At 36.8% G+C, this 108,783-nt stretch overlaps 9 protein-coding genes across 10 annotated transcripts; 6 read left to right on the forward strand and 3 right to left on the reverse strand.

Moving 5' to 3' along the window:
• Window positions 1–1,757: 1,757 nt before the first annotated feature.
• On the forward strand, window positions 1,758–19,380 carry LOC121653029 (fibronectin-like). The gene is made up of 29 exons (XM_042006211.1): window positions 1,758–1,965; window positions 3,772–4,035; window positions 4,217–4,477; window positions 4,668–4,931; window positions 5,210–5,470; window positions 6,020–6,280; window positions 6,522–6,782; window positions 7,068–7,328; window positions 7,420–7,680; window positions 8,503–8,760; window positions 8,841–9,101; window positions 9,326–9,375; window positions 9,523–9,733; window positions 9,820–10,080; window positions 10,568–10,828; window positions 10,956–11,216; window positions 11,870–12,130; window positions 12,403–12,663; window positions 12,793–13,050; window positions 14,152–14,415; window positions 14,542–14,799; window positions 15,309–15,569; window positions 15,724–15,984; window positions 16,095–16,352; window positions 16,659–16,919; window positions 17,377–17,664; window positions 17,972–18,208; window positions 18,738–18,803; window positions 18,894–19,380. Exons 1-29 carry the CDS (start codon window positions 1,758–1,760, stop codon window positions 19,187–19,189), a joined length of 7,095 nt encoding a protein of 2,364 aa, XP_041862145.1. The 3' UTR covers window positions 19,190–19,380.
• An 857-nt stretch (window positions 19,381–20,237) lies between these two features.
• On the forward strand, window positions 20,238–34,086 carry henmt1 (HEN methyltransferase 1). The gene is made up of 10 exons (XM_042005221.1): window positions 20,238–20,547; window positions 20,837–20,949; window positions 25,053–25,187; window positions 25,326–25,508; window positions 26,605–26,791; window positions 28,259–28,382; window positions 28,525–28,651; window positions 29,195–29,352; window positions 30,223–30,352; window positions 34,008–34,086. Exons 1-9 carry the CDS (start codon window positions 20,464–20,466, stop codon window positions 30,327–30,329), a joined length of 1,218 nt encoding a protein of 405 aa, XP_041861155.1. The 5' UTR covers window positions 20,238–20,463; the 3' UTR covers window positions 30,330–30,352; window positions 34,008–34,086.
• On the reverse strand, window positions 30,601–49,306 carry fam102bb (family with sequence similarity 102 member Bb). Its single transcript, XM_042005224.1, has 11 exons — window positions 49,039–49,306; window positions 45,298–45,418; window positions 44,964–44,993; window positions 44,220–44,336; window positions 42,792–42,838; window positions 41,902–41,996; window positions 39,966–40,064; window positions 38,598–38,826; window positions 36,664–36,800; window positions 35,004–35,073; window positions 30,601–33,619 (listed from the first exon to the last, which is right to left on the reverse strand). Exons 1-11 carry the CDS (start codon window positions 49,182–49,184, stop codon window positions 33,577–33,579), a joined length of 1,134 nt encoding a protein of 377 aa, XP_041861158.1. The 5' UTR covers window positions 49,185–49,306; the 3' UTR covers window positions 30,601–33,576.
• A 2,257-nt stretch (window positions 49,307–51,563) lies between these two features.
• On the forward strand, window positions 51,564–62,514 carry LOC121652468 (calcium-binding mitochondrial carrier protein SCaMC-1-like). The gene is made up of 10 exons (XM_042005220.1): window positions 51,564–52,107; window positions 53,623–53,749; window positions 53,860–53,947; window positions 55,390–55,501; window positions 57,590–57,748; window positions 58,174–58,326; window positions 58,451–58,558; window positions 59,703–59,870; window positions 60,048–60,198; window positions 61,477–62,514. The coding sequence occupies exons 1-10, from the start codon at window positions 51,928–51,930 to the stop codon at window positions 61,656–61,658; spliced, it is 1,428 nt and encodes a 475-aa protein (XP_041861154.1). The 5' UTR covers window positions 51,564–51,927; the 3' UTR covers window positions 61,659–62,514.
• Window positions 62,515–62,528: 14 nt separating this feature from the next.
• Window positions 62,529–65,375, reverse strand: LOC121652474 (transmembrane protein 69-like). Of its 2 annotated transcripts, none has more exons than XM_042005226.1 (3): window positions 64,306–65,375; window positions 63,789–63,833; window positions 62,529–63,665 (listed from the first exon to the last, which is right to left on the reverse strand). In XM_042005226.1, exons 1-3 carry the CDS (start codon window positions 64,306–64,308, stop codon window positions 62,883–62,885), a joined length of 831 nt encoding a protein of 276 aa, XP_041861160.1. In that variant the 5' UTR covers window positions 64,309–65,375; the 3' UTR covers window positions 62,529–62,882. The 2 variants fall into 2 exon arrangements, with proteins under 2 accessions (XP_041861160.1, XP_041861162.1); XM_042005228.1 differs by having other exon boundaries at window positions 64,337–65,373.
• Window positions 65,376–65,833: 458 nt separating this feature from the next.
• On the reverse strand, window positions 65,834–70,931 carry tm4sf4 (transmembrane 4 L six family member 4). Its single transcript, XM_042005232.1, has 5 exons — window positions 70,441–70,931; window positions 69,595–69,684; window positions 67,636–67,775; window positions 67,024–67,207; window positions 65,834–66,806 (listed from the first exon to the last, which is right to left on the reverse strand). The coding sequence occupies exons 1-5, from the start codon at window positions 70,609–70,611 to the stop codon at window positions 66,789–66,791; spliced, it is 603 nt and encodes a 200-aa protein (XP_041861166.1). The 5' UTR covers window positions 70,612–70,931; the 3' UTR covers window positions 65,834–66,788.
• Window positions 70,932–72,227: 1,296 nt separating this feature from the next.
• LOC121652464 (glutathione hydrolase-like YwrD proenzyme) lies at window positions 72,228–85,395 on the forward strand. Its single transcript, XM_042005213.1, has 12 exons — window positions 72,228–72,400; window positions 72,793–72,946; window positions 73,048–73,201; window positions 75,661–75,867; window positions 79,750–79,902; window positions 79,977–80,067; window positions 80,645–80,816; window positions 81,645–81,801; window positions 82,748–82,930; window positions 83,196–83,280; window positions 83,504–83,599; window positions 84,372–85,395. The coding sequence occupies exons 1-12, from the start codon at window positions 72,301–72,303 to the stop codon at window positions 84,515–84,517; spliced, it is 1,698 nt and encodes a 565-aa protein (XP_041861147.1). The 5' UTR covers window positions 72,228–72,300; the 3' UTR covers window positions 84,518–85,395.
• Window positions 85,396–87,360: 1,965 nt separating this feature from the next.
• Window positions 87,361–93,858, forward strand: tm4sf18 (transmembrane 4 L six family member 18). The gene is made up of 4 exons (XM_042005233.1): window positions 87,361–87,956; window positions 91,037–91,105; window positions 91,859–92,001; window positions 93,179–93,858. The coding sequence occupies exons 1-4, from the start codon at window positions 87,777–87,779 to the stop codon at window positions 93,375–93,377; spliced, it is 591 nt and encodes a 196-aa protein (XP_041861167.1). The 5' UTR covers window positions 87,361–87,776; the 3' UTR covers window positions 93,378–93,858.
• A 2,410-nt stretch (window positions 93,859–96,268) lies between these two features.
• Window positions 96,269–108,354, forward strand: LOC121652457 (ceruloplasmin). Its single transcript, XM_042005204.1, has 24 exons — window positions 96,269–96,603; window positions 97,543–97,787; window positions 97,870–98,082; window positions 98,984–99,157; window positions 99,241–99,332; window positions 99,729–99,891; window positions 100,020–100,158; window positions 100,243–100,382; window positions 101,222–101,362; window positions 101,465–101,509; window positions 101,613–101,827; window positions 102,242–102,392; window positions 103,227–103,439; window positions 103,834–104,041; window positions 104,461–104,600; window positions 105,416–105,544; window positions 105,775–105,881; window positions 105,958–106,013; window positions 106,101–106,172; window positions 106,509–106,600; window positions 107,241–107,380; window positions 107,476–107,532; window positions 107,865–107,970; window positions 108,077–108,354. The coding sequence occupies exons 1-24, from the start codon at window positions 96,443–96,445 to the stop codon at window positions 108,094–108,096; spliced, it is 3,219 nt and encodes a 1,072-aa protein (XP_041861138.1). The 5' UTR covers window positions 96,269–96,442; the 3' UTR covers window positions 108,097–108,354.
• Window positions 108,355–108,783: the final 429 nt, after the last annotated feature.

Raw genomic sequence — 108,783 nt, forward strand, 5'->3', positions numbered from 1 at the left:
GTGTTTTGGCTGGGGCCCTCCTCTGCCACTCTCTGGGCAGATGCAGTGTTGAATCTGTGGCGGGCTGGTTGGGATTTGTGCTCTGGGATAGCGGCTTGGTCTCCCGGGTCCTGGAGGTTTCCCCCTAGTCTGCCTCTGATCTTTGCAGTAGCCTTGTTGCATTTGCATGATAACTGATCAATGCCCCCACATTTATTAGCCTGCATGCTGATACGGTCACTGTTTTTAATCACCAACAACTACAGTTATGTTGTTGTTGTTGTTTTTCTGATCTTTTTGTTGTTGTGATTCACAATATTTTTTTTCAGCTTGTTTGTCTGTTGAGTAGGTGCTCCCAGTGATTATCAGCTTTGTTTTCATGCAGATGTTGCAGGTGGTTTTCTGATTCTTTACAGGTGTAGCAGCTGGTTGTCTGATTTTTCCCATTTAGATTGAATGTTATGAACTGTTATGGTCTATCTGGTGTATCCTTTTTTCTTTTTTTTCCACTCTTTTTTTCTTTTTACTCTCCCCTTTCTTTTCCGTATCAGTTCAGTATCTTCCTCCTTTAACCATGAAGTGACAGGATGCCTTTTCCAACCGCTCATTTTCCTCTACCTTTCTAGCTCCATGTGTGCCAGAGAACATACAGAACCACCTTGACTGTCTGTCTGGTGTCCTCAACATTACCTGGCAGTCAACAGGTCACTACTTACAGTTCCGCACCTCTGTGGTGAGCAGCAAAGGTCATGTCAGCATCTGCATGTCAGATAAGCATTACTGTGCAGTCCATAATATGCAGTGTGAGTTGACCTATAATGTGACAGTGATGGCCCAGGATGAGTCTTGCAACAGCTCCCTCAGCCCTGTAAAGCAACTTATTACAGGTAGATTTTTTAACTTGTGTAAATAATTTTCCTGATTTGTTTTCTACAAACTGTTACATCTTATTATATTTAAAACAGACCTTTCTCTAATATTTACTCTTTAATCATCTTTTATGTTTTCTGTCTTTTCTCAGCTCCCTGTCCACTTGCGTCCTTCCGTCCTGTTGTAAACTGCAGCACTGGAGTTGTATCTGTCACCTGGGACAACAGCGTACCAGGGGTTGTTTACATGGTCTCTGCAGTTGATCATGCTGGTCATAGACATAACTGCAGCAGCAGAAACAGTGGCTGTAATCTTAGCACACTGGAGTGTGGCACAGAGTACAATGTCACCATCACACCCTCTAGGAATGGATGTGTCGGTAGAGACAGCCCTACAAAAATGATCACCACAGGTAAGGAGAGTATTTTATATAAAAAGAGACAAATTAATTAAGCATATTCAGAACTTACTGGCTCTTTATAAACATTCATTATGAATCACTAACAGTGTATAGATAAACATTATTTGTTCAATTCTGATATGTTTATGAACTACAGTATGAGTTTAAAATTAAGTGCTAGTTACATTTTTTGTCGATGTAGTGGGTTATGCTGATGTCTTTTAAATGAAACAGCACTGAGTATGTTTTATTTTTTTTCTCAAACTCCCAGTCTACTTATTTACCCATACAAGTCAAATTCAATTATCTCTGCACTATAATTTGATATTTTTATAGCTTTAAAAGTGTCAGAAAGAGAGGAAACTGAAATTCTCTGCATTTAAATCTGCAAATATGAGAATTATGTCCAACTAATATTCTGACCTGTCTCTTGTTGTTACCTTCAGTTCCTTGTGTACCTCACCTGTCGGCTGTAGAGATTGACTGCCTAATAAACGCAGCATGGGTGATGTTTGATGATTCTGCTGGAGCTGAAAACTACATGGTTGTGGCAACAAGCAGTAATGGTAATGTCCAGACATTCGAGTGTAACTCCACATCAGATGGTACATGTACCTTGCCACCGCTGATGTGCAGCCAGAATCTCACCTTTACCCTGAAAGCCCAGGACCAGCAGTGCACCAGTGCACCTAGTAATGCTGTGACCACTGAAACAGGTAAATGAAAAATACAAACAAACTTTATATGTAAATGAAAATATTCTACTTTAAAACACACTTAAAAACCATTACGGTGCACAAATTAGTTGCCCTCTAACTATAAACAGAGGTCAGTCTAATACTTTTGGGTGACATGTACACTTGTGTATGCAGCTGATTTATTCTACAGTCATTTAGCAGACGCTTTTATTCAAAGCGACATTTGATTTATAAAGTATTTTCATCTGAAACACTTTAAGTTTACCTTCATTATAACATTCCATGTATGTATTCACACATCCAGCTACATCTTTGGCTGGCCTGAGAGCACTTCAGTGGTCTATATGTAAGCCATATCGGCTCTTAACCCTTTAAAGCCTGGACTCAAGAAATAATGGGCAGAAAATTGAAATGTTTGTCATCTGAAGTCTTTATTTGGCCATTTAACAAAAGATAACATAAAAACAAACAGTAACAATTTGCATATATGTACAGCTGATTACAGTGTGATTTGTCCAAATTACTGTAGTGCGAAAGGCATCCACCAGGGGGCAGAAGACAATTATTAGATTGGACAAAAGTTTTGTGGGTTTCGCTTCTGCCATTTTTGCGGTGGCAACCTTGTAACTGTTGCTGCTTGCTGACAGCAGTATGGATATCTAGACTGACATGTTAAGCAGTGGCCCACAGTTACTAATGAAGATATCTGTCAGTCTTAAAGTTATTTTGTTTTTTGTGTTAGTTAGGCATTGGTTACTACAATTACCAGAATAAAGAAAGGAGAAACACTGGGGCGAAAAAAAGTCCACTCCACATTCCTCCCCATCTCATTTTAAGTAGCCTACTGTAATACTGCTGAATAGCTACTAGATTACTAAGTTGTAGACCAATGATCCTAATAAATTAAAATGTATTAGATTTTTTCATAGGTATTCAAGATTATTTTATCAATCACCTACCTTGTCATGAGCAACAAAAGAGGGACAGTTATGAGCGACTCAGAACGTAACCTGTCTGCAAGCAGTGAAGCATCTTGTCCCTGTTGCTCTTGATTACCAGTGGTGGCAATTTTATAGCGACCTTCTGAAAGCTAGAATAAAATTATTTATATGAACCACGGTGAGAATAAAATAACCAATGTGTCAACATTATATGTCAGCATTATCAACACATCATCCAAAGTGTAACAAAGTGTCTCACACACATAAAGTACAACTTAATCAGGTTTTGTAAAATTACTCATTTTTTTAATCTGGTGTATGCGGAGTTTCCTCATTCAAAGACAAAAACACAAGAACATTTCTAAAAATAAAATATATATCACTCAAATTTCATGCTTTCATGACCATCTGTGACGTTAAATAGGCACACAAGTGCCACCGCAAAAATGGCGGATGGTCTACTTCCAGATATTGCCCAGATTAGTCTATAAAACAGGGGTTTGAGCAAAGTTTTTACCATAAAATGATGCAATAAGCCTCAGAAACTCTGTATAACAAATATGATACGCACTTCATTAATAGGTTAAAGTGCAGTGAAGGTACTGACTGTAATTTTCTTTTAAGAAAGTGAGTGAATAATATGTCATGTAAACCCTTCAGAAGACTTTCTAATTGAAATATGATCCTTTTGTATTCCTGATTAATACTTTTTAGAACAACAAGCCGATTATTGTCTCCATTTTTGTGGACTTTGAGCCTCTCTCATATTCATGTATTTGCAGAGCTATTTTGTTTTGCAGTTAAAATCAACAGGTTCATTGCTTTTGCAGAGTGATCATGATCATCAAAATCCTGGTTTTAAACTGTACATTTCTCTTCACAGCTCCATGTCCTCCTGAGAATGTCAGAGAGTCCATAAACTGTGAGAATGGAACCATCTCAATCACCTGGTCAGCTGTTCCCGGGGCAGTATTGTACACGGCTACTCTGGAAGAGTTCAGCAAAGGTACATCCAGCTGCTGTACCACATCTGGAACTGGCTGTAGCATCCCTAATCTGCCGTGTGGAGAAATGCACATCCTGCACGTCACAGCTGAAGGACGAACCTGCAACAGCTCAGAAAGTGAAGGGCGCATCACCAGGACAGGTATGGTATATTCAGAACATAATACATATTCACACATATATCTGTTTTTAAAACAATAAAAAGAATAAAAAAAATATGGAAAGAAAATTGATACAAGGAGTTACAAGGTTTAGACTTTCAGCAATATATATACTGCTAAATTTAAGAAAAGAAAAGCTCAGATAAGTTGTCTTCCTTTCAGTGGCATGTGTTCCTGAGAACCTCAAAGCCAATCTAAGTTGCAGCAACAATGTGGCCTCTATGTCCTGGGACTACAGCAAGGGAGGACAACTGTACAGCGTGAGAGCAGTGGGAAATGATGGACATGTAGATGAGTGCATGTCACCTGACAACCAGTGTGATCTCACGAGTCTTCACTGTGGACAACACTATACAGCCACTGTGACTGCAGAGGATATGCAGTGCAAGAGCACAACAAGTGATAGTGTTACGATCAAGACAGGTATATTTTTAAATTCAAAATTATATCAATAAATCAAACAGTTTTAACAAAGAATTTCTGTAAGCTGCAGCAGCCTTCACCAAACTGATTCTCACATTTCTATATAAAGAATTGAAAACTAAATCAATAATAAATAAAATAAATCAAAATCTAACAAGAAAGTTACTTTTTAACTCTGCCTTTTCAACAGTACCGTGCACTCCTGAAAACATCACCTCTGTGTTTGACTGTGTGGCCAGTTCTTTAAATGTTTCTTGGTCTGAGAGTGATGGAGCTGATTCCTACATCGCCACATTGCAGGACAGCAACCATCAGAGCACCACCTGTCAGGGCACAGTGGAGGGCTTCTGCAGTGTGACCGGACTTGGCTGCAGTCAGCTCTACCATGTCTCTGTGGTGTCCTCTGATGGATACTGCAACAGCCCACCCACTCCTGTAACTGTCACACCCTCAGGTAGGAGAGAGACTGTCTGCAGGTTAGACACAGAAATGTAGATGAAATAGATACACTAACTGAGAGAAACTAAACAGGAATTAGTTTTAATATCCATCTCAAAGTCTCTGGACTGAGGACATGATTTATGAAACCTTTCCAAAAATCTCATAAGGTTATGTAAGAATGTATTTTCTTTTTTGTATGTTTTACTGAACACCTAATTTTCCACTGTTGTAGATATTGTAGTTATTTCATTTTAAATGAAGTTTATCTATTTTCCTCTATCTTTCTCTCAGTACCCTGTAAACCCAGAAATATCAAGGCAGTTATGGACTGCTACACTGGCACAGCCCAAGTGTCGTGGTATCCCAGTGATGGAGCTGTTAAATATGAGGTCATTGCCACGACAACATCAGGCCACAAGGCCAGGAATGAGACCACAGTGACCACCTGTGAGCTGGAAGGACTGGTCTGTGGTCAGAGCTACTCTGTGTCTGTCAGATCTGTAGGAGAGACCTGCAGCAGCATTGCTGACATGAAAGAACGGTTGGTCACAGGTGGGCAAGACAAAACTTAAAATATTACCAAGTAAATCCAAAAATTCTTACTATTCAAACACAAATACAATCTGTTAATGTAGTACTGTTTTTTTCAACTATGTAAAGTTCTGCAGTAGAATTAAGAAAAAACATTTAAACTGATTACTTAAATAAAATAAAGATTACCTTCTACATAGTTACACTGTAGAGTACTTGCTAATATTCCACTGTCATAGAATGTATAAGGAAAGTAAGAATGTTTTCATAAATGTTTTTCATAAATCAGTATATAAAGGGAATAAAAGTCATAAATAGTCATTAATAACTGATAATTTACATTAATTTGTCTTGCTTTCAACACTTACGGACAGAATGTCCCCTCCTTCCAGTCAGCAAGATACTAAATCCTTGTTTTCTCCCTGAAGCACATCAGTATTTAAAAGATTGTTGTTGTCTTTACAAGGAAATTGCAATATTTAATGCTAGAAATAATTATGTTGTATTTGCTTTTAAACTGCAGCTTATCAAACACGTCTCAGTTACACTTTCCTCCATCCTTTCTTTCAGAGCCGTGCATCCCTGATCACATCACCTCTCAGTACAGCGTGACAATTGGCCAGACTCAGTGGGACACAGCTGATGGTGCTGATTACTACACAGTCAGGGGGGAAACAGACCAGGGTCTCATAGTCTCCTGTACGACCAACGACTCCTACTGTGCATTATATAACATGGACTGTGGACAGATGTATAACATCACAGTTACAGCACACAACCAGGTGTGCAAAGATGTGTCCACCTCTACTGAAGCAGTTTCAGTTATTACAGGTAAGGAAACTTGTGACAACATTTTATTCCTTTTCTATGTTTGTAATTGCTTTGTTTGTGAAGGTGAGGGAGTTTCAGCAGTGATAATGTGAGGATATTAAGCATCAGCAGAGCAAGATGTTTTTTTAAAAAAAATGTTTGCTCTGTTTTCCCTAGCTACACAGCAGTATGCAGTGTAGGCCTGAAGTGCCACTTTTGGGGTGTTTTTAGGGTGCTTTGAGTCCATTTGTCTGTGTTTCAGAGCCTTGTCCGCCTAACAACGTGCAGGCGAATGTGATCTGCCAGACAGACCAGGGAACTGTGTCGTGGGAGGCCAGTTGGGGTGCTGTGGGCTACAAGGCTTTCCTCGCAGGGCGTAATGGCCACTTGTTGACCTGCTACACTAACAACACTTTCTGTAAGGTAAAAGGCCTGCAGTGTGGGGTCATCTATCACACCACCGTCATTGCCATCGGGGAGACACTTAACAGCAGCAAGTCCATCACTGTCTTGCTGGTTTCAGGTATTGTGAACTCACACTGGCAGAATTTTACTGAAATCCTAAATTAAACTCTCTTTCCCACACTTTGTATCTTCAGTTTTCAAGTCAGTTGAGTGGTTTTAAGTGATTTAATTTTCTGAGACAGGTTCAAAGTTTTTTATTTAAAGAAATTAAACTGTATTGATTACTGTATGGAAAATTTCTATGTCCTGAAGCCAAAACCTGAATAGAAACTGTAATTTTAAGCAACCTACTGTATGTATAAATATTTGTAAATCTCTGCTCTGCCTTCTATTGTGTCTTTAGCTCCCTGTGTAGCTGGAAACGTGGCAGCTAACTTAGACTGCTACAACAACACAGCTAAAGTCTCCTGGAGCTCTGCCAGTGGAGCCAGCTCCTACATGTTGACTGCAGTAGCAACAGATGGTTACCGGGCTTCCTGTGAGACTGACGAGCTCCACTGTAACCTGACAGAGCTTCAGTGTGGTCAGATGTACAGTGTCGCACTCACGACCATCAGTGAGCACTGCCAGACCGAGACACGCACTAATGTTACATTCAGCACGCGTGAGTCAAGCAACATTCTTATTAGGACTTTTCTCATAATTATAATTCTTACATATTATTTTTGTATTAATGAATTTAACTCGTTGTCCAGGCCCCTGTAAACCGTTGCGTGTTGGAGTGGATCTGCAGTGTGGGACCAGAACAGCCAACATGTTTTGGGAGGAAAGGGAGGATGTGAAGCTCTATGTGGCCACTGCAACCAGCAGCATGGGAAGCACTCTGCACTGCAACTCCACCAACTCCACCTGCCAGTTCCCTGATTTGAAATGTGGAAAAACGTACACATTCTCCGTGACTGCGTACAGTAACACGTGCTACAGTCAAATCAGCAGCACTGTGGAGATTCAGACAGGTGATGGGCATTGTCATATTATCTGGTTGAATTATTTATTTATTGAGTGATTTTTGTTTTAGTTAATTATCTGCATTAGTTAAACTCCTTTACCATTTTCCTTAACCTTTATTTAGTTCATCATTAAAGTACCCTGTACATAAATATATAATTGGATTTATCCTTATGATTGTCCATCTTTGAAAGATTTTTGTCATATTGACAATCAATTTATTGTCTGTCTCCTACTCCTTGTGAGTATTTTAAGGACTACAAGTTATTAGTGAATTATATAATTGTTTAAGCAACAAATTAAATTTACAACTATTGAAAACATATGTATACTTTAAATATATTAACAGAAATGTGTTTTTAAAATTTTTTTTTTTTTTTTTTGTTTTCAGTCTGGATTTTAGATTGTTGGATATTTTGTCTGGACTCTGAAACTTATAGAACACATAAATGACCAAAAACATTATTGAATATTTGCAAGTTATTATTTTGATGGATCAATAATTCTTTCTTTAAACTGCCATAATTTGTAACTGTTATTTGACCAACAGGAAAAGCCCAAATATATTAAGAGAAAAGAAGCAAAGTCACTGTGTAAAAAGCTAATAAATGTTTATTTTTATTTTTTTTCTTGTCAATTGAAAAGTGGCTAAGTTTGTTAGTGAAAAGGTTTCTGGCCATCAGCAAATAAATTGTTTATTTATTGTCTCAGTTCCTCCAATTATCAAATGTTGTTTTGCCTCATAAACAAAGTTGATCAACAACAAAAATCACCTTTGAATTAAGACAAGATTTCCAAGTAATGATATTAATAGAAACATATTTTTCCAGAACCCTGCCAGCCAACTGGTCTAGCAGCCACTGGATCGTGCAACAATGAGACAGTTGTGCTGAACTGGTCTGAGGCTAGAGGGGCATTAGTCTATGTGGTGACAGCCTCTGGAGACCTGGGGTATGTCACATCTTTCCAAACCAATGGCACGACCATAGAGGCTGATCTTCCCTGTGGACAGCTGTTCACCTTCACTGTAGTAGCTCAAGATGATCGATGTGAAAGTGCAGTGAGTCTGCCTAAACAATACAAGACAGGTTGGATTCTTATCGATATCCTTGTTTCATACCATATTATATGTAATAAGTGCTGATTCAACAGTTCACGTTCTCCTCAGGTCCCTGTATCCCTGACCATGTGCAGAGCTTCACACACTGTGAGGACAGTCTGGGTTCAGTCAGCTGGAGTATGAGTGCCAGAGCAGAGTCATACTTGGCTATTGCCACAGGAAAGGATGGTCATACCCATGAGTGCGCCACAAACACTACCACCTGCAGCTGGAATACTCTGCACTGTGGTGAAAACTACATCGTTAATGTGATTGCACTTGACTACTTGTGCACCAGCATGCCAAGCGAGAACATCACAATTCGGATGGGTAATCAAATTTAGTTACATTTATTTGGACATTTATTAGGTTGCATTTTGAATGAAATTAATTCACTGCTATTTTTGTACAATCAAAGAAAACTTTAATTAAACAACTTTCTATCATCTTCAGATAATTTAATATTATTCAGAAGTTTTTTTTCTTTTTAAATATTTTTATTATTAATCATAGATTAAATATTGTAACAATAAATTTTTGTCCTCTTTCTTTAGCACCATGCATTCCCACAAACTTGAAATCATCTCTAAACTGCTCTTTAAAGGTGACTTTTAATACTTGTCAAAAAGTTTTAATAAATAATGAATAATTTAGTAAATTTGACAGGGTCTTAACAAATTTAATGGCTAAACTATATTTATGTATGTGTGTGTATATATACAATTTTATTTATTTTTTCCTCTTTTCCAAGGTGGGATCGCTGACTTGGAATGCAAGTAAAACTGCTGAGTACTACATTGTGACAGCACAGACCAACTTTGGACACAAAGTTCAACTCAGCACCAACGAAACTTGGACTTTCATTTCTGAGTTCCTCTGTGGTCAGGAGTACTTCCTGTCTGTTCAGGCAGCAGACTCAGTGTGTACAAGCCGTCCTAGTCAGCCTTCAAAACTTATATCAGGTAGATTAATGAATATCTTGAAACACTTGTTTCTGTGCAACGTGTGTGATGTCTTCTTTATATTCACTTTTCCTTACTTCCCTCAGAGCCTTGTTCACCCACTGCTGTCTCCAGCCTGATGAACTGTATCGCCAACATTGCCTTGGTGTCATGGACTGGCTCGGCTGGTGCAGAGTACTACACAGCCACAGTTACAGCAGAAGACGGCCAGTCAAAGAGCTGCTGGTCTGACAGCGAGCAGTGTGGCATGCCAAATGTCCCCTGTGGACAGAACTACACAGTGACAGTCGTTGCCTCACACCAAATGTGTAATTCTGACCCCAGTGAGGCTGATATACTGCAGTCAGGTGTGTTCTTTTGTTTTTTTTTTTTTCTTATTTATCTTATTTACTCTATAACCAGAACATGGGTAAATAAGCAAGCACTGTTTCCTCTTTCCTTAACCCATATTCCATGTTCCATTTTATTTCTATGCTACCTTTTTCCTCTTTTTTAACTTGTGCAGAAACTTAGTGTAAAACCATTTTATTTTCACAATCTCATTTAGCTTTGATTGTGTTTATAGAAATTTATAATAATAATGATTAGTGATGGAAATTCAAAATTGCCTATCCATTAAAAAAATATACAGTGAGCAAAAAATTTGTCTAGAAACTGTCCTTCTGTTACCGTTTCAGTGATTATTAGATGAATAAACTTAGCATATCTGAAATGAAATTATTGCTATTGTTAAAGTTGTATTACAGCTTTAAGCTTTTTTTTATTGTTAAGGTGTTGACCCTTCACACTTGGTTAATTAATATGTTTCTGATTCCCCACATTTTTGTTATTCAGTTCCATGTGTCCCTACTGATGTGGAAGCGAACATTAACTGTTCCAAAAATGAGGCTGTTGTGTCCTGGAGTGTGAGCAGTGGGGCTCTGTCTTACAAAGTGACAGCTACGAGCACACAGGGAGCTGTTGCCTCCTGTGAGACCACAGGGCTGATGTGTACTTTGACCAACCTCACCTGCGGATGCCAGTACTCTGTCCAGGTTGTGGCTGAGGACGGTATCTGTTCAAGTCTACCCAGCCCAGCTATAGAGTTCCAGTCAGGTAACAGCACTGGGCTTAGAGGAATCACCTTTGGATGTTATGTTGAAATCTGAATGTGTCACTGTTAGCTTGCCCTTAATGTATTAAAATTTTAGTCCAACCTGTGTTGCTTTAATCTGTCTTTCAGTTCCCTGCACACCAAACATGGGCTCAGTGATTTTGGACTGCTACACCAACTCAGCCATCTTGGACTGGATGTATGCAGAGGGTGCTTTGGATTACACCGCAACAGCCCGGTCCCCTAGCGCCCATGTTTCCACCTGTACCTCCAACTTCACCAACTGTGAGCTGAAGAAACTTCAGTGCGGCCAGATCTATACTGTTTTCACTGTTGCTTCAAATGGACAGTGCAACAGCCCACCCAGCGGCACACTGCAGGTGGAATCAGGTACGGACTTAAAATTGAATGATTAGCTTTGCAGCACCAGTTTTTGTCAGTTTGAAAAGAAAGTTAATCCCAGCTGAAAATATTTTTTCAACCTTAAGCTGTAATGGTAAAATTATTTGTAAATGTATTTACAATATGTATTTGTAAATGTGAATCTAATACCCTAACATCACTGTTAAGAGACCCAAATTCTTTGTTTTAATTGCTCATCGGACACCTCTTCTCCACATTCTTTCCTTTGTCAGATATTTTTGTGTGTGTAGACATTTATACATAGTTTGACCAACTCTATAACCTTGCTGTAAAAACGATGGAGCATTTATATTTGCAACACAAATTGCAGCTGTGAGCCAAGGCCTCGGGGACTTGATCGGTTTAGATGGGTTTTTTGTTGTTGCTGTTTAAAGCTCTTGTCTAAAGCACATTGTATTGCAATGCTATTGAAAAGTGCTTTATTAATAAAATTTAAATTGATTGATTGATTTTAATTTGGTGTCATTATAAATAACATTTACAGGCTTTAAAAGGACCTTTTTTAAAAGCTGCTGTTCGTTTTAAAGCCAGTGCTTGTTACACCTGGCTTATATAGATAGCTAAATGTGCTAGTCAGAAACCTCTTCAGTGATCCTCTTTCATATTTTCTCTTTCTGCAGTGCCTTGTCCTCCTATGGGTGTTGTTCCTGTACTGGACTGCTCAAATAACTCTGCACAGGTGAAGTGGAAGGCCAGTCTGGGAGCGCAGTCATACATTGTCCAAGCCTTCGGTGTGGAACAACATGAAACTGGCTGTGAGACAGATTCACAGGCTTGTGTCCTCTCAGATCTTAAATGCGGTTTCACCTACAACATCAGTGTGATCGCTGTCAACAGTGTGTGTAATGTATCGACGAGTGATGTGAAGCAGCTGCAAGCAGGTAAGAAATGGGTACATGTTAAGGCTTGGTAGCATGACAGTTGTGTCAGAGATTAAACGTGCTTCCACAGAGACACTTTTTTGGAGGATAAGGGGAAAATGTGTACTGTAGGTGCATACATCTGAAAGTACAACTATTTTTAATAAGTCTTACACTTTTTCAAGTTATCCATGGTGGTGCTACTCCTTCTGCTTTTTTTTCTGCTTTCATGGATGACTGCTGGATGTGAAGCTTTACTCAGGGCTTAAATTTCTTCTGCTGTGTTCTTATAGTACCCTGTGTACCTGAACTGGTGGAGACCCGGGTGGTTTGCGAGACTGGTGCAGTGATTGTCACTTGGGAACCAAGTAAAGGCGCGTTATCCTACACCACAATTGCCCAGGGCAGGGGTGGCTACGCTTCAACATGCAACAGCAATGAGACAACCTGCCTGTTAAATAACTTGCTGTGTGGCCACAACTATTCAGTCACTGTTAGTGCTTCAGATGACAAGTGTAAGAGTGCTGGAAGTGCTGTTGTGGCGCTCAACACAGGTACATCACGGACTGAATTTCTTTAAATCAACACTGGACTTTTAATAGCCATTTCTTGTACAAGTTTGTATTTTATTCCCTATTTCAGAACTCTTGTAACATCTTTTATTCACGCCTGTCTGTTTGTAGCTCCATGTGTGCCACAGAGAGTAACCGCAGACATGGTGTGCAGCAATGACACAGGTGTGGTGTCATGGGAAGAAGGGGATGGTGTTTCCTCCTACAGGGTGCGAGCTTTTGGACCTGATGGGCACAAAACTGAGTGTAACAGCACTAAAACAGGCTGCAAGCTGCCCAGCATGCATTGCGGCCAGGTGTACAACCTGACCGTTACAGCTAAAGATGGACGCTGTGATAACAGTCATGCATATCTCAATCTCAAGTCAGGTACATATTCGTGAAACGTTCTGGGTTTTTTTTTTTGTTTTGTTTAAAATTATTTTATAAATATTAATCCATTCATTAGGATAATGTCCTCTATGCCATGATGTTATCTGCTGTCAGGGGAGAATAATGATGGTGATCTAGCAGTTTTTGTTTGTGCTTTTAAAGTCCCTATCTATGACTTGAAGAACATCTGTAGAGCAGATGTATATGTTTTTATTTGGAGGAATACAAGGAAGTATAAAATGTAAAAATATGACTAGAAGAGTAAAAATTATTCAAAGTAAATACAAGCAGATGCAGCAATTAAAGGCTGCATCCAGATCCAGATTTGGGTCATTATCTACATAATTAGCACCAGAAGTGAATCATTCCTAAATTGAGCCACGTCATGACTCTGGAAATATTTTCATGCAAGTCCATCCATAATTTTTTGAGTAATCAATGTAACTAATCTAATAAACGCATGATCTCCTCGAAGGAGGAAGAGAAAATGAGACAAGAATTGATCATGCAGTGAACTGCTAGCTTAAATTGCAGCGACAAAGTTGTTAAAAATGGTATTGAGTTAATCCACAGATCAGGTGTTGGTGAAATATGTAATTTACCTTCATTTTATTCTTATTTACAGCTCAACAATATTAAAAATGAACTGCCATTGTGTTGTATTCTCATTGGATATGATAACATTTTGTTGAAGCTCTAGTTACATTCATTCTATTTATTAATTTCAAAGCAATTATTATTTATATAAGTTTTTTTTGCACAGATTTGGACAATTTTGAACAAATTCAAGAACTAATTTGATAAAGTACTTGAATGTTTTTCATTCAAGTATTGTCTAAGGGTTCCTTCTAATTCAAAGAAACCATGATAATCAGGGATTATAAATGAATGTAAAAAAAAAAAAAAAATTTGGGGAAGTTTTTTTCTGATTAGCTGCACTAATCATTAGGATTGATTAGCTGCTCAGGTGACTGCCGTAACAGTCAAACATGTATTTAGAGAATTATATGTTATTGATATATGGGTTGCCATAGTTCTTGCCATAGCACTTTGAAGCAACAATCCTTAAAAAAATATCCTGCCTCTTCTCTGTCCCAGTTCCTTGTAGGCCAACCAGTGTCAAAGCTTCTCTAAACTGCCACTTGAACTCTGCCTCAGTTACATGGGAGCAAGCAAGCGGCGCGCTCTCATATGTTGCAGTGGGTGTAACAGCAGACAGAAATTACCGGGCCGAGTGCAATAACACTTTGACCTACTGTGATCTAAGCAACCTGCAGTGTGGTCAAACCTACAATGTGAAAGTATTCAGCCAGGATGAGTCCTGCTCCAGTGTGGAGAGCGAAAAGGCTCCTGTGCGGACAGGTATTGTAAATGTGTCAGGATCAAAATATGAACAGTATTCCTTAATGTGTGTTATTTTAGTGTTGTGGGTAGTTTACTGATTCTAAATTAACTTTTCTCTGGTATTCCCTCTCCTTTGTCCCTCAGCTCCCTGTCCTCCCCAGAATGTGTCTATTGATGTGAAATGTGATAAAACCATGGTTGTTTCCTGGTCCCCCAACCCTGATGCTCAGTACTTTCATGTAGTAGCAGTAAGCAACACTGGAGCAAGACTCTACTGTAACTCCACTGACACCAACTGCACTATCAGCAATCTGCCTTGTGGACAGCGCTACAATGTCTCTGTGCTCTCTGTAAGAGATGCTTGTGAGAGCAAACCAAGTGTTGTGGTGGAGACCTGTTCAGGTAAAGTTAAGCAACCAACTGTTAAAATAAAATGAAAACATATATATGAGCTAGAGACAAAATACATTTTATACATGTGTTAAATGAAATTTAATGGAGCCTAAACTTACAGGATTACTGTTCATCTATTTTTAAAAATATGCTTTCATTTCAATATGTACTATACATTCTGTTAAAAACAGCTAAGGTAAAGTTTGACCTTCAGGAGGCTTTAGATTCTCAGCAGGATGTTAGCAAACTGCCTGCAGTACATAAAACAAAAAGTAAAACAACTTCCAAATACAGACATCATGTGTCAAAACCTAGACATTTAATAGTAGTAACTGCAATAGATGACAACTCATGTTTCTTTTATAGCTGCCATCAATATGTGCATTCCTCAGAAGTGTTACACTATAAGTGGTTTCTTAGAGTTTTAAATCCCATGATCCTCACTGATTTATTAATGACCAAAATATAGGTATCCTCTCAAGCTGCATGTTCATCCACCTGTCTGTCACCCTGAACAGCTCCATGTGTGCCCATGAAACCTAGTGGCCATCTGGACTGCATATCAAATTCTGCTTGGGTGTCTTGGGACATCTCAGCAGGGGCAACCTCATACTTTGTTCTGGCTCAAGCAGTTGGTGGTCACAACTCCAACTGCACTTCCTTCACCTCGCCCTGTAAAGTCCCAGATCTGAAATGTGGGAAGATTTACACCTTCCATGTCACTGCTATCAACAAGCTCTGCAGTAGCAATCACAGCACCACCTTTGAGCTTGAAACAGGTACTCAATGATGATATAAAGATGTCAAAAGGGTCAACTTGTTAAAAGACTAGGTTGCAGGGTGGAGTGCATAATTTTTTGATGCTAGCTGCTTTTTCAAAGAAATTTGTAGATCACCTACTGTTTTTTGACTTTTTTTGTACGTGTTGTTTAGGTCCTTGTGCTCTACAGGCAATCAATGCAACAACAGAATGCCACAGTGACACTATACTGGTTGAATGGGAGTCAACAGTGGACACACCCCTGTACCTGGTTACAGCAGAGGCTGAGGACCAAACCTTGATTTCCTGTAACAGCTCATCCTATTCATGCATACTCCAAGATGTTCGCTGTGGCATGCATTATAGCATCATAGTATCAGCTTCCTCTAATAAATGCAGCAGCCTTAGAAGTCCTCCAAAAAAGATTAAAACAGGTATTTATTTAGTCCAGCAACATAAAGTCTAATTCATTTACTGGGCAAATCAATGGCAATTGGAGTGTTTTAATGTATAAACTATAAACATCTTATTTCGCTTTCTTTAGCACCATGTGTCCCAAGCAATGTGACAGTGGTGCCACTATGTAAAGTGAATGGGGCTTCAGTGATGTGGGCAAACTCCTCTATGGCCACATTCTATCAAGTGACAGCCACAGGACAGGATGGAGACTTTGCAACCTGCAACTCCTCAGTGAGCAACTGCTCCCTGACTGGCCTTCACTGTGGCCAGACCTACGACTTAAGCATCACTGCCAGCGAAGACAAATGCACCAGCTATCCCAGCACATCATCCTTCCAAACATGTATGGATGATGATCATCATTTGATGCTCTTAGATTTTTCATTTTCAGTGGACACAGTACATTGTAAATTATAATGGCTAAAGACATTACTGTTGCTAAAATTAGATAATTGAAAATTTAAAGAATGGAAAATTAAATAGCAACTGTTTGGAGCAGCCTCTCATCGAGAAAACAAACAAACAAAAAAAAAAAAAACATTTGGAGAAGATGTAATAGTAGAAGGAAAACTTCTAATTCAACTTTAACTGATTTAAGAACTGGCTTTAGACCTGATTCTCTTAATGGTTTCTGTATTTCTTTCCCCAGTACCCTGTGCACCTTCCAATGTCGCAGTGGATATGGACTGTCACAGCAACTCTGCCGTCTTGTCTTGGAATACCACTGTGGGTGCTGTGAAGTATTTTGGTCAATCACAGTCTATGAATGGGGACACCATGTACTGTGACAGCAGTAATTCTTCTTGCACATTCAAAAACCTGAAGTGTGGAGACATTTTCAATTTCACCATTAAAGCCTCTAACAACATCTGTAACAGCTCAACAAGTGCCCCTCTGCAGGCAGGAGCAGGTGATTATAATTTCAAAAGCTAAAACAGTAGTATAGAATTATAGAATAGCAAAATGTGCTTTAGTTGCCTGAGTGTAAATACTTTGATCCAGTATTGTAAAACAAATTTATGAGCCACCACTTGACAAAAGACAGCCAAATTCCAAAGAAGAGCTTTATAATGTCCTTTGAAAAGATTCGAGACCTACAGTATACCTGAAAACAACTTAAAGAAATTTGAAAAAATAGTTGGTCAAACAAAGCTGGTCAAACCCCAAATATTGACTTTAAAGCTTTTTTCATTTATGCTTTCACATATTTCATTGCACCTATTTCTAGTTTTTTAGCAGTATTTGACAGAAATAAGGAGATGCTCAGGAATTGCACAATGTTAGTGTTATTTACAGTCTACTGCAACTTTATTTATGTTCAGTTTTTCAACATCAGTGCTTTATAAAATATTCTCTTTCCTCTTCAGCTCCCTGCCCACCAACTTTTCTAACAGTCCGCATGCAGAGGATTAAGCAAATGCACTGGGCCATGATATCATGGGACACGGTTAACTGTTCAGATGTCGACTACATGGCAGAAATAAAGGGTAGAATTGATAACAACCCACAAACTCTGATGACAGTGTCATCCTACTGGCTAAGAAGGCCTTACTTTGAGTTTCCAATGCCTTGTAGCACGGCATACAATGTGACTGTACGCTCCAGAAACTCAGGTGGAGTCAGCAAGCCATCCAGTGTCTTCAGTGGGGTCACAGGTAGCAATATATTCTTACTTCTATCATTGCATAGAAAGGGTTTAGTAACATTTGCATATTTCTATTTAAATACTTTTTCTCTCTGTCTCTTTTGGTGTTACTTTTTTAGCACTAACAAGTAGTATATAAACACTTTATTAGTAGTTTATAACCTATTGGTATGTGTTTTTCTTTGTATCAGTTGAACACTAAACATATATATGTAACCTAAATTTTAGCTGATCACTTGTTTACTCACAATACATGTTATGAATATTAAAAATCTCTTGTTCTTTTGTTAACAGCATTGCCATTGTTTCTCTTGCAGTCCCTTGTACTCCACAGAATGTCAAATACTCTGGTAACAGGCAGTCCGGTGTGCTGTCTTGGAATGCCTCAGTGTTTGCCACAAGATATATGGTCTACAACACATCCGGAGGAAGCCGTGTGAAGCTCTGCAACACTACCGGGCTCTCCTGCCAGTTGACTGATTTCAATCCTGGTGCCACTGAAGTGACAGCTACCAATGCAGTGGGAGAAAGCAACCCAAGCCCAAGTATTACAGGTCAGATACAGCACAATAATCTCCAGCCTACAGAGGAAACAAGAGGATACTTTATCAATACATTCAGTTTCACCTTGGAATTTGAGCACATGGCATTCTCATGACAAATCAGTTGTTTCTACTTCTTTTTCTGTCAACAGATTTACATTTTGACCATATACATGATTTACCTACAAAATTACCTGTAACATTTTGCTTAAAAACTTTGTTTTAAAAACACCCTGTCCAAACACTGCCCTGGTGAGTCAGAACTTTAAGAAATAATCACTTAAAGTGACATTTTTTCATTGCTTTGATCTAGATGTACAGAGCTAAAGATGTGAACAAAGTTTTGTAGCTGATCAGGACCAGAAACCCTTCAGTTGTAGCCAAAATATCTGTAAAGTTATGGTTCAGCGTTCATTGCACAAAAGTATCCAGTACACAGTATTGCTCCTTCTGAGAAACTAAGAAATAAATACATACAAATACAGGATTAAAATATATAGCATAAACTAAACACCTAATCACAAGTCTTCATCTTCCTCAGGTACGTTTGGAGCACGCAGACGAAGAGATCTACGGGCTACTCCAGTCTATGCCTATTTAGAAGAGGGTAAGTGTGCAAGAGGGGCAATTAACAGTGGATTACATAACTTAGGCTAAACAAACTGTTTCCTCACTTGTTTCTGGTTGTCTTTGTCAGATCTTGAAACTCCAGATGTGCTGAATGTAACGGTAAGCAGTGGTTCCTTGTATGTGAAATGGAGGACAGTGAAAGAAGCGACTGAGTATATACTCATCATTGATGTGGAGCAGAGAGAGGAGCAGGCGAACCAGCCACCGAGAGTTAGAAGTGTGGAAGGCGACTTTCACATAGAGACTGACCTCAAACCCTGGACCACCTACTGCGTCAAGGTGGCAGCCAAGAACGCCATCAACCAAAGCAACTTCACCTGGCCAAAGTGCAAAAACACTGGTGCCTCTCAATTTACGAATTAGTGCAGTAGACACTGAAATAAAGTGAAGTATCGTTGTTTGGGTTAGAGGTTTGTTTTCACTCCGTAGTGTCAATTACAGAATTTTTACTGGTTCAAACTCAAAAAAACTTTAGAAATTTAACTGTAAAAAGGATGTAATCACAACTAAAATTCTGTAAAAAAAAAAAAAAAAAAAAAAAAATCTGTTTGGGGTATATTTTACATGTGACAAAGAAATTATGATCAAACCTGTCAAGAACCTTTAGATCTGAATGCCTAAGAATTATAGCTTATCATGGAATTATAGCTAACAAAGTATTGCTGAAATTATATTTATCTAAATTTGTTTTATTTTTAAAAAAGGCCATTAGATTTCTTGGATGATTTGTCAAACCATGAAATGTAGTGTAAAAAAATAAACAGATAATTTATCAAGCAATATTTTTAAAACCATGCAGTATATTTTCTTTGTGATGTTTGTGATGTCTTTCCATTTTGTGAATTACAGATTTTAAACTGTTTCATAAACAAATAAATTTTAAAAATCTGTGTAACAATTAAACACAACTCTGTGGTATAATTACTTTTTGAGAAAGTGATTGTATGTGCTATACATGGAGTTCCTGGATCTCATCCCTGTAGGCAGACTCATACCCTCCTGAAATGAGGGTCTGACGGCAAATGGGCCACTTGAATTTTTTTTTATTTCCTTATGAAAAATCTTTGTTTACAAGGACAAAAATAGAACATATAGAACAAAACACAGAGAACATTAACAAGGAGAATGCCAGGGGGTGGCACATATATTACCAATGACAAAAAATACATTACCATAAATTAAAAACATTCAAGGACAGACAACTTTCATATGTATTTATAGCTTTTTTGTTTAAGCTTTTAGATATAGTGCATAAATAAAGTTCAATTTCTTTAATTAATACATGGAAAAAAGGTAGGGATGTTGAAAATTTGGATTTATGGGCCGCTTGAATTCAGTTAAATATTCAGCGTAAACTGACGTGTGAACTTCAGATCTCCAAGTGCATTTAAATGCCATACCCAACGTTCTCTCCAGAGCAACACCGTATACAAGTGCCGTTTTATGACTACCAAGAACATCATATTTTTCGGTGTTGAGCGATGCTTTAAAAAAACGGCGTATTTTACGTCGTTTTAGCCACATAAAACGGCGCTTTTATTGCCGTTTTTTTACATCACAAAACGTTTTATTACAAACGCGCCAATAGAGTGGCGAATTATGGCACCTTTGGCTTGCCATACCAACATTAGCTGAAGATGGATCCCATTTTCAGACCACCACTTCACAGGCAAAGACATCAATTTGTCATCGATTTTGTAATGAGGAACAAACCTAAAAAGGTATTTAATGTTTTAATGAATTAGCAACAGATTAACTTAAATAACTTTAAGCATTGCTTTAACTATCGTCGGTTAATTCGACATTTGTTTGCCGTAGTTCACAAGCTAAAGAACTTTAGCCAGTTTTCGTAATTACGTAATTGAGCCAGTTAAGAGTATTTAACCGTTTAAGAGTTTTTCTAACTTTTCTGTTTGAACTCAAATTCATGGTGGTTTAGTTTTATTCGCTTGCAATTTTGCTTTAGCGTGTATTGATCCACAAGTTTAAAAGTCTCGTCATGTCCTCCAGGTGATCGATTTGGGCTGCGGGGAGTGCAGTCTCCTCAAAAAGCTCAGATTCCATCGTGAAATTGAACTTCTGGTTGGAGTGGACATCAACGGCGCCAAAATTAAGAAAAAGATGTATGTAAAAAGTGCAAATTAACATATTTTCACGGAGGTAAAAATTGTTTATCTTTTTAGGTTCTAATTAAGATGCATCATTATCCTCTCTTAAAAAAATGATATGGGGGAAAAACTCTACGGTTATTAAACAATCTGAAATGATCAAGGTGGCTTTTTGCAGCGTAATGATATTTTCATCTCTGGGCCCATTACCACCATGAATCCTGGCGTTGGCTGTCAAATGTTGATTGCTAACTTGAAGCATGCTGTACTGACCTACCCATGTGATTGACTGTTTGCATCCACTACACATTGTTCTGATGTACCCTCCTCTTGTCGTGCCACTCTTGGTACTTTTCAGTTGAAAATGTTTTATTCATTAGATAGTTGAATGTGTTGAGACAAAACAAGAATGATCAATGGAATTCCAAAGCATTAACTCATGTAGGTCTGGAATCAGAATTATAATAAAAATAAAGTGGAAAGATCAGATCACAGGCTGACCCAGCTTCTGTGGAAATTCCTCACAACAATTCAAAAATTAGGTTCAGTAGTGTGTGTGGCCTCCACATGTCTGTATACACTCCTTACAACTTCTGGGCATGCTTCTGATGAGATGACAGATGTTCTCCAGAGGGTTCACCTACCAGACCCGGATCAGGGCATCAGTCAACTCCTTGACACTGTGGTGCGACGTGGGTGGAACGGGACATTATGTCCCAAAGGTGCTGAATTGGATGTGGGTTTGGTGAATGGGTAGGGCAGTCCATAGCATCAATGCCTACGTCATGAAGGAACTGCTAACACATTCCTTCTGATGCCTTGTCATGCATTAGAAAGAACCCAGGTCCCACTGCAGAAGCATATGGTCTTACAATGGGTCTGAGGATCTTGTCACGGTACCTAATGGCAGCCAGGGTACCTCTGGGTAGCACATGGAGGCCCTCCAAGAATATGCCTCCCCAGACCATCATTGACCCCCTGCAAACTGGAGGATGTTGCAAACAGCAGAACATTCTGTCTCCAAACTCCCTTATGTCTGTCACATGTGCTCAATGTGAACCTGCTCTTATCCCTGAAGAGCACAGGGCATTAATGGCAAATCTGTCAATGCTTGTGTCTCTGGCGAAGGCCAATCAGGCAATGAGCACAGGACCCACTTGTGGATATGGAGCCCTCATTCCACCCCATGGAGTCTGTTTCTGACAGTTTGAGTAGAAACATGCACATCAGTGGCCTGCTGGAGGTCATTTTGTATGGCTCTGGCAGTGCTCCTCCTGTTCCTCCTTGCATAAAGAAGCAGATAGCGGTCCTGCTCCTGGGTTGTTGTCCTCCTACAGCTCCCTCCAGGTCACTTGGTATACTGGCTTGTCTCTTGGTATGTCCTCCATTCTCTCGATACTGCTGGAAGACAGCAAACCTTCTTGTCAGCGTGCATTGATGTGCCATCCTGGATGAGCTACACTACCTGTAGGTTGCAGACACCGCTTCACCTTACCTCAAGTGGTGAGAGCACTACCAAAATGCAAACGTGACCAAAAATCAGCCAGAAAGGATAAAGACAAGGAAATGGTCTGTGGCTTCCACCTGCAGGACCATTCCTTTAGAGGGCTTGTTCTACTAATTTCCACCTGTTGTGTGGTCCATTTGTATAACCACAGGGGAAATTGATTCACAATCTGTGTTACTTCCTGACTGAACAGATTGATATCCCAGAAGTGTGAATGACTGTGTGTGTAAATGAATGAATTTGATTGTGTTCGTGTTATTTATTGAGTTTGTTGTAATTTCTGCTAGATTGACCTCAACACATCCTGCTAAACAACATGGTTCATGTCCAAAAACGGGCACATGTTAACTGTGCAGCGTTAACATGCTGCTGCCTGTGTGTGTGCTTGCCTGGGCACGTTGCCATAGAGATTGATTTCCATGACGTAGCTGATTGTGCGCCAATCAAGGAAAGAGAAAAATGCAACTGGAGACGGAGACAGGGGCTTTTGGTTAGTGTGGTGATATTTGCATTATTTTCAGTTCAGTCCAGTTTCAGTCCAAACTTGTGGTGAAAGATCCTGCTCTTCGGTCAGTGGAAGGAGTCATTCAGCAGCCGACCCGCCTAAACAAGCTAAGCTTTTTTCAAAATTTCCTGGAGCGCAGCAGCCGGTAAGACAGAAACTAACAAGCTAGTTGCAGGGTTCATTTGTAGGAGACATGCTCCACCTGTCGCCTATTGAATCGCCCAGGTTTAGAAAAATACCAGATAAAATGATTATGAGACAAGTGTGCCCATTTCTTCTCATAGACAGGGACGTTGTTCTTGTAGTTTTAAAGCAATTTTGTTTACAATATACAATAAACACTATGCAGACAGGCAGTGGTGATTCAGCTTTGAAGATTGTCCATGTCTACATGGTGAATTAAGAAATGGTAAAATAAAGTAATAAGTAGGGATGTTACTTTTCAAATGTAGTAACTAGTAATATAATATTACAATTTACAGAAGTAATGATTAACTTGTAACTAATTCCTTTTTTAGAATAACTACCCCAACACTGCTTTTTATGGATATGAGAATGGACAAGATAAATTACAGTATTTAATATTTAGCAATAGTTATTTTAAAGTTCAATCTCACGCAGTTTTAGGGAAGTCATTGGACGCAAATAAGTCGATGCTACAATATGTGTTTAAATGAAATTACAACCTCATCTGTAAATGATTAACATACAAAACGGTATTACCATTTTTAAGTGCATTTCCCCTCAAGCTTTAGTCATACAAAAGATGCACATGAGCAATGTGCAATTAATATGTAATAAAATACACAAAACTAACTGCTTGCGACTTCACAGTCGACTGTATGCCGACCCAATTTCTGAGTAGTCAGTGGTGCTGAATTGATGGGTCATTTGCAGTTTTCTGTGCTATGCATTAACCAAGGGTATGCCATTCTGACAATGTATGCCAAACCAACACCTATTATTCCTCCGAACTTTTGCTAAGACATTTTTCTTTTAGATTCCATGGAAAAATATGAGCATAATATGAAAAATTTGTGTTGGATTTATTTAGGGTTTGACATAAATAAAAGATATTGGGGATAAGTTTGTTTGGTTATTTGAATTAATGGAAACAGAATAGATTTTAAAGTATGAAGGAGCGATGGAGTGAGAACAAAACCCTAAAGGGGGTAAGATAGATGTATTGAAATTAATCTAATCAATAATCTAATCAAAGCACCCTGAATCGTAATTGAACCGTGAGGTCCCTAAGATGACACATCCCTACTGGGTGATCCTGAATTCAACTAAGCGGTGTAGAAAATGAGTGACGGATTTTATACCCTCCAAAAATCTGGATTTCCAGTTTCTCTCTCAAACATGGCAGCGATTCATTTCAAATTTTTGTTTTTAACTTGTAGAGCTTTACATAGTCAAGCATCAACTTATATCAGAGAACTTTTGCAGCCATGTGTCCCCAGCAGGTTCCTGAGGTCATGTGATCAGGGTCTGCTGGTTGTGCAGCAGGCAACGGTCAGAAACTAAAGGTGACAGAGCCTTTGCAACAGTTGCTCCTACTCTCTAAAACTTCTTTCCCCTGAGCCTGAGATCCATGGACTTGGTGATTTGTTTTAAAAAGCAGCTAAAAACCATGTTTCTAAACTTGCTTTTGCTTAGCTTTTGTTGTGTTTTATATTTTCATGTTTATTGTATTTCTTTGTGAAGCACTTTGTGATTTTTATCTTTATATGTGCTATATAATTAAAAATTTCCTTTATTTTACAATTTGTATTGCAGAGAAAAACACTTCAGTGTAATAAAATAGAAACTTTTGTGTTCCTTAACTATGTAACAACCATGATAAAAAATATTTACACTCATGAACTTTAGAAGGAATGACTCTTTACACACACACACACACACACACACACACACACACACACACACACACACACACACACACACACACATATATATATATATATATATATATATATATATATATATATATAATATATATATATATATATATATATATATATATATATATATTGTTTTATAAAAATTGTTATGTAAAGAAAAAAGAAATAAATAGTATGCTGTTCTGGTACATTCATTTTTCAGGCATGTATTAGCTCCTATATCCACAGACTATCTTCAGCCTAGTAATCGTCAGCTGCGCATAGAGATGTACCAAGGGTCGGTCACACAAAGAGATGCTCGCCTCAGAGGATTTGATCTGGTTACGGGTATAGAACTGTAAGTGGCTGTTTGACCTTTTTATTCTTTGTCACATATTAGTGTTAATATAAATTGTTTTTATGTTTTCTCTCTGTTCAAACCTCTTACTCTGCACCATTACTGTTTACAATGTGTTTCCTCCCTGACTGTGTACAGCATAGAACACCTCACCCTTGCTGATGTGGAGCTCTTCTCTGCAGTGGTTTTTGGTTACATGGCCCCAGCCACTGTTATTGTCAGCACCCCAAACTCTGAGTTCAACCCCCTTCTACCTGGACTGTCAGGTTTCAGGCACAATGACCATAAGTTTGAGTGGAGCAGAGCAGAGTTCAGAGCCTGGTACAGTACAATGTTTGAACAATTCTCAAAACCACAGTAAAACAACACTATGAATGATTGTTTTATTTAACATATAGGATTTGAACTTAGTTTTGCAGTAGTGCTTAGAGTAAAAGGAGGTAATGGCATTCATGGTTTAGTCCCATATGTTGATCCTAGTGGTATGCTGCTGCTCCTGGATGGTATGCTGCCTGTGTTTCACCAATCCAAATAACTTTCCTCCGGCAGGTGATGCTTGATAATTGCTGGCATCTTTCATCACTGTGCTAATTTTAACAAAAACTGCATGAATTACAGGAAAACACCGCATAAGATTTATATTTATACATATATCATAGTTTCCCGCTAATGCATTCGGTGGATCATTCTGTTAAAGATTAGGCCAAATTTTTACTGTGTTTGAGCTAACCTGAGCTAAAGGGGCTCTAAATATGGTAATGTATAAATTCTCTTGGCTTTAAATGCCACAAACAATCATTTTTAGCAACAGGAACCGCTTCATCTACTTTGGGGTAATTAGATCAACACAGTATAATTTTTAATATAAAAATGTCTGTAAAATTCAGACTGTTTCATTAGATTGCTAAAGCTCTTGGCCAGTGATTAAACAGGCATGGCAAGTACACTACCGGTCATAAGTTTGGGAACACTTTCCATTAAATCAAAGGGAAATTTTCCCAGAACTTAGTAGTGTACATGTGGCAATACTGTCAAATCTGACCTTTCTGATCATGTTACCTGGCAACAGAAAGTATAGTGTCTTATTAATGTAATTTAAGTTTGTGCATTAATAAAAATTAACGCAACTCTGGGTGTAAATAAACTTGTAATAAGTTGATTTAAACAATGGCACAGCATTGCTTTTTGTAATCAAAGTTAAAGGTGATCCAATAAATAAGAGTGGATAACCAATCAAATCACTCCTGCTACTGAAAATGTTTTCCATGAAATTTAAATGGCATACCATCTGAAGGCGGTGACTGCCTGCTGCTTATCATCTGAGAGCAGGGGAGGCACTGTAAAATCAGCATGACACCACAATAGGACTAATGTACTACTTGCCACTTTTGGACCTCTGTGTGTTTCATCTCATCAGGGCTATGAAGGTGTGTTTGGAACATGGTTATGAGGTGGAGTTTACTGGTGTTGGACAAGCACCACAGAGTCAGCAGGACAGTGTTGGTTTCTGTTCCCAGATTGGTGTGTTTCACCATCTTGGGGGCAGAGAACACTGCAACATGCTATGTGGCAGTGATACAGATGATGTGTCTTCATACACACTGGTGAGTATATTACTTCACGTAACCTCCCACGTGGTTTGAGCATGCACAGAGAAAACATACACCACAAAATGATTGGAATGAGTGTATACATGATTATTTTTTCCTGCTGATCCAGTCGTGAAAAGGTTTAAAACAGCCCACTCTGGATGAAATTCTTTTCGATCGAGGCCGATTAGATCAGCTGGCATGTTTACATGACGCATTTCGATTCTGTTTGGACGTTTGATCGGATTAAAAGTGCTCAATGTAAACGTAGCTACTGTGTAAACACAGGCAAGGTTACTGGTAGAGCTTCATGAAAATGAGAAACACCTCAGAGCATTTTTATTACCTCCACCAAGGTGGAGATCATGTATTTGGCAGCATTGATTTGTCTGTCAGTCTGTTTGTTAGCAACATAACTCAAAAAGTTATGAATGGATTTTGATTAAATTTTAAAGAAGTCTTAGAATTTAGGAACATGTGGTTAGATTTTGGGGGTGATCTGGATCACTGCCTGGATCCAGGAATTTTTTTTTAAAGGATTCTTTAATATAGGGATAATTTTGCCATTCAAACTCAAAAATAATGCCCACATTGACTGACAAAAGAAAATACAATGGCTTGGCGGAGGTCTGCGCTCTCTGGGTGCTTCTAGTTTTACTTCTATTTTTAAGAATGAAAATAAATATCAGATCTTTGGTGGGCTTTTGTCATTTTTTAATCTATGTTTTCCCACATGTATGGTATTTTAATTATGTAACATTATTAGGACCAAATTAAATAAAAAAATTATTTCATCATTAATTTAACTTTATTTTAAACAAACAAAACATTAATTTATTTTTTCCCTTTTGAGACACTTTTAGCTCATTATGATGCAAAGCATAGGTACATATTACAATTTCCCTCTGGGATAAGTACATTTTATTTTATTTCAAAAATACAAAAAGAAGGGAAAAGACTGAGCAGAGTTCATATTTCTGAGCCTCTAAATCAGCATTTTTTTATTTACCTGGGAAGTTTCATCAAAGTAAAAAATATAAAAAGTGTAATAAAATATTTCAAAATTCTAAGCATCAAGTAATAATTAAGTTTTAATTTCCTCTGGTGATGACTCCTCCAGACTGAACACAGAGGTAGTTCTTAAACTGTATAATGGTGTCTCCAGCAAACTATTCTTATTATTAATGCAAAATCAGAGTTAGATTTTATATAATAGGGATGATCTAATTATTAATAAATGATAGGTAATGATAAAACAAGTATGATAACATTAGAAGTTTCCATATGTGATTAACTTCCTGTTATTGATTATAAACCTCAAAGGTGCAGTACCAATCCTAAGTTTTGAAGCACCGAACATGGCACGTCTGTGGTCACTAAATGCTGTGAGCGTTCAAAAACCATTCTTGGCAATTGTTTGTCTGGCAACCCATGTTTGTAAGTCTTAGCTTTGTTATCTTGATTTGTGTGGTTCTCTTTCAGCTATTCTGTATTACCTATCCAAGCCTGCAGGACAACACCACCTTGCAGAGAGTACTGGTTAATGAAGTGCTGTACTCGTCAGAACAGTTAAAGAATAAATGGATGGAGAAGACTAGCCAGAGAAGTGAGCCTTTCTCATTCTGTCACACTTAAAGAGGAGTGGAGGAATTACACATGGAGCAGAAACAGATGGGTGGATAAATGAAATAAAAATGTTGACTTGTTTTATCTCTTGTTAAGTTAATAAAACTTTATACTCTCAAAAGGTGCAGAAGATGTGACTAGTCCAGTGGAGCAGTGTTTGGGAGTTGTGTCTGATAGCGCGGTACAGGAGTGTTATGAAGTGTTTTGGATGAGCGGGCAAAAACAAAAGGAGCCTTGTGCATTAAACAGGTGTGTTTCCTCAGGATGACGAGGACGATGCATCATGTCAGAAAGATGCTTGTAGAGACTTCCTTGTCACTCAGTATTACAGTAAAGTGGAATGTTTTAAAAGCTGACCTAAGCATTTATTTTTTAACTGTCCTAGTCGTTTTTAAATTTGTTTTTAATTATTTTAATAGACTTATTGTAAAGCTTTATTTTTATAACTTTACTATTATGCATTTTATATATATATATATATATATATATTTTTTTTTTTTAAACAATGTGTTTATTAAATTTTTACATCTTATAATAAACAGTCTACAGGTGATCAGTATTCTATTAATATGACATTATTTTATATTATTTTAAATGTTTTTTTTTATTTGTAAAGCACTTTGGGCAGAATGACATGTTGGAAATGTGCTATATAGATAAACATAACCTGACTTAAAGTTAAAATCTTACCACATTAATTTAACAAAATATTCTTAAATGACACTGACCTGCCTTTCAGTTATTTATTTTCCTGTTTTACTGGATTTAATGACATTTTGTCTGCACTGCTAGATTTGTCTGTGTGCCCTTGGCTGTGCTGTGGTCCTGCTGTCCCAAAATCAGAGATCTGAGTGGAAGTGTTGGTCATCTGAGACATTTGCTGATGGACGAGCCTAAAGTCAAACTGAGTCAGGATTGCTCTGCTGTACTTGTAAAATATCAGGAACAAGGTACTCTATAATCACTTTTATCTCTTATTATGTTAAGTGTAATGAGAACTACAGGATGGAATATCATCTGTAAAAGTTAATATAAAGAGAAATGCATATTGTGATGGATAAAATGTAATAGGAATGCACTTTTCACTAGTGGTGCTGTGCCTGGAAAATATTTTTGGACAGCACTATAAAAATTCAAATGATAACAGATTGGTGCCGTTAATTCTCATATGAAGTCTGTGCAAGTGAAATATCAAAGGTTGCCCAGCATGTCACCATTTTAACTATTTTTGCTGCAACAAAGGCCTATTTGTTGCCCAAAGCAAAACATCCTGCTCATGCACTTCAATTTGTGACTTTGTCTGCTTTGCACTTTTTGCAAATTCCATTTAATTTTGCTGAATTGTTGACATCTGAATATCTAAAGTGTACTGACTTCTCCTACATAAGTGTATAAGCAGGCAGACCTTCCTTGGACATTGCGTGATAAAAAGCAAAACTAGCACTGATGACAGCAAAGTTCAGATCTCAAGGAATAAATCCAAGTGTAACATAACTGGGTACAGATTATTAAATATTAAAGGTGTATCCCTGATAATGATTATGTACATGTTATCTTACCAGTGCAAAAATATTGGAAACCATAAATCTTTAGTTCATCACAAATAATATCTGAGACTTTTATTTTATTGACGCACTTTAAACTTTCATGCCACAGAATGTTGTCATTTTGACCACAGTGCTTCTGTCTGTCGTTCTTTGCTGTTCTCCACAATTCACATCATTACTGCTTTGTCAGCTAACTTTGAAACTTACATTTCCCCCTTTTAAGAACCATTTTGTTATGTGTTTGTGGCATTTTTCCTACATTTGTATTTTCAGATCAGGAAGATGAAGTTAACAGTGATTTGGAGGACAGTTGCTATCCAGAGGATAGCCAGTGCTCCCACAGTGCTGAGCAGGAGGAAGACTGGGAAACAGATGTTTGATCTGGAGGATGCAGCTTTGTTGGGTAGACAATTAGCTGACTTGCTTGAATCTAGCAAAAGGAATACATAAACGAAGACATTTTTTTGCCTTTGCTGATGCAGAACAGTTTGATTAAAATCCTTTGCTACATGTGAACTTTAATTTTGGAATTTGATAGTTTGTTTTGGACACTGTGAAAGTTCTGTAAATGTAAATGGTCTAAAATATAGATTGGAGAGAAAAAAAATGGACAGGTTTGGCTGAAAGGGAATCAGGGAGTCTAGATGTACATTACATTTAAACTGTTTTATTTAACAGTGCCAGGTAAACATTTTTGTTTTCCAATACATTTGTTAGGGAAGCAAAAGAACACTTGACAGTTTCAGAATGACAAAAACATCACTTTACAGAGTATACAGTTTACAATTTTATATAGACAACAGCTTCACAGAAGAGAAAAAGCAACCCATGTTTGTAACAACATGTTAGGTACCATGATGAACATACCTGTATCACACAGGTAAAAACAAGTAACTTTTATTCTCTAAGACAAGTAAAGTAACAACAAAAAAAAGTTATATAAAAAATATCTCACTAGACAAGTCATACACTACATACACAAACACAAAAAAACACTTTTGTCAAGCAATAACATTTATCAAAAATATGTCACATCAGCAATGAAAGATTAAACCAAGAAAATGAAATTCTAGGAATCTGATTTTAATGCAAGACCCAAAATTAACCCCTTCCAGCTGTGTGAAAATTTACCTAAAACACATATACATGGGATACCTGAAGTAAACTGAGAGCTGCTCTAAAACCACGTGGAGTACATGTCTGCTTTTTGTAAATTAAAAACAAACAAACAAAGGCAACACTGGTTTGTTTTTGTTTTTTTTTTCCCCCTAATTAAGTTAAACACTGTTACTGGAACACAGTTGGAGATATTTTAATGACACTACTAAAATTTATTTTTAAGATTGCTTAAATTATGACCTGTTAGTGAGAAACTCAATGACAGCACATTCTGTCTTAGTTCAAACGTAAATAGAACAGCAAAAATTGTGTTGGATTGTTTTTCTTTTTTACTTTTTTCTATTAAAGCCTGTGGAGAAGACGAGGGAGCTCACACAGGTGCAAATGAGATGTTAATCAATAGCTAAAGACTGTGGAACTGAAATTAGTTTGGAGAAAGTTTGCCAGTTGACCAGATTTATAAGAGAGAATACGTTAAAGATGAAGCTTAACTGCTAGCTGAATGATAATGCAAACATCAATTTGTGGGAAAATATTAATGGATTACCAGAATCTGAGATTTTAGGTAATTTGCCTCCATTTTATGATTTCTTATATCACTGTACCCACTGTGGTCACTATTGTTAAATGCTTTACTGCAAGAATCTCAGTTTTCTAATGGTATGTCACGTGCTTTCGCTTCTAAAATTGTTTATGAAGCAAATTTTAGTAGAAAACAGCTGCTGACCCGCCAGCAGGCCCTCAGTCTTTTATACGAGGTTCATAAAACAAAAAACAACAACACTGATTTGCAGTTACTTCACACATCAACACTTGTGCAGATATCTGCTTTACAAAAAGAATTCACAAACTTAATAGGCAAGCAAATTGTTCCTTCTATGTGGAAATAGATGACACAATATCAACTAGGAAAAACCATTAAGATGTGACCAACTAAAGATGGGAAAGTTTGCTAAAGCAATTCTCTTCAGATAGACACCACAATCATGCAGAAGATACAAAAATAAAATGGAGAACGCTAACTAATGATGTAAGATGTTTATGGTTTTTATAGATACTATGACAACAGGAGACAGATGATAAAACATGTTATGTGGTTTGTTTTCACTAGTTATGTGTCTAGAATTCTCTTTAAGCATAGTCCTGTCAGGCTTCTTAGTAATAGCTCTGTTGTGTACTTTGGCTAATTTGTTCTAATAGACTGTCCAACTAAGGCTAAAAATGCAAATGGTCTACACACAGAACACTGTGAGGATTTCAAAACTCACCAGATTTATTCTTTAAAATTGATTTTCTCTGTAGCACTAATAATGTATTAGTAACTCTGTGAATGAAAGGCAGTCATCGGTTCTAGCCTTTGATGCAAAGCTAGGCAATGTATAAATAACTAAGGTAATACCTTGGACCTTTAAAAATACAGTTTCAGCTGAATAAAGCCTTGGCAGTGGATCACTTAATGAGTCCTTTGCTGTCTAATGTGAATGTAAAATATTGATTATGCATCAGATGCACAAGTCAAACAGTTGATGTGTCAACAGATTTCTTATTTGTTCACTAATTTGAGCTTGTTTGGTCAACTCAGTGTTGCAGCACAGTTGGAAAAGCATGGGTACTCTGTGGTTAAAAACAGAACAGAAATTTTAATTTTCTTCAGTTATACTTTTGTTCATAAGGTGATGTAAATGCACTAAGATTTTCTTTAAAAAGAAATCTGAAGTGTGCCAAACAAATAACATGGTCCAATATTAGCACTTATAATGAAGTTGTTCTTCCCTTTTTCTCTTTGCCACTACGAGCATAGCCTTATTTACAAGACATCATATCTCATATCCCTTTGTTCATCCAATGGTTGGAGTTACTATAAATAAAAGTGGCCTTATCGCATGGCAAATTCACAAGTGCATACACTCAGCATTGACAATCACAGATCAAATAGCTTACATCTGATGCTTTTGTAGTAAAATAGTCTTGCTTTTTAAAAACAATAAGGTCTGTCAGACTTCTAACTACAGCTTTGTAGCAGCTTACAGGTTAATTTTAAACCTATTTTTAAAGGGAAATTGAAACAGGAATGTATTAAAACACTGTTTTCAGTTAATATCAGGTCATTTAAGATGATGCACATGAAGCTCATCCTGTTGTCAACGATCAAAGGTAAATAATAATCATAACTTCTGTTAAACCGTTGAGACGATGCAATGCACACAAAGTTTCCTACACCCAAACAAAACAGAATTTCAGCTCAGAAAGCCAAGATTAATTCGTGTTCAGTGTTGTTAAATAATTTGATCAATGTCTTCCTCCTGATCTGCAGCTGTATGCGCTTACACCAAGACGATCTGTCCAGTTCTCACTCCTAAAAATACCTGAGCAGCCACAGTGTCATGTATACGATATGAACACAGGGGGGCACTGTTTAATGTTGATGTTTCAGAGTGTTTAGGTTTAGTACTGTGTATGCTGTAGAATAAAGACAAAACAGACATATCACCACGAGAGGCTCCGGGTCTAACGCTTGATCACCACCTGCTCGTACGCTCCAGCACCAACCCTGAAAGGACATTAAAGGATTAAATGAATCATATGGAAAGTCATATGATCATAGGTTATAACCTGGACATTTTAATATTTTCCTCTTGGATTCCACTATGAGAAACTCCATAGAGGATTTGATGATTCTACATATTTTTGACATTAACAAACTGATCCACCTAACAAGCCCTGTCAGCCTAATAAAGCTTATTATTGCAACCAGATTAAGAATATTTATTATAATCTAATCAAAGTAATCTATTCCTCTTCAAGAACAATTTGCTCAAAGTGCCTATAGATTGGCATATCAGGTAAATTCAGGGGTTTTCTAGAAGTACATGGATTAAATGCTTGATTTTTTATCTCTCTTATATAAATGTAACATCCCTTCTTTCTTTTTTCCATAGACACAAGAAGTTCCTGGGACTGAGTTTAAGATTGTTGCCTGGTCAGCGTTGATTTAGGTCAGCTAAAAGAAAAGTTGTTCAAAATGGTATATTGATACCAAATAGAAGATATGCATATAAGAAGGAAAACATAGATCCATGTACTGAACTTGTCTGGACCTCTACTCAGACTTCTGAACCTTGCAAACAACAGATATGGACACACTTTGTGTGACTTTAAACGGTTTTGCATGCAGTGGCTATGTGTGTAGGATCTACTCATTAACAAACTGGTTCTATAAAATTGGTAGACAAGACATGAGAGCTCACAGGATTATGTGAGGTGTCATTAAGCTAACAATGCTAGCTTTACTTTGAAGTCATTGTGTATCAAATGTTTCCAAGCAAGCTGGAAACACGAGAGAGATTATGTGAAAGATGAGACACAGCTGCTGGCTACATGAGCGAACCCTGAGAATATGTCAAAGAAACTTTTGTTTTGGTCTCTACAAGTTCTTCTAAACTGGATGGTCTGAACCCTTGTCAATAGTTTTTTTTTTTTTTTTTAGAGAAAATGCCAGTCTGGATTCTCAGATTTATTTTGTGACTTGTCCATTATATGATTTCTGTTTTATGTGCAGACTATATCAGTGTAAATAATGATGTAAACTAACAAATGTATTTTTTGTCTGCTGTGCAGTAACAAAGATATGTATAAACAGCGTGTTGAAAAGTATGTTATTTACAATAGCAGGGCGATCTGTTAAATTTTCCAAACCCAGAAGCGAAGATCACTTAGCTTTTTAGTTCATTAAGATGAACACACGAAATTGGTTTTGAAGTTTTTTTTTTTTTTTTTTTTTACTTTATAGTTTATTTTATTAAAGAAATAAACAAAAATGTATTTAAAAACTCTCCAGTTATTTGGGTTTGAATAAAAATAGCTACTGAGGTTTGATTTACTCATAAATGTGTCTGTGTGTGAGTTGTCAATAGCAGTGAAAGATTGATGTTCACCTGGTGGGAAGGTGGTGGCTACCAAGAGCTGTACTTCCTCCAGGCCCAACAAATAGACGCAGACCTTCCTCTGAAACAAAGTTGTGGGAACATTTAGTCAGAACATAAAGCACCCACAGCGCCCTGTATAATTCTTGTCATGAGGAGCAGCCAGTTGCTAGGCAATCTAAAAATAATGATGTATTGACAGCAGCTCTCTTTTCTTAGCTTTGAGCTGGATGAGACCTTGAAAAGAAACACAATGCCCTCAAAATACACCAAATGACTCACAGGGTAACAATAGTATAAACGTAAGTAGTACTTTGTCCGAACTGGCTGTTCACTTTGCGTAGGCTGTAGTATTACAGAGGAGTGCGTGCACTTTTTTAAAACTAGACCAGGCATAATTAATGCTACTCATTTATGTCTTAATCTTGGGTATCTTTAGATTAGTTGTGTGCTTGTCCTGAAAACAAGCAGATTTGTAAGGGTGCTCTCATTGGTCAAATTCCTAGAAGCTTGCCAAAATGATGAGCTATGCCCAAATCTGGAAATGTAAGAAATAGTTATGACAAATACACAGAGTATTAAATTATCAGAATATGAAAATGAACAGCATGATGAACCACTACAACAAGATTACTGAAAGTATTAGCTTAGGTAACAATGTGTAAGCATCATTCCTCTTTTAGATATTTGTAGTCTGATATGTTCTACCTCATTTGTCAAAACATATCAGACTACAAATATCTAAAAGAGGAATGATGCTTACACATTGTTACCTAAGCTAATACTGTCAGTTGCTCAATGAGCAAATCTATCAACACAAAGTATTAGCTCAATTAGCTGCTTCTGATGACTCAAATCACAGCTCAACATGAAGTAAGAGGCTAGTACTGGATGAGGCTGGCAGCTGCTCCTGTGGCTTATTATGTGGGGGGTGACGTTCATGTTTGCAACCACTGGCTTGCTTGGCCCATACAGGTGAATAGCTGGTAATGGCTAGTGACATTATTGTTGTTGCACAGAATGTTATGAGATTTGTTCAGAATTCCCTCCCCCATAGTGCAATAAGTTAATCATTAAATAAATATACATCTAAAAAGATACTACAACAATCTCATTCATCATTCACGTATTGCACTTATTGTTTATTTATTGTTGAAGTCCCTTTTTGTTTAAAAAGTGCTTCTGAGTCTGTTTGTACAATGCCTTAGAACCATGTACCTTCTGCTAGAGGGCAGCAGGTTAAGGGGGCTATGACTGGGGTGTGATGGATCCTGGAGGATCTGCTTTGCCCTGTGTAGCCCCTAAGTGTCATCAATGTCTTCCACGAAGGGCAAGCGGCTGCAAATGATTTTCTGTGCTGCTGTTATGAGCGCCTGGAGAGCTTTCCTGTTCTTTCCAGTGCAGCCAGCATACCACACTGTAATGCAGTAGGTTAGCACACTCTCCATTGCGGAACCGAAAGTTCTCACCTGCTTAACTAGGTAAGGGTCTACTGTGTGGGTGAGCGGCTAATAGTAGCCAATAACTGGCCTGAATACCACTGGCTGACTTTACCTGCATGCTTGCTAAGTCCTACCCAGGTGGACAGCTTACAAATGTAACCACTATGCTTAAGGATACAGATGTTTTTGCATCTGTACCCTATTCCAATCATGCAAAGTATGTTTCTTACCTTCAGCACTGGAGTCCAGTAGGCTGGGCGTAAAATCTTGACTCTGTAGAATCTTTTCCACAACATCGTCAGCGTCCACCCTCGTGTCATCCATTCTCTTTAGCTGAGACTCTATGGAGTCCTGTTTCACAGGATGTCTGTGGAGAAGAAACTGATGAGTCACTTTTTTCTGTGATTTAAACTGAAAATACAGCTTGATTCTTGCACATTTTTTTTGCCAGGAGGGATCTGATCAGCTATTGAATCCAAGGCTTACATTAAGGCAATTGAAAATAATTCATTGACAAAGTTATTGTTAAAAACATGCTTTTAGTATTATCTGCACAGTTGTTGTTTACTGCTGGCTTCTTGGAGGAAACGTAACATTTGCATTACATGTGATTTGCTGAACTGCTGTGTCTTATTTCGTTCACAGAAAAACTACCTGCACATTTTCTTTAAAGCAAAGCATGCCTCTTTCAGATGATCTGTCTTATAAACCGGAACAAATGCACTCATGTTTCAATCAGTCCTGCTTTCTATACTACTGTTGTTACAACGTATTCCACTTACACTATGGACCAGTAAATGAAAATCAGGCCTTATTTTGATGCTTAAAATAGCTCATCTTTTTTTTTAAACAAATCTACATCAATGTGAGCACTTGTCAAAGAGCTGCACAGATGGGGGAGAATTAAAACTGTCCTACTTTGCTGTTGCAGTGGCTTTTTTCACACTGGAGGTTAGTGGAACGTTAACTTCACCAAGCGTCAAAGAGCTAAAATTAGATTTTGTGACAAAGTCAATTTAAAGCTAACTTTTTATTTGTTTTATATAAACAATGCATCAGGCTTCATTGTATTAATTGGCTTGGAGTTAATAAGCAAAGGTGTGTATATCATTTTTCAGGTAGCAGTGTAAGTTGTCACCAGCTGGAAAAACAACAGGAAATAAACTTGTCATTAGCATTGGTTTTAAGGAATTCTCATCTACTGGGTATGTTATGCTGTTCTTTAATGTCCTGAATGGTGGCCATGTTTGTTCTGCACCACAAAACAGCCAATCATTCATGAGTTTCATGTTGAGTACTTTGAATCAACTGCATATTTATATTTTGTGTCAGCTTTTTTGACGAATGCCCTGTTTTACAAAAATGTGGAAGTCTTTGGATGTTACAGTTTCCATGAACTTTTTCTAAAACTCCCACTTCTTAAAAAGTTTGTGGTTTATTAGTGTACATTAATGTTTCTTGATACATGCTTCCCCAGATTATTTTTTTCATCACTACATATTCTAAATGAAAGCTGGCAAAGCACTGCAGTATATAACCCTTTCTACAATAGTCAGAAGCTAAAGATGTGTTAAGCTTAGCACAGCATGCAAACGGGGGGAGAAAACTGTTCTACCAATGCAGGGGAAAAATCCACCTATTAGCACCCACAAAGATCACCAATTAACATAGAAAACTACATATTTAAAAGCCTTGCAAAAATCAACAATAAAAATGACATACTGCACATTTATAAGGGGATATAAGCTTGACTGCATGGTGGCTAGCCTAGTAGTTACTATGAGGTTAAAGTAACATAAAAGCTGTATGATAAAAATGTTTCACACAAGGCCTACAGTCTAAGCCAGCGGCCAAATTTAAAGTGCACCTTAACCCATAATAGTACTTAAAACAAATACCATTCAAACCGTTCTGTTTCACTCACAGTTGAATGTTATTATAGCTGTCAAAACAATTAAAGTTATTTTTGAATAAAACACTCAAAGAGGCCCCAGTGACTCTTCATAGTGAAACCAAAAACATACTTCTGCAGATCTGCCCCAAAGCCTTTCAGCTGCTTCCTCAAATGTGACACTAGTCTCAAAAATTTGCCATGCAAATTTAAAAAACACTGCAAATTTGAGATTTTGTTTGGGCCAATTTTCTAGACCACTCAAAGACTTACCTGTTCAGTCGTTCACAGGATGAAGCACTCTGCACTGGTGTGCCTGGTGGGTTGCTAGCGGTGGCTGTGGAGACTGGGTGTTCAGGCAAGGCTGGACATGGTCTGGACTCTCGGTCCTCGCTGGGCTCCGGGATGCTTCCGATGCCCGTTGACGCGCTGCCCACTGAGTGATTTCTCCGGTGGCTGAACTCTGACATGCTGGATGAGCGGGAGTGACCTGTGCTGTAGCCTGACAGAAATAGCCAGTGTTATGGTACTGATACAGCAGAAGAGTTTAATTTTTAAATATTTTATCTTAGGCATGTTTTGACATTTTTAAGTTAAATGTACCATACTTTTCCTCTCTAAAAATTTTACTTGAACCAGCAGCTCATTATGTTTAGACATTTAGCTGTTGCTGCAGATTTGGTAATGTTTCCTGTTAATGTTTCCTGTTTACCTTGAAAAATACTGCATCATTTTTTACATCAATCAAGCAGTTGTAAGAAACTGGAACTGAGATGGATAAAAACGTTAGACAATGTTTTTAAAAAATCAGTCCTTTATAACAAATACATATAATACAAATTTAGCATGTTTGTGAATTAAACTGCTATGTTATGAAGTTTTGTTTCTGCTAAAACATATGCAATCTCCAATCCTGCAGATTTGCAGCTTGTTACGTGAGAAATGATTTAGCAGCTCCACAGAAAACCACAAACTTGTGCACCATTCACATCTGCAGGAAGCCTGTTAAAGCAGAAGAGATCTCAGGGCATCAGTTCAGCGCTGTCATGGAGGAACAAACTTCCCACAAACTAATGTGAGGTTTGAATAAATCTTATAAAGAGTTGCACGTGGCAGGAAATACATGCTTAAATTCTGCATGAGAGGGCCATTAGAGATGATCTCAGTGCATCTCTCCACTTCCTCTAATCTTTTATTACAGTCATCCGATCTGCCTGTGATGGAAACTTGAGCCCCCGGTTAAACTGCACTGGTGGAGTGTCATTGGAAAATAATTATCACTCCCTCCTCCTCAGTCAATATTGTTTCCCCTATGTATTTAGTTTAGGAGGGCAAAACATAAGTTTCATAGAGCTGAAAGTGAACATGATTTGGTTTATAGTTGTAAGAATTCTTTTTGATCAGACAGGGTTTTTAAGGAGCTGTAATTTTACCTTTTTTGCATGTTTCAACTAAAACGTTTTTCTTCAGAAAACGTCATCCAACGTGTGTCGTGACGTGTTTTTATCAGCTGATGGTATGATTTGGTTAAACTGTTTAATTCTTTAATTTAATACCAATTTGGCCATTTACTTGCTTACATATTGACAGTCTAGATCACTGGAGAACATCTGAAATCTTTAAAATGTAAGGTGTCTCTACCTGAAAGTTTGGACTGTTGGCTGGCATAGCTGGACGTTCGAGAGTGGCCGCAGCCTCCGAGCTCATCCGACGCAACGGGACACTTCCCTTCTCGACTTTCTATTGGATTAGAAAAGAAAAGACAGAGATGGGATTTGAAGTTTAAAAGCTTAAGAAATATTCTTAAGTGATAAAACCTGCCAATATCTGATAAAAAAAAGCCTTATGCAACTTTATTAAACATCCAAAGAAGAAACAGTTGACAGTGTTGCAGGAAAAGACCTGTCGTTAATTAAAGAACAATTACACTGCAAGCACATTTTCCTCCGCACAGGCTTCTGTTACTAAACTATTAATAAAGGTGAAAACACTGTTGTGTTTAGGAGATTCCCAGCACGTATAAAACTTGCAGTAAGAGTACTTTGTGAAGGGAGGTCTATAACAAGCACAAATCCAGTTTATGTTTAATGTGATAAACTAAAAATGTACTTAACTGTACATGTATTTACATGAACATTGGGGTATATTTCATCCAACCTGGGTTACTAGGTGCCCTGCTGACTTGTAAATTATTCCGATAAACTGACTACGGCTTCTGGAAATAGCTCCTCGGGTTACCTCACACACAGTCGCCCTTAATTCAGCATCTGTAAGTGCAGATGACTGCAGTTGGCAAATAAGACAGTGTCAAGTCTGCTGAAGCAAAAATAAAACACACTAATGAGAACAGCTGAGAATCACTGGGGAACTCTTGATACGATTCTATCACAAAGACAATATCAGATTAGAGGAAACAGCTTATGGAATATTCCTTCAAATTTCAGCCTTTTTAATTAAAAAAGCAAAACCTTAAAGGACTATGACTTCAGTGGGAAAAGATCCAGCTATGCAAATATTTAGCAAAATGTATTAACAAAATCATACACAAGTGGAGAAAATATTAATGAACATCAGATTTGTAATATTAGGTGAATAAATGATATATTTTTCCTGTGTTCAACTTTCACAGCCAAGTAAACTGTAAATTGTAAAAGTGTAAATTTTTACTATTTCTCTCTGTCATAAGTTTAAATGGACAAATCAGGATTAAAACGGCTGTTGTGTGGTAGTCAAGAGATAACACTCTCAACAGATCAAACATATTTAGATGGAAGAAATAAACTAAATCCACCCCAAAAAATACGGCAATTGCTTATAAAAGACCACACATTTAATGTGAATTGGGGTATTACATAAAATAAAAAAAATCATCATACTAACACATTTTAAACACATGCCAACACACAACCCCCCCAGACAGACTTGCACACAGTCCTATTTTTAACCACATGAGAGCCCACAGGTCAGAACAGCTTGTAGTTGATCTAAATGAGAGCTGGTTTAAATAATGCATGAAAAGCTTTTCTACTCTCCAACGGTTCCAAAAAGTGATTTAAATGGCAGTGAGAGGGATAAGAAACCGCCACTTAAAGTATGAGTGCAGCAAATGAATACTCAAAGTGATATTGATTGAATGAACTAATATATTTCAATCTTTCTAAGTGGAACGTGCCCCAGATTAACCTGACTTGTCAGATGGCTTATTAGACGGATCTCCACCACTGTCATAAAACAATTTAACCCTGAAATTGATAATAAGAAAATCCATGGGTTATATGAATTACATGCTTGTTAAAGAACATGATTTTGTAGATTCCTTTTGAAAGCTCATTATGTGCCAAATTAAGACCCGTCTATGTTAAGTAGCTTGTAACTGCATGACTAAGTGCAATCATTTTCATAGACTGAGTATTTTACTACTGCAAAAGACTTGGGAGTGCAGCAAAAATCTAAAACCAGAGGTAGTTCTGTCCACTGTAGAACAACTGAAGCATGATGTGTCAGATGCCTACAGATGTTTGAGAAAGGTACACGATGAGGCAAAGCTGCGAGTTGGATGTGATGTGATAGGTCTCACCAGAACAGCCTTTCTGTGAGTCCCCTCCCCTTCTCTCCTCCAGCAGGCTGTCTCCGTCACCCTGGATCCCAATCACTGTGGCTGTGGACGGAGGCCTGATGACAGAGGATGTAGATGTGGCTTTATTTTCTTTTATATTTCAGTTTGTTGATCATTTCAATGGTTTTGAAGGGAGAAAAAAAAAAGAAAATGCTAATGAGAGATCTGATAATATATTCAGATCAATGGAAAGACCAGTCAGGTCATAAACCGTGAAAAATTAAAACAACACTTAGCTTTCCCACATACTAATATATGAAGAGAAGCAGCTTTTGGGACACACATAGTCTACTGAGTATTTTTTAGGCCAAATTATACCCTTAGGTAAAGAAGCATTTCTCTGTCTTTACACACACTCTTACTGACAGCCGTGTTTCTACAAGATGAGTCAATCAGTCATAAGTCTATCGCCTGAAAGATGACAGTAATCACTGCTTTTTGGAGTGAAAATCTGATCAGCTAACAGTAACCTGACCTTCCAAAGTCTGACAAAACACAATGGTGACATCTTGTAGAAACACATGAAGCTGTAGAAGCTCAGCAACAGTTTAAAATTTAATACATAATACTGATTTATGAAGGAAGTTGAAATACTTGTTAGTACACGTAAGTACAACCAACAAATCAACACACTGGTGTTTCTAATACAGCTTCTCTGGGAGAACGATGTGCTATCTTTTTAATTAATTTATTTATGTTTGTATTTATATGTAACTCAGTGGACTTTTCTAGTAAAACCTCCAGCACTTGAATAATTTCAATGAAATCAAAAACACATTTATTTTCAATCCTGACTGATCAAGCAGACTTATCATTAAAGACAAGTGGAAAAAAAAGTTCCTTAAACTTACGTTTTAAAACAGGGATCCCCTGACATGAGCTGTGTACTTATGATAACCTGTTAAAAAAAACACAAAATGCATTAGTATGATGGTTTTGTTTTCATCCAGCTTTTCCATTGTTTTGTATTTGTTATTTAGGAAATGGAAATTTTAAGATTAGCCAGGTTTCCATTCACTAACTAAGCCTCAGCGTCACCATGGGATTGCAATGTTGCTACTTTTTCATGGAAATGGTTGTAGAAGAAGTTGTCTGACCACAGATACAATCAAGAGATCAATCGCTGACTTACTAAATACATACATAAAGTAAGTGATGGACATCCACATAAGGGAAAATGGAAATAGCTCCTATTTAGTTTGGAATTGTGTTATATCTGGGATCTTATGTCTGGGAAGACTCCGGTCAGTCCTGGGTTTACTGTTTGCCACCTCACACTGGAAACAGCTGGTGAACCATGACATCTTATTCGGTGCCAATTTAGGCACAGTTCTCATAGCTGAGAGTCAGCAGCCAACAATGTGTTTGATATTGGTGCAACTTCATTTAACAGGAGGAGATTTGATCAATGTACTGAAAGAGTATTTTTTAAAGTAGGTCGTATTCTGTCAGATTTTATCTTGGCTGTTCAAACAGGCCAAGGAATAAACAAGTGTGATTCAAACCAGCCAGTTAGCATCTTGTAAATGTTTATTTTGTTTATATCCAGGCTGTACAATGCTAATAACTGTAGTTGTCTAGTAGTTTTGTTTATTTCCTAAAACACTTTATAAGATACATTAAGGTAGTAACATGAAGGATTAAACATTATTTGATACAGTTTTTTAAGTCTGATGTTCTGCACACTTGTTATGTTTTAGAAAAAGGCAAAGAAATCTGCTACATTTCAGTAATGATTTTGATATATGAAAGTAATTAAATAAGGTCCAAATATTTCAAATCAGCGCTAATAAACTCTATAGTAATAAGTCTCTATTTTAGCATTATTTTTATATTGGTAGATCTTTTATAAAGATTCTTCCTAGTCAAATGTTGTAGTTGGTTTTCAAAGCCAGTTGGAGCTGAAAAGATCTCTCTTACTCTCCACTCACTGATGTCTTTTTATACCGTCTATCTTTCGTTTTCAAAGAGAATTGATTTGCCAGGAAGAGTTAACATTATGTATTTTGATCTTATATGGAAACCCAACCTGCTCTGGAGCCGGAAAACCCTGTTCAATTCAGATCTGCTTTAGAGCGGGTCATGGCTCATCTGTTATAATTTTACATTGTATAGACGCCTGGACACACAGCTGTTGTTGATGGTGGTTTTACTACATGTTTAAACAAAAACTAATAAGTGTAGCTTCCTTGCTGAGGAAAAATACTAAGCTTATATTCATAATATAAAGTATGTTCTCAGTGAAGTCAGACAGGTGGCTGTGAGTGCTCTGATGTTACCTTGAGAATAGAGTTATCCTGCCGAGTATTTTTGGTATCATAGCCTTCCAGCAGACATCTGCGGGTTGTATTCCCTGAGCCGGCAAACTCTGCTAAATTCAGATCTGCAAAACCAAGCTGAAGGACAGAGAATGACACAGCATGAAGCTTTTTTTTCTCTCAAGAGCCTGATCTTTGTCAGCATTGTGATGACATCTGGATGCAAAATGACAGCAAGCAGGGACATGAGGGGAATTCTAGACAGTCCAATAAATAATATGAAGAAAACATTTAGCTAGTTTTTCTTCTGACAAGTTGGTAAACCTAAAGAAAGATAGAAATGTAAAATAGTATAAAATGCATACAAGCAGTGTTACGGAAGCCGGGAGCAGCCATGCTCGACTAGTATCCTCAATTGTTATATTGAGATTACGAGACAACACAGACCGTTTCCTCGTGAAAACTGCATAATTTATCTTATCTTGAGAAAACAAAGTTGTTTTCTTGAGACGAATTATCCCGTAATCATGTGAAAACGGTGTAAAAAAAAAACATATAGTGTACTTGGTGTTAAAAAAAATATCTTTTAATCAGTGTAGGCACAAATGGATGACATAATGACAACCTACAGGCATTAAGAGCCATCTGTTAGCTGCAGGCTCACAAAGTTGATGCCATCAAGATGGCTGATTACTGTAAAACAAGGGAATTTCCAGGTTGTTTTGGGGTATCTGGGTGAGAGAACGTAAGCATGTGTAGAATTACCTTTGCATATGCCTTTCCACCCTTAAGCTCCTAAAGAAAAGAAGTAAACATTCAATTATAGTGTTCAAAATGTTATAAAACACAAAGTTATCTAAGCCAAAGTTAAAGATCATGTTAGAACTAGGCTTCAAAAAGTAAGGATAAACTAAATAGATCTAATAAAAAGAACTTTTTTATAAAAATGTTGCATCAAATAATTAAATGACACATTTTATGACCAAAACTGAGGCACTTCTCTTTGATCCATTTATTTTTTCTAAACACTTAAGACTACCACCTGATATTTTAGTGCAGAAAACAATCATGATGGATTTTCTGTAGCAACATACTGTACCTTTCTAACGGACACACGACACACACAGGGGTCCAGCACGCCCGTTCCTGCATTTGCACTCATCTTGCAGGGGAAAGAAAATTGCTTCTTCCATCGCACACAGTTGGCCTGCACTGACTCCCTGTGAGAGGAAATGACCAAGAATCAGACCACCTTTAAGCACCATGTAAGGTCAGATAGCATTTGTCTTTGTCCACAGGCTTCATGCTGGAGTCTTAAAGGCCAAATCACAAGTGAACACTAACAGAACTTCAGACAACACTGTAAGAAATTGGGGCACTAACTCCACTAACAATGCTAGCCTCATGATAAACCGTTTGGTGTTAATGTGATACCAAGAGAAAAGTAATGTTTATTACAAAACTGACACACAAAAAAGGCTGTAGCAGTGTTCATTATCAGATTGTTTAAAGGATTTGAAATCATGTTAATATTATTAAAAGCAAGTTATCAATTTTTCATACAATAGTTTTGTATTTCTTACCTAAACAAACCATAATGGCTGTAGCATCATGACATTTTAATCAGTTAAAAATCAAATTCATTCAACTACATAAACCGTCAAGAAAAGATCCGTTTGTATTTGTTTGATTTTTTTCAAGAAAAATGATTGATTTCCCATCATAACCTGTTTTTTCAGCCCTGAATTGATTTACTGTTGGGAGAATTTCATTGATGCATTTCACTGTGACTATTATATAACAAATAAGCCACTTAGCTGCATGACAATAAAATCAACATTTTCAACACCTCTTCCCTGCTTAAAGGCACCGATTCCAGCTGCCAATACAAGCTTATGTGATTATCCTCAGATTTGTCTAGTTGCTTTATAAACTATTAATTAATTACTGTTCTGTTTTCTCTTATTGATTGTTCCGGCTGATGAATTCATAGGTGACAATGCCAGGTGTGCTATGTATTGGTGTGAGGGCACAAGAAAAAAAAAAAAAAAAAGAGAGAAAAAAAACCACATCCTTCTCCATCTTGAGGTTTGACTGAAAGTGAGTTGTAGTTGGTTTTCGGTAAAAGGATGAGGAAGAAGTGAAAGAGAAAGACTGTGTGCGTGGGCAGAATTACGATACCACAGATGGCCCCTCTTTTACTGGCGTCCTCTCCTCTCCCACTCACCTAACCATCTCCCATCTGTTTATACAGCCTGCACGCCATACAATTTGTGCCACTTTGCAGGATTTAAAGACAAATAGAGCTGAGGGTGTTCGGTTCAAATGAGATATAAAAAATGAAAATGATGCAACAAGTAAAGAAGGATGTAAGACATAAATGATTTACAGGTTGTCAAAAGCTTTAAGACTGACTAAAAATACAGGCTTGTGAACAGCATCTCTGCCTTACAAAGCAGCAGATGCGTGACTAATGTTTTACAAGGGCTCCCAGAGTCAGGGAGGGAACTCCCAGCCAGCTGGACACTGTGTGCTTCGGGAATTCTGGCTTGAATTCATACGCTGTGGCTCACGGCACTTATCAGTGCTGCAAAATAATATTAACCAGTATGAGTAAGTCTGGTTTTAAGCACAAGCAGAGGCAATCTTACTCATCTCTCTCCATGGTTCAGATATCTAGTTAAACTATGGCTGCTCTCCATTTAAAAGCAGCCACAAGCAAACTTAAATATGTTCACTAAAAAACACTGCAATAAATAAATAAAACTAAATAAATAAACTCTTTTTTTTTACTATGGATTTGAGGTGGAGCCACACTACAGACCTGGATATAAAAAGTCTCAATAAGCTTAACAACATAAATAAAAAAAAAAAAATTAATATAAAAGACAAACCTTGCTTAAGTCAGAAACTGGTACAGAACTGTTGACAAACTACAAGACAGGAAAAGACACGCTCACTCACTTAGCAATGACGCTTAACTTCCTTTACACTAAAGATAAGATTAAAAGTAAACACAAGAAGTGATGAAAAAAGAAACAGCCGAGATGTAAAACCCTTCCAGGCCTAAGTTTGCTGAATTTAGTTAGAGCCTTAATTTTATAATCTAGATTACGGGAGTTAAAAACCTTTTACCATCATTATTTATTTTAGCTGAAGTGGCTGTTGAGATGAAATAAAAACCAATGCAGCTACAATAAAATAATCACGTTGCAGCAACTTCAGAAACATCTGTGTTCAAACTGTCCAGCGCAGTCTTTCTGATTTAGTCATTTATACCTTTACAGGAACCACTTTCTGTGGAGCAGATCTAATCAGGATGAATCCATCTACAGCCTCACTCCAAACGATGCTCTCCTTTTGTGTTGTGTTACAAACCGGTCTAATTGACAAGTAACAGCTAAAAGTGGCAATAGAGGAGGAGACTTTGTTTGTGTCAACTCATCATAAATAACAACAAACATGAATCATACTGCAGGGTCACACTGAATAATGGGTATAGGTCATTTCCTCTCATCACCAACAACTGGAATTTCATCTTTCAGCTACTTATAACAACCACTTTTGCATAATGTTGACATGGACAATATTTTGCCACTGAATTTGAGCTTGAGTTTCCCTCATGCAGAGCTTTGAAACCTGTTTAGTGTCTTTAGTGTGCTATGGCCTTATTAAGTGTGTTTATTTGAATCTGTATCTGTGCATACATATACATTTTTTTTTATTCTCCCACTGATGCGAAATAAAAGCATGACATAACTCATGTGCAGTCACTGCTGGAATTTGACATGTATCACAAATATGTAATATGTGGTTAACAACCCGGGTATACGGTAACTATGATGGCCATTTCTCTTTGTTTCTATGCTTTCTTAACCAATTTGTGACTCTATTCCTCATGAAAATAAAATAATAAAAATCTTTGAGGAATATTTACAGAGCTCAGCCTTTACAACTATTTCTCTGTAGCCCTTAATATTATGAGGATACTATATGGTCATAGAGACCATTTTAACAATTTACTTTGAGTAAAATCAAATGTCACACTGGGTGGAAATAAATATTGTGACAGTGCAGAAGTTTATCAAAACAATGCCAACTGGTTTGGCGAGGTAGTGTATTATGGTGCTGTTTGGTGAACAAATGATGAGCTCATAAAATCATGAAGCAGGTGAGTATTATGGTATTATAGGTATAAATATGTGGATTTAATACACATCACGGATAAAATATTTTTATATAATAATTTTAATATCAAGTGAATTAGTGGAAGAGGGTCCTAATGGGGTTGCAGTACTTGGTTTCAAGTAATGCTCAGAGATGTATCTGAAATTTAGACTTCAGCTACTGTAAAAGAAATGGGGTTTACATTGTGCACTGTTCTTTAATGCAAGTCAATGACAACACCTCCAAACTACTTAGGTTATAGCTATGACCAAACAGGGCTCATAAACAATCCTGTTACTAACAAAGCATCCCAAAGCGAAAGGAGTCATTTCGCTTTGTGGCTGTTAAGAAGCAAAAAGCTAGTTTCAAAAGACACAATGCCTTCAGTGCAAATCCCAACTAATTAATGTAACTAGATTTAGTTTACCTCAGTAATTAAACAAAGAACGACAGATCTGAAATGAGAACCTACTTGCCTGGTGAAAACAAAGGTTAGCATAACACTAATATTACAATTGACAAATTTAGCTTGTTTTTAACGTCTGTCGTATCGCTTTCCCGCTACTCAGGAATTCACATTTTTAAACAAGTGAAAACTACAAAGGTAGTTAAACTTGCGGACTGAAGACCACAGGTCGCGTCTTCTTGCAGCACTGAAGCTAAACATCCTTACCGAGAGGACTCCTCGGAGAACCCGCCGTCCAGCAGCCTGATTTTACAAAAGAGGACACCGTTGACGAAGGGGACCGACGACAATTCGTCCAGCTCAAAATCAACCCTGAATTTGAATTTCTTCTTTTTCATCATCATAAGATCCATACACAGTCTCAGTGCTCTTCAGAAGATGCTCTGATCTCCGGCGCAGTTGACATTACAGCCCCATTGTGTTATGCTTCAGATTCAGTGTAGAGCTGTGGGAGGATGGCGAAGCTCCGGATGACAACAGACCGTCTTGAACAAAACTAACCGAAATACAAAACACAACTACTTCCTGTCCGTGCTGCCAAAATAAAAGCACATGTTGACATGTACGTGTTTCTGAATGTAAAGATTTGCGCTGCAACAGATTAAATGATAACTGTAACTCTGCATTAAAGCAATACTCATATGCTCATACATTCACTTCACAATTGCTTACATTAATCTCGCATTCTCATAAGTATAGACGACCAAATTCTAACAAAGATGGAGCGTAAACTAACCCTTAACCTAGATAAATTTCAGATGCCCGAGTACCAGTGAATGCAGCATGTAAGGTATTTTTGTATTTTTCTACATTAACATTACCATAATGCAGCAACCATTCAACACAATCTTTTCAGCTGCTTACTTAGTAATTATATTTGTCGGTCCAAACTATTTACTTGACATCACAAAATCAACTGTCCAATAATGCTGAAGACGCAAAGCACGTTTTCTCGTCAAAGAAATATGTCTGTGCAGTAGTGATTAAAGGCAAACATGCATCACCTGTTTATTTGTAATAATTCGTTATTCAGTTATTTTCTAAAACCTAGATTTTTTTTCTTTAAGTTGCCATTTATATGTGCCATTCTTTTTCTAGTCAGTGCCCTTGCCTGGCTCCATAAAAATGTTCTAGACTTGCATCTCATTGAAGATAACAGAATTTTACCTCCTTGATTCAGTGGATTTTTAATAATAAATATACGAGGCTTGATTAAAACAAATAAGACCCATGTAATTGTCCTTATCACTCAATGCTAATCTGAAGAAATCTGGAGAGAAAACAGGTTTTATCTAAATACATGTCAGGAAAACGGATGTAACAGTAAAATCTATTCTAACCAACCAATCAATTTTCAGCAGAGGAAGTTTGACCACCTTTGACAAGATGTTGTTTTTGTTTTATTTATTAAAGAAAATAAGATTATAGATTATTATAGATCAATTTAGACACGTTTAAACATTTATATGAACTGTTCTTTTTATCAATATATAAGTTTTCAGATTGACAAAAAAATATTACAAAGGCATAATTAACTATTTAGTAACACCATTTTATGTTATATTGCTTATATTGCTTATATTGCCGTTTAAGTACTGTCAGGGATTTCTTCTTTACGTTTTCAGGCAAAGAGTGTCATGTCAGTCATTTTTAGAATTCGTTTAAAATATTTATTGTTAGGCATTTCCGCTTTAATGGTGAAGTAATTGCTGCTCAAAAAGTCCCGCAGTGATCGCAACTCGAAAGTAGGATGAGCTTTAAAAGCCCGCCTTCTCTCTAGATCGCCCCCTGGCGGTCTGTTAGGAAACAGTACCACCATCAGACCACCGATATGTGCTGCTAAATGTCTCCACCTTGTGGTTTAATTTAGCTACTGCATTATAATATTGTTTTACTGTGAAATCTGTCTGAAACTTTTTTTTATCCCAAATCTGCAATAATTTACTGGGAAAAAAGCTCTGATTATCCGAATAATATTCCCCAAGCTAAATGTCTCCACCTTGTGGTTTAATTTAGCTACTGCCTTATAATATTGTTTTACTATGCTATCTGTCTGAAACTTTTTTAGCCCAAATCTACAATAATTTACTGGGGAAAAAAAGCTCTGATTATCCGAATAATATTCCCCAAGCGAAAAACTTCTCTGTTTTTATGAGAAATATAAGATCTTCGAAAGATAATTTGAATATTGAGATTATTATTATTATCATTATTATTATTATTAAGTTTCTTGATCATTTGGTACACGAAAGGCTTTTTAACGTTTGATTTGTAATACACAACCTACTTTTTTTAATCATGGGATGTTCTCAAGGTTTTTTTATTTTTTTGTTTATTCGTTTATTTATTTATTTACAGTTTATGCAGTTATTTAGACACATTTATCTCTACACGGTTGCAGTTCTGGGGATAAATTTCGATGGAGGCGGATCGGATTCCTTTGAATATGACTCACTGATCTAAAAACAGATTACTCATATTTACTTCCTACTATGGGGCAGAATGCACATATATTATGCACAAAGACCAATTAAACAGGTATGTGTGTTCATGTGGTGGTGTTCCACCATCTAAACCACAACGATCCATGGAGTTTCAACAAGCACGAACACTTAATTAGGCTAAGCAGGACAAAGGGGGTTACTTGTGGTAAGGGGGTAAAATGGCTATTTTCCGCACCGCCAGGAAATACTGGCCATGATGCACAGCGGTGTGTGTTGTAGTGGAAGGGTGTGTCGCTGTGTGTATGCCAGCAGTAAAAGAAGGAGGTCTTCTCAGGCGGACTGAGCAGTTTCTCCACCCTTTTGCATGAGGCTGCCAGCCTACCTCAAGCAAGCACGGTTTTTGTAACTTCTTTGGCTTTCTGTAAATCTGTATACCGTCTGGATTTTACCCTCCACCAACTCATGAAGATTTTCTGGGAATCTCGCTGCAATTACACGGAACTCTCGAACTAAAAATCAAGAATCCTCCCCCAAAATAAAACAGAAGCGCCAACCTCTGGAGTCGGTTTGTTTCCACAGCTCTGTAATTGCCCAATTTGTGTATCTGTGTGGAGCTCTGCAGGCCTCCTCCGTTTCTGTTTTTACTTTAATAATGTATCCAGCCATGAGGAAGCTGTTTTTTACGGACTGTCACTGCGCAGAAGATGTGTCGAAAACGTACGAGGAGCTGTTCGTCAAGCTGGACACCAACAAAGATGGAAAAGTGGATGTTTCCGAGCTGAAGGCAGGCCTGGCTGCTATGGGTATCAAAACCGAGAAAGAGGCAGCTCAGGTAAAGCAACATATACTACAAACAGAACACAAATGGCTTTTATAACAAACCCCAAAAGTAAAAAGACTCTTAGTATCTCTTGAGCGATGAAAAGGCAGCAGTTCCACAGCACAAACCCTCAAATAGTGTTTAATTATAGACCCCTGAGATGAGATCAAGTCTTTTAATAGTGTGGCTAAGCCAAGACAGATGTTGGTGATAGCACTAACTTCAATATTCAGGAAGATTATTCTTAACTTTGGTTAGAATATGAAATGCGGAGATTCTCAGGTATCTGGAAACTCTAAAATATTTGGTTTGAGCTCTCTCCAGTGTCATAAAACCCTGTTTACATCTTTATTTTTGCATCATTTCTAATAGCTTCAGTTATAGTTTTTGATATGTTTTTATTTTGCAAGCATACAAGTACATTATAAGATGCAACAAGAAAACATTTGAAATAAAACTAATAGAAACAATAAATATGGAAAACTGACAATTATAAAAGCAAGTTGCAAATACAATAGGCAGTAATAAAAGCAAGAAGACAGGCATCTGCTCTAGTTCCCATGTTGATAAACGACGAGCTACAAGTCAGAACTGGGGTGGCTGATGAAATTGGTCATGACCCTGGGCCCCACCAGCCCCTGTACTCTCAAACACTGAGGACACCATAGTGACCATAGATCACCATCTTGTGATGTAACATCTTCTGAAAGGGTTGAGATTAGTCATATTTAGTCTAAAACTTCTCCCCTCAGTGTGCAGTTAGAAGCAGCTTCATGTCTTCCAGACTGCCCTTAAGCTGTAACTACAACGTGTTTAGGCTGGTCAAGGTGTGGAGGGGAAATAAAAAGGTATTCAAAAGTTTCTGAAACAGTCTCAAAGTCAAAGCTGCTGGAGAGCTTTATTGTGGGCTCTGACTCACAGTGGAAGAGTTCACCTTTGCTGATCAAATAAGGTCGGTTCCTCATGCTCATTAGTGAGGCTGGTGGCTTTAATGGTCGCAGTCAGGAGATAAAGTGGGACGTTGCTGATCTGCGTGACCAAGTGCTGTAAAACAAGAATGATATAACATCTAATAAATGTGCTCAGTTGCTGCTTTTGAGTCTCAGAATGCAACTCTTTAGACTCTAATTAATCTATATTAATTGAGCCTTGCAGTTTAATTGAATTTCTGAAATTGGTTTCAGACAGTTCCTCCACAAATGAATCATCTATAATCATGTGACTCTTCACAAAAGAATAAAAAGTAGAAAAAAAGGGCTTAAAATCAAAGGAAAGTTAATAAAGTCTGCATGGAAATGACAGTATAATTAGGTCAAATGTAAGGATGTGCACAGAAATGAGTTCAGATACATGTAATAAGCATGACTTCATTATCCTGCCACCAACTGGTGCAGTGAAGACACTGCTGCTTGAGGTGAGGACATGGCGGAGCTTAAACCTCTCCCATCACAGTGAGGATGCAGCAAACACATTAGACCATGCAGCATAAAAAAAAACTGGATTAATATTCTGTTGTTGTTTTTAAAGAAAATTGTTTCCTCTGGGGACGACGACCACGATGATGGACTGGACTTCAGTGAGTTCTCTAATTACTTGAAGGAACACGAGAAGAAGTTGCTGCTAACCTTCAAGAGCTTGGACAAAAACAATGATGGTACAGAGCAGCATAGTGATTTCACATTTACTCAAGAAATGCATGGAAATTGTATTATCTATTTTATTATAAGTATTCAAGTGATGAGCCTTTTGTTTTTGTTTTAACAGGTCAAATCGACATCATGGAGATAAAGCAGTCATTTTCTGATCTGGGACTGAACATCAGCAAAGAGGATGCAGAGAAAATCCTTCAAAGGTATTTCAGTCATGTACTGCAGCCACAGCGTTAAAAATATCTTCATTCAGTTGCACTACTCATCAGGGTGCAGCCAGTAGCTGCTTGTGACCCTTGTACAGCCAGCAGAGTTCATAAACCAGTCAAACGGCACATCCGCCAGTACAGACCCAGTGGCACGTGCTCCATACATACCCACCTTGATGACTGCTGTTTTTTCTTATTCATTTATTTTTCTAATTTGTTTTTGCATGTGACATATCTTGTCAATCATTAATGACAAAATAGATCTTCTGACAGGTTATGGTTGGATTAAAGTGATACCTCCTCCCACCTGCAAACACTGTTCTGTTTAAATAAAACTCCTCCCTTGTTTATGTGTCAGCCTTCGAAAAATTACCGGACCCAGTTTTTTTCTTTTGTTACAAAATGAACAAGAACTTGAACCAAAAGTAAAAGTAAGCAGTTCTATGTACCACAAGTTCTAGGTGGAGACCAGTGTGCGTAAGTGATAACTGGCGGAAGGAGGGGCGGGATGTGATAAAAAGCTGAGGTCTCTGGGACAGCAGACACACATGAACGTGCAGGATTCATTTTGGTTGGGGATTTTTTTCATAGGTTGGATTATATCGTGGTAATCTCACAATGTTAATGATGTGTTTACCACTACATTCATGCCATTTTGATAACCACACACTAACTTGCTTTTTATTCATGTTTATTTTGGTATTATTTATCTTTATTTATTAATTGTTATTTAATTATTTAATTTTATTTTATTCTATTCTTTTTCTTGTTACTTTCCCCCACCATTTTTATAATTATAAATAAATTCAGATGTTAACGGTTCAAGAATAAAAAGTTTTCAATGCTGTTTGTAAATAAAAAAAAAAAATTAACTAGAACTGTATCAGTGATTAAAAACATAGAATTCTGCTTGATTTAGTATACATTTAAAAGGATATACAGAAGTTTTATGGTAAACAAGCTCATTTTTGACTGTGGGCATTGTAGAATAATCCAAACAACTACTTCTGCTTCCTGCTTCTGTCTTTCCACATGAAAAAAGACATAAAGATATCCACTTTAAAGGCTCAGGATAATATCATCGGCTCTTTTTGGAATCTAAAGCGTCTTGCTGTCAGAGAGACACACAGAAAACAAGCTGACCGCTCCAAACATGTACAGATCAATAAAACCTTTTTGATCTGATTATTGGTATTTAATAATGAAATGTTCCCATTACAAGAATCATTATTCTTCACATAATAATAGAAAGTCACAAAAAGGTGAAATGGACAAAATATTTAGAAGGAATTGCATACTTTGAAAATTACTTTAAATATTTAAAGAGAATATTGTGTGCATGCATAAAGAAAGGAACTAAGGACGAACTAATTAATCTTTCAGGATACTTCAATAGAAATTCATGATTGAACTAAAAATGTCTTTTTTTGCTACAGTATCGACGTGGATGGCACCATGTCTTTGGACTGGAATGAATGGAGGGAACATTTCTTGTTTAACCCAGCCACCAACCTGCAGGAGATTATCCGCTACTGGAAGCACAGCACGGTAAGACGAGGACACGCGCTCATGTCTATGTGTGTGTGTCTAAACTCTGAGACTTTTGTGATAGATTACTTTAAAATCGTGTCTTCTACCAATATTCAGCCAAAATAACTTGACTCTGAATATTTAAGATCATTCTAGCTACAAACAAAGCTGCAGAGATGCACAGAAAAGTAAATGCATTGAGGATGCTTAGACACATAAACATAAATGACCACCTAAAAGCTTAGTTTTAGTAACAATGAAAGGGATTTGAAGGTAAAGGAGTTCAAGGTCCATCCTGTCTCGTCATTGCAAGGAGAAACTCATGAATGACGGCTGTCAGCTGATGCTGGATTTGGTTGAGAGCTTTGGCAGCGGATCAGCTACTTTACATCAACAGATTAGATTCATTCATTTCCTGAAGAGACGAGAGAAAGAGAAGAATAAAAGGTGGGAGAGAGGAGGAGACTGAGGTGTTTTTCATTACTGAATCGGTTCAACTCTTCTGTTAAAGGAGGAACAAAAGGGTTGACGTTGCAAAAAAAAGTGACTTTTTCACCGTGCTTCAGCAAATATCACAACAGAATGTAATTTATTGCATCCAGATGTAGAAATTTGAGAATTTGTATATTCCTCTGGCTTTATATCTCAAGTCCCTCTTCTTTGTTATATAGCTGTATATTTGCATTCTTGAAAAGGAAAAAAAAAAGCCTCTTGTAATGAATAGCTAATCTCTGACATGCGTTGTCTCTGTTCTCAGACTCAGCCTCAGGAGATAAATTAACTCCTGGTTCCTAAACTCAGCTTAGATGAGCTAATTTCAGCCTGACCTGCGTGCAGATTAGCTCATCAATGGGATTTGGATGGGATGAGGTGAAAGGAAGTGAGTCTTGACCAGTTCAGGGAAAGAACGGGGAGCTGAGATGAGTCATCAGTGAGGTTGAAGCAGTTGTTGGTACTTTCTATGGCAGCTTCCCATTTCTGCCAGTATACAAGCTGTGGGTTGTTGGCTACGTTAGATAAAGCGTTTAGTTTTGAAGACCAACGGTGTCTCTTTATTAGAATCGTGTGAAGGATCCTGGTCTGAAGTGGAGTTTAGGATTGCAGCCGGCGGGGACTGTATTGCGCGGTAGTTTGATTCAAGGCGTGCGATGGCCATGGCTCTGCTGCAGCCTCAGCAGCAGCAGCAACCGGTGAACTGGTTTTTCATCGATTTTGAAGATGATGGGGGAATCTATGAGGTGGAGGTGGATATGGTAGGTTCTTATACAAGAACTGATGAATAGATTGGCAAACAAAATAAAATGATATAGTTAGCCTCATACCACAATGATTTAAGTAATATTTTAAGGTTTTAAAGGCAATGATACACGTGAATCAGCAATGTTAGGAGAGTAGAGTTCTGCAGATAGTACAGTTTGGCTAAAATCATTCTTTAAGGCTAACGATAAATGTTACATCTGAGAGGATGCCATCAGTTAGCATATATCATGCTAAATATTATTAATATGTTATTAAGCATGGATCATTATTTAAAAAGAGGATTTGAATACATGTATGATCTGTGTATGATCTGTAGACTAAACAGTTTAAATCAAATTGTGTCACGAATTGTGACATTTATAAGGAAAAAGGCATCATTTGGGATTTTAAAACTACATCAGTGGTTCCGTGCAGTGATGTAATTGATCTTACGGTGTGTAGCTGTAGTTATGTAAGGTTTTGGATAAGAAGATGCTGTGTGTCCTGTCCTGCTCAGCATTAAGTTCAAAGTGAAGCTGTGTTTCTGATTTAAGCTGTTTAATAAAGTCAATTAAAGTCTTTACCAGTTATACGTGATGGAAGAAAAAGGGGAAATAAAAGAGCTTAATATAATTTAAAGATTTGTTAGGTGGCATTTGTAGAGCAACCCCTTCATATCTGGCTTAGTGTATTAGTCATTGGATTAGTATATATCAGCTTATAAAGGTTGCATTTTATTCTAATTATTGATTTGAAGAATGTGTTTGGTTTTAGGTACTCTTCTGATATTTAAAAACTCAATATTCACACAGTTTATATTTAATAAATGTCTTTCACTGTGCCCCAATTGCACCGTATTGCTTCTAGGTTCTGGATATTGGTGACAGCCTCACCATTCCCGATGAGTTCACTGAGGAGGAGAAGACAACTGGTGTGTGGTGGAAGCAGCTGACCGCAGGCGCCATGGCGGGCGCCGTGTCTCGCACAGGAACTGCCCCACTGGACCGGATGAAGGTCTTCATGCAGGTGGGTCAACATTTATTTTTCTGTTTATCTTCACTTTTAGATGTCTGTTATAATGCTTCTGCTTGTTTTTCTTGAATGAGAACTGTAATCATGTGTTAACTGGTTCTAGGATTAATATGAGAGTGATGGTGTTTGTGTTGTCATATTCTTTTAAATGAGTTTTGGATTCAGTGTACTGTATTTACCTGCCACCTCAATGTGGCATATTCCTTTATGTCACATAATCATATATTGATATACATATGATCCAAGACTAAATACTGAAGTGGCACAAGTGGGAAAACTGGAATTAATGATTGGATTTCTGTGTCCACATGGTCTTGAAAAACTTAGATTTGTCACATCATTTCAGCCTGATAATGTTTCCAAGTAACTTAAATTCCTTGGAAGAGCTTTACTGAACACTGGAACTCTTTTTTTTCCAGGTGCACGCTTCTAAGAGCAACAAAATCAGCCTAGTAGGTGGTTTTAAGCAAATGTTAAAAGAGGGAGGAGTGACATCTCTGTGGAGAGGAAATGGTATTAACGTCCTGAAGATTGCCCCTGAAACAGCCATTAAATTCATGGCTTATGAACAGGTAAATACTTTTTATTCTTGTGAATAGATTCCACTTTACAGCTCAGGTTCTGTCTTTTTTGTCACTGTTTTGTGATTCTAAATGCTTACCAAGCTGTCGTATACTTGTGTCTCTGTGTTATCAGTATAAGAAGCTGCTGTCCAGTGAACCAGGTAAGGTCCAGACCCACGAGAGGTTCATGGCTGGATCACTGGCTGGAGCCACAGCACAAACTGCCATCTACCCCATGGAGGTAAGTGGGCATGCTGCCTTAATAGTGTAGAGACATGAAGGTGTCTGCAGATGGAAGTAATACTCAGAAACATCATATTGTATATTAGTAATCTATGTATTAAGAATCCATCCAATACAATTCCTGCTGGTAATTTGGCCTGTGTTGTAAAGATGTCTGAGCAGGAATGCTCAGACCTCTCTTCTGTACTTTCTACAACAGTGCCATCCCATCCTGGCTGGGAGACTTATTCTTTCTAGCATGGTGTGGGTGTGTTGTGAGTTCTCTCAGATATATTCCAAAAATACCTCACCTGCAAAGCATCATGAAGGCATTCAAGACAGATACCTGAATGGCCTTCATTGACTCCTTCTGATGCATAGTAGCTGCAGTACTGCTCTAAGCTGAATGACATGCAGTAGTTCCTCATCCTGTTCTGAAGGTGAGCAGCAGCAGCAGCCTTCAAAAAAGGATCATTTCCACTGCTCACATCCTTCATCTTATTCTTTCAGTCACCATCTACAGCTAAAGATCAGAGATAGGAAAGTTGATTAACCCGATTGATTTCAGTGGTGTGCACATAAGTTTATAAAGCATTAAAAGCTTATATGGTTGGTTTTTGTGGCACCTCTTCAAGTTTACTGTTGGTAAAATCATCAAGATGAATTATAAAGAAGACAAAAACCCCTGTGGAAATTGCATAAAGGGCTGCAGGAACTACAAACTGCAACAGGACAGTTTGGATTTATACAAGTAATTATTTAAACATCAAAGAAATGTTTATATTAAGTTTGTAGTGAGGTTTATGTTTAAAGAAAAGTCAAAAGTCACTGAAATGCCTGTGTTAAAGACCTAAATGTCAAATGTGTTTTTATTAGTAAAATGTATCTTAATTTCTCTCAGTGCAGAGCAATTACAGGAGTTTATTCAGAACAAAGCACATATATTATGTGCTGCTTAGGGAGGCTGTAAATCTTTATTCAAATCTAAAAAGATCATTTGCCTCATTTAATGGAGAGACAAAGTAAAAAATTAGATTTGTTTTTGATGAACTGAGTGAAACTGGTACCTCTTTTTGTTAAGCCTTGACTGCTGGCTAACACGTAGTGTTAGACGAAGTGCTAGCTGGTGTAGAAAGTTTTTCTCATCATTTTTGTCTCTGCAGGTGATGAAAACACGACTAACTCTGAGAAAAACTGGACAGTACTCAGGAATGTTTGACTGTGCCAAGAAAATCCTGAAGAAAGAGGGAGTAAAAGCATTTTACAAGGGCTACATTCCCAATATTCTGGGCATTATCCCGTATGCTGGGATTGATCTGGCAGTGTATGAGGTATGTGGTGATGAATCATGCTCATTTGGACTCATCTAAATAGTTTGACAGACAGTTGACTTTTATGTTTAACACCATTTTCCTCTTTAAATATTACAAGCACATTGATTTTCTTTCTTTTTTTGTCAAATATGATGCTACTACAGTAACACAATTCCTGTACACTTGTCTAATCAGAGTTTGAAGAACTTCTGGTTGTCCAAATATGCCAAAGATACAGCAAACCCTGGTGTTCTAGTGCTACTGGGCTGCGGTACCATCTCCAGCACCTGTGGCCAGCTGGCCAGTTACCCCCTGGCTCTGATCCGCACCCGAATGCAGGCACAAGGTAACAGGAACAAAACCCCTTTACTCACAATGCATTTAAATGCAAATCCCAGCATTTTTGGGGTTACTCATATGAAAATATTAACTTCATTAGGTAATAAAAGTTAACCAAACATGCATAAATTTATGCATTTCAAAAATGCTAAACAGTCATCTGAGATGTGGTTATGGGTCAAGATATACAATAAAATCAGACAAAAATGTGTATATATTTAATTTGAAAAATTTAGCTGGCATTGTAGTAGACACACAAATACACAAGATGTAACAAAACAACAGCTGAGACTCACTGTGTAAATGAAACATGCACATTGATAATATAAGCCTTCCACTTGACTGTTAGCACACACAGCTAATTATGTGCTTGTAAAAGCTCATGGGATTAATTTCTTTGTTTTTGTATATTTAAATTAAATTGACCATTAGCATACACGTAGAGACTGTTTTTGGTGTACTTGAGTTCCAAAGTGGAAAGCTTTTGCATTCACTGCTTGTTCCACTTGATGGATCTTTTAGCATGAAGACAACCATATGAAAATGTCTTTTTATAACACAAGTCCTTCTTATGTAGACATATTCTTTATGGGGATATTTTTGCTTATCCATTGATGTTTTGCAAGTATTGTAAGTTGAGTTAATGCAAGTTTTAGTAACTTTTTGTGCATTTTATTAACTTATTATACTGTATGTTTCTCACACTATCTGAAGGGTAATCACCTTAAAGTAATGAGATTAAAATGTACATCTGTGTCTGTTATACAGTGTAGTATGAAGGAAAATAAAGAGAGATGTACTATAAACTAAAGCAAAGATTAAGTTAACATTTGCTGAAATCAAAGACACAAATAATTATTACCTCTGTTTGTTTCTCCTGTTTACTGGCTGGAAAACTTAACTGATTCCTTAAGGTTCTTTTGTTCCTTGGCTTTTTTTTCTCTAAGACAAAATCAAACATTTTTATTGACATAAAAGTAAATTTAAAATTTTTCTAGTATAGTCCATCAGTGACACATTAGCTGCCTCTGAACTGGAGCCTGCAGATTTTGAATAAAATCTAAGTTTGTGCAGAGTCTTTAAAGTTGTTGAATGGAAAGCTGTGTGATATGCAGCCTTTTAGGGGGGCACTGTATCTCTCAAGTCAGACCTGAGGAGCATACCTGGATTTCTTTCTACTGAAGTTACTGATAATAGTAAAAATGGACAGTAAATATTATGTCCTAACCCATAAATGCATAAGCTTTATTTGAATAACACTGACATCTAATCTCTTTCTTCTCAGCTTCTGTTGAGGGCTCTGAGCAGCAGCCAATGAATCACATGGTGAAGAAGATTCTGGAAAAGGAGGGCTTCTTTGGACTTTACCGTGGCATCCTGCCCAATTTCATGAAGGTCATACCGGCGGTCAGCATCAGCTACGTGGTGTATGAGTACATGCGGTCCGGCCTGGGTATCCAGAAGTAGGCAACAGAGTCATCTCCATGAAGATGTGGTTTTAAATCAAATACACTTCCCTTCTTTCACTGAGCATTTTAGAAAGTTGTTTACCTGAAGGTCATCAAGTCTGGAGTCCCATAGCTGCAGTCGCTGTACAGGTTTTAAAGTGACAGCAGGATCTGACTAAACAACTAAATCTTAATTTAAAAAAAAGTGTTTAGAAAATCCTCGAGCACCATCACAGGGTTGCCAGAAACAATCTCTATGGGGTTTCAAGATGCATGATTTCATCCAGGCTGTGCTTACAAGTTAAAGTGCACACTTTGGGTCGACTAACTTTAAATTCCTAAGACACTTAAAGGACCGTTTTTATTTTGTGTATTGGTTGTTAGTCACAATACCATTGTATCAATCATTTAAGAGAACTGTGTCATATGTTCCAGATATTGGTCCAAAAAGCACCTTATTGCACAAATTTTGATCCTAATAGAAAGTCCAAGTCATCAGCTTCTGTTTTTCTTAAAAAACATAATAATCAGACCAAAAATATCGAAGTCATAGTTTTACAGCTTTATGCAAACATTCTGAAAATTATGCAAGTCGTCACCTAAGAGCAGGGAAATGTCCCACAGAAATCTGAGGAAACTTAAAAGTGCAATATGGTATTTACGCGTTAGTTGAAACAGATTGTGTTGGTATTAGATTTCACTCGGGTGTTTCATAAAGGTTGTTTTTGTGGGACTTTAATGTGACAGTTAAAAGAAGAATGTGCCTTATGTGTTTTCTCAGCTATCTGGACATCTGCACCGTCCCTTTGCTCTTGCCTTCCTTTTCAATAATTGGTTGATAGATTGATGTTTACAGTAATAAAACACATTTGAAAGCATAATATGTCAATTGATTTTATTTTCCATGTCGATTTTTAACTAATTTATTTGATGTTTCTTTTAAATGACACGCAAATACTAATGTTCAGTCTACAACAATATATTCTAAACTGAGTCTACTCTATGACCCCTTATGCCAGATGATAGTTTGCATTTGACCCCTGAGGCTCTAAGAACAGATTACTCCAGTTTAGATGTTGTGTAATAACCTTTTTCCCCAGTGAGATCATTCTCAACTTTAGCTGTCTGATTCCAATCATGTAAGAAGACACTATAATAGTGGAACAGCTAATTGGTACAGCAAAGACAAATCACTGCATTACAGTTCAGCACATATTTAGTAATTTACAGGTGGAAACTATAGTCAATCTCCGAAAATGTACTTCTCTGGATATAAACTGCTTATTATAAGAGTACCAAACAGAGAAAAAAATGCCACAATGGTCAGGACAGCACGCAGGGCTTTGAACCAGTTTGGGTAAGTTGGAAGCAGAGACAAATCATAATGCAATGAGATTCCAAGTCCCACTATGACCATGGTAGCTGCGGCAACAATACTGTCGCTCATCAGCATGCTCGCCCATGCTATCAGGGATGGAACAATGCTGTTGGCCAGGTTTATCCAGTCTGGTTTGGCTGGGCTGCTTTCAGGAAGTGCAAATCCCCACCGAGCCCCACCCAGAAAAGAAATAATGGAGGCGCCGTAGGCTAACTGTGCATAAGCCAGCTGTGGATAGTAAGTCTCTGTCACAGCCATGAACAGAGTGGGGGAGACAAAGGGGATTAGCCCTGCGAACCCCAAGTAAAGGGCTGGTTTGGGACTCTTCCACAAGTGCTTCATATCATAGCGCAGCAAGTCTAGTTCTCTGGGAGGTGGTTTAGGTTGTGCTCGCTTTTTCAGCCTCACAGCAGAAGAGTGGAAATATTGGTTCCTCGCCACAAAGATGGCATGAGGAGTTTGGGTCCTTTGGAAAAGTTCAGTCTTTCTGCAACCAGAGACTGCAGGAGGCTGGGCTTGTTCAGTGTATCTTTCTGTGAATTGCAGCCAGGCTGAAGTGGTGCAGCTGGTAGAAACTGATCCACCCACAGAAGCCCTGGTCAGGGCTGATGTCCAGCATCTTTGTAGAGAACCTGCCCAATGCAACGCCTAAAAAAATGACAATAAAAAATGTAGTCAAATTTCAAATTCTACATTAAAATATTGTTATTTGTTATTAATATTTCTACAATATGAGCAAATTCAGAAGCTGTAAAATTACAGGCACATTACCGTCTTGGTTGCAAAGGTGCTTTTGCCTAGTACAAAAGAGAGCATCTGAGAAAAGAAGAAAAAAAATGGAGCAAGTAAACCAGAGCAAAGACACAGAAAACCACGATGATAGATAGATAGATAGATAGATAGATAGATAGATAGATAGATAGATAGATAGATAGATAGATAGACTAAAATTCAAAAAGAGCTGCAACAAATGATCATTTCAGTTTTTTTCAAAGCTCTTTCAAAAATGATTATCTTTTTAATCAATGTTTGACATCGGCAATTAAAACAGAAAACAACCACAACACATTACAAGATAAATAAACCGACAATATAAATGAATGCATAAAAGAAAACAAACAAAAAAAAAACATACGCATAAAAGTACACTAGGCCTAAACGATATTGAACATATGGAGAAGTATCAATTAATTTTGAATGGCTGAAAACAAACTGTAGACACACGATCATTGTATCTAAACAGATTCACCATAAACAACTAATGTTAGGCTGCTAGAGCTCGACTTACCATGTTTCTGAGATTCTAACAACATAATTACCTTTGCTTTAGCTCCAAAACGTCATACTTTACTCATCTCCAGGGTCATTCTGTTGCCATTAACCTACTGTGCAGCGGTATCACAATGTTGGTACGCGGTTTATTTCTTCCGTGTTTCTTGGCCGTGACAATTACTTCCGCAACCAAAATTATCCAGTTTATGAAAAACTAAACATGACATAAACGTAGAAATGGTACTTAACTTGTGAATGTGCCTCAGTTCTGTCTTTTTCTGAGCCTAAAGAAGCCAAAGAAGAGCTTAGAAGAACCCATGCAGTATTTCGTAACTTCCGTGAAACTATATGCACTGATTTTAGACATATTCAAACAGCAAATTGACGATGGGCTAACATCGTCTTGGTTCGGAGCCAGAAGTTATCACATTTGAACAAGAAGAAACTAAAGAGTGATAAGCATGGTTGTCGGCTCAACTGACCAGCCACTCATCAGGAGTGATACCTTAATGACATGAGTGCAACGCTTTTTCAATGAGAGTTTATAGTCGGAGCTTTTTGGAGCCAGTACATCACGTCCGTCATTGGTATTGTACTTTAAACTATCTCTACACCAGTTTTCTGGGATCAGATCAAATACAATGTTAAAATAAACAAACGCCATTTTCTTTTGAATGGCTTAACCGGAAGTTTTGCCTATTTGAAATGACTTTAACTTTACACCTTGTTTATTGCAGTTACACTCTTCGACCACTAGATGGCAATAAGAGACACCTTGCTGTCGAAATTGACACGACTACTATAAAACATATCCAGAGCATGTTTTGTATCATCTCAAACATCCAAAACTAAAACAAGCAAAAATACAGGGATATTACACAGGTATTTCACATCAAACAACTATACATTTTTATACCAAAGACGGATGTAAAAGTTTGAATTTATAGGTCAATGTGCAGCTGTGACTTAGCTTAAAACTCAGGTCTTGTGTCAAGAACAAGCTTTGGCTCAAATATAATCCTCAGTTTGCATTCTCCCAATAGCATGACTGCGCGTATAATATTGTAAATAAAGGAAGACAATATATATATATATGTATATATATATATATATATATGTATATATATATATATATATATATATATATATATATATATATATATATATATATATACACAAATAGATTACAATACCCACTGCTATACCAAACTGACTGTACCGTCTCTGCTGCCTTTCATGTTCATATTAGTAATGTTAAAAGGATATACTTTGACACAGTTTAGCTGCTTTTGCTTGAAAAAGATTTATCTGCCAGGACAAAAAAAGGTTACTTTTAAAATAATGTTCTTTGTGATATTTTGTTTAATTTAATTAACTCAAACCTGTTAATTTAAATAATCGAATCAATTAATTTAAACCTCTTTCTTAGCTTTTGTATTGACAACACAGTGATGGTAAATGCTCTTCCTTTGAGTGAAGCTTCATGTTCTCCACGTGGTTTTACTCCAGCATCCTAACACAATCCAAAAACCTGCACTTATTGCTGTTTTTTATGTGTTGACCCTGAGACGCACTGGCAACCAATGCAAGGTGTCCACTGCCTCTGCTTGGCTTCAGCTGGAATTGGAACTGTACCTGGATAAAGTGGGTGTGAAAAACAAATGATTGCATATTTTTGAGAATTATATAGTTTAATGAAAATATCTCATGCCATCTATTTATTTGGTATAGTTTAAATTGCAAATGTTTTAACAGCCCTTTTGTGACCAGTTTCCACTTTCACAGTGCCAATTGCCGTTAAAAATAATGCCACCATGCAACAGGCAATGTTTGCAGATAAAACATTTACACATTTTAATCACCACAATATTTTCTTTGTGATTGTGTTTTTCCATGGTAAATGCATGCAAGAGAACACAGGACACGGGAAAAAAATAAATTAGCAAACAAATAACGAGTGAACTGTATTTTTGTAACACGTTGATTTAAAAAAAAAAAACACCTGTCTTTCACTGACACCACAAAATTAGAAAATGAAGTATGATTGGTGGTGTGCACACACATGAGTCTATCTTACATTAGGTTCACACTTACAGCTCAGCAGGAGGCTGGACTAAACAAAAATCTATCATCAATAGTTCTATTCAAATAAAGAAAAGCAAATACACCAACAAAACAAAAACAAAAAACAAGCAGCAGAACTATATAAATACATATAGATGTGTAAAATTAATAATCACAGTGGTTAGTATTGAAGATTTGTTGTAAATTTGCATTAAAATTTAATTATAAGAAAACAAAGACGTTCATCAGTGTTTGCTGGAAAGTTGATTGGGAAAAGCTCTGTCATTTCTTCAGTGTTTTCAGATAATTCATACACTGTAATCAATGAGCTAATTTCCAGAAATACATTAATGCAACAGAAAGATCAATGTATGAAGTTCATCCTTTAGAAACAAAATAAATACAGGAGACAGCTGCTTTCATCCCAGGAGGTGCTCACACAGCTCCATCACCCTGAAAGACAAACATTATTAACATTTGAGTTTCATTCTCAAAGTTAAAGGCATTCTGTCTACTAACATCCTGCAGGTAACATCAGGCTACAGGCAATGGGTTAATATCATGTTAGAAATGGAAGTTGACTTCAGGTCTTTCGCCACATTATACCCAATTTATAGCTTAAATTAACACATTAGAAGTGAAAAGAGCTCTTATCAGACTGGATACTGACCCCACAGCAGCCACAGCAGTCTCCACAAAGAGCTCCCAACAGACCATTCACCACCTGCACAGCACACAGCGCAATCTGGATTAAACCCATCACCAGCAGCACACAGAACAGAGACAGATGCCAGGATACCACATTTACTGGTTCTTTGCACATAGTCCTGAGGGACTGGTTAGACAGGTAGTCTCTGGTGGGAGAAGAAAAAGACAGATTTTTTGTTTTTAAATGTAAATGCATAGTAACTCAATCAAAAACTAGTCTGTCATTACATGCTACAGCGTCATTTAATTTAGATTTTAAAAGAGAAAAACAGCTAAAGCAGCATTAACATTAGTTCCTTATTTGTTTAAATAGTTAAAAGACTGGTTGAGAAAATTTGCATTCATCTTCATTGTTTAGGTGGCGTTTGAACATATTGTTAAAAAATTTTTGAAAAGCCTGTCTGAGAGGAGAGATTAAGTAAACTATAAACCACAATTTACTGAGCCTCTTTAGCTGAAATAAACTACAGTTCCATATTAGTGTCCAGTCTCTCTCTCTCTCTTTCTCTCTTTCTCTCACATACACACACAAACATTTCTGGGTTTTAATACTTCAGAATTTTGTGCATCTCACCCATTTGAGAAAGGATACCCCCATGTTTGGTTTTCTCCAAACATGCACAGCGGCCCTTGGTTGATGGACACAGAAGAAACTATAACTGAGTAACCGGCGCCCAAAACACCAACGGCTGCAAACAGAATAGAGCTCAGCATCTATGGTGAGACAGTGGAAAAGGAGACAGTCAGTCATATATGGGAATCAATGCATTCAGCAATATCACTTTAAAGTTCCTTAAACAAGGGCAACAGTGAAACTACTTTCTACAGACTTAACCCGACCAACCCAGCAAATGTAAATGTGTGTGTTATCTAAAAGAACTGTGTTTGCTAATTCTCCCCTAAACCTACGCATTCCTGATCGATCAGAAACAGCGTATCTCTTACAGCTCAACACCACACAATACCACCTCTGTGTTAGAAAGTCATGAGAAACCCCCACCAGTGTAACAGTGATCAAACACTCATTTATATGTTCGTGTGTGATCACATTTATGGGAGTGTAAATCATGTGTGTACACAGTGCCATTGTGTTTGTTTTCCATTACATCGTCAGGGTGATTTGGCTGTCCAGTCAACAGGTGACATGCAGTAAAACATCAGCTGAGGTGGTCTGAACAGAGAGGCTGCAGGTTTTAATGCTGGAGTTTCACACTTTTACTTATTGAAATATTTTCCATTTGATCAAAATGACTTATCATTTTGGAGTTTTAAACTTTTTGCATATCAGTACAGTGGTGTGGTGTACTACAAACAAGTTACTGATTCTGGAAAAAAAATTAACTAAAACAGGAAAAAGCTGTGCTGCAAATAATAGTTTTCAATATAATTTGAAACTCAGATTAAAAAAATTGGAATATTCACATTTTGTACTTGAGTTCCACACCAGTTAATTGAAATGACTTGAAAAAATTATTTATTAACGTTTAAAATATATTGTAAATCCATTACCAATGAGAAAGTCCACTGATGGGTAAATGGTTTGGTTTCTGGTTTCTACACACACACACACACCCTTTCATTGTATCCTTCAGCAAGAAACAAAACGACTAGAACTTGAGCTGGAAGATGTTTGCTGCCATGATTTGATTTCTAGAATCCAGTTAAAAAGGGCACCGGTTGTCATACGACAACATAAAGGTGTGTATCATCAGCATAGCTAATAAAGTTCAAGCTGTGTCTCCTGATGTCATCACTCAGAAGTAATGTTAAAAAGCACAGGGCCCACAATTGAGCCCTGTGGGACACCTAGTTCAGTTTTCTAGCTTTGAGAGGAACAGTCATCCTCTCATATATATATATATATATATATATATATATATATATATATATATATAGCTTTTCTTCAGAAGGGGCCTAATTGCAGCTCTCTTGAGAGCTGCTGGAAAGACTCACGTATGAAGAGAGCAATTTATGATGTGCAGAAGTTCCTCAATAAAGGAACCACTGACTGATTTAAAAAGGGAAGTGGGGGATATGATCTAAAATGCATGTATTTAGTTTTAAAATGGTTTTATTTACCATCTCAGCACCAAACAGGACAAAGTTTCCTCTGTTAAAAGTATACATTGTGGAGGGGGAAAATGTGAGTTTTGATAAGAGACAAGGTTTGATCTAATGTTGTCAATATTACCTTTGAAGTGGGCAGAAAAGTTCTCACAGATCTTCAATGGAGCTAGTGGACTTAATGGGGGTGGGGTTTTATTAGCTGGTCAACAGTTAAAAAGAAGAACCTTGCATTATTGCAGTTGTTGGAGATAAATCTTGAAAAATAAGTCTTTCTTGCTTCGTGTACTGCTTTATTGTAGTTGGAGAGGTGATCTTTGTATATTTGGTGGTGACTATGAGTTTCTAATTTCAAACATGTTTATGTTGTGTCTTTTTTTCCTCTATTAGAAAAAATTCAACCACAAAAAGCCACTACTATAAATAATTATTTTATTATAGTGAAAAAAGAAAAAATAAAACATCTCACCGCAAATCTCTGCCCACAACTTTCATTGCCACAGCATCCACAGCAGTCATTGTTCTTCAGACCCATGAAGACCAGAATTGGGAAGATCATCTGCCACAAAAACCACCCCATGTTCACACATGCACAAACACACAGACAAAAAATGGATTATATATTATTGGCTCCTTTACTGGGTGAAAGAGGAAACTGAACTGTCTGATGTCCCACCATGCAACTAAAACATACAACAGATTTTACTTGAATTGTCTACTTTTTCAGTTAATACACTTTCATGATTACTTAAAAAAAAAAAAAAAAAAAAAAACTGCAGAAACATAAAAAAGCTGGACTTTGGCTTAGACCAGGTTCAAATATACTTGAAGGACATTACTTTTGTCATCCTGAACAAGCTTTAAAGATAAATTAATAACATTTTCATCCATCTTTTACAGTTTTTTCATAAATAAACCAATGCTGTTCTCAAGCAATCAGTTTCAAAATGCCAAACCTCTCAAATTACAACCTCTCAATATATAAAATATTTTATATAAGATATAAGACACGTTATTATGTTACAACTAAATGGAAAGTGCATATATTTAGACTTTAGATATTTTTAACGATACACGAAACTGACAGATCACCCTTATTTTGACCTCTCACAAGTTTTTCACTTTTTACAGAACAATCGATTAATGCAAAGAATAATAAATAAATAAATAAATAAAAAAATAAATACTGATCAGAAAGAAATTTTAAGATGACTTAAAATAAATTTTAGCTACAGTAACAACAACAACAACAATAATAATAATAATAATAATAAAAAGATCCTTTTTGTTACAATAGAACATTACAGTAACTCACCAGCGCTCCTGATCCCAGAATACCTCCAAAGTACCACACCTGCTTTGAGATGTGATCGTTTTCAACAGCCTTTCCACCCGGGAAAAATAGCAGGATGTTGCAAAGCACGCAGACAATCGTCAGGGGGATCAGGGTGATGCCCAGACATTTGGCAAAGCTGCCAGAACACATTCTGACACTGATACCTTACTGAGGCCTCTGGCAGCAACAGACGTATCTAGTGAACTTCAAAATGGTCCACCAAAACAAATGAATTATCTAAGTATTACTGTAAAGATAAGACTTAAATTGAGTCCAGTTTTTGTCCTTCTCAAAAAGAAAAAATGTAAAATGTGGAGGATCACCTGTTAAAACTATGTTAACCTTAAACCTCCGCTTTATCTCTAATTGTAGATCTGCAACAATTCGACTGTTTCTTTGTAGACTTTAAGCTTTGCGATTACTTCACAAATCTCTTAATTTAATGAATTATACCGTCTGCTTTCTCCGTCCTGTATCTGAGGGTGGATGATGCTATATAATGGCTTTATATATCCCCCATCCCTTCCTCCTCACTGTGTGATCTCGTTGCTTCAGTTTTACATCAACCAGGTGTAATGTGGGTGTGCCTCTCTCACACACGTACACACTCAGTGCAAACACATGCACATGCTTGAAGCTGCATGCAAAACACACATAGCCATTAATGTAAGAATACATACCTGTGTGTGCACTCAGACACACCAGAGAAGACACAGTGATCACAGTGGTTAATGTTCTACTATATGTGTATATAGAGACAGAAGAGGAAGTGACAGACAATTGATCGATACAGAAGAGCCTTCATGACTGATCTGCACACACAAAAAGTTTAGTGTATCTCAATAAAAACTCTTTATTAGTCAAGAATTTAAAATGTAAATGCTGACACATATGATTTTTGATCATATTGAAAGATTAAAAAGATTGGACCACAATCCTGCCAGGAAACCAATTTACAATGGATGTAACTAGTAGGTTTGTCAAGCTGCAATAAAATCAGCACATTTCCACAACTCGATTATAATAATGATTTAGATTAGATCTAAGTCTCTGTTTTTTCTAATATATATATATATATATATATATATATATATATATATATATATTAAATGGAGTCTCACAAATAAAAGTTAAATTCCTTTAAGAGACAATGTATTTAGTTATTACTAATTAAGAAACATAGTTATGGACAAATTCTAATAAAAAAAAAGGCTCCAGTTTTGCAATAAAACCTTTTTTTACTTTTAATGCTTGCAGACTGTTTAACATAATTTCATGATATGGTAAGAAATATGCATTGTGTTATTAGGCCCAACAGAGTTGCCTTGCAAGCTGTTAGGCTGTTGAAATTGTAAAGCTGCATTTAAACATTGAATATACATTTTTGTTTGCATTGCTTTACTGATACTTTTGATTGTTGAAATGACCAATAATGTTACCACAAATTAAACGTGAATGTTAGTTGTGCAACTAATGTTAATTTAATTTAATTTAATTTTAATCATCAAAATGTAACGGAGCATTAAGGTATTTTCTAATATATCATGGCTAAAACTTACTGTCATGGTTTAAAAAAAACTCGATTAAAAATGTAATCATAATTGCTTTAACTGAGGCAACACTAGAAAAACAATTAAAGCCGTATGTGTTTATTTCTCTCATAAACTTTGCTTTCACCGCTTCTAACTGTATGAGCCCATCGATGTAATCAGTTATCTCTCTGTTTCCTTTCAGTCAAACACAATCAATAGCCGAGTAATAGATCGTTTGAAGTTAAATAAAATTTTATCTAATCAGTTTGCCCCATTCTTCCCCGTCGCTGCTGGAAGTTACAGCGGAATGGGCACCGAATTCACTTTCTCCTCTCGTCGCTCGCCTGTGGTGTGTTTGCACGGCTGTGTGGCGTCCAGTCAACCGCTTGCTTCTACTGTGGGACTGGGTGAGTGTTAACTCTGTCAGAGCTGCCATGAACATCACAGCCACTCCACATTTATGCATCTGTAGACTAAAATGGATTAAACTAAACTCCTGCACACGAATGCATTCTCTACCAAGGTCAGTCCAGAAATAAACATTATCTGCATCTCTTTTTCACGTGTGTGTGTCTGTGTGTGTGTGTGTGTGTGTATACAGATTTTTAATTTATCTTTATTGAGAATTGAGAATTTCTGTCCAACTCTCCCTTAAGAGACAGAAACAAACAACTGAATGCATTTAAACAGAAAAGCTCTGTTGAAGAAATTGTGTATAGAAGTGTACAGTAACACAAAATGTAAGGGGTCGAATGTGATTTAAAAATTGATGCTTATGGTCATGGATGTTTATGTCCAGATGTTCTAAAGCGTGGTGGCAATGCTGCAGATGCTGCAGTTGCCATAGCAGCAGCTCTGGCTGTAACTGAGCCATGTAGCACCGGAATTGGTGGTGATGCCTTCTGCCTGTTCTACAATGGAAACACTGGAGAGATCAGAGGGATTAATGGCAGGTGGGGACTCTTTTCCACTTTTATTCTTTCTCCTTGATACATTACCAAGTTATTATTTGAACCCCTTTTTTTCTTCTCCTTCCTCTTCTTTTTTCATTTAGTGGTCGTTCACCTCAAGCTCAGACCCTGGACTTTCTGGAAAGACGGGGTTACACTGCAGAAGCTCCTCCTTCGGCTTTTGATGCTTTGAATATCACAGTACCAGGGGCCCCGGCATGCTGGTGTGACACTGTTGAGCTGTTTGGAAGCCAGAAGGTTTGTCTCTTTTTTTTGTTGTGTCGTTAGAGATTGTACTGCTCTGATTTATGAGATAAAGTTTTTATCTCATCACATTAATGTGATTTAAATGATAAAGTCTCTATGATACAGTGTAATAAGATTGCATTAGATGAAGTAACTACAGCACTTTTTGCTGAATATTTTTTTGAGCAACAGGAGTTTGAATACAGCAGACACATCGCAGCCTTGTGTAAGTGTGGTCAGATTGTTGTTGCAGAACAGCTGTGTTTTTCTTAGACATATCAACTCAATTTTATTTACATAGCACCTTTCAAACACAACAGTATCAAAAAGTGCTTTTCAAAACGCAAGAAAGATCAACAGATGCTTTTATAAGTAATTTAAAAATAGAAAGTAATACACAGCAATCAAAGCAGAGATGAGTAATAATAATAATAATAATAATAATAATAATAAATGCATTATCTGCATCCTGGCCTAGACCTCAACATCCTTCGAACCACTAGTAGGCCAGCACTTTGGGAGCAAAGTGCTCTTTTGGACAAGACAAGACCATTATCAGAGGTCCTAAGGCGGTCTTTTGTTACTTTGACTAATGTAGTTTAAGTGCTGTAGTTTAATCTGAATCCAGAGTTAGATAATTTGGAAGGTTGGATGCAGGTCTGTAATTGTCTAGAACATTTTGATCAAGAGTGGACTTTTTGAGCAATGGTTTAGTGACAGCAAATTTTAAACCTTTGGTGCTTGTTGATAAAGACCGATCGATCTGGTTGAGTACAGAGGTGTTGATAGGAGGTTGAATATCTTTAAACACGGTTGTTGGGATGGCTTCTAGGCAAGTTGATGATTTGGAGGCACTGACTCAGCAATTGTTTGGATTTTAGCTCTGACTGACAAGATTTTGTAAACAAAAAAAATCATTTAAATCATTACAACTAGGCAGTGAGTGAATACTGTGTTTAAGACTGCAATGATATTTAGTCACCCTGGACACAGAGGACTTAATAGAAACTTAGTTTATATGAGTTTCTCTCATCATCTTGCCTTAACCTCATGTTTTCTAAAAGGTTAAAGGAACAGTGTTTAGGAAGACTGTTGAAGGTAAAGATTTGCATTATTTGACCCTGCTTTTCCTCTTTTTAAACTGAAATATTTTCTCCAAGCTTGCACTTTCTATGTTATAAATTAAAAAAAAAGTTTGCCACTAAAACTGTCTCCAGCAGTTTATAAATCTATTGTTGAACTACAATCAAAATCATAAGATGTAATTAAATAAAGATAACAATGCTACGGCTAAAGCTGAGGTTTTACTTTAGAATTTAATTTTATTTATCTTTTAAGGCAAAAAAGCAGCTAGTTGCTGCAGCTTTCTTGTCTGTGCTGGATTATGGAGATTTGCTGTATATGAACGCATCTGTTCAAAGTCCTTGAATGGTTGACACCGTTTATCATGCCTATCTGAGATTTATTACAAATTTAATATGTCGACACACCACTGTGATTTCTACTCTCGAGCTGGATGGCCTGCTCTGGCCATCTGAAGCATCTGTCACTGGTACACCTTCATTTATAATTCTCTGCTTGGTTTACTGCCTAGAGAAGTGGTGGCTCTTATTCTATTAAATTACATTGGGCGTTTTAGGAGGAAGAGCAGTCGCCTTCCAACCAGAAGGTCGGTGGACTGATTCCAGGTTTTCCCTGACTACATGTTGAAGTAACCCCACTTTACCTCTCGATGTGCTTATCGGAATATTGGGTGTGTGTGTGAATGGGTGAATTTGATATGTATTTTAAAGCGCTTTGAGTGGTCAAGCTGACTGGAAAAGTGCTATATAAGTACAAGTCTATTTACCATTTACATGATCACATATGCTCAGTTGTTGCTTTCTGTTTCTGAATTAGGTAAAAAGTCTTTTTTGTTCATTCTGCACCTTCTGCTTGGAACACATTGCAGAAAGACTGGAAACTGAGTTAGTTGCATGAAGCGCTTTTAAATCCAAACTGAGATTTCTTGAGACTGACTCCACAGCATGCACTTGTTTTTTGTAATTTGCTTGTAAAAGTAATTTTCTTTTTTTTATTGTCTTTTGTGTGTTTTAACTGAGTACCTTAACTGTGTTTTTGTATTTGCTGCTGCCTATCTTGAGCCAGGACTCCCTTGTAAAAGGTTTTTAATCTCAATGGGATTTTTTTTCTGGTTAAATAATGGTTAAAAAAAGTAGGTTATACATATTGATTGAAACTAGGCAAAGATAAAAAGTTGATGAGACTTCGGTTAATTCTTTGTGTCCCACACTCGCAGATTGCAAACGAATAAACAAACTGATTTATTGGGGAGGAAACTCTTCAAACAAAATTGCAAATTAGTTTTAGTCTCATGCGTTTCTTATTGACACAGTGACTCACCCTCCTGCTGAAACTACTTAATGGTGTTTCCTGTTACAGATATCTGTTTCCTCTGACTGCTTCCCTAGTTGACCTTGCAAGATGTCTTGAATGGGGCGGTGGAGCTGGCAGAGGTGGGGTTTCCTGTGGCCGAGGTAACAGCTCATCACTGGGCAAACTGGGTGGCTGCTCTGCAGGATTCTGGGAAGGATCTAGGTGAAGACTTGCTGATTGGTGGCCATGCACCCAAGTGTGGACAAGTATTCAAAAACACTGCACTGGCTCAAACACTGAAGGTAAATCATTAAACCAAGTGATTTTTCTTTTTCTGACAGAAACATGGTTAACAGAAGACACAAGTGCTACAGTTTTTAATGAAACAGCACCCCCTCATTTTAGTTTTATGAATAAATGTCGAAACGGGAGGAAAGGGGGAGGAGAAGCTGCCTTATTTAAAGATTCATTCCAGTGTAAAGAGATTTCATTTGCTGATTTTACTTCTTTTGAGTATCTTAGTTTTATTTTAAAAGGCCTTCCTAAAATCCTATTTCTAATCATCTACAGACGTCCAGGACACTGTGTAAATTTTATTGATGAATTTTCTGAATTATTGTCGGTTATCTCTACTGATTTTAACCATTTCATCTTAACTGGGGATTTTAACATTCACATAGGTAACATGACGGATGGTAATGTCAAGGAATTTTCTTCCATATTGGACATGTTTGGTTTGTGGCAGCATGTAAAAGAACCGACCCACATTCGAGGTCACATTCTGGACCTGGTTATTTCAAAGGGTGTTGATATTTCTTCTGTTGTGGTCACTGACTTGGCCTTGTCTGACCATTTTTGTATTTTGTTTGATTTACTGATCACTCAGAATGTCCAAACAACCTGCTCCTCGGTTAGGAAGGGGTACATTAATGAAAGAACAAGTGCTAAGTTTGTGGAGGCCAAAGCTATGTTACCAACAACCAGTGCAGAGTCAGTTGATGGACTCCTGGATCATTTTAATCTGAAAGTCTTGAATGTAATGGATGCTGTTGCACCGATAAGAATCAAGAGCAACTTTGATCAAACAGAAAACACCATGGAGAAACACCACTGTGGTTACCAGCCTAAAAAGAGAATGCAGAAAAACTGAGCAAAAATGGCGGAAAAATAAACTTCAAATTCACTATGAGCTGTACAAACAAAGCCTGCGTAACTATAACAATGAGCTGTGCAAGGCCAGAGAGCTGCATTTATCTGAAATGATTAGCAGGAATGTCAACAATTCTCGCACTTTGTTTGCTATGATTGAAAGACTTACAAATCCTCCTAAACAGATAAGCCCAGAGCTCCTTTCCACTGAGAAATGCAACCAATTTGCAAACTTTTTTAGCCAAAAAATTAAAACAATTAGGCAAAATATTAATTCCACACAGTCACACAAGAAAAGTAGTTTGTGTCTAAAACCCGGAAATAATTCTGATGTTATGTCGCAATTTAAAACGGTTGATTTAAAAATCCTACAAGAAACAGTTTGGCATTTGAAATCAACAACATGCACTCTGGACATGATACCATCCGACTTTTTAAAAACAGTTTTTACCTCAGTAGAAAGTGATCTCCTACTGATAGTTAACAGCTCACTGGCATCCGGCATTTTTCCCAAGTCACTAAAGATAGCTGCTATTAAGCCACTCCTAAAGAAAAGGACTCTAGATGCCTCTATAATGAACAACTATAGACCTGTCTCTAACCTCTCTTTTATTTCCAAGATTATTGAGAAAGTTGCATTTCACCAGCTTAATGACTTTTTAAATGAAAGTGGAAATCCTGATAAATTTTAGTCCGACTTTCGACCTCATCACAGCACTGAAACAGCTCTGGTCAAAGTGTTAAATGACATTAGGTTGAATACTGATTCTGGTCAAGTATCAGTCCTGGTTCTGTTGGATCTCAGTGCTGCGTTTGACACTGTAGATCACAGAATCCTGTTGCATAGGCTGGAAAACTGGGTTGGACTTTCTGGAGCTGTTCTCAACTGGTTCAGGTCCTATTTAGAAGGCCGGAGTTATTTTGTTACGATCGGCAGCTATGAATCTGAGCGAGTGGCCATGACTTGTGGAGTCCCCCAGGGGTCAGTCCTTGGACCTCTCCTGTTCAACTTGTATATGCTCCCTTTGGGTCAAATATTACAGAACTATAGCATTAATTATCAAAGTTATGCAGATGATACCCAACTTTATGTGTCTCTGTCACCAGATGACTGCAGTCCAGTAGACTTATTGTGTCAGTGTCTGGAGCAAATAAACACCTGGATGAAGGAGAATTTTCTAAAATTAAATGAAGACAAAACTGAGATTATTCTGTTTGGTAGCAAAGAGAAGAGGGTCAGCGTTGGTAAACACCTGGAGACTCGGGCTCTTAAAATCACTGACCAAGTTCGTAACCTTGGAGTGTTGATAGACTCAGACCTGACTTTCAGCAGCCACATCAAAGCTGTCACTAGGACAGCTTTTTACCAGCTCAGAATCATCAACAGAATTAAAAGTTTAGTCTCCCAGAAAGACCAAGAGAAACTCATCCATGCATTCATCTCCAGTAGGCGGGATTACTGTAATGGTCTTTTAACAGGACTTCCTAAAAAGAGCATTAAACATCTGCAGCTCATCCAAAATGCTGCTGCTAGAGTTTTAACCAGGACTAAGAGATCTGAACACATCACACCAGTTTTGAAATCTTTACACTGGTTTCCAGTCAGTCACAGAATAGATTTTAAAACCCTTCTGCTTGTTTACAAATCCCAGAATGGTTTAGGCCCAGAATACATCTGTGATATGTTCAGAGAATATAAACCTAGCAGAGCTCTTAGATCCAAAGACTCTGGTCAACTAGTCCAGACCAGAGTCCAGACTAAACATGGAGAAGCAGCATTTAGCTGTTATGCTGCAAACAAGTGGAACAAACTGCCAGTGGAGATTAAACTTTCACCAAATGTAGACATTTTTAAATCCAGGTTAAAAACATTTCTTTTCTCATGCGCCTATGCATGAAATCTGCACGGAAACTTTTTAACTTATCTTGCTTTTAATCATTTTAATGTAATTTATTATTTTATTGTCTTTCCCCTCACTGAAATTTTATTTCTTGCATTTTATCTGTTTTAATGTTTTATGTAAAGCACTTTGAATGGTCTTGTACATGAAATGTGCTATACAAATAAATTTGCCTTGCCTTGCCTTGCCTAAAGAGCCAAACAAAAAAACAAAAAAACAAAACAAAACCACACAAATGCTTATGCAAGGAGTGTATTCCAGTCATTCAGACCTACGTAGAAAACACTGCTTTCCATGTGGCACCTTTATGTTTTACATTTAATCTGATATAATTAAATCCTGTTACAGGTCATTTATACAGGTCAGGTCATTTTTTTATTTAAAGTATTTAAATGAATACATCCCAAATCAGAATTTTACAGAGCTATAAAAAATAATTATTATACCATTTTATGTTTATATTTAAATAGTTTACAAAAACGAATTAGAACTTAAGACAATTATTTAAAATACAGTTTTGTTGTTAATACTGAATTACTTTAAATCTAATTCTCTAAATACTCATATTTCTTTTACCTTGTATGAACCTTTAACCATGATTGTGTGCATCAGTGTGAGTAAGGTGATATTTATAAAACTAACCTCATAACCTTCCTGTGAGTGAGATTTCACTGAAACTATGGCTGAGGTCACTGGGAGTGTGTTGGCTTGTCTGATTATGTATGAGAATTAAAGCATGCACAGATCAATACTTTATTGTATTAAATATATCAAACCCTCAGTCATTTCTAATATACTAATTCAGGAAAATTGTCAGTAGATCCAGGACAGCTCTTTATACACACTTTCACATACACACAGACACACACACACACACACACACATACACACACACATGTTCCCGAGGCAGTAGAAAAAATAGTAATGACCTCAGCCTAAGTGATAGGTGGTCATTCCTCTATGATGATGGTGTGTGACTCCCTAATCATACATTCACACATACTGAACATACAAACGCTTGACTTGTAGCAATAGCAATCTTACTAATCACAATATTTTAAAAGTTTCTTGAGCTTTCTTTATTTATTGATTGAAACACTACCTAAACTGAAACATAAATGGATGTATCAACAGGATATTGGAGAAAATGGCAAACCAGCTTTCTATCAGGGCAGAGTGGCCCAAGCCATCGTTGATGTCATCAACCAAAATGGAGGGGTTATGACTTTAGATGACCTCATCAGCCACAACAGTGAGGTCATCACCCCTATAAGCACAGAGTACAAGGTCAGCAAGCAGAGACGCTTATCATGTCTGTGTTTTAATAAGATGGTCAGCAAAATGAATGACTGTGTGTTCAGGGTGTGCGTCTGTGGGAACTTCCTCCAAACAGTCAGGGACTGGCTGCGTTGCTCCTGCTCAACATCCTGGAAAATTTTCCTCAACTCAAAGGTAATGACAGAGACACTGCAAGAATGCCACAGAGGTAAAATACACAGCTTCTCAAATGTTCTGCAGAAGTGTGTTCGCAGAAGGGAATGCACCAAATTTCACAGAAAATTTCCACAAAACCTATGTAGAGTAAAACAAGCCCAATGTCGCCTACAGAGGAAAATTGGCTTCTGTTAATAGTGCGTTCAGAATGATCAGAGAATATATTGCTCCTGGAGGCTGGTCCCAGGGCTAAAAGCAGCTCAGGAACAGTTTTAGGACCACAGCATGAAGCCCAAATTATTGAAGCTCCACAAACTCCCCAGATCCCAGTCTTTATGAGAATCTACAGAGGTTCCACCCTGCAACTCACAGGACCCAAAGGATTCTCCGATAATACAACATGATGATGGGCACTACAGAACTCCAGGAGGAAGAGGAATTACGTGATATTGCCAAACATGATTTAAATGATGCAAGTGATCCATACACATTCTTTTCTTTGGGAAAAAAGACATTTAATTAATAAGATGTGAAAAGCTTAAGAAAGAATTATGGAATTTAATGTGCACTAATAGAATTGCCTTTGTGTGTGTAGCTGTAGGCCATAACAGCTCTGACTACATCCATGTATTGGTGGAGGCAGTGCGGTTGGCACTAACAGATACTTTACGTTACCTGGGCGACCCAGACCATGTGAACATCCCTCTGGAAACCTTACTGGACAAGAGCTATAGCCACCAGCGAGCGCAAGACATCAGCATGAACAGGTGTGTGTTTCTGTTTGTGTGCACGTACCAGCATGTGCCAGCCGTTCTGTGTTGACTTTAGATATGACTGTCGACTTTTACTTCCCCTGACCTTAACACTCATCCCTTTATGTCTCATCGCTCACAAAAACACGGTGTGGGGCTGTATATTTAGGCAGCAGTGTGTATTTAATGTTCAGTACTGTGGACTTTGAGCTGTAAGTATCTGTTTTAGAACAAATAGACAGACAATAAATGTATAAAACAACATAATAATTAGCTAACATGCATTCATGACTACGCAGACATATACATGGACAAACATATTTTGTTGCGTTAATTCCTTATGACATTTAAATTCTTTTAAGTTCTAAAAAAATGACTTTTTATCACTGCGCTGGACTGTATGTAACTGTGACGTTTAACACAGAGGCATACATTAATTCCAGCTCTTTTATTGCTTTCTCAACATCACACTTAACTCAGTCCTACTACCAGCTGTTTTCCCAGCTTTCTCATGGTTTCTGTGTTTACATGCTCATAACAAATAAGGCAAGTGAAAGAAATGAAGTAAAAACAGGAAATTAGAGATCAGATTTACTGCACTGCAATAATGTACTTATTACAAGTTCAATGAAAAGCCGCCTGTAAGTGTTTGAATACAGGAAAGCCCCATTTTCCTTTAATGTTTTAGGCAACAGCTGCTGCACAATACATGTGATTTTTATATTTGTTTTGTTTTCTTTTGACATAGTAATTCTACCTCTCACTTAAACTGCACATTCATTATAAACCCATGATATAAATTTATTTAATTGTTAATTAATATCTTTCTTTTTGAATCTGTAGGGCTATGGAGCATGTGGAGCCTGGTCCAGTCACAGGAAGTGACACAGTCTATTTCTGTGTGATTGACAGTCAGGGAAACGCATGTTCATTTGTCAACAGCACCTACATGGGCTTCGGGACTGGGCTTGTCCCAAAAGGCTGTGGATTCTCCCTACAGGTTTTAAAGCTCAAAGATTATGTATTTATGTACATGTGATTAGGATTTTACACCTTCTCCTCTGAACGTCCAGGTGTATAAAATGTTAATGATTTACAGCTGCAGAAATATCTTTCATATTGAATTTATTATAATTATAGACATAAATGACCACTACCAGCTGAGTTTCTCTCCTTGTATCTCCATGATGTTCAGCTTTATTAAATGATCTGTATTCATACAGCGCTTTTCTGTACCTGGAATGATGCCCAAATTACTGTAAATTATACTTCACATTCACCCATGCGCACACGCATTCACACACTAAACAGTCTACTGTCAGTAAGGATGAGAAAGTAAAAGATTAATAGATTTATTTTTTTATTAAATTAGCAAATTAAGTTAGTAGTTTTTTACTAGAACTCTCAGCTCATGTATGCACAGATCATTAGCTGCTCTCCACAACCGATTTAAAATCTGATTGTTACTTTCAAGCTGTAGCACCCCAGCTATGTAAAACCAATCCCTTGTTCTTTGTTATACTGATTATTTCAATTTATTTAAGAAACAACAGAAAACATTTTTATGGGGACAAGCTTTTAGTTAGGAAGGTTTTTTTATGTCATTTACTGCCTTTTATTGTTCTTATTGTTTATTATACTTACTTACATGCTAGTCTTATTATGAATGAAAAGTTGCATGTTTTGCATATTATCCTGTTTTGCATGATTCACCACTTTACAGGAGCACGAAATAATGGCTTGCTTGGTTTGTGTGTATATTTTTGTAGTGATGAGTCTACACAGACACATTTCCGTAATTCACTAATAGTATGTAAAGAACATTAGTTTCATATAACAACTTTTTCCAGACTGTGTTCAGAGATATTAAAACAGAAAAGAATAGGGAAAGAGTTTCTTCTGTGCTCCATCAGAAGGTGATGATGAAGGCTTTTTCCCTCTCATAGAATCGTGGTGCCAGCTTCTCTCTGTGTCGTGACCATGTTAACTGCATTGCTGGGGGGAAGCGGCCATATCACACCATAATACCTGCACTCCTCACTGACTCTGAAACCAGCTTGAAGAATCCGCAACTCCTCGCCGTGCTCGGGGTGATGGGGGCTTTTATGCAACCACAGGGCCACATTCAGGTCTGCAGTGACCAACACTTACAGACAGAAGTAGAGCATTACATGCAGGAAATTTTCTTAGAAATTTATGACACACTTATTTCTGACTTTTCTTCCACTTTAATGTTTAAACTATATTTTATGGTCTGTCAAGATTTTTACTTTGACCGACATGGTTTTTACTGAAAAGTACCCAAATTAACTTAAACATACCTTTTGTGTATCTAGCTTAGCCTTATGTTTGTACTGTTTTTTTAACAATGAGTGATTTTGATCTTGTTTTTAGGTGTTGTTGAACATGATGGAGTTTGGGATGAATCCCCAGCAGGCTCTGGATGCACCAAGAGTCTTTGTGCAGTATGACCACAAGGGTATGCTTGATTTCATTCACACATCTGCAAATACACAATTCAACACATCAAAAGGCCTGTTTTTATTAACAATGAAAACTGCATCTGTGGACTTTATTACATGTTAATTCTGTGTTGTAACATAATGTGCCTCATTATCTGATCTGAGGCCAGAGTATTGTGAGAAAAACATTGATTTGAAAGATCTAAAAATGTTATTCTATGTGATAATGTGTCGTTTTAGCTGATCAGTGGTTGATTAATTTGGAGGAGGGGATCAACCAGGAGGTAGCTGAGGAGCTGAGAAGAAGAGGCCACAAAGTCAACTGGCCAGTCACAGGTACATAGATTATACGTGCAATTACTTGTTTTCAATTCCTCCTTAGTCATTTTTAGTTTTTTTGTTTCTTTAAAAGAACATAACCCAACAAAAACATATTAAAACACTTTTTTTAGCTACAGTTGTTGCTTTCATGCTTTTGAATCTTGACAAATTTCTCAATATATAACTCACTCAAATGAAAATGTCATAACTGTTTTATTGATGTATTAAATCACATCACTAAAACAACTTGTTGCCACACATGAGTGGCATTATACCGCAGTTTATAAAACATGTAGCGTTCTGTTGCAAACAGGATGTTTGTTTTTGTTCTACTTCTCTTTCCAGAGTAGAAATACAGAAGCTGGACTGTTTTAATAATAATGTTATGTGTTTAACAAGCATTAAAGGTTCAATATCTCTACAATCTGCTGTGACATACCTACTTTTATTAATCGATGAGGACCAGCACACCACTGTCATTCATTCATGGAGGGATTTCCTATTCTTTACTGCATGCAACATCGATGCTTCAATCATGTGCATATTTAGAATGAACGGTAGCACCTGATGCTAAGTGTGTCTATCTTCCTTGGTGCCAACCTCCTGTCTTCATATCTTCTGTGTGTTACATCTGTTTTAAGGCTGTAACTAGTAAAACTATCACACACTTATCTCACAATGTCAACATGTTAATGAGATAGGATATTTTTGTTAGACTTCATAAAACTATGTAGATAAAAGAGGGAAAATATCCTTTTTTTTAGTATACTTTTCTATTCACGCACAGGCCACCAGAGGTCTCAGTTTGGGAGGGGACAGATCATCACAGTGGGCGACTGGTGGAATCCATCTGTCACTCAAGCTGATTGTCCATCCAGGGTGCTTTGGGCAGGATCAGACCCCAGAGCAGATGGATGTGCTCAAGGATACTAGTAACATAATAAATGATACTTTAGATAGCTATTTGAAGACAAATGTCTCCTCAATCCACTTGTTTTGCTGTAAAATCCTTGATTCTTTTCTTTTGATTTTGTAATTCATCAAAGTGATTTTAATGTTGGTTGATATCTAGCAAATAGTCAGACTTATCAACGTTTTAATAGCAACTTGTACCGATATGAAGTGCCTTATTTCATCACTTCATTAGTTGTTCTTGTTTTATGTTTACAGTTCACACACTTTTTCTAGATGTAATCTGTTATACACATCAGAAACAGAACAAGACATCAGCTTATTATTATTACTGTATGAACAAAATAGTTTCTGGATTATTGTTTTTGATTGACTAGCTGCTACTACAGATTATTAAAAGCTAATGCTCTGTCAGCTTTTAAATTTGGAGCAACAAATTGGATAAATACTTCCAGTATTTTCATGCAATTATATAGTTTGCCAGAAATGGATTTATATATGATTTTTGTTTTTTATAGAATGACTGACTTAAATTTTTACTCTTCAGAACATTAGGATAAATGATTTACATTTAGATACGTTAGTAATAATAATAGGAAGCAAAGACAAAGCTTTATTTAAATAAATTTAGCAAAAGTTATAAACACTTTTAAATTTGGAGAAATATTTGAAATCTGTATTACAGATGATTGGCAATAGAAATATACTTAATTTCTTCACAATGACTTTACATAAATGCCAAATAAATTTCTCAAATATTTGCTTTGTTTGTTTAAGTTGTTTGAATACCCTGTTCCTAAATAATTATTCGATTTATGCAGCTTTAACTCTTTTATATAAATAATAATGCAAAAATTTCTTTTACAAATTCAGTATTTACTTGGTCAACAGCTGGCATATGATTGCCTGTTGAAGCTTATAGTTTTCAAAGGGTTTGTTTGGCTGGACTGAGTCTATCCCAATAAATCTATTCTATTCTATTCTATTCTACAGTCATTTAGCAGATGCTTTTATCCAAAGCGACTTACATTTGAGAGTAAGAACAACACAAGCATGAATTCAAAGAAGATGGGACATCATAATTAAGTGATAGTCAGACTGCTTTGAGTCCAGCTGTTTTTATATTTCTGTATAAAACTGTTAGGGTAAAAAAATATAATACATGCAGTTTCTGCCTTAAGCTACAAAACTGGGTCACTTCCCTATTGAATCCCATGGCAAAGTGACCCCAAACTTTTGAACGGTAGTGTATATATATATATATATATATATATATATGTATACACACACTCATGAAGCATAAGTTTTGACAAAACAACTGAGTTAGTAAACAACTTGTTAACCACGTGCACCCTGATAAACTAACATTTCCCACATGAGCACAAATCTGTTGATGTTGGACTTTATTACAGTGTTGATCTCCTTACAGTTCCCAACTCACACTGGTACCACACATTTACACCCTTAAAGAGCCACGAGGGCTGTTGCCCAAATGCTCCATGTTTTATATAATCTGCCTTCATCAATAGAGCTCTTTAGACACGCTCATTAATTTTCTGTTCCAGCTTACATTGCAGTTTATCTGGATGTAATGCATTCCACTTCTAACAAACATTAAGAAACCCTGGTCCTTCAATGGCATTTGAAATATAAACTAACAACAACAACAAAAAAAGAAATTATAAGAAAAAGAATTTTTTTTATATAATTTGTAGAATACTATCGGTTTATGTCACGTTGGTATTGTTGCAAAATACCTGTAGATGTTATAACTTGAAATAAAGTTGCATGCTCTTCAGAGTTGGTAAAAAAAAATAACACTTACAATTTTTTGGGTGTCTAGAATTTCTGTCATTGACCTGTGAAATATAAACAATTTAATCATTATCATCATTTAGTATTGAGGTTTGTTACAAAGTAAAGGAACAAAAAAGTTCTCAATATATTTACTTTTAGTTTTGTTTACTTTTATTTGCCAGGGACGATACACTTAAAACATTCATCTCAGAGAAGAAACGATGCATTATACCAGATACCAGTGTACCCAGTTGCTAATTTCCACCTGTAGTCCCAAAACAGGTAAACAAATACAGTTAGATTTAAGTACAACTAATTTATTTTATCAATTTTTCTTTTTTTTGTGTGTGTGTGTAGATGATTTTTTAAAAGGGCTTTGAATTAATTTCTTTGGGTGTCTGGTGCTTTGATTTAATTAACAAATTGACCAGACCACACATTAAAGTCTGAATAAATATCTTGTGTCCCAGCAAAATGGTAGCCCCTTTATAATCCATAAACCTGCTCATTAGATTAACTTTCATCAAGAGAAAGTAAAACAAATCAGTCATCGTTAGCTTGACACATAACAATACTGACAGATCTTTGGGCCTCTTAAACAGACTCTGACATGTTGTGATAAAACTTCCCTTTTAGGGAACACTTTACTTTATTTCAAAGGTGCAATTCCAAACCACATCACTGCATGTATTGCAGCGTCATGGCCCCCTTAGTAAGAGTCCAAATCCCAGACCCATTGTTTAGTGAAAGTACTTGCAAAATTATCACCAGGGGGAAAAAAATAAATAACATAAACCAGAGGAAACCCAAAATTTTGTTTTACTGTATTTTCCTGTTTCAAATGCTCACAATACATAAATGTTGAAGAAAAAGACATAATAAAGTACCACTATCCCAACTTTTGGGCTTACCAACAGTGTTTAATTAATATATTTTTTTAGATTAAACTCTTAATTGCAGCTAGATTGTATTAACAGGGTACAACACTGAATATCATGCAAACCAAATGCATTAGAAAAAATGCACTGATTGTGTATTTAAATGTCATTTACTTACTGTGACGGAGTCACTGGGGGGGAAATTCATTTCTCTACAGCACTGTGTTACTCCAAGCTTTCTAAGACGATGTGGAAATCACAGTCACATGCACACACATACACATGTGCATGTCTGCGCACACACACACACACACAGGCTCACGCTTGTTTTTTTTTACTTTTTTTTTTATAAATCTTCACTGAGCACTGTTCAGCTATTGGTCAGCCTCCTTCCTGTGAGAGTTTCCTCATGCACATTGTGTCATGGTAGAAACTAATTTATACACACTGTTGTACACACAACCAACAGGCTTGCGTCACTTTTTTTTTGTTTCCTGTTTCCCCAGCTGTTCTATCCTTTTCCTCCTCTCTTTCTCTGCCCTCCTCAGTCCATTCCAGCTCTGCACTTTCATCTGTGTGGGTGTGATTGTGTTTTTTGGGTTGACATGTGTTGTTCGGTTGGTTTTGCCCGGTCCTTGGGCCTGGCTCTTCTGCCCCTGGCCCTCTGCTGTATCCTGGCCAACCTGTTGCTGCTGTTTCCGATGGGAGACATCCGCCACATTCAGCAGGGTCGCTTGGCCATCTACACCTGGTACTTTGGTGGACTTGGAGGTGGGGGGCTTTTGGTGAGTGGAAAATAATCATTTAATGATTATTATTTACATTATGTTGTATTTTTAGATTTATACACATATGCAGAAATTTAAACTTTGGTGTGATCAGATTGAGATCGTAGCATCTCCAAAAGGTATTTGGTCAGTATCCGCCATATACATGTGTTTCTGGTTATAGTGACTAATTGGAAAAATAAGGTGTTAACAACTGCTTCTTTATATTTTTACCAAACCAAATACAGTAAATGGGTGGGAGGTTGCTATAATAGTAACAACAGTGTAATCTTGAGTATAAACCAGGACCAACTCATTATATTACCATCTATGTCTATATCTGTGTATCTATGTCTGGATCTATACATAAAATGAAAAATTGTGGCAGATTAGTAATCCCTTAAAGATTTGTTGCCTGGCAACACTGAAAGCGTGATGTGAAGAGAAAAATTTAGTGAAACAACACTGATGAAATTAATTTTGTATGTGGAACCAACAATATAAATGAGTTTCTTTGAAAGGATTTGAACCATGTGACTCTGAAACTCTCCACTGAACAAGCGCTGCAGATAAACTCCTTTGAAAGAGCTTCATGGTCACTGAACACTAGTGTCACCTCCCTTCCTGCCTTATTCAGAGAATACAGCTGGTACATGTAGATAAAGCTGTAACTGTGTTAAAGTGCACGGACGGACATCTCCTTTTGTCTTATATATATATATATGTGTGTATATATGTGTGTGTATATATATATATATATATATATATATATATATATATATATATATATATATATATATATATATATATATATATATATATATATATATCTTCTTCAACACCCTTCACTCTGAGTTTACACTTGTTCAGTGAGAACAATAGGGTGTTGTGTAAGTCCACAGTTAATCCGTCTGCTCTGCATGCTGCTGATCTGATGGGTTTATGCTCTGAGCAGAAAGGAGCTGTTCTTTTAGTTTGGTTTTTGTTGAGCAACAGAGGATAGATTGTATTTTTCAGACAAGATTAACCTTGTTGACTGGCAGATATATTGTTCAGCAAATTAGTGTGTTTATCAAAACATCAGACAAAAAAAAATTGAGATAAATTAAATATTAAACGTATCACCTCGGATTAATTGAAAGCAACTGAAAGCTTTTCTCTGCTTCTTATGTTTAATTTCATTAAGTGTGCAACAGGTTTTACCAGCTTTGTAAAGAACTTTATGAAACGGTTGACCATTTCAAAACCTGAAGTCTTAATAAAAGATTGTCTTAATCTTTCTTCTTTGTTTGGCCTTTTTTTTCTTTGATAAAATGACAGAATACAAAAGAGTCAAAGAGCAAGCTGAACCCTTCTGAGGGAACATCTATCTTTAGCTCGCTCCCTTCCTCTCATGTTTGCTTCCTCCCTCATTTTTCCTACTCTCTCCCTTTCTTGCTGTGTGTTTCCCTTCATGCTGTCAGTCACTCTTTCACAGCTTTAGGGTGACATCCAGGATGTGCGCCCCTGCTCTGATGTCTGTTTCATGTGTGTAAAACCTTGGGAACTTCCGTCCTCCTGTTAGGATGTGATTTAATGTTTTCAAAAAGGGGATGACAGCAACACAGGAAAGAGCTGGAGAAGAAAGGGGCAGTGAAAGAATAATAACATAGAATATCTCTAAATCAAACAAATATATATTGATTTAAAAGGGTATACCCGAGGGTATTCAGCTGGTTGCATGATAACACTACAGCTAGATGTTTATCTGTTTACTGTAAATTTTAACTTATTCCAGAAAGCCACAGTTTTAGAAGCTGGTCCTGGCACAGTATAATGGATCAAAGTAAAATTTTAAGGATACAGTTTAGGTTTTATCATTAAATTTAGAAAAACATTTTAATTCAGTAAAATTCTGGGTAGAGACAATGGGAGAGAAGATTCTTAAAAAAGATACCTCAAATAAAATGAGGCTCAGGGTGGGGCAGCCATCAGCTTTGACCAAATGGGGTGATAGGAAAGGAGGAAAAGAAGGAATGGTACTAAGAGAATGAATTTTAATTACATGAACCTCTGATTAGTCTTTTAGCACCAACAACAGGTCATTTCCACCTGAACAGATTTGCTTTACCATACTAGGGTGTAACAATACACTGATACAACCCAACAACCAAAATTTCTTATTTTAATCTAATATGAAAAATACAGATGCCCACAGGTGTGGTGTGTAACTAAAATAATGCATTGATCATTAAAACCATGTTCTAAAAATATTTTTCAAGCTCAATAGTGAAATTTACACTATTTTCTGCTTTAATGTATATGAGAGAAAACTGTTCTTTTACTTTGCTTTTGCATTATGTAAACCTTTTATGGCTTAATATACAAAATGTGGCACCGTTTATTTTTTAATTTGACATATTGTTTTTTAACCTAATCTCTGAGTTCAGGAATAAAAATATATTTTGTTACTTTAGTTGCTTTTTGTGATTTGAAATGAATGAAGGTTTCATATCGTCTCAATCAGTCACTGGCTACTGAATAGATTTAATATTTTGTCACGATCAATCTTGTGATTAATACTTCTTTGTCTCAGTTGTGCAGGTGGCAGCCTCAGCTCTACTCTGTGATTATTTTATTTTAACAACACAAAATGTTTCGTGCATTAAATTTGGATGAACTACAGACTAGGTTGTAGTTCAGCTATAGACTGAGCAAATAACAGCTGAGACAACAACAGTATTTCTGTTGTTTTTGAATTGATGTTTTTATTAGAATTGGACTCTAGTTAGTTATTATAAGTGTTATTTGGAGAAAGTGTTGCTGCAGGGTCCTTAAGTCTACTGTAGATGGTGCTGCATGTTTTTTTCCCTTCATCAATCAAGGCAATTAATCAACATCCCCCTCCTCCTCCTCTGTCCCCCAACAAAAAAAAAGAAAAAAAAAATTACATTACCAGTCAAAAGTTTGGACATACTTGCCCAGTTGGTAGTGTATATATATATATATATATATGTATATATATATATATATATTTAAAAAAGCTAAAACCCAATAAGAAAGTAGAAATTCTTTGCATGGAAACTGTAGTGAAGCCATGTCTTTTGTTGTTCTTCTAGATGCTGATTCCTACTGTGGTGTTTATTACTCTGGGGAGATGCAGCTGCTGTTGGAACGAGAGCTTAATGGTAAGAAATATTCCATGCTTTGACTGGTGCTCAAAATACACAGTAGGCACATTCTGTACCAAAAAACTGATACTATCTGATAACCATCCATCCAAAAGTCATAATTTTTAGGCTTATTTTTATCTGTTGTTTTCTTTTCTTTACATTTTTTGTGGTATCTCCGACTAATGCTGCTGTTTTGCTGTTATTACTGAGTTTTTTCTTTTCTCATTCCTTGGAGAATAAGTTGTCTCTAAGCAAGACAAGACTCCTTCCTATGTGTAGAGTGCAAATTCTAGTTCTTGTATGATTATTCAACAAGGGTCCCATTGTTAGGTAACACACAGCAAAGTAAGCAAGGCTCACTCCATTCAAGACACATGCACAATTGGATTTGTGTGTGTGTGTGTGTGTGTGTGTGTGTGTGTGTGTGTGTACTTGTTTTTCCTATGTGATGGGGACATAAATTTACCCACACATCAACTTATGTGTGATTTTTGAGGGTTAACACTTGGTTTTATGGTTGGGTTAGGATTACGTTGGGGCTAGGTAAGGGGCTTGTGTCAGTGTATTGTATATCATGGGAAATTTACATCTGTTGAAATGTGTGTATGTGCATGTGTGTCTGTAGCAGCTGCATCTGAAGCATGAAAAGGATGAGTGAAACAGCGAATAATCGTACATACAGACAGAAAGTCACAGAAGTACACATTCACAGAGGTGCCTAAACATGTGCTTAATCTTCTTAAAAGGTCTCTTTGTGTTGCTCCACAGATGTGTGGGTCAGTGCTGGCAGCTGTCATCGGGCTCGTGGGGTCTGGATACTGTTTCATCGTTTCAGGGTTTGCCTTGTTGCAGGGTCCCCACTGTTTCACCTCGTTTGGATGGACAAATCCCTTTGCAGACCAGGGCGGCAGGTAAGGACATACTAAACTGTGCTGTCCATTAGAAAACAAATACATCTGTGAAGTCATTGTCCTGTCACAGTACCCAGTTCTCTCCAAACTTTAGCTGTAATGTTTTAATGCATTACAGCAAATACAGAATGTAATACAGTTTATTTTTTGTCCAAAGTACAGATTGTTTTTTTTTATTTTAATGTCTGCTTGAGCTCAGAGATAAAATTATATTTCATATTTTAGTTGCCTTATGTGATTTGATATGAATTGAACTGATTGTGTTACTTAATTAATGGGAAACAACAACTGCTTTTTTTAAATCACTGTTGATGTTCATCTGTTAACACTGACCTGAATGCTCCAAAGCAGCACTAAATGTTTACACACAATTTCTGCATTTTGGATTTGCTTTATCAATATGAATAATGAAATTTCATTGCAATATTTACTTAACTTTAAGATCTGTTAAGGACCAGAGGCTATATTATTTTTATACTTTTTGTTTTATTAAATCTTTAGATGTTAAACCTTGACCAAGTGTGTGTGTGTGTGTGTGTGTGTGTGTGTGTGTGTGTGTGTGTGTGTGTGTGTGTGTGTGTGTGTGTGTGTGTGTGTGTGTGTGTGTGTGTGTAACACAATTAGAACATTATTTCTCTGATTCACTGCTAATTTCTCACAATAGCCACTCTTTCAATTCTAACCTATCAACCACTTTCGTTTGAGCTTAACTATGTTGTTTATTTGCTGCTTGAACCAGGCATTAGTGGTTAAGTTTGAATATGAATATAAACAATGAGAATAACTCCTGTGAAACACCTTATTTAAGTAGTTGTAGGGGCTGTCTTTATATAAAGATCTTCTTTTCTCAACCATTCAGACATGTTTAGCTTTGTAAAACAAATTTTTAAAGTACTCTCAAAAGTGTATCCCAACCATGGCCATTTTGGCAGATAAAATATCTTGGATTTTTGTTCCTGGTAGGGATACACAAGGTCAGGAAAAAGACCCCTCGACATATTTACTTCCTGGGGAAAATTTCAGCAGTCAACACACAACTAGGCTGCAATCTGCATAAAAAAGAATAGCAGCATATATTCATTTCTCATAAATCTAACTTCTTTTTTATTATCTTTATTTTTTTTTTCCTTTTTGCTGTGTGTCTTATTCTAAACTTGTCACTTTATTTGTGTTTCAGGTATCTTTTGCAGCCAGAGACTTGGGCACGGTGTCTCCAACCACTTCATATTGTAGAGTGGAATGTCACTTTGCTGTGTGTCTTACTGGGACTTGCTGTCCTGGAGTTCATCATTTGTCTCCTACAGCTGGGAAATGGTTTAGTCAACGCTATCTGCCGACCCTGCTGCTATAAACAGGAGTATAGTCTTAATGCTTAGATTGGCACACATGTACCTGTATGTACACTCGACTACACTTGTATTAAAAAACTTATATTCACATACTTTCATGGACAACATATATAAACACAAACAGTTCAATAATGGGCACAAGCACATGTGAAAGTCTGTTCACATAGACCCATCACACCGTCATGGATTTGCATGTAAGCACAGTACAAACTTTCTACTAAAACACATAAAAATGTGCTATCATGAATATGTGACAACAATGTTAGAAGTTATCAGACACCAATGTCTTAAACATAGGCCATAGAGGCTCCTCTCTCACTTTATTAATTTGTTATATGGTTTACTTTGGTGTACTTTGTACAGTATCCTTACAACTCTAGCTACACTACCAACACAATGGAGAAACCTCAATCAGTCATTTCACCAGCACATGGTATCAAGTTATTGATATATAACTGTTAACTGCAAAAAAACAAAAAAAAACAAAAAAAAAAACAAAAAAAAAACAGTGGATTTTGTAAGAATTTCTTTAGAGATGCCTAGAGATCTTCTTACAAGATGGACTGCATATTTCAATAATTTCACTTTTTGAATGTGTCATCTTGAACAGACAGGGGTGTCCTAACCCGTATGTTTTATTTGTGTGTTTCTACATTTGTTTTAACTTCCAGTACCTTTTGATGTAAAATGTTTCTTTGATGTCTTACAGATGCTAGCTTAGTTTTAACTGACATTTTATATATATTTTAGACATATTTTTTATAATGTATGGATTATTCATGCTGCCTTGAATAAAAAAAAAACTATTTCCATTTTATGAATCCAGAGTTATTTATTTATTTATTTTCATTTTTGCCAGAAGTTTTTCAGCCAGATCACCCAGAAATCCTAAAAATTCGAATTTCTGTGAAAAATAGTAATTGGTTTATTATAGTTTGTACTCAACTCTTAAACAGTTCGATTCTGTTCTGTCCTTCCTTGTAGGTGGCTTCATTTTTGCACTCCCAGTCTAGTCTGTTTTCGAGCTGAACTCCCAGGCATTTGCAGTCCTCCATCATCACCTCTGTTCCTTCTAAAATCCACCGTCTTCTCTTTTGCTTGTGTTCAAGATAAGGTGACTGCTTTCACACCATCCTATCCTATCCAAACTGACCAAGTTTTTCTACTCAGCTTCTTGTCCATCACTGATACACCCCACAACTGCAGAGTAATCTGAGTATTTCCGCAGATGACAGGACTCAGAGTTGTATTGGAAGTCTGAGGTGTACAGTGTAAAGAGAAATGGGGGCACCCATTTGTATTTTCTGGAGCTTTTTTCATAGCAGAGCAGCTGAATTCTGTTAAAAGCATTTGTGAAATCAAAGAACATGATTCTAACAATGCCTAAATTGTCCAGATTAGAGTGGGCTTGCTGAAGCAGCTAAATAATGGCATCTTAACCTAAGCTCATTAAGATATGCAAACTGTAATGGGTCCTGAGACGTGTTCACTTGCAGGTTGAGGTGAGCCAATAACAGACTTTCGTGATGTGACTTTCTTTTTTTCATTTAGGTAAGATGGATGTTAGTTTTTAGGCACTGGAACAAGGCAGGATCTCTATTACAGCATAGGAATTCTTTTCTGATTGGGTGGTGTTAGTTACTCTCCACAGGTTTTCAGAACCCTGGGGCTGACACAGTCTGGCCTATGGCCTTGTTCGGGTTCAGTCTGTCCAATTGCTTCTTCACCTGACTGCAGGAGACAGGCTGGAGGAGGTGACAAACGAGGTCAAAGAAGGATGAGGTTGTGTTAAGGTCCATGACTGAGCTACAGGGTGACAAAGTTAAGGGCAATATGACAACATGCTCTCACTTTTAGGGATCTCATTAATTTTCGTCCTCCTACTAAAGTGCCCATGTTTTAAGCTGTTTTATATGGTAAAATACAGTCACTCTATTCATTATAAAATACACTTATCAGTTTACAGAGAGAGCCACTTTGGCTCTCAAAGGCTCTCAAAACTGGTGTCCATAGCTTCACATATTTAAATCCAACATTTCTGTAGAAATGGGCAGGAGAAAAACAAATGGGGTGGTCAAAATGCAGTATTGCGTACTTACCAAAGGTTGGAGTTTTGTAATCAGCTCCTGGACAAATGGACTTTCCAGAGTTGCCTGTTAGTGATGATCTGGTTCAGGACCCAAATTGAGCCTTTTAAATAAAGCTATTCCAAGCACTTGTTTTTATTTATTTATTTTTGTAAAAATGATCAATTAGACCATGATACAAAACTTTACTAATAAAAAAAAAATTATTTAATTACAATTAAGCAAGGCACTTGCCAGGAATTAAGCATCTGCTTGTATCATTGGATAACAGTATTGTTTGTCAAAATTAATCTTTGGTTAAGCATCATGACCTTGTGTTATTGTTATTTATCTGAAAACACAGAAAACACTAATAAAAAATCATGTTCTTAGTTCCAACCAAAGAGAGATTAGTACAATACAAAGTTAGCTAACAAATAGTAGCAGGTGTCTTCTTTCAGATGCTTCTGTTAGGAGACTGAGTCATCTTTTCTAGTCTCTTCCACTTCAACAAATATCTACACAACATTAATGTTTAGTGAGTCCAAAACTAGTACAGATGAGTGAAATGATTTCTGCTGCATTTTAATGTTAATGCTTTACTCTAAATCAGATCTGTTTTAAAGCGCAGAGCCTCAAAAATCAAAAGTCATAAACCATTTAAATTAGATGAAGGGTTAATGGTTAGATATTTCAGATAAACTTTGCTTTCTTGTGTAAGTCCAGCCTGGCTATCATATCTGTTTGTTAGTTTAGCCCAGATCCCTCTTGGTGGTTTGTGACCTCATTGCCCTGTTGGCTGATTCAGCTGTGTGTCAGCTAAGGCTGTATAAAAACACAGAGGGTCTAAAGCTTGGACAAACAGACTGACCAACAACTTACCGTCTTATATTCCATTGTGTTTTCATCTTTATCATCTGCTAGAATACTGGACAAAAAAAACAAAACAAAAAAAGACTCATTGTTCTCTGCTAGTTTTTGTTTTTATTTTTCCAGTTGAAGAAGCACCAGCAGTGTATTTCCAAAATGGATAGATTTGGGTTAAGAACTGTATTACTGTTATATTGTGCAGTAATATGTGTTTCTGGCATGAAAAGAGAATACTTTTTCAAGATAGAAGAAGTATCTTGGAACTATGCACCAAGTGGGAAGAACATCATTCAGAACCTCACGCTGCAGGAAGATGCGTAAGTACAAACATGGCGAATTGTCTCTTACAAATAATTTAATCCTTTGATGCAGGTTGTCAGACATTTTTTTCCCCGGGGCAAACCTGAGTTTACATATGCAAAGACACACTTGTAGGTTCAGATAAAAAGCATATCTTTGCAAATTTACAAGCTGTTATGTTAAAGAGTGATAGCTACACCAACACATAAATACAGACTACAGACTAAAAATTATTCTGGTATATATAGCAACATCTTGCTCAAAATTCATGGACCAAATTTGAAGAGAAACCAAATTTGAAGAGGTTAAAGTATTTCTAAGATATGGGGTCATTTCCTGTTAGTTATGAACCAATTAGTTATGAACAAATGATTTTAAATGTTCTGAATTATGTCAAAACCTTTGGGAGACTTGACCTGAAGATTAACTAAGCTAATTTGAATATTTGAAAAAAAAAAACAAAAAAACAAAAACACACTCAAATGACAATAAGAACAAAACTTATTTGATGGAAGTGATGCTCTTCAATGTTATTATGGCTATTACAAATTCTTTTAGGTTTTGTGAACAGGGAATCACCATCATAGCTTTGTGGTATTTAAGTAAACAGCTGTGTTTATTTTTCATGCTGTAATATCCACTCTTGAAAATGCGTATTACAGAATTAACAAGAACTTTGAGGTAACTTTTATGTTTTTACGTGAAGGACATATTCACACTCAAGTCATGTTTTCTCTGATGTAAAGTAAGGAAATGGTTTTCTCAAGTTAATTTTTTATGCTATGAGCACCACAAACCGAAGGGCACCTAATTACATTAAATTCAATACAACAGTCATATATCTCCAAAATGGAGTTATACTGAAATGTCTAAAACGACCTCAGGTAAAATATTTATTTTATATTTTATTTTTGTATGACAAGTATAATGTAACTTGTCCATATGTGTTTCTGCAGACAAGCCTCAGTATTTTTAACAAGAGGTCCCCAACGTATTGGCTCTATCTACAAGAAAGCAGTTTATAAGCAATACAGCGACGCCACCTACAGGACAGAAGTAACGAAGCCAGAATGGCTGGGCTACCTGGGACCTCTGTTGATGGCTGAGGATGGAGATACAGTAATTGTCCACTTAAGAAACTCAGCATCCAGACCATACAGCATCCATCCACATGGACTGAACTACAGCAAAGGCAACGAGGGTGAGGAACGAACAAACAGATGAAATGTTAGTGGTATTTTATCAGTTTGATAAGTGCTTGACCCACATGTGGTTTCCTACAGGAGCCTTGTATCCAGATGGCACTGATCAAGCGCTGAAGAAGGATGACTCAGTGGCTCCTGGTACAACATTTACTTATGAGTGGACCCTCCCAGAATCCCACAGCCCAGCATCTGAGGACAGTAACTGCTTGACCAGGTTCTATCACTCTCATGTGCGCCCACCAAAAGACATCAACTCAGGACTGATAGGTCCCCTTCTCATCTGCAAGAGAGGTACCCTTTGAACCATATTATATCCAGTGAAGAATACATTTTCTGGAAAGCTCTAATACTTTCTGAGATATTGCACTTGCATTTTTGTAAATTATAACCTAATATGGACTTCATCCAGATTATGACAGCTGTAGTTACAGTCTTCTTAATAGATTAATGTTCATAATTTAAAAGATAGTTTTACAATAGATGCAGAACTGGTGAAATAAGCTTTAAAATGTAATGCTATCTTGCTTATCCCTAAATGGAAATTAATAATAGAAATGCTGCAAAACAAGTATGTATGCTTTTCACATAGGAAGTGCACTGCAAGTAAACTACTTTTATGTATTTACTCAGGCAACATGGAAAATATGAGTATTTTACTCTTTATAAAGTATTTTTTACTAAATAAAGGATATGAATATTGTTGTTGTACAATTGATATCATTCCACAGATCCAACCTAAATTCATTTAAATACTATACAACAGATTAGTCTACTGATAGATATTATTAAACCTTCGTTAGTCCTGCATTTTAGTCCTTCCATCTCATTTTCTTCATCCATTCCTTGACAGTTTCTGACAAGTTACAAGAAAGTTTGTTTGACTTTTGCTCATTAGTACAATGTAGTTAAAGGAAGAAAACACATATTTCAGTCATTGTGTGTTTTTACATTAGAGCACCATATAAGATGTAAAAAATAAAAGAGCAGCAACAACAAAAAATTTTGGCATTGATCCACTTATTGCAGATTGAAAAAAAACAGATAATTTTTAACTTTTTACTAATTTAATACAACGAATGGGCCAGATTTAACAAAAGATCATCCGTTTATGTAGAAATTAACAGCAGCTTGTATGACACTGATTTGCCAGTCGATGCCAATCGTGAGTCGTCTTCTCTCCTTTGCTTTATAGGAACTCTGGACGTGCATGGTGATAGGTCAGCAGACTACACGTATGCTATGCTGTTCATGGTGTCAGATGAGAACTTCAGCTGGTATCTGGATGAAAACATCAGGACATACATCACAAATCCTGCCAAAGACCTAAAGGAGGATGAAGATTTCATTGAGAGTAACAAGATGCATGGTGAGGAAGAAGCCACAGACACACACAAACATATACACATGCTTACAAATAATATACTTTTTAATCCTGAGTGTGTATTGCAGGAATAAATGGTTTTCTGTATGGTAATTTACCTGGACTGAGCATGTGCCAAGGCAACAAGATCCACTGGCATATGATTGGATTAGGCAATGAGGTAAGAATAATTATCAGAACTATATTAAAACCCTAAATTAATGCTATATCCATATGCATATATTGTCAACAAGCACTTCAGTAGAGAAAAACAACAGCTTTTCAATAGAATGTTTTATTAATACATATAACATAATCTTTAAATATTTTAGGATTATTGCTTGTTTTGTTTGAGAAGATCTCAAAAAGATTTTGTGAAGGTTGCCTGCCATTGATATTGTGTGGATTATGGCCTTATGCTTATGTTTAGAAACTAAATCACCAAGCACGTGGAAATATTAATCTTAACAGTTAAAAAAAAATGAGATCAAAGGTTTTATATTTCTGCATTTAAGAAACAAAAGTGTTGCTTGTATTTTAGGAACTTACTAGCATAATTCTGATGATTTTCATCTAGGTGGACATACATTCAGTTCATTTCCATGGCCAGATCTTGACTACTCTGAACCATCATACAGACACAGTCAGTCTTTTCCCAGCCTCCAGCACTACAGCCGAGATGGTGGCTGACAACCCTGGACACTGGCTACTCACATGCACTGTCAATGACCATTTGATGGGTAAGATCATTTGCCTCAACATAAAGTTGATTACTCCATCAGCTCCATCATCATGATGATCCAGGACAAAAATATTTTGATGGCTTTTGCTAATATTTTTGTTCGTTTTCATTTATGGTTGCATCCAGCTGGAATGCAGGCTTTATTTGAGATCAAAAAGTGCTTTCCAAATGTCCATAAGCCCCGGCCTCATGGTGAGCTCAGACAGTTCTTTATTGCCGCCGAAGAAGAGGTCTGGGACTATGCTCCTACAGTACCTAGAGAGAGGTTGGTTCATTCAGTAATTATGCCTAATTTCTGTTAAAAACAAAAGCTTTCTCTACACTAACTGCACTTTTTTTGTATGTGTAGTGAGGCAGGCACATTTGTAACCAAAGGTCCAAACCGCATCGGAAGCCGCTATAAGAAGGCCCGCTATGTGGAATACACTGACAACAGCTTCACAACAAAGATGCTACGCAGCCCAGAGGAGCAACACCTTGGAATTCTGGGTAATCAAAGCATATGAGTTTAATGCACGTTATTTGATCCAATCCCAAAATTCTTCCACTGGTCCAACCCCTCCACTATAAAGCTGCTCCCAATAAGAATCATCACAATAGATCATTTAGTTTCATCTCCCTGTGTCCTCTACATCGTCTTCTGTCACCCCAGCACCAGGGTTGACTTTAATCTGGGTAACGTCTCATGTCCAAATAATAAGTTAATTGAATTAATTATGTAAATAAAATTGAAAAAGGAAATGTTGTTCTCATCCGTGACTTGCCTGTACCCATGACATTCCATAAATGTAGTTTTAATGATGAAATGAAACAACTGTTTTGCTGATCACCTACACAGGTCAGCAACATGTTGGAAACTTGACAGATTTTGACTGAATAATAAATATCTCAGACTTATGCAATACCTTTAAAATCTTGATTTTAGTTTCTTAAAAACACTGAGCTCCTCAGTCACCTGTTAACCAAACACTTCTACACTGCTTCTTGTATATTTGCAGTCTATATATTCTGTTCTTTTCTCTAAAAATTACTCTGTAATTAGCATAACTGGGAAAATGTGGGTTTCAAAGTTTTGCCCAAGGACATTATAACATGTAAAAGGGATTTGGATAGAACAATTAGTTGTCCAATTAGAAGATGGTCATTACCTGAGCCATAGCTGTTGTCTGTTGTTGTGCTGATTTTCATTTATTGTCTTAATTGTCCTGATTTTGAAAACTATTTATATTAAAAATGATCTCTTATCATTACCCCATCTAATGGGCCTTTATATTAAATTCCTGACAATCTGCTTTTTGTGACTTTGTTGTGCTTTTTAATGTCTCCAGGTCCTGTGCTGCGAGCTGAAGAAAAAGACACCATCAAGGTGGTGTTTAAGAACAAAGCCAGCCGACCTTACACGATACAGCCACATGGAGTACAGTACAGTATAGAACAAGATGGGACACTCTACTATAATGAGCTGGAAGGTTAATCTATGCAAAAGACTGCTATCGGTGTACAAACTAATTAACATTCCTTTTCCACTATCACAATCCACCATCTGAACTCCCTACTCTTCTTTTTGTCAGAATCATACACAGCAAAGAAACTACGGGAGCTCAAAAATGAGCCAAGTAAGTTAAAATCTGTATTTCAGAACCAGTTAGTGTTCTTTTCAAATGATTTTGTCATACTATTATCATTAACTCTCCCTTCTTTGTAAACGTATGACTGCAGGAATAGTGACTCCTCCTCCCGCTGCTCAGGTGAGACCTGGGACAGTGTACACGTATGAGTGGTCGGTTCCTGTCGGGGCTGGTCCTGTAGATGGGGAGGCTGACTGTCTGACCTATCTGTACTACTCTGCTGTGAACCCTGTTGAAGACACCAATTCTGGGCTGGTTGGGCCTCTCCTTATCTGCCGACCTGGATCTCTGAAGAAAGAAGTACAGGTGAAGAACTGAGAGATTAATTGACCCTTTTGACCCTGTTATTAAGGCTTTCGGTAAAATAAGTTGAGTTCCATTAACTGTAGTATTTTCAGTCCAGGTTTGAGGGACTGGGGTTATAAAGTGGTAAGCAGTGTTGCCTCACTGCAAAAAGCTAATTAGCTGTAGCATTTTACGTGTTGTTTTTGTGTTTGTCCTGTGCCTGCAGTTTTGCTTAGTTTTGGTTTCCTCTAAATATCCAAAGATTTCCACAAAAGGTTCATTTGTGATTTCTGAAATGCCCAAAGTTGTGAGTATGAATAAGTCTGCGAATGCGAATGGTTGTGAATGGTTATCAGTGCAAATATTGCCGTGTTTTACATTATTTTACATACAGGTGACATTTTACCCCTTTGTCCTATCTTTCATCTCACACAGAAAAATTATAATAAAGAGTTTCACCTCATGGCCACAGTGTTTGATGAGAACCTCAGCTGGTATCTGGATGAGAACATCAAGACTTTCACCACCACTCCTAAAACCGTCAACAAAGAGGACGAAGGGTTCATGAAGAGCAACAAAATGCATGGTGTGTAGAGTATGAATTTCATCACTCGACTTATATGAACATCACCTTTAAAGGGAAGTCAAAATTCATATAAATAGCTCATAATCACCTGGGTATCAATAGGCTTCGCAATTAAAATGAAAACAACAAACATCAAGACAAGTACAGTCTTAGACTCGGATCAGATCATATAAAAAGAAGAAATTAAAGATAAAATACATGCATTTTATTGAAAAATGCATAAAATGCTTTAAATGATAATTAAAAATGTTAAGTATCACATTTCCTGATGGTAAACTGTTCAAGTTAGGGATGCACACCTCCTTTCACAGTTAATCATAAAACCCTAAAATAAGTTTTAGCTTAGCTGATTATAGATATTTCATGGGAGACAGAATTCTGATCTTTTATAACACCAAGAATTATGACTGCCACTCTGATATAAGTGTTAATGGAGGTATTAAGGTTTTTTTAAATGAGACTTTGTGATGGAAAATAAATGACCAGCAGCTGTTTTAATATCATTTTAAAAGAGGCAGGTATACAGTATTCAGTTTTTAGGAGACAACTCTCTGAGATTTATTTTTGTGCATCTTCATCCTGAAAGTGACTAAAAATCTGCATAAAAATAAAAATATATTTTATAATGACAGGTAATTTGGCAAAGGAAATCTATGTAGAGCTCTGGCTTAGTTCCAATAAATAGATTTATTCTGCTGAAGAAATTCTTAATTGTTACTTGCTATTCATTTTCTCCGTTCTCCTACTGTATGTTTTTTATCCAACAGCAAAGTATTTTTATCTATTATCTTATTATGTCTGACCCTCTCTGTATTTCTGTGGTTTTCTTTTTAGCCATCAATGGGTTTGTGTATGGCAACCTACCTGGCCTGACCATGTGTAAGGGGGATAAAGTCACATGGCACCTGTCAGGCCTGGGTTCAGAGACGGACATCATTAGTCTTTACTTCCAGGGCAACCGCATCCTCTACCGCCAAAACAGACGAGACACTATCAGTGTTTTCCCACACATCTCTCACACTGTCACTATGGAGCCAGACAGCATGGGTATGTTTCTATTATACCTTTGTGGTAAACACAGAATTCAGTCATATTTGTAAAACTCAATTGTTTTTAACCGATGACATAAAATATATATTGATATAAATCTGAAAGAAAAATTCCAAAATACAAAGAGTTCATGGTAAAGGGAGAATGGCAGCCAGGCCATAAACAAAGAACCTAGCAGAAGCAAAACCTTGAAAAGTTAAACAAACCAGTGTTGTTGCAATATTAATTCTGGACCAAAATCAAATAAAGCTAAAAAGGACTATAAAGACACTTTGGTCAGATTCTCAACCCATAATTGATATTGGCATTAAAATTAGCAGTCATTTTACTGAGGTCTGTCCTAATATTAATGCATATATTACCTCAGATGTAATATTTCTGTGCATTTTAGGTGACTTTGAAGTGGTGTCTGCTACAGTGAACCATTATCGTAATGGAATGCGAGCCAATTACACTGTGCAGAAATGTGGCCTGTTTCAGCGTCAGGGTGAGGTGATGCTCCATTCGAAGACTTTCTACATTGCTGCTGTGGAAATGGACTGGGACTATTCTCCAAACCGCACCTGGGAAGCAGAGTTTTTCCGCGGAGCAGAAGAGAAGTAATATCTCTTAAACATAAAACAGTGGAAATGCAGTGGTGCTCTGTTTCATTAAATATCAGTTGTAAATTATTACACTTGTTCTCAAAAACATAATTGACTACAGTTTAGATTTTCCAACTTTTTATACAGAAAATCTAATATATTACAGATTTTCCTTTACTGCATATGAAAGCTAATAATTATACAAAGCCTAATAAATCTCATTCGTCAGTACCACAACACAATTGTCACACTGTAGTTTTAGTTAACACTGTGAAGTCAATACACCATCACCATGTTATAGATGCCACGTGAGCAAGATAAAATTGTCCAACATTGTTGTCCCTAAGTAGCCCAACAATTGTGATGAAGCACAGTTTGTTATTTTTCTAAAAGTGGTGAGCTGTTACTAAATAACAAATTCTCTCCTGCTGCAGCCATGCCATTGCGTTCGTGGACCAGACTGGTGGATTTATAGGCTCTCGTTACAAGAAGGTTGTCTACCGAGAGTTTACCAACGACAAGTTTACTAAGGCGGTGGAAAGAGCAGCTGATATGGAACACCTTGGCATTATGGGTAAAGTGGGAGTTCATGGGGTCATTGTATGTTTTGGTAGTTGGATTATCTGTTTAGAGGTGAGAATTAAAAAACAAGCATTTTCTTTATTTTTGTTTTAAAATGGAATAAAAAAAAGTAAAATTAAAAAAATAAAAATAACACGAAGGATTTTTTCCTGTTAACTGTTAAAACTAAATTAATGAAAATTTGAAATTTTCAATAAGAATTGTTGTTTTTTGGTTTGTAATTTAGTGATTTTATCTTTTGTTCTACAAAATATAAAACCAAAATTAAACCATTTAATTTTTTTGTTAATTCAATTTAAAAATAAAAATGCTTTATATTTCACTTTAGTTTTTTTATTAAAAAAATATTTACAAAAATCAAATACACACATAGAATCTTCAGTGTCCAAAACATATGTTAATTGCACAAATTTACTCTGACAAAAAGGACACCGGCGTTTGTGCAGCAAACATGGACAGATTTTTGTTTGTTTTGTCCTATTTTGCTTATTTTATGGTCCAGTTTTGTCTTTATTTAGTTGTATTGTATCCATTTATTGCATTTAGTGTATATTTGTGGTAATAATGCATCCCCTAAAGACTTTTTATTCATTTAGATTTTTTTTTCTTTCTTTTTTGTGACCTAATTCGATCGTTTTGACTCTCTGCAAAGTTTAATATATATATATATATATATATATATATACATGTTGGTTTATATTTTAGTGTTATTTTACCTCTCTTCACTTCTGGGAAAAGACTTGAAATTTGTTCACGAACAACTTATTCTGACACAACTAAGATTAAAAACATTTCCCTTCCTTTCAGGTCCAATGATTCATGCTAATGTGGGGGACAAAGTTAAAATTGTTTTTAAAAATATGGCATCAAGACCTTATTCTGTTCATGCCCATGGAGTCAAGACAGAATCTCCTGACGTGTATCAAACTAAACCAGGTAAAGTAATACCTAAAAATGATGGAAAATCACTTGCAATAACAAAAAGACTAAATGGATGTGACTTAATTCTGTTTCAGTTAGTATTTACAGTTTATTAGTTTTACTTCACAAATGATTTTGACCCTTTAGGAAGCATAAAAAAAAGCATTAAGTGTTTCTGTGCAGCTCTACTGGATAGTGTGCAACTTCTTCAATACATGTATGAAATAAAAGCTGATCTGTCACAGGTGAAACTCACACATACACCTGGTATGTCAACAAGAATACAGGACCTACCACAGAGCAAGAGGAGTGCTCTGTGTCCGCATACTACTCCACTGTAGATGTTGTAAAGGTGTGCTCAGACATGAGATTAAATACAGAGAAATATAAATACAAACACACTAACAAGTTTTTTCCCTTCCTGCCAGGACCTTTACAGTGGACTGATTGGTCCTTTGGTGATTTGCCGCCGTAGTTGGGCCAGGTGTGTATTTCTACATCCACATGTTGATGCAGTTTCCTTCAGTGTCTGATTTCATGATTTGTAACGCCGAAACTGTGCTGACTTTAGGAGTCTCGGACTAAAGAAGGAAGTAGAAGAGTTTGCACTGCTTTTCTTGGTTTTTGATGAGAATGAAAGCTGGTAAGTAGCAGGATAAAAGTAAAATAATGACTGTTCAGGCACAGAAAATAATGATTCCATTTTCAATTTATTTCATTTAACCATGTAACAATGGTAATGAATGAAATTGGATTGAGTGCCACTGATAAAACAAAAAGGAAATTAAAAAGGGAACGTTGGAAATGTTTAACATTTATTCTCAAGGGCAGACCTTATTTCAATATTACAGTATGTCGTTCTTAGAAAAATCTCGTCCTTGGCTACACTAATTATACATGTAAACTAACAAAAAGTTGCAATGTGACCTTAATTTTCCTGCAGAAGTTTCACAAACAAATGTATGTTGTGTTATTTCAGGTATTTGGAAGAAAATATCAGGAGACAAATCAGGACTCCTCGTCCAAACTTGAAGGATGATGAAGTCTTCATAGAGAGCAACAAGATGCACGGTGACATAAGCACACAAAAATCGAAGTATCTTTTTGACTGTAATTTAAATTATAAGGAAATCTAATATGTTCTTAATTAAAATCAAGTAAAAGCTTTTTGTAATCAATGAGAACTTTAAATGCTAAAACTAATTTTAAACATTCTAAGTTTTAAATTTTTCCAGTACTGTGTGTGTGTGTGTGTGTGTGTGTGTGTGTGTGTGTGTGTGTGTGTGTGTGTGTGTGTGTGTGTGTGTGTGTGTGTGAAATCTGGCGTGTCAGCTTATCAGTAAGTTCAGAAAATTTGCAAGTTACAGCATGCAATAGTTTAACTTGTTGCATAACACTTTATCTTGTTCTGTGTGTTTGGACAAAATGTTTCCTTTAGTTTCTTGCTCAATACACATATTTTGCAATTTCCAACTTTTCTGGACTGATATCATTAACAATGAAAACAAATAATTATTTTCTTTAAAAAAAAAACATATACTTCATAGAAACTTTGACATCAGTCCCCTTATTGACAAGTTTTAATAAGCTGTTATAATTCTTATAATAATAATAATAATAATAATAATAATAATAAAAATAATTCTAAATGTCCCAAAAATTACCTGCCAAAGGTTTTCTGACTATGTACTTTCTGCTTGTTTGTGTGCAGCCATTAACGGTTATGTGTATGGTAACCTGAATGGTTTGAACATGGAAGTGGGTGATAAAGTTTACTGGTACCTGATGGCAATGGGTAATGAGGTGGACATACACACTGTTCACTGGCATGGCCACAGCGTGGAATATAAGGTATACTGAACAAACAAACAAATAAAGAAAAAGACACTCAATTACACTTTTACAATAGTAAACAAATTTTATCAATTATTTTCTTTAATTCACAGCTGGGGGGAGGCCGTCACACTGTCGACTCATATGAGCTGTTTCCAGCCACCTTCCAGGTAAAACCTAAAAAAACTCCTCACTTTACTTCACTTCATGTAAGTTAGTCCTGTTTATTATTTTAAACCATTCTATACCAATAATTACTGCTTCAACATAACTCTTTTGGAAAGTTTTTTTGAATGTTAGCAGCAAATTAAAAAAGACATTTTTTCATTGTGTTAATAAGAATTATGTTTAAAATGATAGTTTCACAAAAATTTTAATTAAATCTAGTATAACAAACAAGCAAAATTTTTAAATCTTGAAAATAAATTAGTATATATATAACACAAATGGAATTGTTATCTAACCAGAATATAATGTGTTAACGTTGTCTCTTCCTGTCCAGACAGTAAAAATGCGTCCTCAGTATCCTGGTACTTGGCTGCTCCACTGTCACGTCATTGACCACATTAAAGCTGGAATGGAAACACTGTATACTGTCACTGAAAAAGGTAAGAAAGGCCTGAAGGCAGCCGCAGACAGTTGATAATAGTGCTCATCAGGATGCTGTTCAGTTGAAAAACCTATCTTATGTTCTTTTTTTTTTTCCCTCAACAGCTCAGAAGAGGGGACGCTGAATCCCTGAGGAAAAGGAATCCATAAGCAAGCAAACAGTGACCAGTTCAATGTTGATTTCTGTTTCCCAAATGTCTAAATGAGTTTATGAAATCAGTTCAATATGATTGACTACTGGCATAAGCTAGACACAGAATGCATCATTAATCATTCCATACTGAAATTTTTTAACATTCACCTTATGTTTCATGTTTTATGTTTCTGCAGAATCAACTCTAGACTGTTGTGAAAAAGGAAATATTAAAGCTGTAAAAATTTTACTAAAGACGTTGAATTTCGTGTGTGGAACACAGTAAACTGACAGGACAAGATACCCCAAGTGGGTTTACATGGCACAGTTTTATATATATATATATATATATATATATATATATGTGTGTGTGTGTGTGTGTGTGTGTGTGTGTGTGTGTGTGTGTGTGTGTGTTTATATGATCTGTAGATTTGTTGGCTCCACAGCCATGATGAGGATCTTGTGTTCCACCACATCCCACATCACATCATTGAGATCTGGGGACTGTGTAGGCCTTTGGAGTACTTGACCCCATTGTCATGTTCAAGAAACTAGCTTGAGATGATTTGATCCTGAACCTTTCAAGGGATCTACGTTTTCACACTGTTTACAACCAATTCTGACCCTACCATTTGAACATACAAAATCACTTGAACCTCCTTCTTCCCAATTCGGATGC

The sequence above is a fragment of the Melanotaenia boesemani genome, chromosome 14 (genome assembly GCF_017639745.1).
Source record: "Melanotaenia boesemani isolate fMelBoe1 chromosome 14, fMelBoe1.pri, whole genome shotgun sequence".
NCBI classification, from domain to species: domain Eukaryota; kingdom Metazoa; phylum Chordata; class Actinopteri; order Atheriniformes; family Melanotaeniidae; genus Melanotaenia; species Melanotaenia boesemani.

Excerpts from the sequence above, each read along its gene's own strand:
- LOC121653029 (XM_042006211.1), top strand. The coding sequence starts at position 1,758 with ATGTTTGATGATTCTGCTGGAGCTGAAAACTACATGGTTGTGGCAACA. Across the intron at positions 4,478-4,667 it reads TAGTGTTACGATCAAGACAG|TACCGTGCACTCCTGAAAAC; the intron begins GTATATTTTTAA and ends CCTTTTCAACAG. Across the intron at positions 6,783-7,067 it reads CACTGTCTTGCTGGTTTCAG|CTCCCTGTGTAGCTGGAAAC; the intron begins GTATTGTGAACT and ends TTGTGTCTTTAG.
- henmt1 (XM_042005221.1), top strand. The coding sequence starts at position 20,464 with ATGGATCCCATTTTCAGACCACCACTTCACAGGCAAAGACATCAATTT. Across the intron at positions 25,509-26,604 it reads AGAGCAGAGTTCAGAGCCTG|GGCTATGAAGGTGTGTTTGG; the intron begins GTACAGTACAAT and ends TCATCTCATCAG. Across the intron at positions 29,353-30,222 it reads TGTAAAATATCAGGAACAAG|ATCAGGAAGATGAAGTTAAC; the intron begins GTACTCTATAAT and ends TTGTATTTTCAG.
- fam102bb (XM_042005224.1), bottom strand. The coding sequence starts at position 49,184 with ATGGATCTTATGATGATGAAAAAGAAGAAATTCAAATTCAGGGTTGAT. Across the intron at positions 36,801-38,597 it reads TCCTGTGAACGACTGAACAG|ACATCCTGTGAAACAGGACT; the intron begins GTAAGTCTTTGA and ends TCTTCTCCACAG. Across the intron at positions 35,074-36,663 it reads ACTGGACTCCAGTGCTGAAG|AGGAAGGTCTGCGTCTATTT; the intron begins GTAAGAAACATA and ends ACTTTGTTTCAG.
- LOC121652468 (XM_042005220.1), top strand. The coding sequence starts at position 51,928 with ATGTATCCAGCCATGAGGAAGCTGTTTTTTACGGACTGTCACTGCGCA. Across the intron at positions 58,327-58,450 it reads AATTCATGGCTTATGAACAG|TATAAGAAGCTGCTGTCCAG; the intron begins GTAAATACTTTT and ends CTGTGTTATCAG. Across the intron at positions 60,199-61,476 it reads CACCCGAATGCAGGCACAAG|CTTCTGTTGAGGGCTCTGAG; the intron begins GTAACAGGAACA and ends CTTTCTTCTCAG.
- LOC121652474 (XM_042005226.1), bottom strand. Across the intron at positions 63,666-63,788 it reads GCACCTTTGCAACCAAGACG|GCGTTGCATTGGGCAGGTTC; the intron begins GTAATGTGCCTG and ends TCATTTTTTTAG.
- tm4sf4 (XM_042005232.1), bottom strand. The coding sequence starts at position 70,611 with ATGTGTTCTGGCAGCTTTGCCAAATGTCTGGGCATCACCCTGATCCCC. Across the intron at positions 67,776-69,594 it reads GTTGTGGGCAGAGATTTGCG|ATGCTGAGCTCTATTCTGTT; the intron begins GTGAGATGTTTT and ends GTCTCACCATAG. Across the intron at positions 67,208-67,635 it reads GGGTATCCTTTCTCAAATGG|AGACTACCTGTCTAACCAGT; the intron begins GTGAGATGCACA and ends TTCTCCCACCAG.
- LOC121652464 (XM_042005213.1), top strand. The coding sequence starts at position 72,301 with ATGGGCACCGAATTCACTTTCTCCTCTCGTCGCTCGCCTGTGGTGTGT. Across the intron at positions 72,947-73,047 it reads ATCAGAGGGATTAATGGCAG|TGGTCGTTCACCTCAAGCTC; the intron begins GTGGGGACTCTT and ends TTTTTCATTTAG. Across the intron at positions 80,068-80,644 it reads AAATTTTCCTCAACTCAAAG|CTGTAGGCCATAACAGCTCT; the intron begins GTAATGACAGAG and ends TTGTGTGTGTAG.
- tm4sf18 (XM_042005233.1), top strand. The coding sequence starts at position 87,777 with ATGTGTTGTTCGGTTGGTTTTGCCCGGTCCTTGGGCCTGGCTCTTCTG. Across the intron at positions 87,957-91,036 it reads TTGGAGGTGGGGGGCTTTTG|ATGCTGATTCCTACTGTGGT; the intron begins GTGAGTGGAAAA and ends TTGTTCTTCTAG. Across the intron at positions 92,002-93,178 it reads TTTGCAGACCAGGGCGGCAG|GTATCTTTTGCAGCCAGAGA; the intron begins GTAAGGACATAC and ends TTTGTGTTTCAG.
- LOC121652457 (XM_042005204.1), top strand. The coding sequence starts at position 96,443 with ATGGATAGATTTGGGTTAAGAACTGTATTACTGTTATATTGTGCAGTA. Across the intron at positions 102,393-103,226 it reads GAAGAGCAACAAAATGCATG|CCATCAATGGGTTTGTGTAT; the intron begins GTGTGTAGAGTA and ends TTTTCTTTTTAG. Across the intron at positions 104,042-104,460 it reads TTCCGCGGAGCAGAAGAGAA|CCATGCCATTGCGTTCGTGG; the intron begins GTAATATCTCTT and ends CTCCTGCTGCAG.